Consider the following 116,479-nt stretch of genomic DNA (forward strand, 5'->3'; position numbering starts at 1 on the left):
TGGGTGGTGACTTTTACACCATTAGGTTTTCTGGGGACTTTCCACTGACCTCATCTTGCACCTGTTTATTAATTATTTTATTATTTTTATGTGCTTCTGTGCACAGTTTACACCGTTATGTTTTTTATGTGCTTCTGTGCACAGTTTACACCACTAGTTCTCTGAGCTGCCTTCCAATTTCAGCCTAAGTTTCAGCTGGCACCTGACACTATTATCTCCAGGCCTCTTTCTGTGCTATTTTTTTTTAAAATAATTGTTTTTTATGCAGGATTACAATAAATGCTCTTTTTCAGGTTTACAGCAGTTACAATGAGATTACATTGACAATGTATAGCTACCATAGGCAGTGTTTCACTACCATAAAACAGTTTCACAATTACAGTTTTACCTTCTATAGCTTACAGGCCGTTAACCAGTTGTATCCTTTTAATACAGCTGTATCTTGCTTTTCTTTCAATCTTAATGGAAACATAACATGACTACTTCATGCTATTATATTGCAGTGCATACTATAACTTTAGCTCATCACAACTTACATAGAAATTACACCACAATATGACATGATTATCAGCAAAAGCAGACAGTGAAAATAATGTCTTAATAGTCATGTCAACCACTCCAATCAGTGGAGACACTGTATCCTTTTTACTCCTGTATTTACTTTATTTATGTACTGCACATTGACATGCAGGGCCTGACTGTACCAAGCACCCACGTGACCTTACTAACTTCATACATCACACACTGTAGAAACAAGTGTATCTGCGCACTGATCAGCACGAGTGTTAGACAATGTCTAGGCATCAAGAGAAACACCTATTACACTTCCTGGGTCTCCACCATATGAAGACAATGATTTTATTATTATAATATTATTATTTTATTTTTATTATCTATTGTTATTTTACTATTATTCTTTAGCTTTTACTTAATGATGCACTCCACAACAAATACATTAATTTCATCAATGAAATGAATGGGAAGCAGTCGCTCACCAGACTGCCTGCAGTGCACCATGTTCAGCCACTAGGTGGAAATAAATAGCCTTCTGTAGCCTGTATAAAGTAATGATGCTGGTAAACCAGCAGCCACTTACTGAGCTTACAAGGTACAATTAAGCATTGCTGTTGCTCTAATTCTGAGGACAACTCTGTGTGGAATATAATGTCATATAGGGTAAAAACAGTGAACAGCACATGTGCACTGACATTGTGCACAATGAAAATGTGCCCTTAAATGCTGGGAACGTGCACATAAAATTTTTACCACCTCCACACTCAAAGTGTGATATAGGCTGCTTGTATGCATGTGGGTATTCGAGTGTGTGCATGTAGAACAACAATGTGCCTCAAGGTTGCTGAAGTAAAACATGGAAAACATGGTGATGACAATTTTCAAAGTCAATGTGAATAAAACATGGATTTGCTTTGTGACTTGTTTATGTATCTCATTAACCATACAAACAAATTAATCATGTACTCAGATTTATTTGAAACACACTTATTCAAAAATTCATCAGCAAAAGTTCAGACAAGCCCAGTTCTAAAATTTTTTGTACTAAAACTAAATCTCTACCTACCGATATTCTTGTGCAATATAACCCTTCACGACCCTGAGATCACTGGGTTAGTTGTGCCAATGGCAAAAGCTAAACAAGCAGAATCAGCTTTTAATCATGATACAGCAGAGCACTGGATCCAACTCCCTAATGGTCATAGGAATGCCCTGACCATTGCAGCGTCAGGCTTGGGCTCAACTCAGACGCAGAGATGGCGATAATTTCAGCAGGCTTTATTTTGTTACGGTGAAAGGAATATACCTCTCGGCAGAGTGAACCAAAGGAAGAGCTATGAAATCTCCTCTTCCGTTCTAGGAGACGCGTGGCTGAAATTTACTATTCTCCGAAGAGAAGAAATCAAATGGCTATGAAAATATTACAACAGAAAATAAACGATTCTCTCTATGAACTAAAGGTCACTCCAAACGGAGGCAAGAACAATGGACTGAATAAAACTACAATGAAAAAAAAGTCACTCCAACGGAGAAACAAACGAAAGAATCTAATACACTATACTATGGCAAAACCTGAGCTATGGAACTTGCAACAAAAGATCACTATTAAACAGAGGCAAAAACAGGAGGGATTCTCAAGGCAACACGACAAGGCTGGAGTTTATACATAGAGACAAACACACTGGCACAAGACAAGGGGAACACAGACTATTTAAACACATGAGGGTAATGGGAAACAGGTGGACACAATCAGGTACTCAGGGGAGACAATCAGACTGGAGACACATGAGGAAGGTCAAGTGATCTGAAATGAGAGGAGAGTTACTTTTCAAAATAAAACAGGAAATGACGAGACATAAACCCAAAACAAGACAAGACCTCACCGCGGTGTGACATACAGCTTTTCAATTGAGACTGAAAACTTTATTGTTCATTAATTTAACAAAATATCTTAAAATAGTCTTATTATCATTGTATTTCTGTAATTAGTTTACGTCTTTTTATGTATTTTTTTTTTGTTATTCAATTTTTTTTATTTTATTGATTTCTTCTTTTTTTTAAGTGACTTGTTTGTCTTTGTCTCTGTGTTGTTTTAAGTATAGTACCTTGAATCTATCTCTGTGCATGAAGCATAATTTACAAATAAAAGTGCCTTGCCTTGCCTAAACCCATGGAGAGAGAGAGATTTTTATTGTGCATCTCACATTTGCTCATCAGCTTCATACCAGTATATTTCAGACACTTAATTTCTTTGTCTGCTGTACATTGTTATACTTAAATTTATCATCTGCAGTATGCAAAAATCAACATCCCATGGACTTTTAAGAATCATGTTTGAATACATATATTTTAACATTGTGACATATGCAATAAATATCTCTCACCATTGGTATATGAATGTTTAATTAAATCTGTGAGCACATGATCAAATGGAAGTATGGAAATATGGTTGCCTAGATACACTGTCACAACAAGGCACATCACTTCACATCATTGCTCACAAATCCATGTTTTATGACGTTTGTCTTGTTTTATTTTGAAAGTTAAGAGTTAAAGTTAAGAAGTGATGCGTTCCTGTTACAATTCAATTCAGAGACACATAGCAACAACAACAATAGCAGAGTACTGGAAATATTAAAAATATTAAGGATAAGATTAAAAATAGTAGTAGTAGTAGTGGTGGTGGTGGTGGTGCTCTTGGCAGTTGTAGTAATGCGTAGTGTAGTAAATAGGACTAAACGTTAATAATAGCAGTAGGTGTCAAGCAGGAACCTATGAGAAAGCACAAAGAGTCCTGGGAAGTATCAAAGTTAGACATGCATTAATGGGACATGAATATGTACAGAAAGAGAATCAGAGCAGGAGAGAGAATCTCAGTGCACCATGGGAGATTCCCCAGCAGTCTAAGCCTATAGCAGCATAACTAGGGACCAGCCTAGGCCAGCCCGAACTATAAGCTTTATCAAAAAGGAAAGTTTTAAGTCTACTCTTAAACTTAGAGAGGCTGTCTGCTTCCTGTACGACTTCTGGGTGCACCAAAATATGTATGTATGTGGACCTTTTCGGTGCAGGAATGTGCACAGACACATGTAAAGTCATAAAGATGGTAGACCAGTCTTCTTTGTAGCCTGTAAAACAGTTACAAATATACCACTTACATAGAAAGGTGAAAAATGAAAAAATATTGTTTTAACTGATCCCCAGCAGATAACAGCACTCTCTTTTTCAAAGGTCGTGTAGCCTGGTGTAAATGGAGGAACACTTGGGAGAAAAACTTAATTATGTTGTACTCTAGGCAAGGAAAAATGAGTCTATGAAACTATCCCTTATTTATGTAGCAGGGGCCACTGAGGAAAAAGGAGAGGTGTATTATTTAGCGGTGATCAGGTGATTAGAAATTAGAGCCACCTGTATGAGGAAGGCAGGGTCACAGTGGAGCGAGGCAGGTGCACATCTCACTACATGTTGGCATTCAGGGAACCCATGTGGGAACAGTGGCAGCCCTGAGGTTGTTTTAATGTGAGTAGTGTTTTAAGTTGTTGTATTCATTCATTCATTCAGTGTTGTCTCCATGTATTTCAGACCATGTATTTTCCTGCTGTGTTGAAGGCAGTTGGTAGTCGCTAAGAAACCTACATCTGACGTTACTGGTATTTTAAAGTTTAGTATTTAACTTTTAATTTGAATATTTTTTTATATTCTGAAATATGTGTTTTGAAGACTGTTAATATTTGTTTCCCTGCAAGGCACCAATGGTTCACTCATTGCTCTTAACATGAGACTATTTTATGATGGATCATAAAGCTAAATGTTTATAATTAAGATTTTCTACATTTTATCTCTGCTGCTGTCATTGCCTATGCAATGACCTAGTGGGTGTCACATTTAACTTGTAGCCTAGGGTTTAAAATTAAAAGAATGCATCTTAATGCGTCAACTCCCCAACGTCACACAAATGGACACATGGAAAGGCGGGAAAGCCTCTTTGACCCTGCTTCTGAGACTGTGGACCAAAGAAACGAACAAGGACCATGGCATCAACGCAACAAAGGAAACCTCAGCTGCAGTCATCAAGACACTTCAGTGACACTGGGAGGACAAACCACTTGACTGGGGAGTTAAAGGGGGTAAAAGGCTGTTTCACTGGCACATATTGGAAAAATAGGGAGGGAAAACAAACGGGTTGAAAAACAACCTGCCTCTCACTTATTCCAAAAAGGCTTAGCTCTCTAATAACACTGACGCGAGAAAATATTTCAGTTGTTTTACTTCAATTCTATGAATGGTACTGGTACTGAAAACTACCGTAACAGGTTACATTTAAGTGAGATGCGAAGCAGTGCCGTGTTTATTCAGTAAAGTTATAACACACAAGTATCCATCCATCCATCCATTTTCTATACTGCTTATCAATGCGGGGTTGTGGGGGGTCCTGGAGTCTATTCCAGCTGACAGTGGGTGAGAGGTGGGGTATACCATGTACCAGTTGTCAGTCGCAGAGCCAGCAGACAGTCACTCACAACTAGGGGAAGAGTAGCCAATTAACCTTGTGTGAGTAAAATGGGAATAGTGCTAACCACCACGCCACCGTGCATCTCCACACAACACTGAATCTCAAAATCTCAAATAAATATTGAATGTCAGTAATAGCATCATGTTGTAGTGTATATTTAAAATTACACTGTAGCGTAGTCATGGAGAATCCAGTTCCGCATAAAGACTTGAGTCCTTCCGTATCACTCAATATACTGAGCCAAGTTACTTGAGTCCTTTGAGTCACTTGAGTCAGTATCACCAAGAACCTTGAAACACTACTCTTGGGTCCTCTTGGGTCATGGAAGTCCGAGTTTGCACAATTAAAGGTGCAGGCAATATTCCATCACTATAAACCACGTAACAAACAGTGCTTCACTTCCAAGCAAGTTCGGCTACGCTTCCAGCCATGCAGGAAGTTTTTCTATCTCCACTCCGTCTGCTCCCTGAGTCCCCTGAAGGCGAGTGAGGTAGCAACCACCGCTTTTTCACGTAATTTATGCAACAGTGTAACAGTTTCTTTCTAACAACTACTTAGAACGAAAAGGGTCTATTATAAAGAGATTATGAATGACACAATTTCTAATTTTATATTTATATGGGTAGCCAAGGACTCAACAGATCGGGGATAATGAAGAGGGGGATTTCATGAGTCTCGGTTGTTTTTAGGAGCTGAGTGAATTAACGGACTGACTCAGGACTCGTATATGTCTATTGTAGAGCAGTGCCAGAAAATGAGGGACATTTGATGAAAATAAAACATGTTTTCAAAGGCAACGAACCTGGAACCCTCTTGATATGAGGCGACAGTGCTAACCACTGCACCACTGTCCCGCCCCACTTTGCAGTCTCAACAATAAAACATGTGAGCTGTACACTGCAGAATTTTTTTTACTATTTATTTTTTGGAGGAAAACAAATTTTTGTCTGCACAACAGGAATACGTGTCCACACACACATACACACACACCCTTCAAATCTAAAATAGTGTGTTGACACACTTATTTTGCCATGAAAAAATTGTCTCCCAGATAAGAATGTTCTCCTTATGTCAGTCGTCTCAGGTCAAACATGAAGTGTCACATAGATGGAATTATACGTGATGTTGAACAACAAGAATGAGCTGAGTTTAGCATTCAAACAAACAAGAACTGACAGCTTTGATAAGGGTCCTGCTCAAGGTTTCTTCCTGTTAAAAGGGAGTTTTTCCTTGCCACTGTTTGGTTGTTCGGGGGTTCAGGCTCTGGGTCTCTGTAAAGCATCTAGAGACAATTTTGACTGTATAAGGTGCTATATAAATAAATAAATTGAAATTGAAATTGATAATGTGATGTTTTTGGATAATCTGAAATTTTTTTCTTTGTGATTTAGAGGTATATGTCATCAGAGCAAACTCTGACACTAACAAGGCATCTGATGAGGCAGAGCAAAAGAAGCAATGGAATCAGAATGAGGTGAGAAAACAGATGAAATGAGACAGGGTAGGCAGAACAAAGTTGCAGAGCAAGAGAAGACAGGTGGGATTCAGGGGCTCCCTTGGATGGAGCTGGCCTTCCTGATGATTTTGTCCGGTCTTCAGTCTTTTTCCAGTAGACCACTCTATAGAATAGGAAGGACAAGAAAAGACAGGTGAACTACAAAAGAATCATCAGCCTCGTGGTGATGGACATTTTGAGTCACATAAGGGACAGAAAGTTGCAAAACAAAAGGGAAAATCTGGATCAAACAGTTTTTGGAGGTAGTGCTGGCAGGAAGTGAAAAAGTTGAAATGGGAAATGATGAAGTAGTCCTAAGAGTGTCATAAAAGTAAACTACAGGCAAGCAGGAAGCAACAGGAATTGCATTTTAGCAATAATGACTGATAGGAAAAGACAGGACAAAAAGGAAGCACCCTATACAGTAATGATTTGAGCTTTAATACTGTGGTATCACTGTCACACAGTTTTTAATGGACTTGACAAATGGGATACAAGAACAAACAATTCTATCAGATTTTAACCTATTAATCAGTGAAAATATCTGCATGACATACAGTTTGGACAACTGTTTCAAATGAGCTGGGGGCTTTATATAACAAAACATTTATATTATATTTAGAAAAATGTAAAAAAATGAAAAGTGCTTATGTTTTCTTCATGAAAAATACAGAGCATATAAAAACTTTCTGAATTCTGAATGTTTTACGTAATGTATGTTTATTTATTATTATTTTAATAAAATCTGCTTAAAGTCAGAGTATGCTCCTTCAGCCTGGTCGGGAGGTGTGTGTCCAGCTCAGGCCACAGCTGGCCCATCAGACATGGGTGGGTGGGGCAGAGTGAGTGGCCAGCAGACCTCTGTTTAAATGAATATCAATCGTGCCTCCCAGGCTGAGCCGCCGCCTCTCCAACACGCCAGGGCTGCGATTGGTTCATAGGACACCAACCTGCAGTGGCCAGTGAAAGCTGCTTCATCAATGTCCTTTCACTGACAACAATAAGGCTGAATAACTAATGAGCTCCGTCCAGGCTGAGGTGTCATCCTTGCATTATACTCAGAGTAGCTTTGGACATGACCAGCAGCCTTCCATGGGCCAAACACTGGACCTGGGAATCTAATGAATAGCAATGCTTTAATAAAAGCAATACAAATTTTTTGCTTTATCACCAAAGAAAATAAATAGTAGGAGGATACAGAATAAGAGGCCTTTCCATTTGGATTATTTTTTTTTCTATTTGATTTTTGAGTGCTCTAAGGGTCAGAAGCTTTGACGTTAAGGAGGTTGGATTGAAGGAACAAAGAAATGAAACCAAGAAACTTTCTCAACTGCCTAGCAGCTCTCTTCTGTTTGAGTAAGTACAGTTAAACTTCTAAATTCGGTACAGTAGTTTTGTTCAGCTGTTGGAGAGTGAGGAACTTCACAGAGTCCAGCCCATGTAGTTCCACTGGAGCTTTGACTTTGACTTTGAGAAAGCAGTGGTTAAATGTTTGGCACCTAAATTATTAGCCATCCAATTTCTCACCTGAAATGTACAATAATCCCCATTACAGCATTGTTGTTTAACCTATTGGTAATGTCAATAAGATGAAGAACCATTGGTATATTGTCTCTGTTTCTTGTGAATTGAACAAATGGGCTTCTGCTCTGTGCTCTTTTAAATATCTACATGTATGTGAATGGTCTCTTACTGATCACTTGCACAATCGTGCACAATACGCAAACTTAAAGTAACTGTTAAAAAATGGACATCATTTTGTCACAGTGTTATTTTTCACAATTAAGAATCATCCTTCATCACAGATGTACAGTATCATAATTATGAGGAATGCAAAATTCTTCATAATCCAATTAAAGGTGTTATATTTAAAATGTTGAATAACTTCTCATAGAACCTTATGCACCTTATTATTGGTCATTGTGTCGATTCATCCATATGGAAACAGTGGAAGCAGAAGGCAACTGAATGGACATTTTTGGGGAGTGGAGGGGGTTTCTTCTGAATGACTCCTAAAAATAAGTAATATGCATTAATTATTACATTTCATTATTATTTTAAGTAAACATTAAAAGATTCAACTTGAGGTCATTAAACACTTTTTGACTCGGTGGAAAAGTCTGTTCTTGAACTTGGAAATCGTGGTTTAACAAATAAATAAACAAATAATGGTCAAGGTCTACTGCCAAGCTTTTCTCTCCATTGAAGGAGACTGTCAAGTTCACTTGGAAGCCCTAGAAAAAGATTGAGCAAAAAAAAATTGGGATTTCATTTTCATAAACACACATTCTCTACCCAGAATTGATTTCTGTACCCAGTTCTAATTTATTCATATATTCATTCATATATTCACATTATTTCCAAATGTTAAAAAGGACCCTGAAAGTTATCCTAACTTTCCAGTTGTTTTTCAAGAACAACCATTACACAATAAACCATCAAAATAACCCACAAAGTTGTATATGGGAACAAAAGGCAATTTATTGGAGAAAAAAACAGGGTGACTTTGCATGAGAATAGGAGCAGTGCAGACGGTGTAGGAGGCTCTGTCTTTAGCTCAGACCACAGAGTAAGGGGTTAGAGTCAGTGACCTCTGACCTTTAGGAGGGGGTTGGGTTCTGGGTCATCCTGGTCAACAGAGCAGTCTGTGGAGGGGGGTACTGCAGACACAATAACCCCCTCCCCATCCCACCCCACAATGACCTGACCCTCACACCCTCATCTCCATAACACTGCTCCCAGTCAACGTTCAGATTGAGACCTTATTAAAGATATGTGTGTAAAAGGTAATCCCCCCTACAGCTGCCCATGACCGTGTCCTCAACAGCCCTCCCATCAGAGCTCCCCGCTCTGTCTCACACACACACAGAAACACCCCTCGGTTTAATCTGTGGCAGGGACACAAAGAGCCTGTGGCGGCCGGGGTTTCCTGCAGAGTGACAGAAAAGAGGCTAACATCTCAATCTGGGGAGTGTTTAGGCTAATGCTAATAGGATTTGAACCATGTAAAGGTACAATCATGAGGCTGATGGGACTGTAGAGCACCTTCATCTAACTCTGGCCTGATGAAAAGAGATGTTAACTTGCACATACTGCTTTGTCAACATGAATGCAATTACGATAGTCTAGTTAGCTCTTTCATTATTGGTTGATCAGCTAGTTTGTGAAATCCTTAATGCTTTATGTTCCTGTAAGAGGACAAACCACAGAGTCATATGTCCAGTGTCTCTGAGCAGTTGACAGTGGGAGCATTACTGAGCAGCTTCTGGTGACCAAAGTTCAGGTTCTCCAGCACCTAAAATACAATCATGCACAGCTATTCAGCTGTCATGTAAAAAAGGAAAGGTGGACAACTTTTTGAGTCTGTCTCAAAACAACAGTGAGGTGTGCATATGGACAAATGGGTCCAACAACAGGTTTTGCTTGCTTTAATCATTCCTTTTTTCATTATCGACATAATGAAAAATTTTATTTACATAGCGCCAATTCACAACAAAAGTTATCTCATGACACCAGCTTAGACCAGCCCTAACTATAAGCTTTATCAAAGAGGAAAGTTTTAAGTCTACTCTTAAATATAGAGAGGGTGTCCGCCTCCCAGACCGAAACCAGAAGATGGTTCCATAGTAGAGGACCTTGATAACTAAAGGCTCTGGTTCTCGATCTACTTTTGAAGACTCTAGGAACCACAAGTAACCCTTCATCTTGGGAATGTAAAGTTCTGATAGGATAATAGTGTACTATCAACTCTTTAAGATATGATGGTGCCTGATCATTCAGGGCTTTATATGTGAGGAGATGAATTTTAATGTGCTATGTGTGAGTTAAATGACATGTTCTGATCAATAATAACTCCTAGATTCTTACAGTGGAGCTTGAGGCCAAGGCCAAGGCTAAGCCATCTAGCGTTGCTATATCATTGGATAAATTGTTTCTAAGGTGTTCAGGGCCCAGAACAATAACTTCAGTTTTGTCTGAATTTTTCCTGACTCCCTGACTTTAAACTGTGTAAATCTTCCAAAATAAACTGTACTTCTGAAAATTCAGTGGTTCCATATAATTCATAGCAATGACATAGGAACCAATACCTTTTAGTTATCTTCCTCTGCTACTGCTATTATTGTTCTATTACATTCCAGTCTCTTTTGTCCAGTAGTGCTTTCCCTGATCTCACAGCTCAATTGCACAAGCATGCCAGTTTTATAGCATCACCTCACTGCTCACTAATCCACACTCCAACTGTCTTGTGTTTTGTAAGGTCCTGCCTGTCCTTTTTGTTTTTGATAAGATTTTTCCTATAAGAGTTGGTGTAGCCACTCTGTGAGCTGACACCTCACTGATTAAAGCTGCAGGATGAACAAAGAGGCCTTCTCTCCATCACATTAGATACTATTGCTTATTGATCCACCTGGCTGGTGGGGCCACAGTTCTGCTTTTTTAACTCTGCCATTATAAAACAACCTCCAAATGCAAATGGGACTTCTGGGCCCCAAGGCCCATGGGGGCAATGTCAGTTTACGCATGGGAAAGAATGTCATCAATAGGTCACTCACTCATATTGTGTGATAGAAATGTTGTAGGTTTTACATTCAGAATACTGAAATTAAATTCTGTGAGAACATGTTAAAGGGCTGGGGACCACAATCATTGGTACAGGTTCAAATTGAAAAGTGTGTTTATTGCACTATTCTCACTGTTAGATTATCTACTTTTTTTTATTAATTTATTTTTTAATTTTCTTACTTCTGTTATAGTTTTATGTTGATATTGATAGCCAGTGTAAGCAGAGTCAAATTCCTTGTATGTGTATGTGTAAATAAAACTGATTCTGATTCTGATATGTGTGAGTATAGCTTGTAAACAACAGTTAGGAAGCTACTGAAAACTGGCTTATTCATAATCTTATTTATTCTTTGGTCAGACAGATCCTGCCAGTATTATCTTATCTTGGCTACTTTAGTTAAACAAAAAAAAAGGGGTTTGTGGAAAACAGATTTGTATGTGTCAAAGTAAGGCATTTAAAATAATATTGTTTTGGTATTAGTACTAAAAACCAAGTATCACAACTAGTATCAAAAAGCTTCTAACTCCTCATGGTGAAACATCAATTTTGACAAGACCAAATACAGCTGAATCAAGAAACACCTTTTTCTCTCTCAGAAACCAGTGTTTAGACATTGAACTTGGCATATGACACCCAGCAAATGACCACCATTTGGAACTGGGCAGACCTCCTGCAACAACGACAGTATCATGTTTGTGTAACACAGCTGAGACAAATGAGCAAGGAGAGTTTTACTCCCATTAGAAGGACAAAGGAGGAAGCCCCAAGGCAGCAGGTTTAACGCCTGCCTAGCTATTCCCTTCTTCCAGCCCAGGCCTTCAACTGCACATTCTGAAACAGACTGAACACCGGAAGAGCTCAGGGGAAAAAAGAGAAGAGAACATTTGAATTGATCAGAAGTAATTCTCAGTTTCATTCTACTTGTCATTCCTGGCTATAATACAAGAAGCCCTCCACAGCCTTTAAAACAGAGATGTCTAAAGGGGGAGCGAAGATGAAAGGAAAATGATGCAGGGATTTGTATGTGGCGTCCAAGACCCCCTTCTCTTTCTCTTTTCCTTATTTTATGGGGGTTGGATAAAAATCTGTGAAGTTCAGGTTCAGCAGTCTTGTTTAACAATAGCAATGGAAGGCTGGGAGAGAAGCTCAGGCTGGACACAAGCTGCCCCCCACCCCCCACCTTCATCTGCACATCCATCCTCCTTACCTCTGACTCTCTCATGACCCCGGAGGGGCTCAGGGTTGCAAGTACAGGGTACTTGTGTGGGGGTTGCTGGACAACCCCCTCCCTTCGAAAAATCTCATTATAGTCCTATCCCTATTGAAAATGCCCCAATCTCTAATGCTATGCACTTAATCACACATCATGCAGGTTCAGCCTGTGGGAACGTTCACAGAGAACGTTTAAGTCCTCCAGTATGGAGCTGCTTTGAAGGCTGTTGTCTAACATCCTTTAGTCTTGACAGTATCATCATTCTTTATACATCTTGGTTCAGAGAGTCTAACTGGATTTGAGGCTTCAGTCCTGACACAAGACAGGGCATCCTTTGTCAACACCAGTGTGTCAAGGAATAAACATAAGAGGTTAGCTCAAAACTGTTATTGAGTTACAGCTCATGCAAATATCCACACTGTGGGACAAATAAAGGAAATTCTTAATTCTCTGTAAACCTGCATCATTTAATTTCTGAAACAGTACTTTGAGTTATTTTTGTATTGGACTGTATTGTATCAAAAATTGCTATTGTTATGCTATTTTGTTCATTCAAGCCTAAAAATGACCAAAGAGTTGAACAAAGCATGACATATCAACATGATTGCCACATGGTTGTCCTGGATTGCATAAGACTTGATAACTGATAACTCAGAACAAACTAGCATATGATGGTACGACCCAGCAGCTATTGGAAACCAAAGGCTGCAGAAGCACTGACCAGTTTCTTTTGCCTAGATGTGGAGGCGTAGATGAATGCCACATCTTCAGAATAAAAACCTGCCATGAAACATGGCCAAGAAAATATCCTGTAACATGTTACTGTGTCCTATGTTCTCCTTGACAACAGATTAAATCCCTTACATTGTTTTACATGACCAGAAGTTACATTCTCTGAAGTTCCATTCTGTTAAAGTATTGTCTCACCTTGCCTTGCACATTAAGCTTACATAAGAGTTGTGCTTTACTCTGGTATTTGGCTATAGTTGTGACTTAGCATTTAATTATAATAATAATAATATCTAAATCTATCTAAACATATAGTATCTTGTTATGTTATGATTATCAAGTAGAAACCAGTCAGGAAATTCAGTGTTAATCTACATTAGTGTATTATGATGCAATATCCTCAAAAAGAGCTCTATTATAATATAACCTTGTTTATGTTGACCTGACTCACCATAACTGCTGCTCTGCCCTCCCCCCAGTCATTTTCACACTACACTTTCCTGCATCAGAGGCCTTTTAGGGCTCATAGGTTGCACCACCATGTGTTCGATAGCTGTGTCCGCAGAACGCAATACAAGTCCCCCCTTGGGAGCCCTGAATTTCATTACTAGGCCTGAGGGATGGGAGGCTCAGGGGGTTGCAGAGCTCTATCACCCCATCCAGACACAGCTGACCAGACCCACAATCCTCTCTGCTGGTTGCATCTGCTGGGTGGGACGTTTCTCATTAAATGAAGGACAGATGCTCATTTTCTTGATGTAACACATCAGTGAAGCCGATGACAGAGATCATTAGGAGGTAGACCAGCTCTGCTGCATGTTCAGGCTGTGGGCAGTCCCTGACTGTACTTTATATATAACAATCTATAATCTGGTGTTACACAAGCCCCAAAGCTATTGTATCTTGTCAAAAATGGAGACATTAGTTTGCTGATAGAGGAATTACAGCTGAAGATGGTGGTATTTGTACATACAAATGTGTCATGATACCTCAGTCCATACCATTTATCAGGTTTAGCCAACTAAAAGCAGCTGTGCTGAATGTAATTGCTTTGGAGAATATTTTGTTGTCGATGTTTACAAGGATTTATGTAATTTGCATCAGAGCTCCAGTGACATTCTAGGGATTCCACCCATACAGATAGTTTTGGTTTCATTTGTCCGGGTTTTTAAATATATGTCTCTGATATTTTTGCCTCCAACCCAGTACAGTTGAGGGGATTCACAGTTTTTCTGTTGTGCTTGTAGCTCTGAAAATAATCTGTTCTTTTTTAGTAAAAAGTAAAAAAAAATCAGCTTGTTTTTAGTTAAAAATAAAAATCAATGGTAATTTAAGGTCTACTGACAATGATGTTCAACATATAAGCAAACAGCATTAACTAGCCTTCAGAGTGGAAATGAACTTCACTGTGAACGTACAAAAGCCAGTACAAAGTCAAGTTCAGGTGCCATGGCTGCCGTATGTGGTGCTTGGTGATGTCTGGACAACGATGGATGTTGTTCAGCTCACAGCTGAGCTGAAAGCACTGGTATATGTAGTTGAACAGATGCAAGACTCCATAGTGACATTGATAAGGCATTGTGAAGGTTCAAGTGCAACTCCTATTGTTACTGCTTCACAGCTGGGATGAAAGTGGCTATTGCAAGAGTTCAAGGCTGTTTGCATATGAGGACATTAATACCAAAAGAGGGCTGGGAGAGTCACCAAGGTCACAGAGGAAAGGCGACAAGGCTGAGGAAGAGAGCTCTGGTGGCATGGGAAAGTCACCTCAGTGATGGTTCTGAAAGGAAGAGAAAAGATGGGAGGGGTGGAGGGGATGCATAAGAAGGGGCAGATGGTGCACTTGGGTGCATGGTGGCTGATGGGACATTTTTTTCCAGAGGTTTCCATGGGTTGGGCGCAAATCAGCATAGTCACAACACTATTGTCACAATTGGCCCCTGCTTTAATGGAGGCGCTCCTAAGTTGACCTCTGCAACCCTTGGCAGTGTTCTCTTCCTCAGCTTGGGTAGTATTGTTGCCCTCTCTGGCTGAATGGCTCGCTGGCATTCAGCCTCCATTGTGACTCGTCTTCAGTGAAAGCATTATAGGCAGCAAAACCAAATGCACCATCAATCAACTGAAATTGTTTGTGGAGTTAGTTTTTCTGGCAATTTGGGTAGGGTTCCCTGAGGCTTGATGTCCTACAGAAAAGCCTCCCCTTGTGCTATTTTCTCGGAAACCACTGGATGTTTGTGGGTTTATGGTGAACAACAGGTTGAATTTTCAATAACTTGCTATATTTTTCCTATGTCTCTATACAGAACACTCATGCAGTGTAATGCAATAACTTCTTGTAGTTCAAAATGGCATCCACTGAATATGCTGAAGCTGACTGGATACTTAAGATGTGTTTTGATTGAATGTGAATTTTGTGTCCGTGTATCAATAATTCTCATACAAGACTATCCTGAGGGCCATTGCATTTTTTTCAATTTTTTTTTCAACAAAAAAGTATTTTTACAGGTTAAGTGTCATAGCTGAGTCTGATTTTGCATTTTAACCAGCAGATAAATGAGCTGTAATTGTAAGCTGTAGTTAGCTAACTACATACACACTATCTGCGTTTATGTGGCGCATCACTGTGTGTGTGTTTGTGGGACTGCAAGAGATACACACTCTGAATAATCTCAAAACCAATCCAGAACTCCACTGTTTCATCTCCATTATTTGTAGAGAAACACAGTGTGTCTTGACCTTTGTAGGCTCTCCCATAGCTTCCCCAATGATCACAATGGTTTAACTGGATTACATAAACCTTATTACATTTTTGAGTTTGAATATTCCTCCATATTGTGCAACAGATTATAATTTCAAGCAAGCAGATGAGTAGTCATACTGTCTTTCTCTGATAACAGCCCATGTTTCTCTTTCTCCTTTTTGCAGATAACTGTCTGGCCTCAGAACTGTCTTTCCTGTGGGAGCCCAATGATGTGATCGCAGTGAGGGAACGTCCACTCATGTTGGACTGCCAGGTCCAGGGTGAGGAGCCCGTCATGATTACATGGCGTAAAAATGGGGTGCCTCTACCCACAAGCTCACGGATTCGGGTGCTGGCGAATGGCACATTGTTCATCCAGAGCTTCCAGAAACGTAGAGAGGGGAGCGATGGCGATATGGGCGAGTATGACTGTGCTGCCCAAAATCGCTATGGCATGCTGGTCAGCCGCAAGGCCAAAGTCCTCTTGGCATGTAAGTATTTGACAGGGCAACACAGCACATTACTCTTACAATTTATATACTTTTATGCCGTGCAATAACATGTACATTGAAACAATAATATTACTGTTCACTATTAGTGAAGAAACAATGTCACTGATTATCTTATTCCCTGATGGGCAGAACAAGTGCAAATGTGTTGATGCAAAGACAAATTACATTGCATTTTAATTTAATTTAATTGTATTATTCATAATTATAATTATGTTCCCTGTTATCTTAATGGTCTATGTGAAGACCTTCAGTCTTCTCCACAGTGCTAGCAAAATTCTAGTGGAGAAATCTTACATAGACATAGCCTCAATGTCCGTTAATTTAGTTATGGCCCTAACTGGAATGAGCTTGGGCAGCATACTTTATTATATTATAGTTAGTTACTTTATTATATTATAGAAGTTATTATAGACTTCAGCGAACTTCACTGTTCTTTCATTTTACTGAACCTATTTGTCCAAGTGAGGTTTACTGTAGTGTTTTGATAATTATGTTCCATACAATTACAGTGAACCTTCGCATTACATCCCAGCTAGCTCTTTTTGAAATAAAGGTAGCTTAAATTGACCTAAATTTTTGAGCTTTTCTTCAGAGCTGTTCTACAGGTTCAGCGTATTGCTCAGTGGGACTTTGCCAATCAAACCAACCATTCTCCAGGTTACAGCAATGAAAGTGATGAATATGCTATCATATCTGCTAGGAATTAAGGGTAAACCTATATGGTCCATGCGGGATTAATGAGCAATGAATGATTTACCTTAAAAAAGTGTGGTTGGTATTTTATAAATGTCTAGTGTCCATGTCTGCTCAAACACAGATAATCACATAACAACCTTCATTAAACTGATTTAGATTTGAAGGCTACAAACATGAAGACAACATTTTCTCAGGCATTTTAACCTCCAAATCCCTGCACTACCCCCAGGCCATAAACTTGCACAGGGAGCAGAGGATCACCCACAGATAGTCACCACATGTTGCCTTTTCTCTGTCAGAACATCCCATAGTCTTTGTTATAAATGATGCTTCACATGGTGAACACCTCTGCATCGTACATGGCAACCCGAGCCCCCTCAGCCCCTTTGATCCTTTGTTGCCAGAAGGAACATTAAAACCCCACACTGAAACATACCAAACATACCAGCTTCCCATATGGAAATCCTATAAATTACACTGCATGTACGTTACTGTACATGAACACACACCTGCACTACTAGAGATTGTACTACACTTTCCACCCCCACTCACTCAAACCAATAAAACCAAGGGTTTATGGGTAATCTGGGAGAATTATGGCTATGTTGGGGTGGTCTTACTTCAATCCAGTGAGCTTCCATGGTGATGCTTTCTCATTTGCAGACCTCTCCGCTGTGGTATACACCTTTATTGATTATGGCCACCAGCTTATTAGGAATCCTGTGTGTGTGTGTGTGTGTGTGTGTGAAAGAGTGGAAATGCTATTATTCCAAGCCTTCAATGGGAATGATACCACATTTAGCCATTGGCAAAACAGGACATCGCAAACTATGGTGAACAACTGACTGCGTAAAAATAAAGTAATGATTTAAGGTGACAACTGTAATGTTATAACCTGCACTTTGACATATTTATATGTCAGGATGTACTTTGGTTTTTCTGGCATACTAGATTAGAGTCTGTATTGTCTGTATTGCAACGAATTGTGGATAGTTGTTTCAATGCAGTCTAGTGAAGTCACCCCAAGTGAACCGTCTACAGAAAGGCCCCTTGTGAACTGCACAAAATGTAGGTTTGGAAACCTCTTAGCAAGGGTGGTGAAGTCCAGACATTTGGGTTCAATCTTTGTGTTTGTCTTCTCCATTATATTTGGAAATACATTGGGAGAGAGAAGTGGACAAAGAGTAAATGTGGTTAGTGGATCCAAGTTTGAAAACCTGGCCTCGGATAGACCCCTCTGTCATCTCCACCAAACTCTTGTATGCTTAAAATTTTCATTCCAAGAAATCATAATAATGTGGACAGTGATACATTAACGACATATTCAACAAATACGACCAGATTTAGCACTGCACTTCCATAAAATTGAGGGACTCACAAGAGACAAAATCCTCAAAATCAAAGGAACAGAGCAAAGACTTTAGTCTTTAGTATACACAATGTAACCAAGAGCATTTTCTTGTTAGACCTTCCCTGTTAGGTAAACTCCACATATGGTAAGAGGTGCCTTTCTGGACATATCCAGTCCCCCATTAAGGCTGATCTTAATGTGTTACTCCTCAGCTCTTCCTAAATTCCACACCCACCCAGTGTCCATGACTGTGGATGAGGGAGGCGTTGCTCGTTTCCAATGTGAAATCAGTGGAGTACCTGAGGCCAATATCACCTGGGAGAGAAACAAAGTACCACTCAACGCCACTGACAGGTAAAACCACACCCACATACAGTACCGTACAAATTTAATATGTGATTTTCCACTATTAGTCTGAAAAACACCTATTTTTTTCTTTTTCTGGGCTAATATGTGTGTTCTGTGGGCTTTACAGAATAAACCAACAAAATCACAGAATATACATATCATAAAGATTATAACTGATACAGGAAGATGATGATATATGTGTGAATAACCTGGTTCGAGGAGGAGGACTATGCAGCTTGGGTTGTACACAAGTGGCACCTGTGCCATTTGAACTCTCCACCAACAAGAGCTGGAAAAGGCCAGGCCACGCAAAGAAAGAAATCTAGCAAGGAATTAGGACATGCAAATCTTGTTGACAAAAATACGGATATATTTAAATAAAAAACCTAAATGACTGATCACCGTGATTTCTTGAGCATGTTTGCAATAGTTTTCTGTGCCTCACTTGCACCTTTTCCTTCTCCTCCTGTCCAGATACACTCTCTTGCCAAAGGGTATTCTACAGGTGACAGGTGTGAGGCAGGTGGATGCTGGGGTTTTCCGCTGTGTTGCCACCAACATTGCCAACACTCGCTACAGCCACGAGGCAACACTCAACATCACTGGTAAGTGAACACACATAGAATATGCAAGCAGTTAGAGAAAGTACCTCAGTGGAATGAACAATAGTGAGGAGTTCTGTTTCCTCTGGCTCTAGCTACAAAATTTATGCTATGTTTGTACAAATATAAATTATGGTATGTGTCAGTGTCCCCTCCACAGGCAAATATTCTAATTATAAGCGTGTTAGCTCAGCAAATATCTTTACCACTTTGACCCCTTTAGTTAGTTGGCCTCAGTTTCTGTTATCTTTTTCTCTGTGCTGGGTTCATGTATAATTACTGTAAGTTCTCCAAGTTCTTCAAGAAAAATTCCCTCAACATTGGTTCAGTTATGTACATGAACCATATGCATCTGGTCAAGGATGAAGGGGATCTTTTGAAATCAAATCTTAATGATAAAGTTCAATAGAGGGCATATTATGACTACAAACAGCACAGAATTATGTGAATAAGTGATATGTATCCCTTACGGTCACTCCTTTGGTAACATTACAATTGGTAACAGTTTGACAAGTTGGATCAATAAACCGCCACAAAAGATAGATTCTACTCTTCTGGGAAGGCTTTTGGAATGTTTCTGTGGGAAAATTTGCTCAGTCATTCAGTAGAGATTTTGTGAGGTCAGGCACTGATGTTAGATGGAAAGCTCTGGCTGACAATCTCTGATCCAGTTCATTGTTAAACTTTTTTAATGGGTTTTGAGATTTTTGGCCTCTGTGTGGGCCACTCAAGATCTTCCACACCAGACTCATCCAACCATGTCTTTATGGAGCTTTGCTCTGTGAAAAGGGCCTTCAACAAACTGTTGCCACAAATTTGGAAACATAGCATTGTCCAAAATGTCTTGGTATGCTGAAACATTAAGATTTCCCTTCACTGGAAGTAAGGATCTGGACAAGCTTATATTAGCAATCAAATATGATCATAAAGTTCAAGAAGCTACATTATACACAGAACATGAACTACACCTGTTCTTGAATGTATGAAAGTAACATGGAAACTGCTGATTCAGTATTTTTGACAGTAATTTTAGGAAGTGCTATGTGACACAGTGCTGTGTTTAAAATGTTATTTAAAAAATAACTAACAATATGAAAGTTAGTTAAAAACAATTTAAGGAGAACACTATACACTGTGGGCTGACCTAAATGCTACAGCATCAGCTGATACTGTACTCAATTATAATCTTTGCATTTGTATTTTGTCATCTCACTCTCTCATTTCTTGTCTTCTATCATCCTCGTAGGTGGAGCTCCCAGGATCTACAAGGAGCCAGTTATCCTGTCAGGTCCTAAGAATCTGACCATTACTGTCCATCAGACAGCCATCTTAGAGTGCATCGCCACAGGAAACCCAAGGCCTATTGTTTCCTGGAGCAGGCTAGGTAACACCCCAAAAGAATGTATATCATGGTTAATAACATCCAACATGTTTTCAGTTTTATTTCACAAACCATCTCTCTGTCTCTTTACCTGTGTGTCCATCAGATGGACGTTCCATTGGGGTGGAGGGTATCCAGGTTCTGGGCACAGGGAACCTGATGATCTCAGATGTGTCCCTGCAGCACTCTGGTGTTTATGTGTGCGCTGCCAATCGGCCCGGCACCAGAATGAGACGTACTGCACTTGGACGACTCGTGGTACAAGGTAAGGCTATACAAAGCACTTAGCTTGCTACTGATCATCAGTATTAGCCACAGATTTTGTACCAAATAACACTACAAACAAGGCAGGTTTGAAGTTTTCTTAAGACTGTTCCTTGTCTTTGGAGATATGCTTCTTTGCAATCATATCTTCATCATGTGAGAAGATCCATAAGATCCTTGTTAGTTATGATCTCTCTGCGTCCACTATTTATAGGACTTAAGTATGTTAAGTAAAAATACTGAGTGCAAATGTCTTCAGAAATGAGTAGGGGTAAAATAATCTGTAAAAGTTTACTCTTATCATTGCATGCCTCACTTCATATAGGTAACTGTTCTATACAGTTAGTATGTGTGTGACATTGTGTGATTCAAGTGGAGAAATGCAAAATTACTTTGTATTGCTTATTAAATGGGCGGCACGGTGGTGCAGTGGTTAGCACTGTCTCCTCATAGCAAGAGGGTTCGAATCCCGGTCTGGGCCCTTCTATGTGGAGTTTGCATGTTCCCCCTGTGCCTGCGTGGGTTTTCTCCGGGTACTCCGACTTCCTCCCACAATACCAAAAACATGCACATTAGGTTAACTGGCTACTCTACTTTGCCCCTAGGTGTGAGTGTGAGAGTGTGTGGTTGGGATTGACTGGCGACCAGAATGACCAGAATTTGAAGATGCTGGTCTGCTGTGAAATACAGGGAGACTTATCTGGTGTTGATAGGCTCAGTCAGCATTGTGTGAACTGGTTTGGCACTGGCCCGAATGTGGCAGGCAGTCATCAGAATTAGCCTTAAAATGACATCACATGTGCAACTGAAAAATGTAAGCTTCTGTATCATTATCCCTGATACAGAGATAGATAAAATGTGTTTAGCCTAGCTTAGCTCTGCCCAGTTAACTTTGTTAAAAAATGAAAACATGCACTCAGATCATCATGATGGTGTCTTTGGCTGCATTGCAATTAGAGCTAACTACTGCTACTAGCTACTACTACTTTTAATTTAGTACATCAATGCTTTAATATTAAATTAAGGACAGAATTTAACTAGGCTAGCAATTTAACCTTGTTCTTATTCTTTGTGATAGGCTTGGCTAATTATGTCCTGACGTTATTCCTGCACTGCACACACACCAATTAAACTGATCCTAATGCTCCCTTGTGTAGGATTTGCTGGTATCTGGTGGCGTGGTTTCAGTTTGCAGATAAGGTGACCACAAAAAAACATTAAAGGCCCTCTCTAGAGTGTTTGGTTTGTTCATTCTACATCCATTCCCTTTGTAGATATAAAAGGTTCATTCTAAGGTAACAGAAACACAAAGATTCTTAGTTTCATGTGATTATACATTACAATGAAAACACAATAAGGTCATCAGTCGAATCTAAATTCAAACTCTCACCTATGCTCAGCTCTGGGTAGAGACCAAAACATGAGACAACAGATATAAACATCCAAGATGAGTTTCCTTCTCAACATACAAAAGACAGACAATAAAAGAGAAAATACAAAAACAATGAGTGAACATAAAGAAATTGTCATGTAATCATACTACACACACTGATTTGTGGATTGACCATGTGACACAGGTGTGTTCTCTCCAACAAACATGCAGCCATTGTTGAATTATTTGTGCTTGCGAGAACTTCATGGTAGGTCCTGCGTGTGGGATCGTATTAACTGCCAGTGGGGGTGAGGGGAGGGGAAGGAAAGGGTCAATAGTAAAGCTCCGCCCTTTCTTCACACCTTTGCCCTTGGCTGTTTAGTGGGGGTCGAGGCTGGAAGTGTGGGCCTGTTGTGTGGTGTATGGTGACACTATTGGCGTGACCCTTTCTTGTGTGTGTGTGTGTGTGTGTGTGTGTGTATAGGATGAGGGGAGTGCAGGTCTCACTATGACTTGAACTCATCCATCACCCAGCAGATGTCCACACACTCAGCCCACTTACATTTCTCACTGTCATTAGCTGTGTTTTAATTGGCTGTCCTGAGGCCAGCTCAATTAGCACCTCACCTCCCAGAGTGCTGACGGGCACACAGGGGAACAAGACAGAAATATGGAGAGTGTTAAAGTGTAACACTTTTAATTACCAGGCTGTGGTTTCTCTGTAGATGGTGTGTGTTCCTGTAAGTTATGGGAGTGAAATCTGATATGCACAAAGGATTAAACACTACAGCCCACTCAAGCACATTCAGTTTCTATAGAATACTGGTACAAAGAGAGAGATGTTGTGCATACCAGTACTGGGGGACTGCTAACACTCATTCATATCTGATACTTCTTTTTCACTGCATCTCAGAGGGAAATATCCTAATTTGTAGCAGTTCCGCCATATTTATCTGAGAGCTTTGGTTACTAGTTGCTTTGTAGATTAAGATTTTACTTCAAATGTTTGATCAATTTATAAAAGAAAAAATGATTTATTTTATAGATAAAACTATAAGTTGTTAAAATTAGCTCCAATTGGACCAACAATATAATGAGAAAATGCTGCTTACACAATCTACTCTATTAATTACTCCATTAATTAAGCATATTTTTTGTATTATTATTGTACCACTGACGACTTTAAAATAGAATTTCCACAGTTAGTGCAATAGACTCTTATATTTCCAGATGTTTGTGTGTGGTCACTTGAATGCTTCATTTTTAGTGAGCAGGGGTTGTGTTAATACAGGATGGTCATTACCTGAGCTTCACAACATGGACAGTGTGCTGAGAGCAAATGTTTTTTGGTGCTGTAGTATAATTAGGGAGTACACTTTTAAAGCAATGAATATTGTGCTTTTTGAGTTAATTATTGAGAGGATTATATATATTCTAACCTCTACTTTTAGAACTTTAAACATTGTCTAGCATAATGTAAATAAAGAAAACTATAAAAGACAGCTGAAGCACATTTTATTAGATTTCTCGTAATCTCAGTTACATAAACGTATATTCACATAATTCAGCCTTGTCCTGTTGTGCGCCACTCTTTCACTGAATCAGTCAATATTTTCCCCTCTCTGTCACTCTCTTACAGTGATTGGCAGTACTTGTGGTGTAGAGGAGGGGAGAAGGGGCTGATCTCTAATATATTCATTAATGTATTGATCATTTTGCTCTCTTTTTGGGGTTGAGAGAGAACAAAGAGATTCAGTCTTTGGATGTCTGGTAAAATGGCCACCCACAATGTGCTTTACAGAGCTTCAAAAGTGTTTAAGTTTGAATCACATTATGGAATCCACAATATTCTGTAGTTGTCCAGCCAAAATCAGATTATTGTTGTATACGAATCTCTTTTAATAAGACTAAGTGACTGTTCCAATAAAAAAGTGTGATAATTATATCTGGTGTGCCATCTTATCTCAGATGATTCAGTATTGTCCTGTGGCACAAAATATTGTGCAACACAATATTATCAGAATGATGTGAGCAGATTATACTTTGAATGAATACAAAAGCAACAAGCGCTTATCTTTCTACTGTGCACAAACATTCTCATATGTCACAAATCTTTTCTGCGCATTTGCGACTGAAAACCTTATGGACTCTTCTCTGAACCCATAGAATAAAATTGTATTTTTAAATAAAGACAACGTGAAAATATTACAGTGGAAGAGTTTGACTGTGTCTCCATTCAGCTGCAAAGGTTGAGATATGCTGAGACTCATGGCGGAGCTGAAAGCTTCCATTGTGCAGCTGAAGTCAAGTTCAGTGAGGTGGCTGCTGTTTGTGTTTGTGGTGTGAAGGTTAGCGGAGGTCTCAACTTTCACACAGTCTGTCTGCATGTCCACGGTCATGGTCAGGATGAAGGGACAAAGGAGACGGCTTACAGAGAGACAAAAAAGTGAGACACAACTAGATGGTCACTGGAGGGTGCAAGGTGCAGCAGGGGGGGAAGCAAGGGGAAGGGAAGGGGGGGGGGTGAGGAATGACCTGCAACCTCAGACCCCTGACCCCTAACCTCAACAGAAGGATTCAGAGCATGTGTCTGTGAAAACGGTTGAGGGAGGAGGTGGTGCAGTCGGGATGGACAGATAGGGAGGTGTGGTCTCAGGGTTAATTAGGGAAGCCTGGAAGATGGATAGCACCCTGGCGGAGGGGTGAGGGCAAACCAGGGTGTCACCATGCAAAGAAAGACACAAAGGAGGGCCAGCCTTTTCGGAGAATGGTGTCTTAAATATGCTCTCCCTCCTCCCTTCTCATTTTTTGTTCGCATTTTCCAGATGAGATGAGCTGCAGATCTTTTATCATGCAGATCCCGTGCAGGCCTTTAGTTCATTTCTCACATTTTACATGGACATCAGCACTGGAATTATTCCCACTCTAAACACATGAAGTAGCACACACTGCTTCCCCAATGTGTTGAATGTGTTATATCATACAACTATATATATCGCATGATGTGCTGTGTTGTGCTGGTAATATCTGAGTACATTTACTTGAGTACACTTTGAGTTCTTTTTTTATTTCTACTTTATGTTACTTCTAATCCATTTCTGAGGGAACTGTGGTCTTTTTCTATTCCATAGCATTTATCTTATATTATAAACTAAGCTAAGCAAATACCCTTTTATACATATTAATATAACACTATAATGAGTACTTTTATTTGTGGTAGTTTTAATTAGATTTTTGTGGTATTTGTGCAATTTTACTCAAGAAGAATTTGAAATGCTGGGCTTTTACTTGTAATCCAATATTTTTACACTGTGGTACTGATACTCGTTCCAATACTGGACCTATATAAATACACATTCATGCTTTCAAATTCTTTAACATTAAAGTATGCCCCACGTTGAACCTAACTAGTAAAGTTAATCTTAAATAGCAAGAGCTTCGAAGTTCCATCTCAAGCTCACAAGTTCCTAATGCCATGTCTGCATGTAAAACCGTAATAAAGTTTGTACTATTTTACAAGAATTGGTAGCAGATTACTTGTGTATTTCCAGAAAATGTTCCTATGAAATTAGAGGTCCTTGAAAAGTAAGCATTATCCATTAAAATCTTTGCAGCTTATTGAAATAATACTGAGAACCTCTCAAAGGTAAGGTCCTTTGAACAGCTTCCTTTGTTGCTATTTAATCTGCTGCTTTTTGGATGCAGGCTTGTTGGACATCCTCAGTTGCTTGATTCATCATGTGCCTGTATTAGGCACAACTAAAGGGCTGAAATATAACGTTCATTTTTGTGAGGAACATGACACAGTATGTCTCACACACGTGTAAGTCTGTTTATGTTCAGGTCTGTCTGATCAGTGGACAGACGTATGGAACCCCCTAAACAAGCTGCAAACAAAAAGGACTAAACATAATAAGATGAGGTGTGAGGCTCAGTGAAACTCAAGGTCAACAGAATCGCTGATCAATACAGAGTATAGATCAGCTGATGAATGGTCTGCTGAGGGTGCCTGACTCTTTGTGACATGATGCTAGGACAGCTGAACAGATGAAGGGGTGGACAGCTATCCCCCTGAGAGATAATGTCCACACACACACACACGTGTGTGTGCACATGCACACAGAGAAGAGTGGGGGTGGGCACACACAACTTATGTGACAATGGCAATCAATGGACTTGATCAAGAATCATTTATTGTCATTCTAGGACATGTTAGCACATAAAAAAGAAAGAGATTTGTGCTGAAAATAATATAAATGAATAATAATACAACTTAAGACAAAAAGTGGGCAGCTGTGGCCTAGAGGTTGGAGAAGTGGCTTGTGATCGGAAGGTCGCTGGTTCAATTCCCCCACCGGACGGGCAGGAAAGTAATTTCCCAGCTTGAGATTAATAAATAAACTTAAAAATTTTTTAAAAAGCCTATCAATAATAGCAATAGCAGTAACAGTACAACTGAGGCCAGTCAGCGAGGTGAGGAGTTTGGAAGTCTCGGGGAAGAAGCTGGCTTTAAGCCTTGTTGTTTTGGCTTCGATGCTTCGCAGCCTTGTGCCTGAGGAGACATTTTACATCCATTTAGCACAAATCACTTTGCACTGATGACCATTTAAGACTTACTGCATATATTAATGTGTTTTTCACCTATCAGGTCTCTGCATGTTTCCACTCATTTCCAAGTGAAAGACACTTTCAGCTCTCCGACCAAACCTGTCTTCATCTAAAACTGCAACAATGTAACGGTGTGTTACCATGACCACCAAAAATACTATTCTTTTGATTTTTAATCAGCAGGTGTTCACTGAATCATATGCGGACATGCTGCACAAGATATATTAAACTGCAGGTAACCATAGCAACACATGCAGGTTTAATGAGGTATCTCACCAAGAGATCCACCGATATAAACAATGTGAAGAGCAAAGTTGTTCACTGATGTTTTTTAAGTCAAGCCAAAAGCTTTACTCTGGACTGATACCTCACCACCACCACTACCATCACTTGGATGAAAACCTGCTCTTTCTACATCCGAAACATCAACACTTCTTTCAGTCTATGTAATTCTAGATTTGTTATAGAGTTGTAGAAGTATATAAGCTACAGCCTGCTAAAATTAAGTAATGTAGTCTAATCCAACAGTCTTGTAATGAATGTTCAGTTTTTTAACAGACACAAAGTGACAGGGACACAGAGAGTATTGTGCCATACAATCCAACAGCACCACTAACTGCAGCCTCCAAAACAAAGTTGAGTCACCACCTCTCTACATCTCTCTCTCTAAGTTTAGATTTATGTGTAACTGTAAAGGATCGATTGTGTTTCTCCAATATGATGTGATAAAATAAAAGAACAACTGTATATACTTTTACTTTGGTAAAACCCAGTAACTGATAAACACCACCCCTGTGTTGGTATAATACCACAACCACACACCTACAGGCTGCCTTTTTCACTTCCTTCTGTTTCCCTTATGGGTTAGTTTTGGTTCAGGTGAACTGATGAACCTCTACTCAACGTGGTCTGACCAGTGGAAGAAAGAAGGATCCCTGACTACAGTTGTGAATTTGTCCTTATTGAAATGGTCATTTTGTTGACAGCTCATAGGTGGATGTTAGGGGTGTGGGGGTCACAGTGGGTGCTGAGGTCAATAGATCAATGAGATGCTGAGCGTGGGCTGAAGAGGGGGGGTGGTGCTTAGGGGGATGGGGCTTAAGGACTGCAGCCTATATCCCATTATATATATGCATGTCTGTTGTGCCACTAATATTGAATTGGGTGTTGGGAGGAAGTCAACCCTGCATCTGTCCCAGGACAGCCATGGACTAGCTGGGGTCATCAGACTGTGTGTGTGTGTGTGTGTGTGTGTGTGTGTGGGATTGGGGGGGTTCATCCTTGTTTTTCATGTGCCAATTTTACAATTTCTCTTTCACCTGAGTGTTTTTCTGGGTATTTACTCTTTCCAGATACTCTCGATCATAACACTGCAATTATCAAAGTTAACTTCTGAGAGTTTGTAATAAACTAGAATGATCAGTGCAGGCAATGGAGCTTAGTCTCATTACAGTTGTTTTACAAAAAAAAAAAAAAACAAGTCAAGTTTAAACAGATCTTTTTAAGGTCTTGTAGCGTGGAGGACGTCACAGATTTTCATTCCTGTGGACGCCTGATAACTTTAAATGTGGTTGGACCTCCTGTTGAGGTGGAGAATAAAGCCAGTTCCTGTGAATGTCATTATCAGCAGTTATCAAGGTCTGCTGTAAAAACAGGTCATCAGGGCTAGCAGAGTTCATGGGAACATGAGTCTGTTTGGTGTTTTTGTTTACTGTGATTCTTGCTGTCTGACCCTTCATCCTCATCATCACCCCTGCTCATCTTTCTCAGCTCCTCCCGAGTTTCTACAATGGCCGCAGTCTGTATCCAAACCAGCAGGGGGCAGTGCCGTGTTCACCTGCGTGGCCCAGGGCGTCCCTGAGCCTCACCTTATCTGGCTGAAGAACGGCAAGGTCCTGAGGCCCGGACACAACATCAAGCTGACCAATAACAACAGGTAGGTGATGTCACTGCTTTACAAGGGCCAAAAGTATTACTGTACATCTAATTTATTAGAAACTGAGGATAGGAGTAATTTCAGCCTTTCCAGAGTATGGACAGCCATACAGTTGAATAATCTGGCACAGGCCATAGGGATGATTTGAGAAGCAGGCATCAAGTAAGACAGAATCAAGAAAAAGAGAAAAGATTTCTGAAACAGTAACGAAATGGAAAGACAGGCACATGTATCACAGAGCTCTGGAACATGGAACATCATGGAACTTAGAACAATCATCAATCTCAAGAACAATCAATCTCAAGAGCAATCTTAAAATCCACATGTGGAAAGAGTTCTCCTGTAGCAGTAGCACTTGTATTCTCAGATGCAGGTTTTGGTCATCCATAAAAAACCCAATCTGTGCAAGTCACAATATGCAGGAGAGCCATTTATAGCCCTGCAGTTAACAATTCGACCACATGGTGGCAGGACTGCACAGACAGTGTGGTGGTTCTGAGCTTGTTTGATTCTGAGTGTCTTTTGAACAATGGCATGAAGTCACACAAAAGATGTCTATATATTGGAATATTAAACAGCTGCTATATTGTATATTTATTATAACATGTTTTTTTTATTTAAATCTCAAATGTACTGTATAGCTGCTATGTGAGCCACATTCTAATATTTCCAACATTCCTTGTAACCACATCTTCATGGTGATGCTTGAGTTCTTTTGTTATTAATGTTGTTCTGTTATTTTAGTATCCCGTGTTGTGGATGGTTGGCTGTTAGTTTATCACAAACTGGCTAATCACAAGATATATAATAATAAATATACATGTCACGGGCTTTAATAGGCAGAGGTAGTAGTAGTAGTAGACATGGCACTGAAAGAAGTAGCAGCAGTATTACTATTATTATCAGTAGTAGTAGTATTAGCAGTAGCGCAGCAACAGTAGAGCTGGATTGCCCTGCTCGAGGGCTGAGGGCCCCTGTTTACATCACAGTTTCTCCTGCTCTCTTAACATTGTGTATGTAATATTGTGGTAAGTATAGTACTAGTAATGCTAGTACTTGTAGCTGTAGTGTAACTATTAGTAGTGATGCACTAGTAGTAGCAATAGCAGTGAAACAGGTGTAGCTGTAGTGGTATTAGTTGTACAATATTGATATTGCTGCTGTAGCTGCTCACCCATATAATTACACTCTCTGTATCTTGCTGTGGCTGATGTGATTAGCAGTGAACCGAATAGACTCTGAGGAGCAGTGAGCCGATGTACCTGTTTGTCATCCGTGCAGCACTCTGGCTCTGACCCGTATCAGCTCAGAGGATGAGGCCATCTACCAGTGCATCGCCGAGAACAGCGCGGGCACCAACCAGGCCAGCGCCCGTCTGGCCGTGGCCCAGGCTAAAGACCTGCCTGGCTCCCCAGAAGGTTTCACAGCCAGCGTGCTGTCCACCACCGCCCTGCAGATCACATGGAGTGAGCCATCTGCCAATGTCACTGACAGCATCATCGGTTATGTCCTGCACATCCGCAAGATAGGAGGTAAATGTCAGCACACACACACACCCAGAGAGATACCAGCTGTAATTCAAATTAGAAGCAGTTATAATGACTCCATGTAAATGCCTGTGTTTGTGTGTGTGTGTGTGTGTGGTTCAGAGCCAGACAGTTTGGAGCTGCAGGAAGCCATCAGTAAAGGCACTTTCCAACATGATGTGACCAATCTGGAGCCAGCAACCACCTACTCCCTCTACCTGAGGGCCTACTCTCCTCTGGGAGCAAGCCAGCAGTCCCACACTGTGGTGGCTACAACACTAGGGGGCGGTAATGTGTTTTATCACAATACATGATGGTCATAGTTGAAAACATGAGAGAAGAGAGAGGAGTAGTGGGGACATTTATTTAAATCCATAGTGAGTATTTTGAGAAAATGAAAAATATTCAAAAGTCTAGTAAACAACGTGGAGAAGTGCGTTTAAGATGCCTTTATATAAACTGCAAGTGATAAGGATTTACACGTCATTAGAAAATTTGGTGTATGGCATAAAAATTGTGAGATCAGGGATTGCTTATTAGTTAGTAGTTACTGACTGATCAAAAAGCTTCATATTTTCATAAAGAGGATTTGGAGCTTCAGAGGAGTAAAAATATATGGAACAAAGTGCTGTACAGGATTAGAAAAAGAAAGAAAGTAGATTTGTGAGCTCCATCTGAGGCACACTATGAAACCACTGACTTCATAAAATAAAAAATAACATGAGCAGCCTCCATATGTGTGTGATAAATTTGGTGCAAGAACAAGAGTGAGTTTATTTATCTCTGCAGGTATGAAGGATACCTGCGATATGCACCACTTGTAAAATTAGAATACCTTGTTAGAAAATTAAAAATGCCTTCTTGTTACTGCTTGTATTGTTTTACAAATTCTGCTCTGTTATTCGTAACGATTCTTTCGGTTTTGTTGCCCATTTATTTTATGTTCTGTTTCTGTCTTTTCGATGCTTAATCAGCTACCTGTCAGCTGCTTCGTTGACCACACATCATCGACTTGGGGGACAGATACTGTCTTTTTTTTTTGTCTAATCTATCAGCTTGTCTCTCATACTTCTCTGCTTTCTGTCTTTGCTTTCTCTCCAGTGCCGACCCCTCCCACCTTCTTCACCAAGGTGGTGAACTCCAGCAGTGTGCAGGTCCTCTGGGAGCTCCCCAGTAAGGCTGGCAAGGCTGAGGGCTTCAGGCTGTCCTACCGCAGGGTCCCTTACACTGTCTTCCAGGGGCCAATCCAGCTGCAGTGTCACATCAATGCCCACACGCTCACTAATCTGGGTGAGTCTGTTTCTCTATGTGTGTGTGTGTGTGTGTGTGTGTGTGTGTGTGTGTGTCTGCTTCAGGAGCAGAGAGGGTAAGGTCCTAACCTCAGTTGTGTCTCTCAGGCAGGACAAATATTGTCTCCTTTGCTGAAATACATTCTTGTCCTAGAGGTTTCCTTAACACTGTCCTTTATCACGTCGAAAAATAAATAACAAGCACAGTCCCCATTTTTATCTATTGGAACAATAATGCACGAAAATCCAGACCCTGGATTTATCTTAAAAAACAGAAGTGGAGGAAGGAGTCAATAAGGTAACACTGTTATATGTCTCCCTTGCAAGCCGGGTCCTGCTCAAGGTTTCTTCCTGTTAAAAGGGAGTTTTTCCTTGCCACTGTCTGCTTGCTCGGGGGTTCAGGTTCTGGGTCTCTGTAAAGCACCTAGAGACAATTTTGATTGTATAAGGTGCTATAGAAATACATTGAAACTGAAATTGAAATAGAGGAGGAATGAGAGAGAAAGTCAGAGCTCGAGTGAAGAAAAAACACTGGTGAGCACGTTAAGCCTACAGATTATGTTACCACAGTAACAGAGCCAGTGTTTACCTCTTTTTCTGAAACAGAAAGACGAAGTCAAATTTCTTGCTAAACCTGCTTTCTGAAAAAAGGGCCCCAGCCATTGCTGACGGAATGAAGTATTTCCACATCATATCAACAAGATCACCCAATTATAGGTCACCTTTTGCTCCTTAAAGCATCGTTAACAGTTGCTATCCACAGTACTACGTGGAAAATTCACTGAACACGCATTGATTTTCACAGAGGAAGTGCTGTCAGTGATAATCATGTTTGATGCAGCTGTGTGTTGCATGTTAATCACCTCATCATCAAGCAGCGGTCGATGTAACTGCAGCTGACAGTGTGGTTCCATGGCTCAGCATACGCATCACATCTGAGAGGCTGTTTACACATGGCATTAAATGCATCGTGGACAGTATGTCAGTTCACACCTGCCACCCCCACCCAAATCAGATGCTTCTATATTTAAATTCACACAAAGACAGCTTTATATTGATGATAAACATCTAATTTTACACACACAGTCAGTGACAAAGTCCCAAGACTCCCTTAGCAAATTATGTCATTTATGACTTAGGGGAAGTTTTATTAACTCTGAAACACTATACAGAAGATTCTTAATCAAAAAAGACTGCTAAAAGTTATCTCCCCAAAATGTTTTGGTGCCACTTACTAACTGAGCGGTTAAATTCACAGCATGAAATCCAATCGACCAACCAGCAGCCTAAGATGAATATTTGACTTATGATCCACCTGCTGACCCTTTGCTGACTGTTTACCTCACCTACTTTGCACTACTTCCACTCTGTACTACCTCACTATTGTACTACCTCCATAATCATATTTATTTTACTTATCTTATTTTATTTTGTTTTTCTTTAATCTATTTTATCTTATTTTATTTTATTTTATTCTATTATTATATGTTACTTACGTTCTATGTATGCACCAATCACCAAGACAAATTCCTTGTAATGTGAAACCTCTTCACTTACATGGCAATAAAGACAATTCTGATTCTGAACAGGACATTGAACAGGACATTGCAAGAGTTATTGTCAGAAAGTCGAGCGGAGACATGGCTGTGAGAAGAATTAGATTTAGGACTAATATTGGAACAACTTATTGTGTGGTATCAAACAAAGACATAGTTATGTTTTCTTAGATTGGTCTTGGATCGTTTGGGGTGAGCGCTTGCAATCCCTGCGGCACCAATACAACAGCCAGTGAATAGGTTTTGTAGCAGAATCGTTCAATAAAGACATAAATCATTTCAGTTTAAACAAACGTAGTTTCTAACTCCTGACTGACTGTGTGTGGACCCTCAGAACTGGGTGCAGTGTATGAAGTGAAATTGGTGGCCTACAATGGAAACGGAGAAAGTGACTGCTCGAAGAGACTGGTGTCACTGGCAGAGGAAGGCGTGAGTGACCCAACCACTGGTGAGTATTGATCAAGGATTCAGGAAATGTATTCATCCTAGTGCAACACTGCAGAACAAAATGAAAGTTTAGCTCCTTTATCCCACACATACTGTATATAACATACATACATGTTGAGAATAGAATGGTTGAATGGAATACAAGTTGATATCCTTTTTATTCACATTATATCTTGGCAAAATCCCAAATAAACTCATGGGGCAGGATGACTATCTCTTTAGAATTGTTTTGGTTCTTAAAAAATAAAAAGGTCCTCTCTTAAACATATCTGATTTATACATAAAACATATAAATCTATGCTAAATGCTCATTTGGCTGAAACTCTTTTTTTTTTTTTTTAATTTCCTTTTTTCTGTCATGAAGATGTTCCTCATCAGTGCTGTGTTTGTTTCCAGGAGGAAACAGTCTGTGTCAGTGCAGGGATGGAGAGGCCTCTCTGGGCAGCATCGTCATTGGCATCCATATTGGCACCGCCTGCATCATCTTCTGCGTTCTCTTCCTCATGTTCGGTTACCGTCGCAGGTAAATGCTAGTACAGTCTGCACCCTTTTTACTTCATATGCTCTCAGTAGTTCTGGTTCAGTTATCATCCACTGGATTATGTAACCTTTTTACTGACACAACATAGTCCAGACTAGTTCACTGATCACATGGACTGACTTCTTAAAACCCTGCAATGAAATGAACTGTTTTAACTATGTTAATGTAAAATCTGTTCACAGTCTATTTTGCAGTAAAGGGACTCAGGACAGCTGGTCTGTACCAAGGGAAAACACAGGACACAATGGCATCCCTAAAGATGGAGCAAACCACTCCAGAGGGGAGCCAGTGCCTCAGGTAGTCACTCACAATATGCTGCTCACAACTCTCTTGACTTCATTCAGCCTGCATTTATTAAGTAGCGTTTCTTTTGCTGCAGGAACTTAAAACCGAATCTTTTAGTATCAAAACAAGTTTACTATAGATGAGAAAGTGGACATTGCCCTTAATTATAATTAAACGGATGACAAAAATGTTGGAATGGAATTCTGTTGAAATGATGTTAGTTCTTTATAGAATGTTAAACAAATAAAACAGTCTTTAAACTTTATACTTTATTGTCATTGTCAAGAAACAATGAGATATATACAAGTATCATCCAAACTGGCATAGCAATACAATGCATTCACTGTTTGCATAAAGGTAACAGGAGGCTGGAGGGTGGGAGGGAGTCGTTATAGAATGTTAAACCAAATCTTCACAGCTCAGTAATATAATTGCTTAACAGTCTAATGGTGATGTAGTGGCCAACCAGGGTTAACTTATTTTGGTACACTACTTGTGCATGTCCGAAATAATTCCGTACTTGATATCTGATTCTGGTCTTTCTTTTCTCTTATCTCCTTTCTGTGCTGCTGTTGTGATTCTTCTTGAGAGCAGGGGGTCTGTTCAGCACAGTGCCAGGTTGTCATTGAGCAGCACTTGGCAGGTTTGCCTGGCACAGGCACTGGTTAACACTGGTCAATGATATCAACGCCCCATCCCTGTCTTCTCCTTCAACAGTAGGGTACTCACTTAGGAACCCCTCACCTCCCATCAATGAGCACCTTCTGTGCTCTTTGATAGGGGTCAGTCATAGGTTTAGTTATCCCAAACCCTGCTTCTAATAACCTGAAAGAAGCCTCCACAAGTCTGTGACAGAATTCTTGTTGACTGGGAGAGATCCTGGTCCTTCAGCACCCCACCCCCCTCCTCCACTCCTACTTCAAACCAAAGCTTGTTGCCTTTATTGCCTGTGCATATGCACATATGTGTCTAGAAAGTCTTCAAAAAGCATTGATTAGCGCAGTACAGATTAGCATTCTTTCTGTGTGCACACTAAAAGCACCCATGTCACTGTTCCAGTGGAGGTCTGTACCATAACCAAAATATTATATTTCTCAGATCTCCACTGGCAAGCTGACAAGTGAAGATGTGCACCATGGTTTTAAAACCCACATTGAACCAACTATTCAGAGCTAACTGGAACATTCCATTTAGTCTGTTGTGACAGAACTCTTGACCTTCCTTTCAGTTCTTCTGCAATAAGTGAGGGAAGACATATAGCGGCCTTTGCAAACGCCTTAAGGAGATGAGAGTCTGATTAGAAATGATTATCCAGAACCATACAAGCCATTTAGAAGAACCTTGTAATCACGCATTTTTTTTCTCAACTCTTTCTCACTCAAAAGCAGCACATCTCCAAAGAAAACTACCTCAGTCTGATAAGAACATCTGAGCCATAGTTAGTCCAGTGTTAGCCTGATGATGCTGCTTGTGCTAGCCTACCTCAACCAAAAAATATCCTGACACCCTTTCCCCTGAGCAGCTACTTCCTCCACCAGTGCCAGTGCCCTGTGCCAGCCGCCAACCGGGCCAGTCCAGAGAGTGCTCACCAGGATGGCTACCATGGAGAGCATAACTGTGGCAGATCCTGAATTCCACTGCCAACAGCCTATGCCTTACTGTTCCAGAGATCAACAAAAGCCTTAACAACCTCCCGTTAAAGCTTAGATTTCCGTCAACATGTCCAGTTTTGGTGGAAATCTTCAACGTTTCTCATCTGTTATCAGAAGATATCAAGGAGGCCACGTTTTGTTTCCTCTTTGATTATGGCTGCTCCATTAAGTGATTATCCATGGCTTTTCATTATCTACAAGCGTCTATCTCCGAGGACATATTTGTGCAGAGGACGTAGCTCAAAAAAAAGATGGACCTCAAAGACTGCTTTGTGAATTTTTTAAGCCATGCATTCATTGTTTTTTCTATATCAAAGAAAACAAGTTCAAACTAACTGGATACTTGTTTGATCTGCACAAACCTGATGGCATACTGACGATAAGCCAAAAACTGACTGAGGCAGCACTGCCAAGTTAACTCTCCAGATGCCAAATTGGTCATCCAGGGACCTCAAGGACACTGAGTTGGCGGCTAAAGAAGCTTTGAGGTGATACTTGCCTAAATGCACAGATGAGGCTCGTGTTTCACCGTGTCAGCCTATCCAAAAAGTTCTTCCATGAAAACCAAGCTAAATGATGCCCAAAGATGTAAACATTTTGATGGTTTTCTTGATTTTCCTTTAAAAATTATTTTATAAGACAGAACAGATTTACTTACAACATTGGTTTGTTCCTGTTTGAAAAGGGTCACCTGCGTGTAAAGTGCTTTAAATGAACCCAAGCCAAAAAAAGTTTTTCTCATAATTTCATGACTATTTTTTTTGAACGATATCTTTCATGTCCTTTAGTTTGGAAGTCATTGCAGGTGCATCCCTTCAAAAATGGAACTCTATTTTGTTGATTCTAACATTTAACTTTTAAAGAGTGACCAAATGAAGATTGTCAGATATTTTGAAAGACTTTTTATGTCAATATTATAAGGAATATTCGCTTCCTTTTTAAAGTAGTTGAATTCTTGCCAAATATTTAGCTATTGTAAAGAAATACATAACCAAATACCTCTACATTTTTAAGATTCACACTCCTTACCTTTACACTGCGGAATAACCAAAGCACAGAGATGTGTTTGTGAATGTGATAATATACATTTGTGTGAATGGCATGCAGTAGGTGAACCTTACCTTGAGGGTAAAAGCTTTGAGAAGGCATGACAGATTTGGATTGAAAAAGCTGCTTTATATTCAACTTGTTAATATATAGCTCCCCAAAGAGTACAACTAAAACGGAAGTCCAGCTGAAGCTAATGAGTACATGTATTTACAAATATCAGTTTTTTCTTCATTTGAGTGTTACAACTTAAGAATACATAAAGAAATCACTTTTTGCCTGCATAAAGGGATGACTGATGATGATTACAGATGGACTTGACCAACTGACATGAAAAAGTGCTTTCAAGTTTCAATCATGACTTCACCACGAGCTTTTATCCTCAAGGCCATTTCTGAGTGCTAAAGGTTTAGTCAAAGCAGAGCAGTATAAAACATAAGGCCTTGTCCCCTCATGTTCTTACTTACACAGCTGAAAGACGTTAAGCCGGCATGAAACCAAAAAGTCTATTTGATTTGGAAGACCTGAAAAGTCAGTGTGTTTTGTAGTGTGAAGTGTGTAGCGGTTAAACTAGTTTTTTTTTTTAAAAAAAAAAATGGAAAGCATTTGTTGCTTCTGTTTGGATCAATTCATTTCTCTGTCTCTTTTCATTTGAGTCTTTTATTCTCCCTGCTGTGCACAGGAAAAGTTGCCAAAACAAATGTTTGCTTTTTTGAAAGTTTATTACTGATGCTATTATTATTATTATTATTGTTAGGCGTCACAACATTGATTATAATAATTTCAAATGTTTTCTTTTTTTGACATGTGTAAGGATGATATGAAAGTGATTATTAGGATTACTTTGTGATGGCCTTTGAGCAAATGATGTGAGTTTTCCAGAGACAGTAATATTTTTTTTTTTTTTTTTTGAGGCCAAACTCACATTCTGCCTTGAAGAGCCACAACTAGAAGGAAAAGAACAAAAAAAAAAAAAAATGTTGTAGGAATGTAGAAGTTGGCTGCTAGTACCAATGAGAAATGATGCTTTAATGATTATAAGTGCTTCTCTGTTCTCTAAGCTTTCCACTGGTGTATCATAGCCAACTGAAAACCTAAAGCTTTAACCTGTTGCAGGTGAAGGACTGACAATAGATGAGCTGCAGCTGGGAACAGAGACCAAGCTGTGACTCCGAAGGTTTTTACAGTACAATTACTTTAAAACTAACTAAACTACCTTACTTAAGAAAATATTTTGATGGTGTCAGTTCAGACAAATGACAAGGAAACTCATTCACGAAGATTTGTCTGTCACCAACCCAGTACACTGGAAGTAACTGGGATGAGGCTATTGTATGTAACTTTTGAACAAAGGAATTACATTCTCATTGCAAATTAATTCACAAGGAATGAAATGCAGCATTACTTAATGCATTACACATTTGTTGACACAGACTTACTGGTATGACCAATAAATTATCTTATTAGACATATATTGCTGTATTACCAGGATTATTTAGTCAATTCATGGCTAGACCATTTTATCCCATAATTAGCACTTGTGGCCACGGTGGCAACTGTGTTCAGTAAAGGTCACATAGGCTTCCTCAAAATTATATTTGAAAAACTCAGCAGCACTCGTGCTAAGATACCTTATAGAAAGATCAAGAGGGCAGATATGTTATTTGTGTTTTGTCTGAACTGACCCTTTAATGCTATGTATTTATTTATTTATTTGACTCGAGGGCTCCTGTTGTAAGTCTTTAATTAGTGAACATAATTACAGGACATTACCACCACTTGCAGTTAGTATCTCGATAAACAGTGTTCATAAGTTACTTTTTTCAAGTAATGTATTGTTTCTGTTGAGCTTCATATGGACCAAATTACTTACTACATTAAAAAAAATGGGAATTCCAGAAAGATCAATTTAGAGAAAATTAAAACAACAAAGTAAATAATGTTAGTATCTAGAAGACAATTACATTATTAAACTGTGGTCGTTCCGATTACGTAATTAGCATTTCAGCTCTTATCGTTGCAGAACAGCTTGGTCTCTGTGGAATGCAGACTGCTCTATATGAATGTCTGGACCGACCTCTGCTTTTTCTCCTTTCTTCATTCCATTCAAACATGCCTAAAACCAAATAAAGACTTTTTGCTGAATTAATGTTTCTCTATCTAATTTACTTTTGTTAGCATTTAATGGATCGGCTCAGTTAGCCACATTACAGATTGGCAATGTGTCTAGATGAACCACATGGGATCTCTCAAAATGAGTACCGTAGCTGGAATGCACTGAATTCACTGAATGTGATCGATCTCATGAGGGCCGGTACTTCACTGTGAAAAGAACTCAGCTTTAAGAACAGGGTTACCTGGGAGAGTGTGTCATAAACTGTCTTGTGCCTGGTGGCTGCTTGTATACTTGCAGCTTAGCTCTACAGATTAATTTAATTTAATTTAATTTAATTTATTTATATAGCACCTTATACAATCAAAATTGTCTCTAGATGCTTCACAGAGACCCAGAGCCTGAACCCCCAAGCAAGCAGACAGTGGCAAGGAAAAACTCCCTTTTAACAGGAAGAAACCTTGAGCAGGACCCGGCTCACAAGGGAGAACCATCCTGCTGATAGTCGGCCAGATGAAGGGGGGGAAGAAGAGGTAGACAGGACAGAGAGGATGAAAGAGAGAGAGAGAGAAACATACATGCAATAAATATCATACATTACAAAGGACAAACATGACAGGTTGTTATAATTGGAATTCTGAAGACTATGTATTGTATGTATTTGTTTTTTAGCTGATATATTGTTTAAGTTAGTTATAATATCACTACATAGAAGAACAACATGGGCAGGTGTTGGTAGTACACATTGGGTTTGTCAGAGGGCCAGATGCAGTTCAACATGTAGATCTGGATGGAGAGAGACCTGCAGAGAGATACAGAGAGAGAAAGAAAGGGAGGGAGATGCAGAACTGTGTACTCCAATGTCCTTCAGACAGTAGTATAAACAGAACTACTGCGTGTCTACAGTGCCTGCAGCTCTCCATGTACATGTCCTTTCAGGACCTTGATGTTGTTTTACCCACAGATGTAACATGTGATGACATGATGAATTCATGTCCTCCTTGGAGAGGTTCCTGTCTTGTTGTACCAGCAGAGGTGTTTAGGCGTAGAATGTTTTTTGTTGACTGCCAACTCCGAGACTCAGGCCAGATGTTCTGACAAGCCATAGCCAAGTCACAACCAAATCCAGCTGGGATACTTCTGGTGATCCCTCATGGGCAGGATCTTCATCATCCACTCATTGCACCAGTTGGCCCTCGGTGTGCTTCAAACCTGCTGCACCTCGCTCTCTCTGTCCTCCTACTCACTGACAGATAATGTGCTCTGTGTAGGAGGCTCTTGACCACTGATGTTTCATGTTGTTAAATAAAAACGTCTAGTGTGTGTGCTGCAGGTCTTTATGCTTCCATCATCCTTCACACGAACACAGTGGACAGGCAGCGTACCATCCCCTTCCTGTTGGCTGGTAAATATGATGTGCCGGATGATTTTACTCATGTGATGAGTTGTGAGGTTATTGATGATGGGGCAGTGCATTGTGTCATGTTGGGTAGAAACTGTTGGGCAGATCTGTGCAAAAAGCAACATTGGGGAGGATTGTTTACAGAACTTTGCGTTCCCAAAATGCAGGGCTACTTGTGGTTCCTAGAGTCCTCAAAAGTAGACTGGGAACCAGAGCCTTTAGTTATCAAGCTCCTCTGCTATGGAACCATCTTCCGGTTTCGGTCCGGGAGGCGGACACCCTCTCTATATTTAAGAGTAGACTAAAAACTTTCCTCTTTGATAAAGCTTATAGTTAGGGCTGGCCTAGGCCGGCCCCTAGTTATGCTGCTATAGGCTTAGACTGCCGGGGGCCCTCCCATGACGCACTGAGCTCTTTCTTCCTCTCCCTCTCCTTCTGCACACATTCATGTCCCATTAATGCATATTACTAACTCAACTTCTTCCCTGGAGTCCCTGTGCTTTCTTGTCCCGCAGATTCCTAGCGATCATGACTGGACCTCCTGCTGCGGTCCTGCTGTCGTCCTGCTCAAAACCTACTGCAATTACTACTGTTTAGTCATAATCTGATTTAAATCTGTTAAGACTCAGTACAGCTACTACCATTATTGTCACTACCATTGTTATCAAAATCACCATAATACCTTCTGTATACTTCATTGTCATTATCATTATCTACATTTCGATACTTCTGGTATTATTACTGCTGCTATGCATCTCTGCTTGTGTGCTCCTTCTCTCACGCCCCACCCCCTCTGCCTCTCTCCCTTGCTCTCTCTGTCGCTCTCCTGCTCTCTCTCTCTCTCTCTCTCTCTCTCTCTCTCTCTCTCTCAACCCAACCGGTCAAGGCAGATGGCCGCCCATCTTGAGCCGGGGTCTGCTCCGAGGTTTCTGCCTTCTAAAAGGCAGTTTTTCCTCGCCACTGTCGCCAAGTGCTTGCTCAAGGGGGAATGTTGGGCTCTCTCTATTTTACAATTTAATTAAAGAGTTTGGTCTAGACCTGCTCTAATTGGAAAGTGTCATGAGATAACTTTTGTTGTGAATTGGCGCTATATAAATAAACTGAATTGAATTGAATTGAATTTACTCCATGGCTGCATCTTCAGAAATCCCTTTTCCCCATGAAATGAGTATTCACTCACTTCTGCCGTGAGGATGCTGGTAAAAAAAAGCCATGAGAGAATACCAGATTTTATGAGGTGAGAACTTCTGGACAAAATCCCCAATAAGTAATGTTCCAAACATCTAACCAAGGCTCCAAAGACTGACAAAACATTTAGCTGAAGCTACAGCTGTTGGTGTAACCCAGTTTATTAGTTTTGGCACACCCTCCACTGTTGGCTTTATCTTTTTCAGAGGCTGAATGAGATTATTTTCTTCTGCTCCATTCTTTTAGCTTTCTTCTAACTTTTGTGCTGCTGTGCGAGCTTAACGTAGGTGCCGTTCACCTTGCACATGTCAGCTTTGTCCATCAAAGTTTACCGTTGCAGTAAAAGAAGACACACTAGAGATATGAAATGTTAACAAAATATGTATATATAATATATATAATATGGTATATTCCAGCATACCAAATATCACTGTTGATTCAGTCAGACAGGTCAACCTCGGTGCAGGTACCACAGCTGAGTGTTAAAGTCATCATTTCTGTAAAACACACTAATAATTTACACCACACAAACAGGTATTAAAATTTCTTAATGTTGCAAACCCATTGTAACAACAAGACTGAAACTGTCACAGCTGTTCAGTAGACTTTTATTGAGCACATATAAGACTCTTATTAACTTTGCACCTGCTTACACAGAGAGTATTTATGTTGGTACGGTCACATTCAGTACATTCTTATATATAGATTTCACATATATTGCTCAGATACATAACAACAGATTATTTATTACTGACTATCACAATCTATGTTGAGTTTTATAGGGCCAACTCACTATGTATGAATTTCAGAGCTAATATATTTCAATAAGTAATGACATCCCACTACTTCCCAAAAAACAGTCTCTACACAATACAAACTACTGGTAGTTTTTTGACAATCAGGCAGAAAAATGGCAATTGTGCTATTATCAGTCTTTTTCCTCTCCTAGAGGTAGTGTCAATACAGACTCTTAAAGGGACAGTTAAGCATTTTAGGAAATACTCTTACTGTTTTGTTTTTTTCTGAGAGAAATGAGAAGATTGATACAAATCTAACCTCTCTGTGTTAGGCCTAGAGTCACACAGTGGGTACTTGTAAAGCAGGTATTCACACTTCGTTCTTCTCAAGGTGTGCAAGTAAAGAAACAATAACAAATTGCGTATTGACATGCATCACATGCGCATCGCTTGGCACTGGTGTGGAGTTGTTAGGTGAAATGGATGACTGAATTGTCTCATATGTTTGTCACAGATCAGCTTTTATGTACTGTAGTTGCCCCCAAACTGGAAGGCAAGATGCATGAAAGGAGCATGAAAAGCCAGTTGCTCATCATCCAATTATGCATTCATGGATTACCTTGAGTATAAAATTGCTGACGCCTGCATTAAGGACATTGGGTATATTGTAGCAAAGCTTAATTCCTGAAAGTCTAATTGCCACTGTTTAACTGGGGTTTGCAGTGTGCTGGTTTGAGCTCAGATCAGACTCCATCTCTACAGCGGCTCCAGCACTTCGAGCAGACAGACGATCCACAGAGCGAGGCGAGGCGTTGTTGGCCCAGCGACCCTGGCAGCAAGCCACCACGTCAGCAAGATCAGCCCGGAAAGACGGTGTGTAAAAGCCGTAGATGACCGGGTCACAGCATGTGTTCAGGTTGCCAAAGACAAACAGTATGTTGTGCACATACTCAGGTGTGTGCTGGATCATGGCTGGTTGGAACCAGTACCAGATGCCCAGGAGGTAGTAGGGTGTCCAACAGATGACAAAGGAGCTAACAATGACTATGGTCATCTTGAGGGTCTTCATCCTGGCTTTGGGTATCATATCTGTTCCACTGCGTCTTAGGCAGTGTTCGCCCTCTGCAGAAACACAACATGAGCAAAACCTCAAACACAGGAAAGCGTACATTTCACAAATGTAAACAGATAGGTATCACCACCTTAGCAGTGTCATGCTGAGATGAGGATGACCTATTTTAAGGTGGGTATGAGAGAGATGCATTGCTGACTGTCACAGTAGCATGTAAAGCAAGCTGCAGAGCTTTAAAAGATAATTTTACCAAATTCTGTGTTTTATACATAGCTTTATCCAGCATTTTGGATGCCGGATCATCCAAACCACTTTATTTGACAGTGAGCTGTCACAGCTGCTGTCTGTGCTGATGATTCCACAGCCTACACTCCATTTTGGAGCCCTTTTAAAAGATATTCCCACTGCTGGGGATACCTTTTCCCGCCTGCTGGGCAGAGCTTCCTGGTCTGAAAACTGAAGCCAGTGTTGAATTTCCTTTTCTGTCTAAAACTCTACTGGGTGCAAAAACAAGTCCAATCATATATGCATGTGTATAAGATAACTGATCCATCTTGCCAGTACAGACATTTCACAGACCAGGATCTGGTCTGTGGCTTTTCACCCGACTGAGCATACTGAATTGCTCTGATTGGCTGTTCAGCTCAGTGAATGAGAAGAGAAACAGAGCTGAGAAAAGCAAGCAAACATCTAAAGTCAAGAGGACACACACAGGAGGCTCTTTTCATGCACTGAGCTCTTTCTTCCTCTCCCTCTCCTTCTGCACACATTTATGTCCCATTAATGCATATCACTAACTCAACTTCTTCCCTGGAGTCCTTGTGCTTTCTCATCTCACAGGTTCCCATGGATCATGGTTGGACCTCCTGCTGTGGTCCTGCTTGAAATCTACATTGATTACTACTGTTCAGTCATAATCTATTTTAATTCTATTACTACTCTGCTGCTACTACTACCATTATTGTTGTTACTAATACTGCTATCATAATCACCATAGTACCTTCTGTATACTTCATCGTTATCATTATCTAGAGTTCCAATAAGTCTGGTATTATTGTTGTTGCTACACATCTCTGTTCATGTGCTCCTTCTCTTTTCATGAATTATTCTGATATGTGAATATTTTCACATATATTCATGACCATCTGAAATGAAGCAACTGGAGACTATTTAAGACCGCACATGTGGTGTGAAAATGGTGGGAAATGTTGCCGTGTGTGCATTGTTTTTTTTTTTTTAAGATCAAGCACAGACTACTGCCACCTGTTGAAATGAAGCGTTATATCCTCTCATACAGGTGCAAAATGTACATGCTAAATCGCCATGATTTAGCAATCATGACAAATCATTGTCACCTGTAGTCTGTACGGTGTGTTCAAGTGCAACTTTTCATCTCAAACAGAGGCAACATGCGGCAACCCAACAGTCGGCTTCGGTCATAGATGCTGATGCACCTTGGGCTTTACGCACTTTTACAGGACTAGGACCTTTCCATGTGTTGTTTAATTTTTACTCCACAGTGGGTGCAACTTGAAAGGAAAGTGCAATACTTAAAGGCATAAATATTCAGCAAATTCATTTTAAGAAAACAAACTATAGTAATGATCCCTTTTCAGCCTCAAGTGTGTGGTGGTGTATGTATCTTGCCCTCTGCCTGTATTTCTTTGTTTTGTCAGTACTTGGCTTTATACTGTTTGTGTTGGGAAACAGTATTGTTGTCTCTTCCTCTCTTCATTCACTCTTTAGCTCATCTTCTGCTCTTCTCTCTCTCTCTCTTTGAATCTTAAACTGGAACCATCCTTAAAATCAACAGCTGTGTGCAGTGAAAAGGGTTAATAATGGAAAGGGTTACAAACGACCCTGCAGGGAGCCACACACCTTTGCTCTTGAGCATCTGCCCATTGATCTTGGTGAGAATGCGGGTGTAGCAGAAAGTCATGACAAGCAGAGGGAAGACATACAGTGTGACAAAGTGGAACATGTTGTATGCTGTCTCCTGCCAGAGGTACCGGAAACTTCCATGGGTCACACACTGAGTGAAGTCCACTCCATCCGCTTTAATGGCCCGAAAGATGAAGAGCTGAGGATGAAGAGAGCGTAAAGAGGTGAAGAATGAATTTTATGCACTCACAGAAAACACAAGTGTAGTTTGTTTTGATAAAACAAACTATTTTACAGTTGTTTATATTAAACAAACTACACAAAGAACCACACAATGCAGGAGGTTCTTTGACGCAATGCCGTGCATTAAAGTCCCTTTAATGCACCTCAGAGTGTCCCAGTTACAACATGTCAAAATCAATACATTAGGACAATCAGTGGTCAATGACTGGTCTGGATCCAGACTTTAAAAGGTGATGGGACTAAAGTGATTGAACGTTTAAGGTCCCAAGTATGCAAATAAAGGTTTTATGCAGCAGTTTGGCGAAGAGTATTACTAAACACACAACTCATCACTGATGGGCCAGACTGAAGACTGCACTGGATATCTGTTGCCACAATTTGACAGTGGCTCAAAAAAATGCTGCATATCACCTGGAAGACAACAACCGCTGCTCACAACACTGTTTGCTGTAGTTATATTTGGCTGTAGTTGTAATATTAGCCACCATTAGCTCACTCAGCCATGGAGCTGACTGCACTTGGACCATGACCTCGGACTGCGGGGGAGTCATCACAGGCAACAGGGCTCAGCTCAACAGCCTTGCAGTGAACACATGGCTGGACTCCAGCCTGGGACCAGGTGTTTGTTTGTGCACAAATGGCAAAAAAAATCTTGAACCTTGAGTCTAGGAGCAGCGGCTCTACTCTGAGCCCCTCCCAGATGTCCAAAAGAACTGCCTGGAACACCTCACCTGGAGTTCCATACATTACCTACGTCGCTAACACCACCGTGATGAGGGGCCGCTCCCAACTCAAGTGAAAGTCACACCTATTCATCACATTATATCAAAATGTGGAAGGTAAGCAAAGAAGACAGTTTGTGATATTTTAAGGGATCTTGGCATTTCAGCATTTATAAGCCAAATATAAACCACAAGATATTTGTAACCAGACATGTACCAGTACAAAGCTAGGAGCCAAACAACTGGATTTTGCTGTCGTATATTTTAATTCCTAACTGCTCTGGTAATTTTACAAGCTCAGGTTGTCTGCATTTTATTACTGACTGCATTATAAATGACGGCCAGCAATGTCTAATAGACTGATGTTGTGATATTGACAGACAATCAAAACAAAACTATAAAGAAACTGAAGTTTAGGCCATGTGAACAAGAAATGGTCAAACTGCACAAATGTACTCACTTGGCAACTATGTGTTACTCTGATTAGCACTTTTACAAAGCTGTAACATTAGTGGCTGACTGGGCAGTGAGGCTGAGACTAACACAGATCAAGACAACTTTATTTGTATAGCCCATTTTTACAAGCAGTTTGTCTCAAAGGGCTTAACATAACATCAGCAACATCCTCTGCCCTTCGACCCTCACATCGACTAAGGAAAAACTCCCAGAAAAACCTTTAACAGGAAAAAATGGAAGAAACCTCAGGGTGAGCAACAGAGGAGGGATCCCTCACCCAGGACGGGCAGATGTGCAATGGATGTTGTACAGGCAGGAAAGCAGTTGACAACATGAGCTATCAGATCAGATTCCTTCCCTGAAGTGAAGTGATCACAGTACAGCTAAAGAGAAGCTAAAAACACAAACAGAGCTGACCGGAGACAAGAGTGAGCTCCCTCAGGTGATCCATTTTGTTCACGTGCTCAAAACACACAGATTGGAGTATGTCAGGTTAGACCTGTGCAAGCTGTAAAATAGCCTGCCTCTCACCGATTGCATGCTGGAACAGAGTCCTGTCAGTGGTACCCTAAACAAGAGTGAGTATTAGGAATAAGTATCCAGAATAGCAGAGAGTACACGGCTAAGGGGGTTAAGTAGTCTACCTACGAACATCAGTTTGGTCTGACATGTAGGAATTCTATAGAAACAAGCACTCTGTCAGCCCGTTTTCAGCTCCTGCCAGCCTATCAGTGACAGATCAGTTTCCAGCTTGACCAGGCTTCCCTATAATGGGGTTTTATTTCTGGCTCCTCTACTGTCTCACAGAAGAGGCTACAGATTGCAGAATGTGTGCACCCCAAGATTCAGATTTAGACCCATCTGATGGTACTGGAATGCTTCTGCAGGTGCATTTCATCTGTTTAGAGACTACAGAGGAGGAGTATCTGTCAGACTCCAGTAACTGAATTAATGTGAGCTAAACTGTGATTTAAAAAATAAATAAATAAATAACAGCAATTCTTTATTTAAATTCAAATGAGAGGAATTGTATAAATGAATATCTAAGAACGAAAAGAAATTCAGCACAAGCGCCCGAATTTCAGCGAAACATCTCAAGGCTACAGAAATGTGTGTGACAGATACACACCCATCAGACTTTGTGGTTGATGCAGTGTAAACCTCTTTTGATGGGTGGGAGATTCGGTTAAGGAAAGATTTAATTAATTACAACCAAACCTTTTGTCATCCCTTGCTGATTTGCAAGTTAAGTTCATCATGTACAGTTTTAAGAACATTTTTGCGTAGTTTCTACTGATTGTTCATAATGATCTTAATGAAAGAGGTGTTTCTTTTTGTGGAGTAATTAGTTGGATTTTGCTGCTTAATGTTATTTTTGCCACCTCAGATGATTTCTCGCCATCTCATGAGCAAATCTAATATTCCTGTTAAAAAAAAAAAACAACAAAACAAAAAGAGCTATATTTATGAGATGCACAGTGACTGGACTGTCTCGCTTCTGGAAGATCTTCATGCAGAACTGTGATATGTAGTGTGACAGTCCTGGATCAGGACTCATATTTCATGGCTCTGTGGTTAGTTTATTGAAAATACAATTTTTTTTTTAATCAGCTGTCGCATGATAACAGTCAGCATTTTTATTGGTTGACTGAGTTGCTGCAACTAGAAAAAAAAAATTGTTCAGGTGTTGCTAATTAATAAAATTAATTAATTAATTTTAGGGGTCATGTGCAGTTGCATTTAACTTGTGAATGAAATAGTTTATCTGTAGTGCCAGATCACCACACCAGAATTTGTAACAATGTTATTAGCACAGCAAGTATGGGGCTTGAGTGCTGTGTTGGTCTTAAGCAGGGGTTCTCAGACGCAGCACTGGTAAAAATGATGAAGGACTTCCCCTCAATTTCAATGTGAAATCTAGAACTTAGTGTACCTGTGGAGATGCCAGCAGCAGACTCAGAGTCCAGGCCACGAGCAACATACGTCGGTTCCTGAGCCCGGCATCAAGAGAATCCAGCGGATGAAGGATGGCTCGATAGCGGTCCAGGCTTACCACCACCAGTATGAATGCTGCTGAGTGCATGGCAAAGAGCTTGAGGAAACACAGCAGCTTACACATGATATCCCCCGCATACCACTGCACTGTAATGTTCCAAACGGCCTCCAGCGGCATCACCACAAAGGTCATCACCAGATCAGCTGATGCCAAGCTGGTGATGAGTGGGCGCAGGTGTGCTGCAAGGCGATAGCCCCGCCCCCAGCACACACTGATCAGCACAGACAGGTTACTGCAAGCGGCAAAGACAAACAGCACCAGGGTGGCTGCTACACGGCAGCAGGCTGCCACAGTGAAGGACGGAGCTTCCCAAGGTGGAGGGGAGGTTGGAGCAGACAAGTTCAGGAGGGAGAGAACAGAGGCATTCTGGAAAGGATCAGCAGACAGGTTTCCTGTCATCCTGTGACACACAGAGAAGACAGTCATTCAGCGCTGACCACAAAGAGCATGGTGATGTTGATTAAAATCCATCCATCCATCCATCCATCCATTTTCTATACCGCTTATCCGTCAGGGTCGCGGGGGAGCTGGAGCCTATCCCAGCTGACTACGGGCGAGAGGCGGGGTTCACCCTGGACTGGTCGCCAGTCAATCACAGGGCCAACACACAAAGACAGACAACCACACACTCTCACACTCACACCTAGGGGCAATGTAGAGTAGCCAATTAACCTAATGTGCATGTTTTTGGTGTTGTGGGAGGAAGTCGGAGTACCCGGAGAAAACCCACACAGGCACAGGGAGAACATGCAAACTCCACATAGAAGGGCCCAGACCGGGATTCGAACCTGGAACCCTCTTCCTATGAGGCAACAGTGCTAACCGCTGCACCACCGTGCCGCCCTTTGTTAAAATCATCTCTTCAAATGTTTTGTTTTCATGGACTGACCCATGTTCACCCACTGACCCACTGATTTTACTCTGGGAAATTACATTCCAACACATTAAAAGCTCCAAAGTGGTTCACAGAATGAAAACAACAGCGTCTCTTAGTTTTCTTATTTTGTTGCTGACCCAATGTCAACTTGCAGTGGTGAGAGGATAAAAGCACTGCACAGAGAGCACTGTCAGAGGCTCAGTCTAAGCCATGGGCGACTACATCATCTGAAACATAAAGTGTCGTTATGAACATGTGAATAAAACACCACAAAGGTAGGTGCTAAGCAGCCGATACATGTTAAGCTTTATATTTCAGGTTTTTGTTTTCATTTCACTGAGCTTGATGTTGGTTTAAATATCCTCCATTGGTGGTAGGACAAAAAATATATATAAACAATAACCCAACATATTCCAATAGTCCCTTTTGCAAGATGTTACTGATGTTGCTGGAAAGTTTAAAATTCCCTAACCCTCCAGAATACAGAAAGATTTATGTGGCGGTTTCAGGCTTAGTCAGCACTCTGTGAACTCAGTTTGCAAGGGCTTGAACGTAACGTTTGAGTTACGTTCAAGCCCTGTGTGTGTGTGTGAAACTATCGCTTCACACACATAAGAAACGTAGAACGGCATGCTTTGTAAGATGATGAGCAGTGATGTGAAGTGTATGTGATCTGTCATGAGCAACCGCATGCAGGTAAAAACCCAACTGACGATTGGAAGGCGGCGAAGGAGCGCCCTCTGCTGGCTGAGCACTGCAGCTCTACATGTGGTGCTGCACCAAAGAACCTGATGCAGGCAATGGCTTGTCTTCAGATTACAAAGAACCTAACGTGATAAAGACGTTCATCTCCACCCAATGAAATCAAACATCTTCCACAGAACTCCTTTAGACTCGATCTGACTGGATGTATTCTTCCTTTTCCTTCACTTTTTCTTTATTCTCATCTCCACATATTAGACTGCATCACTTCAGTACTGGGGGAGACGCGCCCTCAACCCCCCACCACCGACATACACACACACTGATACTGACTTAAACACATTATATTCCTTACCAAACTTTGGCCATTTTAAGAGAGAGAAAAAAAGGAGGAAGCCGCAGTATTCTTACCTGGAGAGGAATCTTATTGGCCCAGTGATGGTCAGATGAAGAGAAAAGCTGAAGGAACCTGGTTTCAGAGCGGAGCTGTCCAACGTGCTGAAGCATCACTTCCCCCGGTGTGTGTCCTCCTGCGGGTTCACCTGCACACCTTTCAGCATCCGAAAAACGACCATCCATTCAACGGGATCAGTGTGATGTTTCTTTTTTCAAAAAATATATCGCATGATTCGTCTACTTGCTGCATCAGCCCACCTTCACACACACACACACACACACACACCCTTTGCCCACAGTAAATATACTGAGTGTGAACAAGGAGCCACCAGGATCAGCGCCGATTGGTTAATTAAGGCGGCTGACGTGCGGGCTGTTGCAGCAGCCACCTTTGTAAGAGACAATGTGGGGAATTTCCGATATGCTGAGGGCTGTTTGTGCAGAGCCGAGAGAAGGCTCGTGTTTTATCCGCATGCAGTGCAGCTGCAGCGTTCCTTACCTGTCTGTTTTCACTGAGCAGATATCTGCACCTTAGTTACAATCAGTCATTCTGTTATGCTGATGCTTTGTCCTTCTTATTATGTGATTTTTCAGTATAAGGGCAATATTAAGCTGCATGTGATCACAAAACCTAATGATGTTAGTTTCCCTTGTGTTTCCTGTACAATGAAGCCTTTGATTGACTAAATGAACCTTTGCCTGACTGCCTGAAGAAGAAGAAGAATCAGCTTTATTGGCAGTATATATATTTTTACATACACACACTGAATTCGTCTTCTGCATTTGACCCATCCTTAGTTGAACACACACATGCAACACCCAGCAAATTACATGCAGTGAAACACACACAAATTGGGGGGTTAAGTGCCTTGCTCAAGGGCACATCAGCCGGCTAATGGAGGGGGGGAGCATTTTTCTCATTAATCACTCCACCACACCCAAATTTTTCCTGCCCGTCCGGTGGAGGAATCGAACCGGTGACCCTCCGATCACAAGCCGCTTCTCCAACCTCACTCCAAACACATGAAGTATCGCTGGATGTCATCAAAAGAGCCTGACCTTCGGCTATGAGCTGTCTGGAGCAGGAGAACAAGATACAAGAAGCAACCTCAGCTGGAAGCGGAGGGCTGAGCTCAGGTATGAAACCAGACTTTTTTCTTGGGCACCGTGCTCTGAGCATTCAAGGCGTACTGCTGTAAGAGATTTTTGTCTTTAAGCAAGTTCCAATTCCAAAATTACCAAGACAGCCAACCATATAAAATAAAAAATGTATTTCTATTGTGTCCTTTCCATTCAGTTATTTATCAGATGTGAAATTCTAGATGTAAAACATGTTCAAGATAAAATCCATCCATCCATCCATTTCCTATAACGCTTATCTGTCCGGAGCTCCGGAGCTGGAGCCTATCCCAGCTGACTACGGGCGAGAGGCGGGGTTCACCCTGGACTGGTCGCCAGTCAATCACAGGGCCAACACACAAAGACAAACAACCACACACTCTCACACTCACACCTAGGGGCAATGTAGAGTAGCCAATTAACCTAATGTGCATGTTTATGGTATTGTGGGAGGAAGCCGGAGTACCCGGAGAAAACCCACGCAGGCACAGGGAGAACATGCAAACTCCACATAGAAGGGCCCAGACCTCAAGATAAAATAATAGCCCTAAATAAAACTCTCACGTTCATTAAGTGCTAACCATATCCATTCCATCAATGACATGAAGCATGAAGATTACTTTTCACTTGATTAGTCTGATGTCATTTAGGAGGCAGTTCCTGGGTTCAGCATGGTGCAATCAATATTTACATTTGTAAACATTTGATCAGTTAATCACTGATCAATACATCCCTATATTTAAAAGAAGCAAATAAGGAATTCCCATCTATATCTCATTACTCCACAATCGTGAGCTCAATAACACCTTTTAACTTTTGTTCTAAATCTGGAATGAAAATACTATTAGAATTCTACCTACTTTGTCCGACTTCTGAAGCATTAATGTGGAACCTTTTAATTTTCCTCACAACCTGAAATTTTCTGCAGTGCATCTTACTAGTCGAAAATGAAAGCCTAGCTAGCAGTAAAACTCTTTTATACTTTTATATGGTCTCAGAGTGGTCACTGAATCAAATACAAATTAAAGAAAGGATATGCAACACATTCCTAGTGTCAGCCAAACTAATAAAGTGTAGAAAACTTTGAGATACTGACACAGGACCTGGCGTGAGATCTTTTTCACATTACCACTGAGCAGTGCATACTCTCATATTCCCAAACAAATTGCCTCAGAGCTTCATTTCATTTCAGTTAAAGCTTATTTGACAGGGACAGATATATTACACATAGAGAAGTGCACAACAGTTATCCAGTGTAACGCGTATTCATAGCTACATGAATGCTGAGAAAGCGTTGTTGACCCTTACTTGCTGGGTACAATTTTTAGAGAGCAAAAATGTCATCTTTAAATAAATCACTAAAAGCAGACCTGAAACTCTATGTCAACAAACCAAAGAGATGGTGATTGATTTCAGGAGGAAGAGGACGCCTTCTCAGCCACTACGGATCAGGGGGGAGGTGGAGGACTACAGATACCTGGGAGTGGTGATCGGCAACAGACTGGACTGGACTTCTAACACCGAGGCTGTGTACAAGAAGGGGATGAGCAGACTCTATTTCCTGAGGAAGCTGAGATCCTTCAACATGTGCAGCAAGATGTTGGAGATCTTCTACCAGTCTGTTGTTGCCAGCGCCATTTTCTTTGCTGTTGTGTGTTGGGGCAGCAGCGTCCGAGCCAGCAACACCAACAGACTTGATAAGATCATCAAGAAGGCTGGCTCTGTACTCGGGCTCAGGCTGGAGTCTTTTGAGACTGTGGAGGATGCTAAACAAACTGTTATCCATCATGGACAATGAACAGCACCCTCTCCACCACACAGTAGACAGACAGGGACAGATACAGGAAATCTTTCCTGCTACATGCCATCACACTGTACAATAACAGCTAAAGTCTGGTCATAACATACAGTCACTACTCACTTTATATGTTTTTACTCATTCGGTTCACTGCACCATACATTCTATTTTATTTTGCACAACATTACACTGCTTATTATTGCTGCTGCTGCTCTGTAATTTCCCAGCCTGGGATCAATAAAGTATGTCTATCTATCTATCTAAAGTCAACAGACTACAGGTGTGCATACGCCTTTGGGTCTTCCAGGTGTTTAGGAGTGCAGAGGCACTCCACAGGACCTTTTTCGTTTATTCTATTTATCTGTATCTGTATTTGCTATCCTTGTGCTGCTGAGACAATGTAAATTTCCCCGCTGTGGAAGTAATAAAGAATTATCTTATCTTATCTTACACCTTTCCAGTCAGTAGTGGTACTGTTACTGTTCTTCCTCAGTAATGCTTTATACTGCAGCCTGCGACACTGTGGTGGATTTCTGATGAAGAGTGACTTCTGTTGTCCCATAGCTACTGGAGCCGACAGCTGCTTCTACATTGAGATCATCATGAGTATTGCAACCAAAGCAAACATTCACATTTTGTATATAAATGGCAGATGGACTGTTCTTATACGGCAATCTTCTAATCTTAACACTCAAAGTGTTTTACAACATGACATCTTATATTTGCCTAATATATTCATAAGCAATAAAACAGTAGATAAATTATGCTTATTTTAAACTACGAACAATGTGTAAATTGTACACTGAATAAGGCATAAGCTACAGAAAACATCAAAGTAGGCGTATATAAGTTACAGTTATGTGTGAATAATAAGCTGCCTAGCAGATAAGACATTTTACTGGTTGATACATAGTTTTTTTTTCAGTTCAGCTTGTTATTGAATTCAAACAAAAATCCACAGAAACTAAGGCCTTTATGAACACAACAGGAGGGTTAATTACCACAAAATGATATTGTTTTTTTGTTTCAGGTATAATGCAAAAGTCATTATTCCAGCTTTCCTGAAGATTTTTGCTCAGAGGTTTTTCTGATCATACTGTAGCAGTACCTTGTAGATCTAATAGTAATAGAATAGGTACCCAGTAGTTAAAGAATAAATGATGTACAAATTCTGGTCTAGTCTAAACTCCTACCAAAAATCCAGTTCATTGCTCAGTAGATCATACCCTGTAATTACAAAATAGGTTCCCAGGCTTAAGTAAAATAGCTAAAGTATAAGTTCTTTGTAAGATCCCTTATTGTTAGCCCCTTATTTCATAACATCACATCTTGTTCCCCAGTGCCTACATACATGTCTTGGTATGCACTGTACTGGTACATTGTTAGCATAACAACATTCACTATAACTCTGGAATAATTATACTGTATGTTGCAGGCTGTAATCTAAATATTATTAACCAAATTTCAAAAAAGTGAGGACACATAAAAAACAAGGAAGGTTCACCACTTTGTGAATCGTTTCATTGGCGATTAGTCCAGCGGATTGAGAAAAAATGCTCCTTGCTGTAAAGCTGTAGGAAAATTATGTAATAATATCACAAGATTCAGAGAATCCAGAGAAATCTAAAAAGTTTTTGGATTTTAGTGACCATCTTCAGTCTTTAGCCTTAACCCGCTTCTGATGATGGTTAGAAAGCAAAAGTGAAAGGTTCAAGTAACAAATATTCCTCTGGCCTTTTGGCTGAGTAGCCCATCTCTGCTGTAATCTTAGTAAGAGAGTGATTTACCATTAACGACCATATTAAACAATTTCTCAATTTAAATGAGCCAAAAGCAAAAGACGGTGGGTCATCTGCAATTAAAGCTCTTAATAAGTCACTAATAATTATTTTTAAAACAATCTATCAAATCTGCATTTAAACACGTTTTAAGGTTTCATTTTGATCCAGATACTTTGTCGGTCTTACTTAGAAGGTCAGATGTCAAAGTCCACTGCCGGACAAAACAAAACCTGATCAACATGGCCACCCTAAAGTTCTTATGAATGGCAAGGGACATGAGCCACAAGAGCAAGACGAGTTTGATGTCATTTAATGCGGTCAGTTGATTTATTTATTGGGAATTCAGAAAGAAGATCCATACAGACAATATACCTTTATAATTAAATATAAGAACATTAGCAACACCATTCATTTTGCAGACCTTTGCTTTAAGTCAAAGTAATAAACTATGAAGCCACTAGAGGGCTCCGTCTCCATGGTGGTCAATATGAACAGCTGTTACCAGCAACATCTAACTTCATTCATTGTCTACAGCCTGTAACCAGGGTTGTTAAAATGTATATTGTAGCCAGACTGCGGCTCACGATCACAATTTCCCACCCGCAGGTTAAACTGTGGTAGGCATGTGGAAAAAATCCCACGAATATGATACACTGCATACAGAAATATTCCAATACTGTACCCGTACCCTGCAAAGCAGCGTGCCAGGACCGAAACGGCAAAACAAAACGATCAGCTGCAGTTGACACGACAACAAAACTGGAAGTAAAAAAAATAATATCGTGTGTTTAGTGATTAAAGGCATGAAGGCATCAACATGACAACGGTCCAGGTCAGCAAGTGAGCTGGCTTCCTATCTGAGATGCTTGAATCTATGCGGTTCCAGGTGGCAGCATCTATTATCATCATTTATTTAGTTGGTTTTTTTTTTAGGTCATTTTTACTTAACTTCCTGGTGCCTTTTAATGAATGTCTATAACAACTCATAGACGTACACGACCCATATTGAGAACGCTGACCTGATTCATTACAAGCCAAGTTGTTCACATGGTTCACCTTATCTACCAAAGCCACAGCTGTGTACAGCTGATCAGTAATCACATTCCCGTCCTGTCGGTGAAAATGGTTTTTTTGTTTTGTTTTTTTTTCAACCGTGGCACAATTTAAGTGCATGACGCTGCAGGCTTAAGTTTTCTTTGTCTGAACATTTGGACTGACGACGTACCTACAGACGGCAGACACAAGCCGACGGAGGGCTGCTTTGACGTGCGTTCGTCAGGATAGGACTAATGACGCTTCTTATCACCCTTCCGCACTGCTGTCACGGCTGTTCCCTGACTTGGGTCTTTGTCGTGCACATGTGTGCACAGAAGCCCGCTAAGGAACCCGGTATAACAAGAAATCAGGTTGCTCCGGTGGAAATGAAGCAGCCAAATTTCTCTTAAGCCTTGACTCCAGCCAGGAAAACGAGCTAACTTTACTTTAAAGATTACATCTAGGTGCTTTGCAGCGACGCGGCTACTTTTATGAATGTGACTGCACACATTGTTTCTTCACCCCTTTGGAGTTAACATGGCTCTCCATCCAGACACAGACAACAACACTACTACCAGCCAATCAAGTCTCTCTCTGTCTGCGCCGCGGAAAAGAACAACCAATAGGAGGTCGGAGAGCTTCCAGTAATAAGAGCTGGAGGACCAATCCTTGAGATCTGTCTGGATCTGCTGGGGAAAGGAACAGCCAGTCAGCTGTCTGTCTGGACTTCATGGAGTGACTGCCTGACCAATAAGCTGTCTGTCTGGCTGCACCGAGGGGGTGAGCGTTTGTCGAGGCCCAATCAGGGGCTCAGTGCTGTCTGCCGGTGCCGGGGACTGGTGGTGAGGAGCCGCTGCAGCGCGTCAGGACCGGACCGTGAACCCGGAGACGGTACACACCGAGGCGAAAGGAGACACAGGTGAGTCCGAGGATGTACGCAAGGCCTGGCTCCGGCGGGATGTGTTTTGAAATGGCAGCGGCGGGATTCATGTCGTGGCAGGACGGCTAGTTGTTGTGTCGTTTCCCTACCGGTGGATATGCTGATAGACAATAGAGCGGCTTTGCTTTGCTATTTATTAATGCAGGCTGACATGTTGGCGACCAGCAGCCGTCGCCTCGAACAGTTAATTTACATTTAAAGGTCCGGAGTCGCAGCATAAAGGTTAATGGATATCTAAATCCTACCCGGTTGGTTGCGTTTTGATAATAACTGAACTGTTAACGCAGATGTTGTGATTTCATTGTGATGGAAACGTTGTGCGGAATGCCTCCGATCCGTTTCATTGTTTGATCCAGAGTCTCTAGGGGTTAACTCAGGCTGGAGAAAGAGCCAGGGTCCTCCAAATACTTGCTAATGCTCATTTAAAGAGCACCGGGATGAGATGAGATGTTAGAACCGTTTTATTGACGCAAAGCTATATGAAGTGGCATATTAAACGCGCTAGGAGGAGGCCGGGGGGGTTGCTGATGGCTCACAGCAATTAGGAAGAAAAATTCGAAATGCATCAGCCATTTACGTAGACTCAACTGGCTCCATATGCACCTAAATGGCTGCCTGGCGCCTGACAGCATAACCAACATTTTACTGTAAGGGCCAGGCTTTATTCAGGCCGAGCGGCTGATTGTTTTCTGAGCGACGGATTAACGGAGGTAGATGTCTAGATGACGTTAGAGACCGAACGGGAATCAATATTTAATGTGTGCTGCCTATTATTCTGCAGTATATTTCGTATCCGTTGGCCAGAATTGGTCTCTTCTTTGCTGCTGCACTGCTCCTCAAGATTTACATGAGTCACATGCAGATGGATCCGCATAGGACTGCTATCATTGTCTTTGTGATTGCGTTGCATAGTCTCTTGATTCAAATATGTACTGTCAACAGTGGTTAACCAAGTCAAGAGAGAGAGAGAGAGCGGCATCTAAATACAAAAAGACAAATTATGTTAATGTTGTGTTCCTTTACAAAAGATGACAAGACAATCTGAGGAATTAGTCCTTTTATGTTCTGGTTAGGATATATTGTGGTTTTGTCATTTACACCAGTTTTGAATAGGGAAGGCCTGGGCAGTAAATCCTTTGACTTTTGTCACAGGAGGACTGTCTGTTTGAAATGAGAAGTTGACAGACGGCCTGAAAGTTGTTGTCATTGCTCCATCACTTCTTTCCATGAAATGTGCATCCCTTTCACCTTCCTCAGCAGTGTAACACATCGAGCCAGCTGTTTGTCTGGGTCGTGTCTTCTCGTGCTTACTTCACACGTTTTCTTATCTGAGCATGGAAATAAAGTGGCTCCACAGCCTTCGGTTCTGAAATAAAAAGTTGGCAGACCTTGATACACTCAGCCCTCCACTCACATAGTGATAGTGGGTCTGTATGAATGAATGGTCCCTGCTGTTGAAGAGTGTGAATGAACTGTAGTATTCTCAATGATGGAGTCCTTCCTCTTCCTATTTCCAGCTCAGAGTCCCCTGGCAGCCCCAGTAGCATACAGATGAAGACTACCATTCTGTTATGACAGATTTGTACAGCACCTATAGACTATTGTAATGTAGTTTTGATGAATAGGCAATCAGTGGATTTAGGGTTTGATGTTTTTAAGCCATCATTTAGCTGGTCCTTATAGAAATAATTCTATTTGTGTATCAATCTGACTTCAGTGATTAATTCTGGTGTTACCAGACCACAGCACTTATTAACCTTTACTTACTTTTTCCCCATTTATCTGGGTGTGAAACCTCAGTATTTCTTAGTATAGCTGGACTAATAAAGCTGAGTTCTGGTATTGGTGAATGCAACACTGTAGCAATAAATCAGCTGGTATTAATTTGAAAACAAACGACGACGCCGTCAAACATTTGATTTGTGTTTGGCATCGTGAAATCAATTTCTGAGCAATATATGTCTTCAAATGGATATTTTACACTTACACAAAAACATAAACTTGTTAGTGGTACTCAAGTTGTGGTTTGATCATATTTTCTTTGCTCACGTTTTTAAATTTCCCGTTGGTGCACAGGAGTACGTGGCCACCACATTATTGAAGCTCATATGAAATTCTGAAGCTTTTTGGTTAATACACATTAAATGCTGGCTCTTTTTCTCTGCATTCATGTGAACAGTTGAGAGTAAGGACATGATTTGTGTTGGCTACTTTAAACAATGTAAAATGATGTAATGATAAAATAATGGATCCCAAACTCCAGTGATTTTTTTTTTTTGTTTTTTGTTATGATATGTAGCGCTCTGTCAGTCATGGCAAAACCAAGAAACGGCTTAGCGTTCAGGTTAAACACTGATGGACACGTACAGATTGGAAACACACGCAGCAAAGTGTCAGAATGTGTCGAGTGATTGATGGTGTCTGGTTAGTTATCAGTTACCGGTGCAGACCAGAGATACAGCTTCTGCGCTCTTCACAGGAAATGCTTTGTGATGGGGATTCAGCCTAATGAACGCAGCTGCATATACTGTACAGAGGTGTACACCAGGCATGAAGCAAATTGTTGCATTGATATAAATATTTCCAAAAGGTTCCAGAAGTACGTTTGTAAAATTGGCCTTTTTTTTTTCTTTGCTAAAATGGAACAGTGTCTGATTTTATTTTTGCTAGCTACCGAAAACAAGATACTCAAAGTCGGCATCGGCCGTGAGTATGCTTAAACCAGGCGCTTGACAGATGGATCAGATGGATCTGCAACCTTTTTTGAAGGTCAGAACCTGACAGTTTATTCAGCGATAGACCGAAGTGGGCGAGGTTAAGCCCTCTCTCGACTCTCTTTCTCATCGCACAACTTGTTCTGTTAGTTTTCAATGTGAATAAGCAAGTGCAACGCTTTGACTGGCTTTAAAGAAGGTCTGTATGGAAAGGGCACTGTTGTACCCATTTGTCCAACTCATGGTGTTGAGACCACAAAGACGCACAAATGATAAGACTGTTGTAGAGAAATGGGGGAAGCGGTGGGATACAGCCAAGAGGGGGCTATGACGGCACACTTTTCACCCCACCTTCCAGTGTTTTATACATTTCATATGTAAGGTCACATGACACATTGTGCAACTTCAAGCATCCAGATTTCTTAAATGTCTCCAGTGCTGACCATGAAATTGGACCTTGTTTCTGTGGCTGCACCCCTTAAGAAGTAAGTAGAACAGTGAAGTGTTCCAGAAGCAAAAGCTGAATCTTGCTAAGCAGAAACAGTCAGGCTTCTTAAAACTAATATCTCACTGGCTGTTCTGGTAAAAGATGGTGTTTGATTGTTATTTAAAAGTAGACCCTAGTGAATGAAATGCAATACTTTGAATGAAGGGACTTTTTAAAATTTAAATGTCAGTGTCAATAGCAAATATTGGATGAAATACCATCTGTACCCTCATAAAATAGCATCAAAGTCATTGAAATCATTTTCAAATAATAAAGCCAATGGTGTGGAGCGGAGTGGTTTGTACACAGACTGAATTCAACACGTCATGGACTTGGATATCCAAGTCATTCGTGTTGACTGAGTACTGTGTGTGGATATTTGGAACTTGTATCTAGTAATTCCTCAGCTTTTATTATGAAGAAGTAATAGTAGTAACTCTTGAGCTGTCTTAACTAATCTGTAGTCATAGCACCTGGACACTGCCACTGAGATCAAACTCTTTGATCGCTTCCATGCATTTTGGCTCTATCTTCTGGTGAGATGAGATCATTTCGAGTTCTTGTTTATTGCACACGGTCGCTTGCACTGACCACAGTTAAAGTCAGTGAGGGTTCCCTCGGCTCTGCCTGAGGTTCATAGGAATACAAGGGTGGTGAGTGAGCGGTTCGGGTCAGGTTGGACCTGTTTTCGTGCTGTTCCACCGAGTTCTTTCTGTCACAATTTTACACATTCTGCCGGACAGTGTCTGCATTGGTCTCCCCCAGATGTTCTGGTCTTCTGCAACAGTTCTAAGACATGCAGGTGATGTAAATGGGAAAATCTTGTCAGTAGCCTAGGTGGAACTGTAGGTGTGTGTCTGTTGCTTAAATTTCAGCCAGTGAAATAGTTCCAGGTACTGAGGAGCAACTGGAGATTGGTGGAGGGGATTTGTATACAATCACTTTACACTTGGTTACAGCCTGTAGCTTATTTTCATGTGGAAACAATTATGTGTGCGCAGTACAACCAGAACAACTAAAATACAACAATCCACAACTAATATAAAGATATTGATTTGTAAAGTATTCCATCAAACACTATGTATTTCTAGTCATACCCAGATTGACATAAATTTATTTAAAAAAATGAAAAATCTTTGTGATTAAGGTGACATAATGAACTGTGGGAAAACACCTTTGTCTCTAAATGATGATGTGTTGCAATTCTCATATAAAAATGTATAGCTTTGTAAATTACAAACTGCTGTTTGATTGGACACTTTGGTCTCTGAGAAACTGAGGTGATTTTTTTTTTTCACTTTTTGTGTTGTTTTATAGACTAAATGAATAATCATCAAAAATAATGGGCAGCTTAATTGATAATGAAAATAACCATTAGTTGTAGTTCTACAGCATAATAAGATAGCAAGAAAGAGCAGACGAAGGTGTTTTCATTTGCTTTAGTTTTGAGGCAAATAAAAAATAAATAAATAAATAATGCCTGATGTAATTTAGTTACAAGCTAACAAGAAATGGCAGGCAAGAGGGACAACTATCACCAGAGACTTCAGCTCACATTTCTTTTTCCCCTGTTCTGTAGCTAACGACTTGCTGTCGCAAACATGTTGATAAGGGAGTGAAGATAAATCCACTTTTTAGTAAGTTTAGGGCGGCCACAGTGGTGCAGTTGTGTCGCATCACAGCAAGAGGGTTGCAGGTTCAAATCCCTTCTGTGTGAGGTTTGCCTATATGGGTTTTCTCTGGGTTTCTCCATGTACTCTGGCTTCCTCCCACAATCCCAAAAACATGCACATTAGGTTTGGTCTACATTGGCCCTAGGTGTGTGTGGTTGTCTGTCTTTGTGTGTTGGCCCTGTGACTGACTGGCGACCAGGCCATGGTGTACCCCGCCTCTCGCCATAGTCAGCTGGGATAGGCTCCAGCCCCGACCCTGATGGATAAGCGGTATAGAAAATGGATGGTTGGATAATAAGTTTAGTAGGTAAACTGAGCAGCGGCTGTGCTCCTCTGTCTGATAGGTCCACAAATTGTTTGTTGAATATTTTCATCTCATGCAAATAATGTGAATTTTGCATATTTGCATTTTGCCAGTAGACGCAAATTCATATTTATTTACATTTTTTCATTGACCTTTTATGTAATCTATGTAAGAATTCAATTACTTTTCCATCTGAACACACTGTAACGTTGTCGTCATCCTAAAATAAATAAAACACTGAACTACTAGCCTCTCCCTTTTAGCCAGTGCATTATTTTCACCAGTTGAAATGTCACACGTCTTTGTCATATCAGCTGTCAGTAATAAACCTTTATTCTGTGACTAATTTGATGACAGAACAAAGTGAAACATTCTGTTTGAAGTGCTTAACAGGTGTCCGAACTCAGTTGTAGCAGTTTGACAATGAGCAGGCATTTGAAGTTCGTTTCTGCCCTTCATACCGATCGACCCCAGACAGGATACATGCCATATAATGCGTGACCCCTGGAATATCGATATATGTATTACACACATAAGAATAGAGTCATTCCTCAGGATCCCAGAAGAAGCAAACCAAAAATATTCAGAATGAGGTGCGCAGAAGTATTTCTATCTATATCATGTATACTGTTATTTTTCTATAGTACTCATTTTTTATATTACTCTGTTATTTTATATTTTGTGTTGATTACTTGATACTTTTGTTTGCCTCTTTGTATTGCAACCCTGGCACAACAATTTCTTGCGGGATCAATAAAGTTCTTATCTTATTTACACAGGTTGGGCTACAAAAAACAGAAAAAGTATTCAGTCCTGCTGCTCATTAACAGCTATGTATATTCTCCGGGTTGGTTGTAAAACGGAGGACCTACAGATGACGAGTTTTTGGCTCATTGCTTGAGGTTGGCAGGCTAACTGGCTATCACTCTACTGGTGGACGCTCACCATGTGCAGGAATAGTTATCGCTTGAGTTGGCATGGGAGAACCTGTGTGCATGTATGTGCCACACAGGCCTATATGTTCCAAGGAGATAACTGCGACACAGACACAGAACATCTGTGAGGAAAGGAGCTCAACTCTGTAAGACCACTGTCCAATCAGAGTGGGCTGTGATTCTGTCATTACGCTGATCAACATAGCAGTTATGGATCACGACCATCAGTATTTAGATCATATAACTTGTGAAAAATAAAGCAAAAGCCAGTAGGCTACAGCTGTTATTTCATTGTGTCAGATACATGTTCAATCAGCATTGTTCTTTTGTTCTCCTGTGTAGATCTTTCAGCAGATACCCAACATTAGAGGACTCTGATCAGGATTGGGCATGAAAAATTTGATTGGGTCATCCCTCCATTTTTTTTTAATTCTTAAGTAATTCTTTTCTGTCTTTCTGCTCATGAATAATGCAGCATTGTGTGGGAATGTATAGAATTCTGTAAAATTTATTAGAAAAAATCAGGTTACATTACTAATCTGAAGACCTGCTGCGTCACAGTAAAGTTGGGTTCTTTTGCAAAGTTCTCAGAAGAGTCTTAACACATCGCTTTATGTTTGAGAGGAGAGAAGTCTGCATAGTCAGCTCCTGATTAGAAAAAATTGATTTGCGTGCTTTTAATGAATGCGTGTAAAGCAGCGAGTGGCAGTGTGCTAACTGGAGTAAAATAAAAGGTGAGTTGGGAAACTGCTGTTTCATTTGTCTTCGAGTCAGGAGAAATGGCACCAGCGGTCACTGGTAGAGCGGCTGTGACTAATCCAGCCTGTGAATAAGCAGGGTGCACATCACTGCTGCATTGCTGAGCTGTGTTTAGCCAGGTGCTGCACAAGGTCACCCCAGTCAACTTGTCTGAATGCAATTGTCCCAATGCTCACTGTAAACTGAAGGGCGCAGCCAGGACTGGGGGCTTGGAATGAAATATGGGGTAGTTCTGCGCTGGTACCTGATGGATTACTGCCTCACAAAACTTTTATAATCTCTTATGAACAATGTTTGGCATGTTTTGATTGGTGTCATAACACTAAAATGGGATACTGAAGTTGGAGAACAGAGGATGTACGGTGGTGGGTCTTCTGACCTGCAAACTGTGTTAAGTCATACATGTATGTATGTATGTATAGAAGTTTGTTTTTTTTAAAAAAAAACATGCTTGAGCCATATGTAAAATCTAGGCTCGTGATACACAACATTGACCGTTCAGCATGTCCCTTGATCTTCAGCACACAGTGTGCTTATTACATTACGTGACAGAACTGTATATTAACAAACTCAGTATGGACATGTGGGATGCTCCTGTGCATTTAGGACATGGTGCTAACCAGCATCTGTTTGTTGGTACTGACGGTCTACGCGGATACCGAATTCATTCTGTGCCGTGCGTTTGTCAGGTTCCTACATCAAATGCTTGTTGAAAAATTCATTTTATAAAAAGCTCAAACAGAGACAAACAGCCAGTCCTTGCGCTGTATAAACCTGCAACCAGAGAGCATCTGTGCTTGATAAATGACTTGATAATTTAAAGTTCATTCTTGACCTTGGAAGGAGGAGCTAATAAAACAATTACAACTCAAGGTCCATTTAGAAGCTGTTTGTAGTCACATTGCTTAGTTGTTATTGGTGATTTTTTTTTTTTTTAAATTCAGTGTCCTTGGGCAAGACACCGAACCCCAAATTGCTCCCAGTGGCTGTTCTCTCAGGGTGTTAAGTGTTTGTGTGAATGGCTATCACTCCTGATGAGCAAGTGGCACCCTGCATGGCATCCTCTGCCACCCGTGTATGAGTGTGTGTGTTTGTGACCGGGTGAATGCTGGCTTGTGTTTGTGACTGCTTTGAGTGGGCAGTCTGACTAGAAGGGCGCTATGTAAGTACAGTTCATGTGCCGCTTATCAAATTATGATTTGGAAGTAAATCAGCAAATCAGATATACACTGTTTATGATACATATTCTTCCTGCATTGTGTGTCTGTTATGTCAAAAAGCTAATATTATTATATGACGTTCTTATTTTAACTAGCATTATTTGAAAGCCAAGCTTCTTGGTGGAAAAAGTGCGTTTGATAATGTTTTGTCTCACAGCCATTGTTCTGCTGTAGATTCATGAGGAGGCATGACTGTGGTAGGATAACAGAGTGGCACAGACCTGGGATCAGCAGGCCTTCAGCCTCTTGTTGGTGTTTCATTAATGAATAGCAATGCATGCACCCAAATTTAAAGAGGAAAAACAATGATTTTTCTCTTAATATCAAGTCAGCAAAACGCATTCTGCCTTAAAATTATTCCAACAAGTGCAATTTAATGGAAAAGGTTACATATTGATAAGGTTAACGCTGAATATTATCTGTGAGTATTTGTCCCTTTTTCCAGGTCGATAACAGTCCCCCAGCTTGCTACTATTAAACTATTCATCCAGCCGGGCATTTACGCACTACAGGAAAACACAGCTCAAGTACATCATTACTGTCCATCCTGACCCACGTTCTTCCATTGATTTCGTTGTTCAGTTTGAATTTTTCCACACCCAAATCTGCTGTTATGTGGTGTAATACCTAAAAATAGCATCTGTACAATTTTCTCCATATGTAAAAAAAAAAAAAAAAAAAAACCCAAAAACTCTTGGATGTGAGCCCTGCTCTGCCTTTTGTGTAATTCATTGCTGTTGACCAGCTGGGATTAGTTTAACTACTATCACTCTGCTGATGAGTGTTGTGTGTTAGCGTGTTGTGGGTGATCCTCTAATTGTACTTGATTGTATTTGGCACGTTTCTGTTTCTGCTGCGTGTTGATGGCTGGCTGCCACATTCAGCCCCATTTTAAGATGTCTGTGCTACCTCCTTGTGCCTCGCTCTGACTAAATGTCTCATGTTCCCGCTGCTTTTTTCTTTCTTCTTTTTCACTCGTTTGGCTGCTGAAACAGTGTTTGCCCCACCCTGTGGTCTGAAGTTCTGCACTCAGTCTTTTCTTGTCAAAGTGCCAGCTCCTAAAGGAAGAGATTTTCCTCTTTCTGCTCTGAAAACACCGGGGCTGCTGCTCCTCCTCCTCCTCCTCACCTCCCACCCTGGCTCTCTCTCTCTCTCTCTCTTTCTGACTGTCTTACTGTGTGACGTCTTGACCACTAACGGCTACATATTAAGAGATAATTCCATACCCTGAGGTTACAAACCGGCTCAGACTGGCTCAATGCGTTTTGACTGTGCTCTGTTCCCTGAGCAAAAATAAAGAAATTTCAAAAAACAAAACAAATCCAAAAAAAGGCAGAGAAGGAAAAAAAAAAAAACAAAAAAACAACATCCGTGCCTTTTTTAAAGGAACATGAGGCTAATTTGCTGCAGGAGTGCCACAGCAATAAGAAACACGCACTTCTGTTGACTGACAGTGAGGAATAAATAGTGACAGAAGTATTAACTCAATGAACAAAGTAAAACCATTGTCATTTTTCTAATACTCACCTTTCATGAATGTGTGTTTGACAAGCATGTTTGACACTTTCAGTGTTTTTAAGGCCCTTTAAATGAATGTAGTCCAATACAATACAACAGCAAGGACTAAATGATGTGAGACATATATACATAAACTAGGCAGTCAGTTGGAAAAAAGTCAACAAAGCATCTATCTATCTGTCCATCCATCCAGATAGAATAACAGTAGTACTATCACTCCATTCTCAGTGATGTTGACATTCATCTGCCAGCCGTCCTAATGTGGGACAGACTCACCTGGGCTGTTACAGACTGTTTGTCTCGGTCCGTTTTTTTCAAACATAAAAGCGACGGTTCTTCACTGTGTTTGAACACTGAAGTTGCACACATATGATTTGCGTATGCATAGAGCACATTAACCAGTCAAAATTCAAGACTTTCTTCATAGAAGTTTGGCTAACTCACTCAGTTAATGTTATGTTGGTTACAGCTAATTAAACATGCCATTCACCATTTTCTTTATTAGCGTTATAGCCAGATATGTCGAATGGATCTCGGCCAAATTCCAGTACCTGAAAGCGCATTTGGGTTAGAGTAGAGAGAGAGAGCGAGACTGCATCGCCCCTGCAGTGTTTCTTAAAACTCAACGCAGACGGGTCTCAGCAGAGCTGAAGAGTCTACAATGCAAAATATAAATGAAGAAACACATGGTCAAACGCAAAATATGTATAAAAGCTGTAGGGTTTTTTCAGATGAAGACCTGAAAACTAAGTTCTGTGCAGTAGCCACAGCTGACGCTAGCATGTCTGTAGCCAGCACTCTGCTCATTTATGGACAGTTGACCATCTTGAACATCAAAATCTTCACTGACATCATCATCGTGTAATTATTTAGTTAGTTAAACAGTTGTTGCTGAGAATAACTAGACTTTTTTTGTCATTGTCTTAGATGACCTTAGATGAGCATTTCAGTGTTAGCCAATACTCTTCTCACACTAGTCCAAATGATCCTGTTTTTGTAATCCCTTTTTTAACCAAGATAAAATTACATGATCCCTAGCCAGCTTTCAAGCCATTAATACTGCCAGGTGATCCCCAGGGCCCTGCATTTCAAAACCTTCAGTCTAGATCAGAATTACCCAGATTTTCTAATCCTGTTTTTGTTTTTGCTATCCAGATAAAATCTTGTAAGTTTACAGCAAGATCACGGTCACAGAATCTATAGGCCTCCATCTGCTGGTCAAGTAGTGCCTCATTACAAAGATGAGATCATTTTGGAAAGTGTATGTCAAGCTTGCATGTTATTGACATTCACATATCAAGATCAGAATTGCAGCTCCAAGACAGGTAAGAAAAGACAGTGTATGCTTCTTTGATGCTTATATATTATAATTAAAGTGTAGATGTAGGAAGTGCTACACCCGTAGAGTGATGGTGGCTCAGGAGGGACATTCTGTATAGTGGCTCAGCTAGGATATGTGCACTGCTGGCTATATAGAGTAGTTGTTTAATTTCGAATGGATACTGGTTTGGCATGGTCTATGTTACTATAAAATACAAGCTTTGTTGGATTGAACTGGATTACCAAATCCCGTATCCCAGTTCTATAGGATCAGGATCACATCTCCTTGTTTTGAAATACCCAATTTTAAGATTTAATCCTGTCCGGATAATTGTGATCGAGATTAAAGTACTAGTAAATACTAGGCCTGGAGGAAGAGTCCAACTGCTTATAATGTTCCAACCCTTAAATCAAAGCTCCCACTTGCACCCACATTGCATCATCCAAGTGGAAGGTTGCTATGAAAAGTTGAACCCTTTTGGTGGAGGATGTCTGTCCATTTTCATCATTATATGACCTTTACTACAGATCAACAACTAATGGCCAAGTTCCGATTATATAATTATGAAATACAGAGAGATTTGTTACTGTGCCACATGAAACTTACACCAATGACATTGCACCTTAAAGGCATAATATGTAGCAACTGTCCCTTGCTTTTATAAACACACCAATAAGCAATTCTGGAGAAAGATAGTTGATTGTGCGGTCTCATTCTCAGGTAGTCAAAATGCCACTATTGGATGTCCAGGTAATGAAACTCAACAAGCAGTCTTTATTTGGAATTGTTCCTAAATACAGACACATACATACACAAAATAATGACAAAACAAGTAAATACAGGCAGAGATGATTGAGATTGATGATTTTTGTATGAGTCTGTACCAGGACTGTTGAAAGTTGGCCCACGATAAGGTTCAATTTGACACGCAAGATATATTTTTTAATTGAAAATAATTAAATATATTTTGTCATCTGAGCATGGGAGGTGAAGTGACACTTTGTGCATGCAGTCAGTCCATTAACTTGGGATCCTACTTTCAAGTCCGATTTTGGCCCATGGGCCACCGTTAAACTGAAGATTTGCCACAGAGAAAAAGTTTGGGCACCTTGATTATTTTTTATATGATACATATTTTGTTTTTAACCTTTGTCATTAGTCACTTTTGCACTGGTAACTATGATAATGAGGGCGGAAACACATAGCACATAAGAAGAAAACAAGCCATCATTTAAAAATATAAGCCTGTGAATACAAATATTTCTGAACATGAAGAATTCACAACATGACATAAATAAAATGTTTTGTTTCTTTCCTGTGGTGGGGAAACACTGCAGATCACCTCTGAGTTGTATCGTAGATGATCGTGTATGTGATTTCATTTTCTAGATCTCTAATAGTTAGGTTATACCTGGGCCAAATAATCCTTGGACCTTAAATCTCAATCACAATTATATTTTTAGATATTTCAAAACTGTAAGGTAGAGATCAGGACAGTTTTGATGCTAAAATAATCGAGGTGATATTGCAGCACCCGCTGAAAGAGTGGCTCCAGCATGGATTCAATGAGGATGTGGAGACATGTAGGATAAATGACACTTATTTAATCATGCATTTCAATGCTTGTACTTCAAAATATCATAGACTAAAACAGTTTCCCTTCAAAACTGAACAACTGACCACTTTAGCAGATCTGTAGTCACAGAAGTTTTAATGACAGCCTAATCAATATTGACAAACTGTAGCTACAACCTGGAAATGAGATGAGCAGCAGAAGATATGACATGTTTATTAAATGTGTATAATGAATTCGAAATAACCTGTAGCCTAGTTGTTTTTACACCATGTTTTTGACAAGCTACTTAATCCAGATAGGGGACTTTCTGTTTAGTTAGTCATTTTATGAAAGCTAAAATTGAGAACCTGCTACATGAATGATATGTTCACTGCAACTCTTTTCTAATGTGAAACAGAGGAGAGATTTGCAGAGTTATAGCTTAATGAGTTGCTGCATTTCGCCATTCTCAGCATCTGGGCTCAGAGAAAGTAATTTTTCACATTCACACACTTTCAAATTTTTACTCGTATATTGAGGAAAATATTCACGCTTTAGAACCTGGCTGTCAATAAGGAGAGCAGCGCTGCTACACTGGCAGACTGAGCTCATTTGCTAAAATGTTTTGTCTATTAAATGTCCAAAATACAGTAATGACAAATTCCATGAAAAGTTTTCAGAGCTTGACATGATTTTTATTAAGCTTAGTTAGTCTAACGGTCCAAAATAATGAAAAACAGTCCTCACATTAGAAAGGCTATAACCCGTCGATGTGTGTATAGTATTAGCTGAATTTTTCAAAGCGATTAACCACTTACCAAAATGATACTTGGTAACCTTCTGTGGATGACTGGTGAACAGGCTTAGTGTTTAGAGCAGGAGTTTGGTTGGAGGTGGAGTGGAGGCATTCAGACAGTGGTGAGGATGAAGAATTCTGTTTTGTTGAGTGTGTTGGTATGAGATGAATCCTTGACACTATTTCTTTCTCTCACTTCTTTTGCTATGCTCTTTGTCTCCAACTGCACATTCACTGCTCCTCCTCCTCCTCCTTCTTCTCCCCTTTGCCCCCTACCACTGCCCCCCCCATCCCCTCCCATCAGTACCCTCCACCCTCACACGCACATGCAAACCCCCACCCCTCGGGCGACAGTAGAACAGGAATTGATTAGTGGCACAGCTTAAAAATAGACGACTGGTTGTCATAGCAACGCCCACAATGAGCTGTTGTCTAGTTTAATAAAGAGCAGCGTTGTGTCTGAGCGCTAGGTGGAAGGTGTGTGTGTGTGTGTGTTGCCTTACGTGCCGTGTATACACAGTCAGCAGGTGGAAGTGTGTGTAATTATCACACTGCGGTCCTGCTGGATGTGGCTTCTGTACGGAGTTTACGCACCGATCAATTTAAGCAACAACAAAACGCCACGCTCATCTCCCACTGGCTCTGAATCTGCATCCCACAACCATCATCTCTTGAGCCACTCCACACAACCAATTACAACTCTGTTGCTATGGGCTTCATTCTGATTGGCCTCATTAGTGTCAAAAACTGGCCATATGCAAATTTTGGTTGTATTCCCAACAGCCCCATCATCAGCATCCTTTACAGCCAGACAGCCACTGTGTGTGTTTGTTTGTGTGTGTGTGTGTGTGTATGTGTGTGTGTGTGCGCGTGCATGCGTGTGTGTTGTTGAGATGCTATTCCAGTGTATCAGCTGGACCAGCAAGTGGGAGCCACTGCCTCCTGTTGTCACAGGGGTTTGTTGCTCCCGGACATCTCTCCGTCTGTCCTAGCGCTGGCTAAAGAAGCCAGATGGTAGCTGCCTCTGGTAGTTTCCTGAAACTGTTGGTATGATTACATGCAAGCTACTGTCCGCTGCGGACAAGACATGAGCTAGTCGGGACTTTATTTCTGCTCTTCTGAGTCACAAAGGCGCAGCAGCATTAATGAAATAGAAACAGGTGGGACTGTCTATGTGCCCCGCTGAGTTCGGTGCTGTCTCTGTTTTTTGGGGGTTTTTTTTGGGGGGGGGGGTTGTTTTTTGTTAAGGGTTACTTGATGACATACCTGGATATCAACAAATAATACATGTGATTATTTTGAGCAGTTTGGTTCTGAGTGAATTACTGGACTGTTTAAAGAACAGATACATTTCCATGTAGTCTTTGAACCAGGTATAACTGGGAATAATCTTGACTTTGGGTCTGGTGCATTTGTTGTAAAATATTGGACCAGATGCTCCGTTTGGGTCACTTTCTCACCTGCATTGGTGCCCCACCGGTTGCGCCGGTTTGTATTTTTCGCCATACCAGCGAGAATAAGGGTCCACATTCTGACCCATGAATTTCCTAACATCACAGCAACATTATTTCTCATTAACTGTCATATAATTGAATAAAAATGTGGCCCATGTGTTCTCTGACTATCTGTCACTGTGCATATTGATGTAAAGGCAGATGAAACGTTTTCGGGGTGTCTCAACTATGTCCCACTATGATGTGGGTCTGTTTCCCTCTATAAAATTATGACAGAGCAATGCTATAGATGCTTTTTTGTGAAGCTGTTTCAGCACATGGTGGCTTGTGGTGAACAAAGTTGGGTTATTATTATTTCCACTATTTACGTGTTAGAGTTATTAGTGCTTGGTGGTGATTCAATTTGTCCAGTTGTTGAGTAGAGATTGCGAGGGTGCAGTGGGAATAGAGGTCAACAAATGTAACAACCACCTGACTGCTGACAATTACCAGCATAATCGACGATCTGATCGTCAGTCAGCACGTGGATAAGAATTACTCAAATGTGTAAAAATGACATATTGGGAGATTAAATGGACATGGATGATGTTAAGAATCTCAGCAGCCAAGCTATGTGGTTTGGGTTGCTGTGGTCATCACAGGCGGACTATGAAATGAATCCCAAAGCAGCTACAAACTGTTGTTCCCATTTTGACCTGATTTTCACTTTCCCATACAGAACACTGTATATCACACTAAATGCTCAAAGTTCTGGCCGTGGGAGGCCTCACTAATAGACCTTCTCATATAGGAGGCATGTGGGAGATGTGGGTCTACCCAACCCTGTTCACCTATTCATATGAGACAGCTGCCTCCAGTTATTCTCTGATTTTTAACTTTCGCAAAAAGTGCAGTTTGTGTGAAATATAGTTACAGAAGAAACTCTAAACAGGCACAGTTGTCTTGCACTCATTACACTGAATAAAACCAGTATAGATGTATTGGTCCAAAAACATAAGGATTACAAGCCTCTTTCACAATAGGTTCCAATTACAGAAAGGTTACCTAGGTAAGATGGCTGCCATATGGTTTCATCTTTGAGTGGCAAGTCTTAATGCTAATAATAATAATTGTAGCGTTCGATAGATGTGTGTGAAATGCTACTTACCATGGATAAATGTTAACAGCGGAAACAATGAGCTAGTTTGTGGTTTAGGCTAACAATACTTTAACGTAATGGTAGAGCAGTCCGATCCCGTCCTTGCAGCACCTTGTTTAATTAAGGTAACTGTTAGTAGACAATCACACAATTTGTGCTATTTAACTGCTAGTCAAGCGACTGTGTAATTGTAACTTAACAGAACTCCTGGCCAATAATCAACGATCATGTTGGTTCTACATTATTTGCATCAGTCTATATACCGTGTGGTCTGCGTGTGGCTACTTGAACCACCCCGTGATCCAGTTCGTTGTATGTCTAAAAGGTCCGTGACCATAGTAGATAACACCTCCCATGTGGCTCTTTTCCCCCTGTGGGAAGTTTAAATAAACTTTCTTTGACATAAAATTCACATATAAATGCCTGTTTTTTGTTTTGGTTGTCAACATTTGTTAAAGTTAGTTTAATATATGATATTTGAATATTGAATTCTATTTGATTTCAACTTTAGTTGCACTGTTTTAATCCAGTTGAAGTCAGTGTAGAGTTGTTCTCATTTACGTATTTCTCTGCTTTTGTTGTCAGACATTTGATTCCAGCTCATAATTACTATGTTGGTCAGACGTCCTTCTTAAGCTGCTGAGCATCAGATAAAAATCATCATTTTAAAATCACAATATCAACCAATAAAACAGGTTAATGTCAGTAGATGTGCTTCCATCCTGATATGTAAAATGAACAGAGGAAATTAGAACAGTACAGAACCATAGGGCCATCTCTTCGAGGGTCTTGTTACTATTATCTATGGCAGCCATTTGTTCCCATCTTATATTTAAACTTTACTCTGTTGAGTAGTCACACTGCCTGGTTGTGCCAGTGAAACAGAGCTGAGGTGAGGAAGAGTACGATAGGAGCTTTTTTTCTACATGGTATATTTTGTCTTTTATTTTTCTCTTAAGGTAATTTGCAGATGAAATGAGATTTTGTGTTGTATCACAGCTGCACACACCACTGAAATGAACTGTAGTACTAACCAACGAAGTGCACTATAGCACTAAGATTGGGTATAATCTTAACATGTTTGACATAACTTCCAGAGAGGATACAAGAGTTTGGGCGTTAATATCCAAGGGATAAATGAGGCAACTGTCCCAAGGCCCCTGATTCCCAGGGCCCTGGTTTGTGGTAAATGAACTTTGTTTGGTAATATGTGAATATACTAAAGCACAATGTCAATGAAATATGGGGCCTTAAGGTGTGCCGTGGTTTATAGCTGATCTTGACCTCCTGCCTTGAAGTTTCAGTTGTAGACAGTTCCAACGTGTTGCTTATTCCTAAATTAATGTGTGGTTAATCAAATAACCCCACAGACAACCTGGAGCTGTGTAATGTTTCAGCACAGGAACACTTCACACAATGCACAAGGGGAGGATCGGGTGAGGGGCTGACAGGAGCTCTTTTTTTGTCTTTGGGCCCTCCAAGCAGGTGATTCTTGCAATGCCATTGCCAAGGTCAAAACATGATTTAACTTTTTATTTCTCAAACAATCTGCCAAACTGCAGTGCTAAATAAAGAAGTATCCAAAATCAAATATAGTGTCATGTAAGAAAAGTCTTCTGAGTTACATTAGAAAATTTCTGATCAAAGAATTTGCCAATAAGTCTTAAGAGTGCAGCCGGTGCTAACCCACTGACACTCAGGGTAAGGTGCAGTGTTTGTAGTGCTTGGCCTGTATTCTGGTCTAAAAGCCAGGATATTTCAGCCTGTGCTGTAGAGGTGTAAAGTCCCACAACTTTATAAAAGTGCAATGGTAAATCATTGGAGTACTACTTTAAACATCTGAATACATTTATAATAATATTGCCATTCTCAAGAGGGTTGTTCTTGCCTAATATGAGGAGAGGAGAGACAGTGGGAGTGGAGATATAGATTCTTGATAGTGATGTGCTGCAGATGAATACAAAGAACAATTTTGTCTACATCTGTTGGTTAGCTGAAATTAACTGAAGCTGAGGCAAAGGTGTGTGTAAGGCTGGGCGTGGAGCTATAGCAAAAAGACTCATCAAGCTCATTGGCCAAAATAAAAAAAAAAAATTGCTGTGACATCTGGCAAGGTACTGCATTGCCTAATCACACACACACAGAAGTGAATGTTCCTGGAGGTTCCTGGACAGTCCACATACACTCAGCTAACAGCTTTGCGTGAGCAGTCTGAGGTTAAAAAAAGAATAAGTCAGCTAAATGAAGCTCAGTGTGAGAAAACCTTCTGCAGAAAGATGACAAAATCAAATGTAAATTGTCTGACGCTACTTACCAGTTTAATTGCAGTACCAACACTGTGCTGTAACGCATAAAGATCAAGCACCCAGCTGCCATGTTTGAGGATGGCTCACAGTCAAAACTCATGTCGCTGCTAGCCAGGGGGTAGAGGTTGAGCTATTGAAATTAGCTCAGTACATGTCATTGAGAGCTACTGTGACTGAACACACTGAAAAACACTTTGAGGAGCTGAAGGATGAGTAAAGTCAAGCTAACCAGTACAGAAGCTACCTGTGACTGCTGACTGAGACGGTTCTCGCAAACAAAAGCTACATTACAGCTACCCGCTACTTCAACAGTGCTGGCTTACTTACTACCTGGCAGTATCCACTACAAGGACACTGGGTTTGCTGATAGTGAGTTTCAGGTGTTTGTCGTTACACCATGTGATGAACCTCTCTAACAGTCCTCTGTAACAGCAGTCTCTAAATGAAACCAGCCGGTTTATCGCTCCAGATCGCTCACTGAAATCAGATGTCAGAATAGAGATAAATTCAGTTTGATGGATGGATGTTAACGACCACAAGGCACCAATTCTGGTGTTTCTTTTCAAGGAAAAGAAAAAATAAAATCCAATTTAAAGTCAGATTTTTTTTTTTTTAATTCAAAACCATCTGCTATGCGGAAGCCTTTGTAGCCTTATGTGATATTGATTTTGGTTCAGGGTCCTGCCAGTTTTGTGCCACAGCCACCATTTTGCACCCACACCACCATTTTGACAGTAGGATTAATGGCACAAATGCATACAGTTGGTGATTTGCAGCACCGGATCAGTAGTTGCACGTTTTTGTCTTCGGGTACAGATGAGAAGTGAGGGCTGACACATCTGGCTGCTGCACCTCAGCGATAAGCCTGATATCCACCAATGAGTCAAACTGTTGAAAAATGAAACAAAACGCTTCCCCCGGTCGTATGTAAAAAGCAGAGTCCAGGAACAGGAGAAAGTGGAGGTGGTGGAGAAGACAGAAGGCAGACTGGGAGGAGTGGAGTTGCATCAGCCAAATGAATTGTCATGATGCAGATCATGCGTGAAATGAGCAGCAGATTCCTCAGTGCAGTTGCAAATGGCCTTATTACCATTACACTCGGTCAGCTGACAATGGGCCCGTTTGGTAAACGGTGTTAACCTGGTGATATACGCAGGACAGGACGAGGGGGGGACTGTCGGCTGTGGACTTACAGGAAGACTCTGAGTATAACGAAAGGCCGCTGGCTTGATTCTGAGGAGGACATTTTAGTAGCAGCCATCTGATCGACAGCTCTGTGCATAAAGAACATGGTGTGTGTGTGTGTGTCTGTGTGTATCTGTTGGGGGATGGGAGGAGGGAATTAAGAGTTGGCATTATGTCAGGAGAGAGCTGCCATCTCTGCCTCCTTTCCAGCCCTGCACACACACACACACACACACACAGCCTACACACAAAGAGCGAGGATAGCGCAAGATGAAGAAAAAAATCCCTCCGCTCTCAGTGTATCTTGGCCATGTCACTCCTTTATTACCCCCCTTGTACACACACGCCCGTGCACACATGCCTACACATACTTCATATCCACTCCTGATTGGCTGGTGTAATATGAACAAACGAAGCCCTCAGCTCTGGCTACGTTTAAGGGGCCCCTGAAAGTAAGCATGTGTTTATTTTTACAGTGAAGGGGGGGGGGGGGGGAATTGGGGTTTGAGGAATTGGGGGAGGGTAGAGGAGCAGGGAGGGGTTTCTTTGTGGTACTGTACAGCTGGAGCAGGAGAGGGGGCTTACAAAATCCTGCCTTCTGTTGGAATGCCGCGCTGTACTTGGATGTCTGGACGCCGTCTATTGGCTGTTTTATGATGGAGAGCTACTTCTTTGGTACTCCACACTGTGTTAGCGTAGTGTTACCAGCACGATGAGGTCTTTGATGAAATTTTTGATGAAAATGACTACCTATCAGACGTTGCCTTGGCGTTGGATTTAAGAAAAGCGTGGTTTTGGCTCTATGTGGAACTGTAGTCGCTCTCTGTCAACCTCCGCCCTGTGTCTACCTCTCCCATGCTATGTCTCTTCTTTTCTTTTCCTTTATTGTATTGGCCTGGCAGAGTGCCCAAAGCAAGAGGGGTGGAGTAGGTGGGAGGTGGTGGGAGGGATTATGGGTGGAGGCAGAGGGGAGGAGGGGGGGAGAGGAGAAAGAGGGCGAAAAAGTATGTGGCTTGTGTAGCAGCTGACTAAAACAGTCATTATATTATGTAAAGGCAGTCGGCGGCAGCAGTGGCTGGAAGGAGGGGGAGGGGAAGGGTGTGTGGTGCCAGTTACTGACGCGCAGCACAAGACCAACCCTGATTGGCTCATCAGCGCCATTCTCAGTGGTGCTCTCTGGCTCATTAAAGGTGGAGGCTCGGCCAAGAGGTTGCAGGAGCTGCTTGTGTTTTTCTCTCGGCAAATAGAGGAGACGACTGGGCTCTGCAGCTGCGTCACAAATTAATTAGAGAAAAAGAAGTGGCAGGGAGGGCTGTATTGTGCCATCATTAAGACTCCTCCCTGTATTAAAGAGGCTGCTGTAGATGTGAGGGGGATAACAGAGATGTTACAGGAGGACAGAATGAACAGATTAGAGCGGTGGCAGCCACAGCACCATGATGCAATAGATGAGGGGAAACGATAGAATGACACCAGCAGGAATAATCTGCTAATAGGAAGCTGATTAAGTGATAACGGGGCCAATTAAATCTGTCTGAATTACAGTCACTGACACTCTGGCGTACATGACTTTTTTGCCAAGCCAGTCCAGGTGTTGTTAATGCTGTGCTGCAGTGCTACAAATGAAAGCAGCCATTGGCATGTTGTCTGTGGACGCACTTGATGAACCGTCGATGGGACGATAGAAGCAAAGCCTGCACGTTTAGTTGGTGACACCTAGAGAAAGACTCACAGGTTCCCATAACACAGCACCAAATGGTTAACCAGCAAAGTCATGGTGGCTTTATGTGAATGTAACGCTTCTTTCTTCTGTAATACTTGTTGCTGTTAGCCTCTTACTCATGTCGTAACGATAGGAGAGATTGCTGTTGTCACAGTTCTTTCAGGTACAGGAATTTCAAAATATAAAATTCTATGGGTTCTTTGGGTGTTTATTTGGTGAGCTTTAATGTTGCACAAAACAGTGCTACTAGCTGAACAAAAGCCAGAACCTAACCGTCAGGAGTAATGCTCCACTCTGAGTCCAGATGAGACCCTGTTTTAGCCATTTCGTATGCACTGTCTCTTCAAGTGGTCGGCCACATCTTCAGAAAGAGTTTTAAAAAGTAATTTATTTTAAAACTGGGCCTCCAGGAAGTTTACAGTGAGTGTTTTTGCTTTGTCATTTCCTCATCCAGCTTGTGCTGTGCCGCAGCTTTTTGATTGGTTCACTGCGCTGTCGCAGGCTCAAGCCAGTCACATGACTTGGCTAATGTGCTCATAAGACTTGGATTATTGTTGTCCTTACAAAAGTCTTCCTGACTGGTATTAATCATATAGTAACACACACTCACATACATATTCGCCACCATGAAGAGCAGAGATTCAGGCTATTCTTAGCCCACTGTGTTTAACCCACTTCCATCTGAATGAGCTTACCATCAGCTGCTCATGTTGTCTGATTATGTATTTATCCCTGTCGCATTCTGGCATTTCACTGCACTGACTCTCGGGGTCAGCGGGGTTACATTGGTCAGTTGAAAATCTTAATTTCACTCAGGTGCTGTTAGATATGGAACAGTTCCTACTCTGCCTCTTTGCACACTGTAGGGTTTCCTTCACTGTGCTGGCAGAGGGTCTTAACAATTGTTGGATGGACTGTCTGTCGGTCCAGCAGGACATTTCAGCAAGAATGGATTTCATGGTCTGTAGAGAATGAACCTTAAGAATTTCTATCCACTGTTGTAGTAACCACTACAGCAAAATCACACTGAAACCTGAAATTTCCCAATAAAAAATCAAAATAAAGGCATAGAGGCTCATAGAAATAACTTCTGTGGTTTAGATGTCACATTGTTGGTTTGGAAACTTAGAGAAATGAACGCAGCTCCCTAATCAGACTTGAGGAATGTGTATGGGAATGGGCTTTCTGCAGCCATTTGACAAGCATGTCTCATTTTGTATAGCTGTACCTTAGGCTAAATAGGAATGTGTTGGGTGTTGGTCTTAAATCCAGTCGTGGTTTAAGATTCTGATAGTTGATGTTTTAATGTGGCTCTGTTAACCCCTCTGTCCATTCCTGTCTCTTCCAGGATGGAGCGGATGTCTGAGGAGGCGTTGAGGCTCAACCTACTGAAGCGAGGCCTGGAGTCACCCAGTGAGCGAGAGGAGGCGCTGGCTAAGCGCCTCAAAATGGAGGGCCACGAGGCCATGGAGCGCCTCAAGATGCTGGCGCTACTTAAACGCAAAGACCTAGCTGATCTAGCAGCCCTGGAGGTGGCGGGTCCTCTGGGAGATGGGAAGGGCCCTGGGGCCAGCACCCTTCACCACCAGAGCCTAATGGGTGCTGCTTATGAGGAGAAGCTGAATGGGAGTCTGAGGCTGGGAGGCCACGGTGTCCATGTTGGAACCAGTAAGAATGGCAAGGAGAACATCCTGGATGAGCCTGTGGATATGAGTGCAGGGAGAAGATGGTGAGAATATATTATTTACACATAAGAAGCACAGTGGATTGTTTCTGTCTGAAATCACTGGTCTGTACAGAGAGGAAAGAAGAGTTAGTTTTAGTTAGAATTCAGTTACATATATATATATATATATACACACACACATACAGAGAGAATAACAGTTTTTTATTATAATAATTATTTTTAAAGTCCGTTGCTCACTTGCTCACAAAAAAAACTGATAAAATGTGTGATAAAACAATTGTCGGTGTTAATTAATTAACACGTTAACTTACCCATGTATATATATATATATCAGAATCAGAATTCCTTTATTCTGATTCTGATTTTTTTGATATTTATAAATATATTCATGTATTCATATAAAATGTAATTTGATTGTTGCTGTAGCGTAAAGTCACATGCTACTGCTACATCAGTGCTGTAGGACATAGTATATCTAGAATGCAGATGTGTCTGACCATGAGCCACAGGTTTTCATTCCAACAGATCTTTTTCCCAGCAGACATTTGGATTTGTCATAGTAGGAAAAACACAGGTGCTACTAATAACATTAACAATGGCTCCGTTCTATTCAGGTGTCCCAGTAAGCCGTGAATGTGACGGTGAGCCAGTGTGAACAAAAGCAAGGCCCATCATTCATTTGATTATTTCCACCTGTGCTTTTCTTACTGTCACATGTCAACATGTGCTGTGTGAAAAGGGCCTATTGATCACCTGAGCAGTTGGCTCACAGAGTTTACCTGAAAGAGTGCTTACCAGTGGATGGAGCCTTTGGTCAGAATACACACTTGCAGACTGCTGCTCTCAGTGCAACATGCCCTATTTTTGTGGCTGTGCTACAACCTGTGAAGCAGCATCCTGACGGTTTGGTATTTTCCTGTGCTTGTCACTTCACTTATATGCATGAAAAAATCTGCAGCCTCCATTTGAAAAGTGCTGCAGTTCCGCACACCATCCACTGCATCTGTCTTGATTAAATCACCTTTAAACAGCACCATGCAGCTACAAAGTAATCAGATGTCCAAATACACAGATCACACACTCAGTTGGTTATAATGCAGTATTTAGTGACTATTCACCAACAGGACTTTGATAAAGGCTTAGTAATTAGTTACAATGTGTAGTTTAACCCACTGTCTTGCGTTGAACAATTTGGAGATCATTTTTAAAATAAATATCACTCCAGGCCAGTATTTGTTGTATGTAATAGATTTATCTATCACACGTAATTTCTATCTTATCTGCTTTCTAAGTGAACAGAATCTTTATCTTTTCAAGCTAACCAATCGAAAATCAACATCAGAGTGAACAACAACAACAACAAAAAATGACCATTAATAATGACAAAATGCTATGTCAGGTGATATATCATATCTGATATGTGACCAATGAATCTGTAAGGTTGCTTGGTTGGCAAAAATATTGAAGAATATTCAGCAGAGTTATTTTGGTCAGTATTGAGCTTGTGATTATTTAATACAAACATACACTCATTGAATTGAAAAACCTTAATTGCCATGAACATTAAATACACTTCAACTGAAAAGCAAAATAAATGTAATAAGTACTGCGGTACCATTGGCTTCAGCTTGTCCTTTTATTAAGTCCTGTCTGCGATCTGTGACACAGCGACACGCCGTCAGCTCTGGGAGCGTTGTGCACACAGCCATCACTGTAAAGAGTCAGTACATGCGCTGTAAGCTGTCATATGTTTAGACTGTCCTCAAACGCATCAAACGCAAGCTATCAGGACTGCCACAGTGAACAGCAACCATCCCTGTCTGTTCTCCCAGCGTGGTGTCATTGGGTGTGAGTGCACCCTTTTTAGCGAGGGGGCAGAAGAGCTATGCTAGATTCATAACATGAGACAAAAAAAAGACCTTCATCACTTTATTTTGGTTATCTGGTTCTCAAAATCATTGGCATCCAAAATCACAGATGAAAACAAATTTAATGAGTTGGTCAGCCTTATGTCAGACTTCCTAAGTGATTTTAACAAACAAACTTAGTTTTAAACCTAGATTTGTGTCAGCCCAGCTGCCTTAAACTCCAAACTCCAGAGACATTGATCAGCCAGAAAGGTAAAAACCAATTCTGTCAAACAGGAAGGCGTCACACGATGTACAAGTGCACATACACTCGCAAAGTCAGTGAGTGATCAGGTTAAATAATCAAATCGCAAATGTGATTATGATTTTTGCCACAGTAGCACATTGTCTTCCATTTGCATGCTTTATCATGCTACAGATTTAATTCTTTCATTACAAAAAAAAATCCATAAATATTTAGGGTAAGCATTCAGAGCCTCTGATTTGTCACTCCCACGGCTTAAACAATGACAGGGCGAGTTTATGGATTTTGCCTCAAGACGAAAGTGACGTTGAGAGCAACAACGAAAGAGAGACAGACAACGTGGGCACCTGTGGCCTATATATGTACAAGTTTATTTTTTTTTCTTTTCAAATTTACTGGGTGCGGCTTATATTCAGGTGCTCAATAGTCTGGAAATTACGGTGATTTCACCACCATTATTCAAGTCCCCCCCGTGGCAGATTCAGTAGACTGGACATGATATTGTGAGGCATACAGTACACCTGTGCATGTAAGGTCACAGAGTGCTGGAGTCAGGACCACTTAAGTCCAGACCAAATCAAGACCAAGAACAGGTCTGTGCAAGTCAAAACATTTGTGTATCAACACAGTACATACACATCAAGGGTATTTTGAAAGTTTAATTACACAAGGATACCAAACCAGTTAATTTTCCAACCATAACACTGGCGTAACAGCCATCTTTAAGGTGATTATACTTGCACAGAAAGAGGGTAAATTTGTATTTATCTTTCAACACCCAGCGTGAGGAGAGTGACTGAGCATTTCAGACAGAGAGGAGCTCACGACACTCAAAACACACAAGCAAAATCTTAAACGTAAATCTTTGACTGGATAAAAAGTTATACTTTTGATCTGCAATTGTGTATTCAAAGTAAGAATTAGTGTTCTAGTAAAGTAATGTGCCTTGCGCTTATGGCCAGGCAAAGGAGCCTAATTAATATGTTAAGTTTTCATAGAAGCACTACTTTCACTCTCACCATCACCCAAGTGAGGGGGGGGGGTCCCCACAGCATGTAATGTCAGTGTTTATGTCAGAGCAGACGTTTGTGCTGTATTATAATGCTGATGTAACATGACTTTATATTCCTTAGCTACATGGCTTTATGGCCTGTCTCGTCATTGTTTATCACTAGCAAAAACATAGCATAAGGGCAACAGTTTGTCACCACATTACCCTGTCCCCTTCAGTCTCTCACAAAGTCAACGCTGCACTAGCTACAGTTCCTCAGTATATGTCAGCTGTCTGCAAATAGCTGACCAGCCACAGAAATTGAAACATAATTTGTAGTATATGCATGTATAGAACTGTCTTCTTTTTTTAAGCTTCGCTAAGGCTGAGCTTACCTTTCTTTATGCTTCCTGATAAAAGTTAGAAGTTTGACTGGTCCCAGCTGTATAAAGCAGGAAGTTCCATATCCAAATACAGTAATTATGTCAACAGTGCACAGGGAGTTTAGTCTTGAGCACAGTGTTGAGACCAAGACTGATCTGGAGTATGACAGCACTAGTAAGGTTCCACAATTCGCAGTACTTTTGATACCAAAAACTAGTATGAAAGCTAAGCAACTGTCTGTAGACCTCCATGATTAGCCTGTGTGGATCATAGCTAGAGGGTATGAAAACATGTAAAGCTTGAAACTATACCAGGAGCACAGAGAGTTTGTCATTGTTCAAACACAGGAAGAACAGTCAGTCAGTCAGGTCTCTGACATGGAGAGGCAAAACAAGCCACATCCGAAAGACACCTGACAGGAAGAATCTGTGGACATACATGAAGAACTGGTGACTTGTTGCCCAGTGTCAGCTGGGATCAGACCCAGATCCAGAACCCATTGTTTGTACAAAGGTTAAATGGCTATAGAACACTGAAGGGTTGATGGTTTGAACATTGGCTGCACAGCCAAGAACCTTTATGTTGGATTTTCCCAAGAGTTGATGGAACATTTTGTTTTTCTTGTTTTCCCATGAAGTGAGGCGGACCATGACAGGCGAACTCCATCTCCAGATGTTATCATCCTATCAGACAACGAGGCATCCAGTCCCAGAACAACCCCACGCCCTGAGGAGCGGCTGCATAAAGCCAACCTGGACATGTTCAAGGTAAAACTAACAGCAGTCAGCGGAAAGAAATACAATCTAGATATGGCTGTTTTCAGCCTGATTGACATGTTTAAGTCAGGGCTGCCATACTTTTCATTCTGTACTTCTGGATCAGTCGACATAATTAATGCATTAGTATGAAACAAACTAAAAACTACAGTAGTTACAGAAATGCAAAGTGAAGGTGAAGCCTTTCGAGTTTTCAGTTTAAAGGGACCTGAGTCCTAATTTTGTACCATAAGCATGTAAATGTGAGCTGGTATGACAATAAAAGTTCCTTGATCCTTGATCCTTAAATTTAAAGGTCTCAATGGAGTCCGATTAGCTGACTTCTAGTGCTAAAATGCATTAGAAATCAAAATTACTTGCGTCATCACAAATAACCCATGAAATGCACAGAACTTTAGCACGTAAGAGAATCCAAGTCTAACATTTTCTCTCGAAGTAAAGGGTTCTCAAAGATTTGATGATTAAGTTCCAGCTTAGGTAGCAGTCATATGACTCAGGGCTACATAAGCTTGTCCATCCATGAGCTTGTGTTAAGCTTCGTGATTGGTTCATCATGATGATTAACATTAAGTTCTGCGAAAACTGTGTGTTGATTAAAATATAATTCACGCATGTCATCTAACATTCGGGATCTGCACCAAATGTTCCTGAGGGTCACCATGGGCCACCTTTTTGAGAAACTATGCTTTAAGTCAACACAACGCACAACCGTCAGACTGCTGCTTTTCGAACTACTTTCATTTAAGTAGCCATTTAGCTCAACGCTGTCTGGTAAGTTGCCTTGAATTTGCCATGTGGATACCATGTGTCACTGCGGTTTTGTGTGTGTTTCAGGGGAAGACAGGAGAGGAAAGGCAGCAGATGATCAAAGCTCTGAGGGAGGAGCTGCGTCTGGAGGAGGCCCGCCTAGTGCTGCTCAAGAAGCTCAGGCAGAGTCAGATGCAGAAGGAGAACGTGGTGCAGAAGGTCAGTGCTGCTGCTGCTAGCACACTTTCCTGGTTACTACTAATAAATGATCTATAATGATCCATTAAGCCACCCAGCTATAGCACAAGTATAGCAGGTGATTATGGATTGTTGAAGCTGATCAGTTGTTAGTAGTATTTTGGAGTTGGTGTTCTCTGATGCACTAATGCTGTAATGGAGATACTGTTTCTAAATCAGCCCAAATCCAGTTTGGGATTTCCACACTGGGTGGCATGTTGGTGCAGTGGTTGGCAAGAGGGTTCCAGGTTCGAATCCCGGTCTGGGCCCTTCTATGTGGAGTTTGCATGTTCTCCCTGTGCCTGCGTGGGTTTTCTCCGGGTACTCCGGCTTCCTCCCACAATACCAAAAACATGCACATTAGGTTGAGAGTGTGTGGTTGTCTGTCTTTGTGTGTCAGCCCTGTGATTGACTGGCGACCAGTCCAGGGTGTACCCCGCCTCTCGCCTGTAGTCAGCTGGGATAGGCTTCAGCTCCCCTGCGACCCTGACAGATAAGCAGCATAGAAAATGAATGGATGGATGGATGGATTTCTACACTGCGCATCCTTTGAATAAGTTCATGCCCTCATGCCCTTTTTGCTTCAGCTGGAGTGATTTTAAGGTGTGAAACACATATGACCAGCATCGGTCTAAGGTTCAACTTGACATCTAACCACCTTTCCTCTGTTTGGGAAAAAAAAAACTCGCCAGTTTAGATTGATTTGAAAAGTCGAGACTGTAACACAAGATGCTAAAAACAGCAAACAGGATGATCAGTGTATCAGCACATTAATGTCCTGACCCCTCAGACTCTGGGCATCACAAAGCTGCTCTTATCCTGTGTAGTGTGTCGTAGTGATTGCCTCATGCCATCCTGACAAAAAGATTAATGCACTAGCATTAGCCATGGCCAGAGGCTTTATGTATTTGGATTGTTCATCCATCCGTGTGTCCCACTCTCAGGAACACGATATCTCAGTAACACCTTAATGGAATTTCTTCAGTGTTAGCACAAATGGACCCAAAGATGAATTTCGTGGTCAAAGGTCACCGCAAATTCATAAAACTATTGCTCAAGAACTTATTTACTAATTGCAATAACAATAGTTCACAAATGTCTGATGGGATAAAATGAAGTGATGACATTTTATATTCAGAAGGTCAAAGGTCAACTTCACCGTGACATTATAATGTTTTCTGTCCATTATTCAACACCATAACTTATTAACAGGAGGGCAGGCTGTGACCTGGTCTTTTCACAGCTGGTCAGATACTGAACTGAAACTGACTGTAGAGTGCTGCCAGGTGGAAGGTGTGTGTGAAGAGTTTGTAGCTTCTTTGGAACAACATCCATATTTGAAGCACAAGCTCATTGGTTTTGACGATGCAGAGCTTCAGGTGATTGTCATTGCACCATGTGATGAAGCTCTCTGTCAGTCACTAGACATGGATGTAAACTTGACTGGTGCAGTCTGCCCTCTGTGGCCGAATTTGACAACTTGTGACATATGAAGAGGAGAGAAGTGATGCTGTTGGTGCTGTCAGTGATCCCAGTATGTGGCAGCCTACCTATTATCTATCTGTATCACACTGGCTGAAAGACAACAAGCTGTGATTGTTCAGGGTCAAACAGGGCTTGGGGTTTTTATTTTCAATACCTTCTCTGACACAGCGACCATCTCTGTCGTCAAAAATATGATGCAGAAGGATTCCAGCATAAGTCAAGCAGGTATCAGATGTACACGTCACGTCATTGTGATGTGCTTTAAAAACTACAAGACACAACACATATGTGATCACTATTAAATGTGCTAAGCCTGTAAAGTCATTAGCATGCTTTTTAGTCAGACTGGCAAAAATATGGAAGTAGTAGTAGTAAAACTTCATTTGTAATACAGCATGGGTACATGTATGTTAGTATTACAGAGATCTAAGCTACTAGATGTGTTGCCCTGTAAAGACACAATATGCAGCAGTTGTCAGTTGTAAACACGCCATTGAACAATTCTGGAAAAACATATTTGATATTGGAAGCTCATCCTCAGAGTCACTATGTGAAGTAGTCAGTAATGTTCCCAACACGGCAAAGTAATGAAAAAAAAACCCAAACTGACGCAGAGATACAGACACCACCACACACATTCCTGCTGGGTCATAAGTGATGACATGGGCCGTTGTTTTAATACTAGTTTATACACTGTTTATACACACACATCCTGGATAATATTATTTATGCATTTGTGGTCGTGTGCAGGTCCCAGTGGTCCAGAACGCTGCATCCTCTGTGCAGCCTCCTCCCATCCACAGCTCTTCTGGCCTGGGGAAGCTGCCTGTGAGGCCAGGCCTGCACAACCCGGAGCCTCAGAACCTCCGCACCGCACAGGTAACCGCTTCATTTCTGCACCTCCAGGGTGATGACATGACATGGCGCCCTCCTGTCTCCTTCAGAACGTTTAAGGACAGGTTAGGAATCAGCTTATACTCAGTGAGAAGTTTGACCTCGATAAAATGTCTAAGAATTATAGTGGAAAGCTCCTAGTGGAGTGGAAACGACTCACTCAAATTAAAGGGTCACTCCACTGGTTGTACTGGATGGTTCAGTCTACTGGTTGTGGTTAGTACTACAAATGGTTGTATAATATGATGTTTTTGCTGTTTTACTCGGCTAATTGTCTTTGCCTGAGATAATAACTGCACATTTATAACAGAAAATCTTTGAGGTGCAGAGGTGTTTACCATTTTATTAGCTAAAAGTCAGGATGTATTTGTCTCTGCTGAATATATTTTGATTTTTTTTTTCCCCAAAAAAATCTTGGGAATTCTCTAAATTCATTGAAATGCAACTCTAAATCAGTGGAGGGCTCCTTTAGAAAGACAAAAAGCCCCTTTTCAAACTTGGTCCTGGGAGAGGACTTGGAAGGGGGCTTTTTTGTCAGTCTCTTGACTACTTAATTTATATTTGACTCTTCTCAGTCCTGTCTTGGACTTTAACTTAAGTGCTCTTGACTACAATCCTGAAATTCCACTCCGAGGAATTCCAACAAAAAACAAAGCACAGGCGCCATTTGCAGAGGTGAATGTCAACCATCACTCACCTCAAAGGTGTCATCATCTCTGTTTTTTAAATGATTTTTTTCCACCCCCCTGTTAGTCCGGAAACAGAGGTCTGCTATATGAAATCAGGGTAAATGTTTGGGTTAGGGCTAAGATATTGGCATAGATTGACATTAGGACTGGGTTTAGTTTAGAGAATGAATGGGTTTGTAGAAGGTCCTGTTCTGATTATGAGACAACCTCCTGCTGGAAGCCTTTGTTCTTGCATGACGTAGCCGTGCTCCTCCATTACATGTTGAGTTGGTATTAAAAATTCAGCAGATCTCTCTCTTTCTGTGAGTGTGAGTGTGTGCTTGTGTGTGTGTGTGTGTGTGTGAGAGAGAGATAGAGAGAGAGAGAGAGAGAGATTGTCTTATCAGCTTGTTTTGTATGCATGGTGATGTTCTGCCTGGTTTGTTCTCAGTTTACTAAGCAACTGCTGCCCTCTGCTGTCCACACTATGAATAACACATCTCTCTAAACACTATAGACTCATTCAGTGTACATGAACGGCATACTCCTTTAACTGGCAGGTAAAGACAGCCGCCCTGCAATACATGCTTCCTTCAGGGAGGTTACAATAACGTGCTTTGTTATATAATTAAAGTAGGTTATCATGCATACCTCATTTTGAATTGTATTGTGTCATACTGACAGACGTTTCTAACAATTTGCCTGCACAAGTTATATCGATGATGGTAGACCCAATGTTAAAAACACCTATCAGAGTGACAAAATACAAATCAGCACCTCTCTAAAGCAGTTTGAACAAAAATGGAACATTAGAGCCGTCATGAATGTAGCATTTAATGTAAGATTGTTTGATCAGACAGTGTTAGAAAGAAAGAAAGAAAGTGACATATTTTGTCATTGGAGGGAACTCACTCCAACGAAATTCGTGCTCTGCATTTAACCCCCAACAACAAACCTGGGGCAGTGGGTGACCGTGTGCAGCGCCCGGGGAGCAGTGGGGGTTAGGTACCTTGCTCAAGGGTACCTCAGCCATGGACACCGGGACGGGGAATCGAACCAGCGACCCACCTGTTGCGGGTCCGACACCCTAACCGCTGATCCACGACTGCCCCAGCAGTAGTTTCAGCAAGGTAGTCCTGATGATAAAGGAGTGGGATGGGAGGAGGAGTCAGTGTGACTGACCAGGTGGTGGGGAGCACACAGTTCTGATCATACACTAAACACCATAAACTCCAACTCAAGACTATTTTATTCATCATTTTTGCAGTAAATGGGAACATCACCCTAAAGGAAAAGGTATCTTGGATTTCATTGTTCTGTGTCTTTGATGGATATGCATCAGGAACATCCCATGCTGGTGTGACAGAATTGGGCAGCCACTACAGAACCTTTGTTGGAACTTATTTCAGTGACTTATAGAAGAGATAGGCCTTCATTTTAATGTCCCCTGTTCCCCAGCCAATGCAAACACTCACATTTCCACAAAAACCATTCCACTAGTGTAGCTACAGACTCGCAGGTTTTGCTTTTTCACTACAGTGTTAAAAGCTACCATCAGTGGTAGTGTGGCAGAGATGAAAACAAGTGGATTTAAACACCAGACTGAAGAGGTAGTGCTGAAGAATTACACTTTGTGAATGTTGATCAGTGTTAATTAATAAATGAAATGGATCGAACAAACTCATAAGAAATGATCCTGGGGGGGAATCCAAATCTTGTTTCACGGATCTGCTTCACAGATGACAAAAAAAAGGTCTTAGAAAGCTTTTTTTCACCTTAACGTATTTCATAAATGCAGAAGAAACCGATTTAGGTCGGTGTGAAACAATGGATCGGCAGATTTTCCAACTTGACAGACATGAGCTTTTGGAAAGATACTTAACATGGAAGTTTTTTAACTTATAAAGCAAAAACAATATCATCTGGCAGTTCAGGGGCTCCTTTTATTAGCCAGACCATGGCCAAGTTTCATTTAGCCTGTCATCAAGTTGCTCACAAAATTCACATTAATTACCTTTGATTACCTGTTACGTTACTGACTGAATAACCTACTCGTTACCCTTCAAACCTGCTATCCGCTTAGCTGTTGCTGGATGCTGGATTCAGTGTAACGCCAGACTTTAGCTTGCTACTTGTTAAGTTTATTAAGTTGTATGACAGAATGTAGAAATGCCTGTACTTTTCCTTTCATAAAACGCCCCTTTGTTTTTCCTTTCTGTAGGGTCATACAGTCATCAGGTCAGCAGCCAATGCCAACCTGCCACCCATGCTGATGTCCCAGCGAGTGATAGCCCCCAACCCTGCCCAGCTGCAGGGCCAGAGAGTCTCCTCCAAGCCTGGGATGTCCCGCTCCAGCTCCAGCATGGCCAGTCCCGTCAGCTACCAACAGGTATGGACTCATACCCAGCCTGGCTGTGTGCTCCGAGCTCTGCACTGCATTTAATAATGCCAGAGGTGTAAGCTTTTCTGTCTGTACGTATATAGTAGAAACAGTTTGTTAGCGATGACTGATTGTTGTCTTGTGATTTTCGTTTAAAGTAGCACAAATCACTAACAACTCAGTTAGAGGCTGCACATCCCGCCAGGTCCACAGCAGCCAGAGAGAAGCGGAAAAACAGCATTACCTTTTCTCAATAGTCACTCTGTTTGTCTACACAGTGACTGTAATTTTTAAGTTAAATTTCAGATTTCTATTTTTTTTGTAAGTAGCAACTTAGACACTTACACTAAAGATTTCCCGTTACAGACTCTTCAGGTACTCGCAGTTTTCGACCCAATGAGAAACTGTCAAGACTGATGAAGATGCATCAAAATGTTCCTTTTGAAACATCAAAAAATCTGCTGATCTTTTGTCTGACCTCCATATAATTAAATTTCAAAAATGAATCATTTGACCCGAAGTGACCTGAGCACTCCAAATAGACCTCAGAATAATAAGACCCAAACAGAGAGGGAGAAAAACCAACACTAGCAGCAGCAGGATGCTCCACCAGGGTCAGAGCTGACACAGAGTCTTCTTGGATCCACTCGGGTATCAGACATATTGACACACAGATCTGAGACCTCCAGCAGGATCTCAGCCTGATGTGGTTCCCAGATCGAACTCTGTTCCACATGACCTAAACTTCCCCAGCTCTACATGCATAAGCCAGTCGAATGATGAGCTTCAAAACTGGACACGAAGCGCTGAAAACGAAATCACAATTAAAAACTATCTGCAACTGCGAAGACGCAGTAGCTCAGGACACATTTGCTGCCTGGCCTTTAACACAACTAGGCAGCAAATGTGTTTTTTTTTATTCCGTGGCAGCTTGTGACGGCCGCATTAAAACCTTAAAAACGTGACTTCTAATACTTTGCTGAGCCATGTATAATACTTTCCCTGCAGGCCAGTCAGCAGGTGGCAGCTTCCCAGCGCTCAGGCTCCAGTGCTATGTACATGAACCTGGCCCACATGCAGGCAGCAGCAGCAGCGGGGGCCAGCGCGGTGGCAAGTGGCTTGGGAGGCGCCTCAGCCGTCAGCCCATCCACCATGTCCAGCTCAGCCAGCGGAGGGGTGAGCTCCATGGCAGACCAGGCCAGCAGCCAGGCAGCAGCCAAGTTGGCCCTGAGGAAGCAGCTGGAGAAAACCCTGCTGGAAATCCCTCCACCCAAACCCCCAGCCCCACTGCTCCACTTCTTGCCCTCTGCCGCCAACAGCGAGTTCATCTACATGGTGGGCCTGGAGGAGGTGGTGCAGAGTGTGCTCGACAGTCAGGGTAAACAGCTGACACATCACTGCATCACTTTTCAGGTCGTTCTCGTATAGGCTGACGTTAAGGTCTGACAAATGGATAAATTGAGCACCAAAATTCAGTTACAAATGAATGATTGTTTTTGTTGTACCAAAATGTTAAAACTAAACCTCACTGACTGTAAGCACAACCGAGGGTTGTTACAGGACTTCTACCTTTTCTACTTAGATGCGCGTCTGCTATCTGCCCATCACTAGATACAAGCCTGTTAGAAAACTGTGTACTCCAAACATGTCGTCGGATTGTCAGGTTGTCAATGTTTTTGTAAGCACTGCCTCTGGCTGAAGGAAAGTCTTCTCTGTAGGTAAACTCAGAGGGACGCTTGCCCGCATGGAGCCTTTCTTCTGTGCCCAGTGCCGAACCGATTTCACCCCCCACTGGAAGCAAGAGAAGAGCGGGCGAATCCTCTGTGAGCAGTGCATGACGTCCAATCAGAAGAAGGCCCTGAAAGCGGAGCACACCAACAGGCTGAAGAACGCCTTTGTCAAGGCTCTGCAGCAGGAGCAGGTCTGCTTCACTGTCCCTCTGCACCATGCTGACCCTATTGTTCCAACTCTGATTTGTAGTTTTCCTACTTAGATGTTTTTTTTTTCTTTGAATTTAAATGAAATGGAACTGAAATGCTTCTTGTATTCATATCAATATAAGTTATATGACAATGTGCTACGTGCCCAAGCGCTTTAGTACGCCTCGTGTGTTGTTTTCAAACTACTGCTGGTCACAAAAGGTGAATGAGTGTGCATATGAATGTACTGTCCATGTATATTCTTAAATGTGCATGTGTGTTGTTGTCAGGAGATTGAACAGAGGCTGCAGCAGCAGGCAGCCCTCTCTCCCAGCTCAGCCCCGACGGGCCCCAATGCCTCCAAGACTGACACCATGATCCGACATCATGCCCTCCGCCAGGTACACATGCCTTCACTTGTGCTCTGGTATTAGTTTATCTGCCTGTAGCTTAGAAATGATGATACAGCTTTGAAATATAAATATTCACTTTATATCAGTGAATGTTATTTTTTTTTATTGAACTCAGTGAAATATTGTGCAGCCTGTTAACCTTCATTGCTCCTAATAAGTTACAAGGGCACCACAATTAATAATAGGAGGAAAACCCAAATTCATAATGATATGAAACAGAGAAATGCATCCTAACTAAGCACATTTTGAGTTGTAACTAGCAAATTTTTGGTTTTTGTACTTAATAACTTATTAAATCCAGGAACTGTGTAATTTGTGCACTGTGTGGCTGTGGTGGTTAATGGGATGTCTGTACCATCCTCAGGCTCCTCAGCCTCAAGCCTCCCTGCAGCGAGGTCTGTCCAACTCAGCGCGAGGTGTTCTGTCCAACTTCGCCCAGGCTTCCCAGCTGTCAGTGGCCAGCAGCCTCATGGGAATGACTAGTGCCAAGCACTGTGGCAGTGGTGGAGGCAGCAGCAGCAGTAGCAGCAATAGATTGCAGCATGACAGCCGTCGCCAGATTTACAACATCCCAGGTACCTGCTTGCAGTATCTACTGAGTGCCTGATTTATCTCATGTGCACCAGCGTATCCCAATCAAGTGGCCTACTTGTTCAAAGCTATGAAGTTTCATATTGTAATATGAATAAAAGTTTAACTGGCAGAATGTGACATTGACATGAATCGAGAAGAGAAGATGTCTCACTCTGTTGGAGCTGTGGGAACCGGAGGCAGTGGTGTTACAGAGTGGTGCTTGTTTGCTCCTTAGAGTACGGTCAGTAGCTGAAGAAAGCACTTCAATAAGATAACAGATGAGTTTCATTTAGTTCTGTCATCAAGTCACTCACAGAATCAATATTCACCAGCAGCTTTCTTTGCCAGCCAACGCTGCGAAGCTACTACATAAATATTTTGTACTAATGACAGATGACAGATTTGTAAAGTTTCTTCACATTCACAGACTGATTTTCATTAGCTGGTACAGATCCATTAAAATATGTCCAGATTGGCCAGCAAAAAAAAAACAAACACTCACCTATAACAATACTCAGCAAACATCAGTATAATCAAGTTAACCTCTTTAGCTGCAAAGCTAGTAGCAAGCTAACGCTAGGTAGCAGATTCTGAGCTTAACATGTTTGTCATCCATCCTTAGACGCTAACATTCCTTTTCACATTAAGTGACTCACCTACCTGGTCCATTTTCAGGGGCCTGATAAAGTTTGATATGCTGTGGCATCCTTTATTGTGATGTTACGTAGGTTGAACCTAGCAGTTCTTTTCCCCCGGGGCTTGTATGAAGTTATTATAGCCAAATGTTACAACAAATGTCTCAGCAGCTGCAGCTGTACATGCCATGGCGTTCTTACTGCAGCTCCATCTCTGGATCATACCAGAAGGGTAATGATAGTAAGAGAGGAAATGATATTCCGCTTGTGCTTGTTGGACACCTCCTGTTAATTTGCCACTAAAATAAATATTACTCACAAGTCCCACATCTTCAGTTTCAGTTAAGTCTCAAGTCAGTGTGTGCAATGTTAAGTGCAGCTCGAGTCTTGACTTCATATCTCTGCATCCTGTTTCAGTCATACACTGAAGCGCAGATTTCCAACACATTTTTAAATCTTTTTTTTTTTTGATACTCAGTTATGCTTTTCCCACACAGAATACCAGTAGCTCCAGACTCACTTCATCCTCCAGCTAGGCAGCATTCTTCCTCCCACCCCCAGCTAGGCAGCATCTAAGTCTTCTTTGTCTCATAGATTTGTAATTGTCCTGCAGACACTGGTGCTTCAAAACATTTCAAGTTTGATCTTCACATTTTGTCACTAGCACTGAATAGGACCCCTATGGCTGCTTCACATGTAGCTATGGCTTCTATTGGCACTTGTATATTAATACAAAGCACAAATGAACACTACTGCTTACCAGACTGTTTCTCTTCCTCACCTTGGCGAGTCAGATCACCTATCACTGCTCCCCTTCTCTGCGTACACCCCCTCTCAGAAGAACAACAAAGCCAGTTACTGAAGTTAATAATACTTGGCCTTGACCTGAGGGTGCTCTTTCTCAGCTACGGGACTGCTTTGCTCAAGGATCAAGGATCAAGGATGTATATAGATATAAATAAAATAGAAATAGTAAATAGATTAAAAGTGCAAAACAAAGAATGACTGTGGTCAGCCAGGATTGAACAGTCCTTCTTTTAAGACCTCTGGGTGAGGTCGTTCAGGTTTGTGCCAGAGATTTTACTGCACAACTTCACAATACCCTGTAATCTGTTTCTGTTTTTAAGGCTAAGTGACCTGTACCAGGTGACAACAAAACAAGAATAAAACATTTTCATAGAAGTGCTGTCAATATAAAATCTGAAACAAAGTCTATGAAAATTAGATGGCAGTGTCTACGCTCTCTACATGTACCAAAATTATATTAAGTGTGATATACTCACACCGAGTGGCACGTATTCAGCCAGGGAGATCTCAGGGAATACACGGGAACTATGCTGCTGTACATCAATGGCTGTGTAGACAACTTAACAGTCAACAAATACATCCCAGTGTTCACAAAGATTTTTAACACCTCCCTGGCACAAACTGTTATTCCATCTTGCTCAAAGTTAGTGACCATCATCCCACTTCCACAAAAGACAGTCACAGAGGGCCTGAATGATTAGAGGCCTGTAGCACTTACTCCTGTAATCATGAAGTGCTTCGAAAAAACCCGTCCTTCAGTGTATCTTACCTATATCTATACCTGTGACCTTCATCAGTTTGCATTCATAGCCAACAGGTCAAATGAAGATGCCATCACCATAGCAACTCCCGTAGTGCTGAGCCAGAGGAGCTCCATGAGGATGCTTTTCATCGACTTCAGTTCAGCCTTCATTATTATTATCCCGGACATCCTGGTTGGGAAACTGATAGACATAGGGCCCCCCTTTTCCATATGCACCTGGATGAAACACTTCCTTCCTTCTTTGGGCTTATCACAGAAGAAGATGAGTCAGCCTACAGGGATGAGATACAGAAACTGTCGGAGTTAAGTGAACTATTCTGCTGAGACTTAAGGGCTGATACTGGTCTTCAGGAGGAAACGAGCTGCAGATCTGACCCCCCCCCCCTACGTAAACGGGGCCACCACAGCAGCGCCTGAGATTGAATAATAAAGAAGGAATAATACCAAGAAGACACTGCTGGTGGCTTTTTGCCGGGCAGCCATCGAGAGTCTTTTAACATACTGCATCTCTGTGCGGTACAGGGGTTGTTCTGCTGCTGGCAAAAAAAGCTGTGCAAAGAGTGATCAGAACAGCAGAGAAGAACACTGACTGCTCATACCACCCCCCTATTTACCTCACCACACTGCTCCTTTTCATTTGAAATGATACTGAGTGGGGGCAGCACGGTGGTGCAGGGGTTAGCACTGTCGCCTCATAGCAAGAGGGTTCCAGGTTCGAATCCCTTCTATGTGGAGTTTGCATGTTCTCCCTGTGCCTGCGTGGGTTTTCTCCGGGTACTCCGGCTTCCTCCCACAATACCAAAAACATGCACATTAGGTTAATTGGCTACTCTACATTGCCGCTAGGTGTGAGTGTGAGAGTGTGTGGTTGTCTGTCTTTGTGTGTTGGCCCTGCAATTGACTGGCGACCAGTCCAGGGTGTACCCCGCCTCTCGCCCGTAGTCAGCTGGGATAGGCTCCAGCTCCCCCGCGACCCTGACGGATAAGCGGTATAGAAAATGGATGGATGGATGATACTGAGTGGATCCAGAGGCGGACTTTAGTCTAGAGTCATGTCACATTCACTCTGCTTAGTACCACATGCAGCACATATACCGTTTCCATTCACTAATAAATTCCAGCCACTCTTAGTTAGGCTGTCATTTGTTCATTCATTTATTGTTCAGTGTCACGGTTAATGAAATCAACGCTTTCTAACTCTTAAAAAAACTTTCCAATTTAAAGCATACCAGGCAGTTCTTTCAGATGTTGGAGGGGTTTGAATGTAAAACCTGAGCAGGAAATGCTTAGAGTAAGAACAATATTCCTGTTAGAAAAACAAGAAAATATAGAGGTTCTAAGCAGATCAGAAAAGGGGGGGAGATATCTTATTTAAATTTGCAAAACATAATATAAACACTTAATAGAAGCAAGTAGTGTTTAATGCAAACAGTTTTTGAATAAAGAAACGGTTGTCTGTGCAGTTAGAAGTAAATTAAGGCACTGGTCACTGTTTGAGCAACTTCCAACGCCTAATATTTAAATAAACAGTTGATAGCACTTTCACAATACTCTTCATGTGTTTGTCTTTTTCCCACAGGGTTAAATATTGCCTATCTGAACCCAGCGGCAGTTGGAGCCCATAAGAGTTCCAGCTTAGCAGACCGGCAGAGAGAGTACCTGTTGGACATGATCCCACCTCGATCCATATCGCAGTCCATCACCGGACAGAAATGAGCCCGGCCTAGCCCTCCTACCCCTCTGAAGCCACCTTCATACTACCCTCGTACCCCATACTAAAGCACTCCTAGATCAACCAACATCCACACCCCACCCCACCCCACCCCCATCGCATGCAGTGCCTGTCCGTGTGCCTACCTTAAACCAATCCATGAAATCCCACCAAGTCGGACAAAGACACTAAACTGTCAGTGCATCTCAGATGTTCTTATTATAGTAAAAATCTTCTTTGTCAGCGTTGTTTAACAATTATAAATCCCATTATTATTGCTGTTGGTAGCACTATTATTATACCTGCAACTACCATTTTTGCTTCAGTTACTATTACTCATGCTTTTTTTCTTGTATAAGTGCTTGGCCCATTTTTTGTTTCTCTGCTGTCTCTCCTTTACTATGAGGAGTGATGGTGAATCATTGTAGGGCCACTTTAGGCCAAAATCATATAGGATTTTTTTTTCTCCACTCAATTATAAAGTTTAGATGTGACTATTGCTAGTAACAGAAGATCAACAGGGTGAATTCTGGTTGCTATGCGACATAAAGTTTAACAACTCTGAAGCTTTGTAAAAAAAAAAAGAAAAAAATGTCTTGCTAACTTGGTGTTACAAAGTGGAAAATACTGATAGGAACCAAACCAGACAATATTAAGTAAGTACCTGCTCTGCTTGCTCTTGAAAAGATTAGGAGCGCATTCTAAAAAAATATGAAAATGCACCCACATTTGTATCATTTTGTTGAAAAGGTCAGTTTCAAGAGCTGTTTTTCTTTCACACTGAAACGCAGCCAAAACGCAAAACAAAAAAAAAAAAAAAAAAACACCTTCAACTGGGAGTTCAGGGTAGCACCCCCACATTTTGAGGAGACCCCCTGCTACCATCAGAGCTAATCAACTGGAAATGACTGACAAAAGGTGCATATGTGTACAAAAGAGAATCCTATGTGATCTGAGAAAACCTTTTCCTTTGCTAATCGGCTCCCACCATTTTCCATCAAAAGGTCATGATTAGTTCCTTCATTTCAGATATCCTGTTAGAGATTTTAACAGTTACTTGACGGATGCACACGGGACATGATGTCGTTGTACTAATCAGGACTGGCGGACGCAGCAATGTCCCAACTGCATCTTCAGTGGACCAGCAGCTGATGCAGACTTGAGCGAGGAGGGAGGTAACAGGAGGATGTTATCTACCAATAGTTCACAGGGGGATGATGGTCTCCTCTCAGAGTAAAGCAAGTTGATTTTTCCTCCTGATTACATCTCATCTCACCTCACTACCTGCCACTGACCCCTCCACGCCCCGCCCCCCCCCTCCCACCCCAAAATACCTTTGGTTAACCAGTATGCACAGACTGAACCCTTTTTATCCAGCAGCTCCTCTTGGCATCACAAGTTCTTTGAGAAAGTGAAAAGAACTCAATCTGTAGGTGGGAACACATTTTGTGTGTCCAAACCACAGATTCTGTAACTAGAAACCTAGAAATCTGGGTTCCTTTTCTTGATATATTTGGGTTTTTAGATTGGATTCTGATTGTTGTCCCGCCCCCACCTCACCTTCTTTTTTCCTTTTTTGTTTATTTCTTTGTTTTCTTTTGTTTTTGCGGCGTCTCTCAATGAAATGGTGGCGTACCTGAGAGGTATTAGCCCCTGGAGACGATAATAATCAGCATAGCTTAAAAACAGAAACTATTGAAATATCTGTATGGATTATGTATAGATACCTAGCTTCAGAGGGAAAAAAGGATGTGGATTATACTTTTATGGGAGAGACATGGATCAATCATTGTGTGCAAGGTCTGCACACAAGTTGCCTCACTCCAGAGGAGCACTTTGCATATTTCCAATTGGAAAAAACATTTTTTTTTTTTTTTTTTTAAAAAGAGAAAAAGAATGTTACAATTTGCGAGTGGCTGCGGTCTGGATGCTGGCTGGTGGATAACCATAGAGTCAGGGAAGATGTCCTGAATATTTTGGATTGCATCAACATGTTTCAGTGGATGATGAATGGTTTTATCACAATGTGCTTGGCAGTGTTCATCTCTGTAAATGTTGGACTTTGCAAATCCCTAGAGTCCGGTGAGCCTAAATTCAACCCAATCTGTATTTAAGTTGCTGCTGCATCAGTACATGGTCCCATTTACTGTCTAGGAAACCCAGCAATAACTGAAAAAAAAAACAAAAAACATTCATCCATTTAAGTCAAGTTATTCTCCTTTTTAATGCAGTGTCACCACAGCAATCCCACCTCATGTTTAAAAGGTCTCACTCGAAACAAATCCACCATCGGACCTGATGGAGGGTGTGTTTGGATCCACTCTGGTATTGCCATACTGGCGCACAGTAAAAATACTACCCTAAGCGTGTCAGACCCTCCCTGACCAAACCAAATGAAGACTTTGTGTTTCTTGTGATAAATGATCTAGTTTTGTTGAACACCATTTGAAGAGAACAGAAATACTGACCTTGTGCAGACAGTAGCAGAAATAATTGTACCAAGAGAGACGGGTAGTTTAGACCACTGTCTAACACCAACATACACATAGACTACTCATGGGAATGGGTTTTATTGAGCCTACTGTCGCACACCTCTACAAAGAAGAAAGTGTTCAGGTCAGGTCTATGTTGTTTTTGGTACTGGCTGTCAGTACCCCATTGGTATAACTCTAATCCAAAGTGTACTAAAAACACTTCACTGGTTTCCTCAGGAGTGGTGGGCTCCCAGTTCGCAGTATCTCAGGCATTTCTAGCAGTGTTCAGTCAATGTGCAGTATTATTCATGGAACATGGTGACTCCTTACAGAAGGACACAATAGGCTGTGAAAACACTTTGGGTTCGAAAAGGGAGAAACATGCAGTTTACACAGGGCACTGAGCTGATCAGCCAGATTAGTCCAATAACTAACCGAGAGGGAAAGGCCTCAGTTTACAAATAAGTATCAAATTGTCAGCTGTCACTACTTCTTCTTAGTCTATGAAATCTTATATCTTATTTGGAAATGTGCACATAACAAAGAGAGCAAAGAGTGTCAGTATGATGCCTGAAGTCTAACCCATGTGGAACAGCATGCAGGTGAACTGCTGATTGAGAACATCCAGAGTGTATTGTGGTGAAACAGCATAGTACAGGTTCATTATGGAGACAGCAGATGGTCAGACACACCTTCTGGTTGCTTTATTGGATTCCTTCAGTTCTTGGGTAATGGCTAAATGTTTCTAACAAATCTCTCAGTATCTATGCAGTTCCTGTATGTGAATGGAACGATCATTGTTTATGTCTGTGTTTGGATAGTATAAGCTTGTTGTCTATCTCTGGTTACATTACAGTCAGTTCATTCTGGACTCATACTCCAACTAGTCCTGGTCAGCTTTGTGGAGACACTCGTGTTCCGAAACTTTGTCAGGCACATCACTAAAAATAAACTAATTTTGAACGCGGTAAACATAATACCTGCTACTTCCTAACGTTGTCATTTTGCACATTAGCATCCTGACATCGGCATATAGTTATAGACTCTTATTCTTGTTTATGCTTTTTCTGTTGAATGGCAAGCCTTGCAACAATAAAAGATGAAGCTAAGATGCCACTTAAACTTTCTTAAAGTATCACTAAATAAAAAGACAAAAAAGCAAATAGGTTTTAGCTTCCCAATTCAATTCAATTCAGTTTATTTATATAGCGCCAATTCACAACAAAAGTTATCTCATGACACTTTCCAATTAGAGCAGGTCTAGACTGAACTCTTTAATTATGTTGTAATACAAAGAACCTAACATTCCCCCAGCAAGCACTTGGCGACAGTGGAGAGGAAAAACTGCCTTTTAGAAGGCAGAAACCTCGGAGCAGACCCCGGCTCAAGATGGGTGGCCATCTGCCTTGACTGGTCCCACTGAGAATAAAACGGGAAAAGAAACAAAAGCACTTCATATATCAGAACTGGCCAGGCCTTTGACTGAAAAATAACTACTGTCTGTACAACAGCAGAAGATGAGAGAAGTAGTGTTAATTATTGGTGAATTAGCCCACCAACCATTTAGCTAAGCTAGCTAACAAAGCCCTACTTCTTGGAAGGATTTCTGTTCTCTCCTGAGCTATGTTTCTTGAACCAGGACAATTTTCTCAAACCCAAGATAGTACCACAGTAATATATATATATATATTTACTTAGCAAAAAAAAATTTCTCTTCAAACTGGTCACTTAACTTTTACTAGAATGTTATTAAATTTACAGCAGCAGTCTTTTCAGGTGTCTCTGATTCTACAGTCGTCAGTGTATCTCGTAGGTAACAGTCAGCTGTCCAGTGGAAGCCTTTGACGGAGCTTCTCCAGCTTGAGAGATTTGTGATGTAACTGCACAGCCTCTGCGCTTCTCCTGTCACTGCATTGCTTTTCTTTTTTAAAGATGAATCGTCATGTTACACTCTGCATTGTTACATTTCCACTATTCATATGGGCTCAGTGGTTAAGAGGTGGGGTTTTTTTGTTTTGTTTTGTTTTTCCAGCCCGACTTTCAGAAGGACGTCTATGGGTTCATCACATTAAGATGCAAGGGAAAATGTGCTTGAGGAATCCAGACCAGCCTGTCACCACATCAGAATGATCCAATAATTAACAGCCCAGTGAAAGATTTAGGTCAAGAATAGGAAACTACCTAAGATTCGATTGGGAAATGTAAACTCAAGTTTACAGAAACATAATTTTTCATTATTGTATAAAAAAAAACATGAATGAGTTTTCACTGTGGTGGAACTGTTGAAATTGGATGTAGAGATATATTTTCATGTAAATTTTTACTGCCACTGACAATTTGATTTTAGTAATGTTATTGTCATGCATCTCCTTTTGCTGCCAAGCTGAAGTCTAAGGGGAAAAAAAAAAGCTCCTGTCTCTCTTTGCTCTTTTGCAGATGCATCCACACACCTTTTTATTTGGACTGCAGATTTTTTTTTTTTTTTTTTTCAAATTTCAGTTTTTTTAGTTCTAAAAGTCATTCTTTTTCTGATGTCTCAGTTGAATTTTGTTTTCTTTTTATTGCAGTTTTAAAAAATAAACAAATGTATTGACTATGAAATAAATGACACAATATTTGCTAGGTTTGAAGTAATAATGACTTATTGTACATAAGCATTTTTTCCTCCCTTGTACTGAAAAAAGAAATTAAATGGTTGTATATTGTGTAGAAAAGCAAACAAAAAGCCATGAATATTGTGAAGCTTGTCATTTCGTTTTGTGATCACTGTGTATTATTGTGTAACAAATGTGCAAAATGTTTGGGATTCTTTCCCCCCCCCTCCTCTGCTTCTTGAAGTGGTCTCCCTGGATGCATTCGCTTTGGTTGTGGACTAGTTAGAGTTTGCAGGAAAGTGTTCATTGGTTCAGACAAACGGGGTCTGCAGTCTGGTACATGTTACCCATCTGAACACTTCTTTTATTTTCGACGTGACAGAATCGTTCCTGAACTTGCTCTAGATAAAAGCACTTTGAACGTTTAACTGTGTGTTTTGAATTACTTGGACACAATTGAGGGACCCTCTTGAACTTATGGTTTGGTCCAGTATCAGTTTGCTGACACTGGCCTCTCACCAAAGGACCAGACTGATTTTTTTTTTCTCCCAACAGTATTGCTGACCTCTTTCTTATGTCCACATATTCAGGCAGATGCAGCCTCCTATGCACCACTGAGACTTGAAATTTGCTGGACTGGACAGTAGGTGCTTTTTGCATTGTTGAAAGATGCCATTTAAAGAGGCAAACTTAAAATTTCTCTGTCCTAACGAAATGACGGGAGCATAGGCAAAAATATAAATGGACACTGAGGAATGGTCAGCCATGTTTTCATGATTTGTGGTAATTGGACAGAACCTTAGAAAAACATTGCTATGGTCCTAACATGAGGTTTAGGAGGGTTCACCATGGTTTGCTTGCTGAGGCCTGTTGTCTAAGAAGTTATTTTCGGAGGTTAACGTTATTGGAGTTTTTGGCATGAAATTGTCAGTTTTATACAGAAGTTCAGGCTTTAAAGTTCCATCTATGTATAATAACTAATGTCAGGGAAACCCTGGTCTGACCTTGTTTCTGATAAACGGCTGCAGCTGCTCCTTGACCTGAAAAGAGCTGACCCTGAATCTCTGATCACTTTTCCTGCCAACGGCATACAACATTTATGGTCCTCTACTGTTTGGCTTTATCTTCTATTAGTTGTTGTTGCTAATGCAGGGAAAACATTTAATTGCAAAATCAGTTTTATCAATTTTCAATCTACCTGTAGAAGCGTTTCTTTTTTTGCATAATGATGACAATGTTGAAATAAACATCTGGGGAAGCAGAAACACTTGATGAAATTGACCAGAGACTAATTGAAGTCCATTTTGTTTTGCTTACATCAATCCTGACCTTTTGCACATACTTGATATTTAACGGTCTTCAAAAAAGTAAAAGAAAATAATGCTGTTTGAATACTGCCAGTTGATTGACAATTATGCATTGATTGAAAAAAATAAGCTAATTTTGGAGGAAATAACTTTGTAATATTTATCTCTTGCAAGCTATGTTTAATAAAGGTTGAACCAATTTGCTTCCAAGTGTGACTTCATTAACCTTTGTGTGTTAGGACTGAAAGGCAGTCTTCATTCAAAACTGACACAGACATTCTTTGGACATTAGATTTCACGTTTCTAATGGTTTCAATCTCAATTCAATTTATTTATTTATATAGCACCTTATACAATCAAAATTGTCTCTAGATGCTTTACAGAGACCCAGAGCCTGAACCCCCGAGCAAGCAGACAGTGGCAAGGAAAAAATCCCTTTTAACAGGAAGAAACCTTGAGCAGGACCCGGCTTGCAAGGGAGAACTATCTGCAGTGAGTCTGCAGTGACATTCTGTATCTCACTGTGGTTGGACTGTCACTGTTCAGACAAGGTTTCATCAAATGTTTGATCAAACTGAAGTACTTGACAAAATGCCTGAAGCCATCTGAATGATGGGTGATTGTGGTCAGCGTCTTGACTGTTGTTCATGATGATGATGTGGTGTGTTATCAAGATCATTAAATCTGCTTGGACCTCAGTTATTGAATTTTTATTATTTTTTTAGCTAGTTTTTAACCAGGTCAGTCCCGCTCAGGTCAATGACCTGGCTAAGAAGGCAGCATAAAAGGTTCCAGATGAGAAAACAATAGACAGCAATGAAACATAGAAGATGTAAACTCAGTTATAATATTGCTTAAAATATTTATGCACGTGATGACAAGCCAAGCGTGAGTGAGTGTGAGTGGTCTGACTCCTTATGATATGACTTAGTGCGTAGTGAGTGTATTGGTCCTGTAGCAACCACTAGGTGACAGGATTAGCCAGTGATGCATTTTATATTGCAGGAAATGAAAGGAGTCAGTTGTGTTGAAAGCTGAGTTTCCATCTGGGTTTGACTCACACAGAGGGGGAGTATAACCTGACATTCAGACCAGGAATAGTCAAACTTTTTAAGCTTTGGTGCAGGGCAGCCAAATTCATTTGTTACACACTGATTAAAGGAGTGGATTAGAACCTCATCACCCACAACAATGCAAATGACTGCTATAAATATCATATCATATCATTGTGACCTCTTGTTTTTATGCATAAGATCTACTTATTTCTGTTCAGCTAGATTACACCAGTGTATGTACAGCGCAGTACAGCATGTAACTTTTTGTAACTTTTTCACATTTTGTTATGTTGCAGCCTTATGCTAAAGTTCAAATTCATTTTTTTTCCTCATCTGTCTACATTCTATACATAAAGTAAAAGCACTGTATTGCAACTGTATTACAGTTTTTCTGAATTGCTAAAACACTAATTTCTGTTGTGTGAATCAATTGCTCAGTTGCCTAAACTCATTCGCTGAATTGAGCATCATTTTTACAAAACCATAAACTATCCTCACCTCATAAAACACTTTTTGCAGATCTCAGTCCTTCCTTTTGCAAAACTCTAAACACATTCTCATGCAATAAAACACAGTTGTGACACACTTGTGATGCATAACGGTAACAACAAGTGGCAAAATATGAACACAAATAAAACGTGTCGTTCATTGAACACAACAATTCAAAATTGATCACACTTATTTCTCATCATGTCATGACAACATGACAACCAATATAAACCAGTTTGGAGTGCAAGCAGGTTGGTCCTGCAAGTTCATGACAGCAATGGATCAGAGACACAGAGGACGAGTGCGTGCAAGAGGAGGTAGAGGAAGAAGAGGTAGAGGAAGAGTGCCAATTTCTGATGAAATTCAGGCTACAGTCATAGACCGTGTACTGGTACATGGCATGACCACGAGGGAGGCAGGCCAAAAAGTCCAGCCTAACATCAGCCGATTCTCTGTGTCCACCATAATCCGGAGATTCAGACATGAGAACAGGTACAGGCTACTTTACTGTACTGTTTTATCATTGAAACTTTAAAGTACTACTGTATACTGTATATATATTTCAGAACATTACATTACATATCGTTTGCACATTCTCAGACCGCCATACGGGGGTGGGAGGACACCCATGTTCACACCCCAGCAGGAGGCCATTGTAGCTGACATTGTCCGTCAAAACAACGCCATTACACTACAGGAAATACAGCAACAAATTATTGAGAACCATACAGACTTCGAGGGAATCAATAGTGTGGGTCTTTCCACCACTGACCGTATCCTCCATCGCAACAGTATATGAATGAAACAAGTTTACAGAGTGCCCTGTGAACGTAGACTGGACACTTTCATTTGTATTTGTCAATTTCAGCATAATTTATTTCCCACAGTGCCTGTTATACTATAGCTTATGTTTGAATGCAGAGTAAATGCTAAATCCACTGAGTTGTGAAATCTTTTTTGTTTTTACTTTTGCAGATACAAAATGCATGAGCTATACTTTACTGTGACCAATAAACATTTCTCCATAAGCAACATGCTTTGACCTTGTGTTTTCACTTTTTTGGTTTAGTGTTTAATGACGGCTCAGCGTTTTTTCAGTTTTGTCCGATTTGTGCAAGATCTGACAACATTGTTCAGTTTTGAGCACATGTAAAACTATTTTGAGGTGATGGTATGATTTTGCAAAAAAAAAATAAATAAATAAAAAGTTTTGTGTTTATAATTCTGAGAAAAGGACAGAAGGATTCAAATAATGTGTTTTAACAATTGTGAAAAGCTGTAAAAAAAAAAAAAAAAGAAAGCCAGCAGGATGAGTGAGTCACAGGTGGAGGGGCTCTGGGGTCCACAGGCAAACTAAAGGCCACCTATCTGCTTTTTCCTGGGCCCACTCAGCTCCATAGTGTTTGATGCTTGAAGCTTGTCTGTTAAAACATGGATATGGTTGGTTTTTTGGGAGCAGGCTTCTGAGGTATGAACCAGTGGTATAACTCAAAGTCTTGAAATGTTTCAAGTAAAGTAGGCCCTCTAAAGATGGCAAGGGGTGGATGTGAGAGCATCAGATCAGATCAGAATTCCTTTATTAATCCCTGGAGGGAAATTCTTGTTTTTACAGACATTGCACATGCAGTATTCCCGACCAAGAAAGGAGAAAAGTGCGGAGTATAAAAAATAGGATAAACAAGGAAAGGTATTTACAATATGTACATTGTATATATAAGAGAGTGTGTCCGTCACAGTGCTGAGTTTAACAGTCTGATGGCGACAGGCAGGAATGATTTCCTGTGTCGCTCTGTGGTGAATCGTGGCAGTATGAGTCTTTTGCTGAACGAGCTCCTGTAGCCGATCAGCACATTGTGGAGAGGGTGAGAGGGAAAGTCCAGTATAGTTCTTATTTTGGACAACATCCTCCTCTCAGACACCACTGTCAGAGAGTCCAGTTCCTCTCCCACAACATGGCTGGCCTTCTTGATGATTCTATTGAGTCTGTTAGTGTCCCTCACCCTCAGGCAGCTGCCCCAGCAGGCAACAGCATATGTGATGGCACTGGACACCACCGACTCATAGAACATCCTCAGCATCGTCCTGCAGATGTTGAAGGACCTCAGCCGCCTCAGAAAGTAGAGGCGGCTCTGGCCCTTTCTGTAGACCATGTCCACGTTCTTGCACCAGTCCAGTTTGTGGTCTAAGTACACCCCCATGTATTTGTACATATTTGTACATTTGTACATGACTGACAGTACACTGTACAGCTGACACAGGAGGATACATTAGATTTTCGAAGGAGACGCACTTAAGTCAATTTCAGCGCACAGCCAGATTTATAATTCACAGGAATTAACAGGGGACATTAATAGTTTTCGGGCCGGTGAAAGCAAGTGGGCATCATAGGGGTATTTTAAAAACTGGTGTCTGTTGTTTCCTCTAGTTATATAAGTGTGGAGTTGTGAATTTCAAGACTTTATCTCAAGCATTTAAAAATCTAGCCGACCAGTTTAATCTTTCTAAAGATAAATTATAGAGCATACACTCTATAAAAGATTCCAGGTGAAACTACAACCCGGCTATAACTGCCATTAATGTAGTTTTAACTCCCCGGGAAGCTTTTTCATAGGTTATGGGAGTGTCAGTGGCTTGGAAGCTTTGCAGCCATGCTAACAGTGCAGTAGTTCATCTTATGAAAACATTGGTACAACAGTTAGAGTTAGAGTTATTTTTTTGATTTTACATCTGCCAAGAAAGCAGTTTTAAAATCCTCGATTACTACGTGGATGCATTCAGTTTAGATAAATAATGTACTGAGACTCAGCAGTGCTCATTCTGTGGCCGGCTGTATGACCAACCCAATGTGTACTGTTGACATCTGCCTGTCATTCTTCTGTGCACCGACTATCAGCGGGGTGGTTCTCCCTACGGGCCAAAATTGAACTGAATTGAATTGATAGGATAGTGATTTTCAACAGCACATAAAAAATACATGAATGATACAGCAGTTCATTATAATTTCATTATTATAATTTCAGTCTTGTGAAATGTTAAAATCATATTGAGGTGGTATCAAAAATGAAACTAAACAGTTGAGATTTTGTTTTACTTGTCTTTTTAGTAATGTCATTTCTCATGTTGTTAACTGCTTTCCTGCCTGTACAACATCCACTGCACGTCTGCCCGTCCTGGGTGAGGGATCCCTCCTCTGTTGCTCACCCTGAGGTTTCTTCCATTTTTTCCTGTTAAAGGTTTTTCTGGGAGTTTTTCCTTAGTCGATGTGAGGGTCGAAGGGCAGAGGATGTTGCTGATGTTATGTTAAGCCCTTTGAGACAAACTGCTTGTAAAAATGGGCTATACAAATAAAGTTGTCTTGTCTTGTCATTCCCCAACTGAGGACTGGAAAACACAGATTATTTTCAAGGACAGTCATACACTTGTGATGTGCTTTATTTTTGTTTGGCTGTCCGTCACCAGTAATCTCCCGGTTTTTACATTCCGTATATTTGTTATCTGTTATCTGTTGTTCCATGGTTTACTCCCAGCCCAGACCTGTGGACACGCAGAGACAGTCTTGTGATTTTGAATAACACAAGATGCAAGTGGAATTTTCACAGAGGTGGAAGAAGTACTCTTGTACTGTTGCAAAATTGCAATATAAAAAAGTAAAGTACTAATTAAGCAGAATGGCATATTTCAGAATAATGTATATTATATTATTGGATTAAAATTGCTGATCAATGTGTTCATCACTTTAATGTTGAAGCTGGTAAAGGTGGTTTAACTACCTTACATGGTTTATCTGTGGGGTGACTTAATTTCTCCTCAGTAATCAACGGGTTTATATTCATATAGTTTTATATTTTATATTTCTATCTTAACATTAGATCATAATTGATTATATTTTGTATTATTAAACTAAATCTGCAAAGTAACTCGTGAGTCAGAAAGCAACTTTCTAGAGGAGCTAGAGGAGTAAAAAGTACAATATTTGCCTCTGAATTGTAGCAGAACTATAAAATAGCTGAAAATTAATAACCTCTATTTCCAGGAGTTCCAGGTGGGATTCACAGTGCCTATCAAACAGGTGGACATTAAAATCAAGTTCTGTCTTATTACCCTTTATTTGATGTACTCGTTTCTACTGTGGTTCCTTGGCCAAGTCTTCAGCAAGCATTCAGCAAAACAGATTCATCCTGTCTCTGAATGCGCGCAGGACTAAGTCACATTACGCAACACAAAGGCTGTCATGTGACCTGTGAAGCGTAGCAGTAAACAACATTTCTTGAGATGACAGTGTTACTATGGAACAATATGTGACAGTGGGCGGGGCCTGCGCCTTGTGGAACACTGCTGAACGTGTGGAACGTGACGTCCTTTAACTGTTTACCCACAGGTTAGCCTCAAGGACAACCACACAGCAACTGGAAGACGCCGCACATTTAGAGAGGCGCATGTGAAGCGAAAAGCATGCCAAACAACATTTATGCTAAATTTGTGGCTGAGTTATATAACTCCAACGTTCCAAATACAGAAACACAACTTTCATACGTACTTTCACCTCCGTTGTCACCTGGTGTTCTTTTCACTTAGCAGCCTTTAGTACAGACACAGCACTCGGCATGATGCTGACGGTGTCAGTTGCTGGTGCCCCCATGTTTGAAGAAATGGTTGTGTGTTTTTACTACAGAGCTGTTATTACATTCTGACATTGTGATGTTTTGGGTCAATGCTTGAGTCATATCCAGTGATAAAGACTAGCACCATTTGGTGGGAGACACACTTTCACTATGGTAGTCTACCTTGAAATCTACACCTACATGTACCTAAACCATAAATCTGTTTTGTTCATCCACTACAGACAGTAGCGTTAAGAGCTGGTGGCGTTGTACGGCTTCCGGGCAACCCCCCATTCGCTTTGTCAGCAGCTGGGAAAGAGCAGTGGTAGGATTTATTAGCTGACACGCTATAAACTACAGGGGAGAACAGGGTAAGTCAGTGATTAGTAAAATAAGCCACCTCATGTATCTAGGTAATAATAAAAAGTAAAATAAGTATCATTCACATCAGGTCATGTAGAAAGAGGAAAAAAACTAGGTTTTTGTTACTGATGTTACTAGAGTCTTGTATCTTTATTAAAATAAGTCTTGTGCATTATTATGTGCTAATTTAAGCCAGTGTAAGCTGCAGAACAAGTTCAGAAACCTAATTGTGAATCTGTTTTTTCCGTCCTCCACATGGCTCAGATTTTGTTGTTTTTCCTGTATTGTTTTTGAAGCCGCATAATTAAATGATGGGAGGGCGGGAGTAACAAGCATTGTGTAGAATGATTAGCTCCAGCAGTCTTGCCTGGTAGAATCAAGCAGTAACTACCTTAAAATGCTGACAACAAGAATTACATTTATAGTCTTTAAAACTGGACCAAGCAAAAAAAAATATTACCCCTAGAGGGCGCAATTCTCCATGTGCCTATGCTTATTTTACCACTATTATGCCATACAACCTATTTTTATAGGTCATTGTCCTAAAACCACCATGATCAGATTATGTTTTCATTTTCATGGATACACAACAACCTGAGGTATTTCTATTAACTATTATACATATTTGAAACAAAGTCACTTTCATTTTGCAAATAAAATAAAATCACACACGCTTGATGTTCTCTGGTCCCTCTGGGGTTAAACAGACAAGACTCTTGACAACCATCACGATCAACCACCGTTTCTCAGCGTAGCCAATAGGTGCTCTTATATAAATGAAATGCTGATCATTGCTAATAAACAGAGAAGTAGCTGGGTGGAGGGCGGAGCAGCAGCAGCAAGGCTGAGGTCAGATAGAGGTCCTCCTGTCCTCATGGTGAAGCTTGTTTTGCAGTTCTGTTGGTTTGCAGAAGGTGCAGCCAGACATTCCACATTCCCTCAGCGTGTTTACTTCTTCCTCTTTCTCTCGCTCGCTGTCACAGGCCCATGTGCACGCCCACACCAAACACACAGAATCTGCACATTTTGTTCAACTTCAATCTGGTTCACGTCCCCGTCACATCCGTGTGTTTGTCTGTGCGCATGCAGTGCAGCTCGAATGTAATGCATGTTCCATCTTGTATGCTGGGTTTAGCTGTGTTCGCAGGTGGAGGAGCTGAATGAAGCAGCGTACACAGGTGGAGAATGTGTGTCGTGCTGTGTGTGTGTAGGTGTAGAAGCTGTGTGTGGATGCAGGTGGAGAATTATAAACCGAGTGAAAAAAATGAATGTGCGTGTTTGTGAGGGTAGAGAAGATTTGGGTGTGGGTGGTGAAGTTGTGCATGCAAGGTGTAGAAGCTGTGTGTTTGTGTGTGGGTGTAGAATCTGTATGTGTGTGTGTGTGTGGGGGGGGGGGGGTGTAGAAGCTGTGCATGAGGGGTGCAGAAGCTGTGTGTGTGTGTGTGGGTGGGTGGGTGTAGAAGCTGTGCATGGGGGGTGAAGAAGCTGTGTGTGTGTAGGTGTAGAAGATGTGTGTGTGGGTGGTGAAGTTGTGCATGCAAGGTGTAGAAGCTGTGTGTGTGTGTGTGGGTGTAGAAGCTGTGTGTGGGTGTAGAATCTGTATGTGTGTGTGGGGGGGGGGGTGTAGAAGCTGTGCATGGGGGGTGCAGAAGCTGTGTGTGTGTAGGTGTAGAAGATGTGTGTGTGGGTGGTGAAGTTGTGCATGCAAGGTGTAGAAGCTGTGTGTGTGTGTGTGTGTGTGTGTGTGTGTGTGTGTGTGTGTGTGTGTGTGTTTGTCTTTATCACATGGTGGGAACCAGCATCGGACAGCACACTCACAGTGTGGGAACCAAAATCTTGGTGGGGACCAAAACCCTGGTCCCCACTTGGGAGAGCATTAAATTCATTGAAACAATGGCTACAGGGATGCCCTGTCAAATTTTCAGGGGCTACCCCACAATGTAATGACAACCAGATAAGTGTGCTTAAGTGTGCTTAAGTGAGGTTAACTCACTAACCCCCCTACTGGTCGGACCTGGTAAGGCAGGAACACACACTTCACACACACTTGACTCATCTGCACATGTGCAGACACTTGAATGCAAAAATAGACTGTTTCTCTCACATACTTCATCCAATGTGGATGAAACTTTACAGTTATAATGACCATCTGAGTCTGAACAGATTGATATGCCAATATGATGATACACTCATAGCGCCACCTATTGGCAGTATGCTTTCTGTTTTGGCAGATTTTCCTCTTCCCACACGTTGTACTTGAAGGAACTCCTCCTAGGGAGATGATCAGATCAACCCCAAACTTTGTCACATGGTTCTGAGGACATGATTAAGCAAAAGCTATCAAAAGCTTTTTTGAAAGGTACATGGTGGGGACGGTGTGTCGCTGCACAGTTGATCCTTTGCCAGTATGGAGAAAGTTGCTGCATTTCTTGAATTATTAATCCAATATGCCTTAAACTTAGTAATTACATCAGCCCCTGTCCCAGTTTTCATATAACTCTGTCATCACAAGCGGACGGGGCCAAATTGTTCTGCAGCGCCCCCTAGAATAAGACCTGGGTCACTGTAAGACCTACAGACACGAAAATTGGTACACAGATGTATCGTCCCTATACGAGAAATCTCTCTCTTGGAGGTATCCTCTAAAATATACAGGAAGTCCGCCATTTTGGACAAACTGCGCCAGTTTGTGTTTCACACTCGCCATACTTTATCAAACTCCTCCTAAGGGAATCGTCTGATCGAGCTGATAATTTTTTCAGGTCACTCTGAAGGCATAAAGGACAAAGAGTTATCAACAGCTTTGGTCTGTGTTACACGGTCTGGCTGTTCTTCCGCCACTTGACCCTTCACCAACACACAGGAAATGGATGCATTTTTGCCTGTTTCTCCAACATACTTCATCCAATGTGGATGAAACTTTGCAGTCATGATGAGCATCCAAGTCTCAACACATTGCTATGGTAATATGATGACACATAGCGGAAGGGGGACCTGTCTTTTGTACATGTGTATTTTTGTGTACGTCAGTGGACAGTACACCACAGCAGATGACAAAAAGGGGGGAGAGAAGAGAGGATAGGGGAGGGGGTGGCTGCGGCTCCCGCAGACCGAAAGGAGTGCGAGGGCTGGGTCAAAGTGGTAGCGGATTTTCCCCTGTCTGCAGCTGCACTTCATATTGATGAACTTTTTACCTGTTTATTAGGAAAATACAAAAAGAAATGTTTGTGTTTTTGATCATTCATACGTTTTAAATGTCTCCTCTGTTACAATTTTGAGTTTCAATCAAAATGCAGTGTTTTTATTACATTATTACACAAAGACAATCACGGTTTTTCCTAATCAAAAACCATGGGTGGATGGCACAGTGTGGCCCCTGCTAAAAGCCCGGGATGCAGCCTATAGGTCAGGAGATAGGCTGGCTTACAGCAGGGCCCGGAAAGAACTGAAAAAGGGCATCCAGCTGGCAAAACACAGGCACAAGCAGCGCATTGAGGAGCACTTCAATGACAACGATCCACGTAACATGTGGAAAGGCATCAGGACCATCACGGACTACAAGCGGAATGACCAGCAGGTCAGCCATGACCTGACCCTACCTGACACCTTAAACAGCTTCTTCGCACGCTTCGACTCTCCAAGCAGCAGAAGAACTGCTGACCTTCCTCAGCCAGAGGTGCAGCAGCAGCCTCTCGTCCTGCAGCTGCACCAAGTGACCTCCGCTTTGAGGAGAGTCAACACCAACAAGGCTGCAGGTCCAGATAAGGTGTCAGGGCGCACACTGAAGTCATGCACTGACCAACTGGCAGGAGTCTTCCTGGACATCTTCAACCTGTCCATACAGCTGTCCATGGTCCCGGTGTGTCTGAAGTCCTCCATCATTGTGCCTCTGCCAAAGAAATCAACCATCACCTGCCTCAACGACTACCGACCTGTCACTCTGACCCCTATAATCATGAAGTGCTTCGAGAGGATCCTCCTGAGATACATCAAGGACGCCATCCCCGTTGGCCTGGACAGTCTGCAGTTCACCTACAGGGAGAACCGTTCTACGGAGGATGCCGTCTCACTAGCACTTCGCACGGCCCTGACTCACCTGCAGCATCCTAACACCTATGTTAGGATGCTATTTGTGGACTTCAGCTCGGCCTTCAACACGGTCCCCCCAGATATGTTGGCCCTGAAACTCCACAACCTGGGTTTGTCAGACTCACTCTGCTCCTGGATCAGGGACTTCCTCACCAACAGGCCCCAGGTGGTGAGGATAGGGGAGTCTACATCAGCCCCACTGATCCTCAACACTGGCACACCGCAGGGTAGTGTACTCAGCCCTGCCTTATTCACACTGTACACACACGACTGCTCTGCTATCCACCCCACAAACATGGTTGTTAAGTTCGCGGACGACACCACTGTAGTGGGTCTCACAATGATGAGACCCACTACAGAGACGAGGTCCAGAACTTGACACAGTGGTGTTCCAGGAACAACCTCATCCTGGACATCAGCAAAACCAAGGAGGTCATAGTGGACTACAGGAGGTCCAGGAAGACCGATCACGCTCCCGTCTGTATACTTGGGAAGGCGGTTGAGCGGGTGGACAGCATTAAGTTCCTGGGCATCCACATCTCCTCTGACCTCTCCTGGTCAGTGAACACCTCACACCTGGTGAAAAAGGCCCAACAATGGCTCTTCTTTCTCAGGAAGTTGAAACGGACTGGACTGTCTACTCAGCTGCTCATGAACTTTTACAGAGCCACAATCGAAAGCATCCTGTGTCTCAGTGTGACTGTGTGGTATGGCAGTTGCACAGCACAGGACAGAAAGGACTTAGCCACGGTGGTGAGGACAGCACAGGGGATTGTGGGCTGCAGTCTACCAGATCTGGACTCAGTTTACACTGCCCGAGTCCAGAAGAAGGCAAGACGCATTGCCACAGACCCCACCCACCCGGGCAACGAACTGTTTGTACCGCTTACATCAGGAAGGCGGTACAGGAACATTAAAACCAGCACCAACAGACTCAGGGACAGCTTCTTCCCCAGAGCTGTTAAAGCAATAACCCCCATACAGTGACACACTCACGTCCCACCCCCATACAGGACTTCACACATACACCCTCCCCCGTCTATCTGCATACACACACACAGCATACACATAGTCTGGCATTAAGTGCACTTTGTTTTTATCTACCTCATTTTGTATTTTGTATTTTATATTTTTATATTTTTTCTTAAGTGTGCAATTTCAATTTTCTCCTATTTATAAGTGTGTTTTTAAGCTGAGAATCTGCACAAAATTTCGTTAAGCTTGCATAATGACAATAAAGACTCTTGAATCTTAATGATTACATTCGGATTAAAGAACATATTATCTACAGTATTTCAGGATAGACTAATAGATTATTTAAACATATGTATAGTACAGGTCATGTTTTCAGGGTTTTACTTGTTTGTCCAAGTATCAGCACCAAAAGAAGTATGCAAGGACATGATTGGACATTTTCCTGTAAAAAATAATAGAGGACAGTACAGACACAATGCTAAAGGCTACACCTACATGCTTTGCAGAAAGTGCAATGGTCCAGCTCTGCTTCTCAGAGAAATAGAACTGCTTTTGGGAGTATCA

At 41.3% G+C, this 116,479-nt stretch overlaps 3 protein-coding genes across 3 annotated transcripts; 2 read left to right on the forward strand and 1 right to left on the reverse strand.

The window, feature by feature from the left end:
• The first annotated feature begins 15,892 nt into the window (after window positions 1-15,892).
• si:ch211-57n23.4 (immunoglobulin superfamily DCC subclass member 3) lies at window positions 15,893-35,794 on the forward strand. Its single transcript, XM_046418698.1, has 13 exons — window positions 15,893-16,258; window positions 18,539-18,680; window positions 19,149-19,279; window positions 20,523-20,660; window positions 20,764-20,922; window positions 28,672-28,837; window positions 30,119-30,369; window positions 30,487-30,651; window positions 31,465-31,653; window positions 33,543-33,656; window positions 34,052-34,178; window positions 34,379-34,496; window positions 35,073-35,794. The coding sequence occupies exons 1-13, from the start codon at window positions 15,928-15,930 to the stop codon at window positions 35,148-35,150; spliced, it is 2,109 nt and encodes a 702-aa protein (XP_046274654.1). The 5' UTR covers window positions 15,893-15,927; the 3' UTR covers window positions 35,151-35,794.
• A 6,687-nt stretch (window positions 35,795-42,481) lies between these two features.
• LOC124075131 (gonadotropin-releasing hormone II receptor-like) lies at window positions 42,482-51,556 on the reverse strand. Its single transcript, XM_046418546.1, has 4 exons — window positions 51,041-51,556; window positions 48,928-49,450; window positions 45,571-45,772; window positions 42,482-43,742 (listed from the first exon to the last, which is right to left on the reverse strand). Exons 2-4 carry the CDS (start codon window positions 49,447-49,449, stop codon window positions 43,327-43,329), a joined length of 1,140 nt encoding a protein of 379 aa, XP_046274502.1. The 5' UTR covers window position 49,450; window positions 51,041-51,556; the 3' UTR covers window positions 42,482-43,326.
• A 5,434-nt stretch (window positions 51,557-56,990) lies between these two features.
• gatad2b (GATA zinc finger domain containing 2B) lies at window positions 56,991-104,542 on the forward strand. Its single transcript, XM_046417307.1, has 11 exons — window positions 56,991-57,677; window positions 80,135-80,515; window positions 84,598-84,727; window positions 85,571-85,702; window positions 87,956-88,084; window positions 90,989-91,156; window positions 92,156-92,525; window positions 92,866-93,068; window positions 93,357-93,467; window positions 93,844-94,054; window positions 97,837-104,542. The coding sequence occupies exons 2-11, from the start codon at window positions 80,136-80,138 to the stop codon at window positions 97,971-97,973; spliced, it is 1,971 nt and encodes a 656-aa protein (XP_046273263.1). The 5' UTR covers window positions 56,991-57,677; window position 80,135; the 3' UTR covers window positions 97,974-104,542.
• The last annotated feature ends 11,937 nt before the right edge of the window (window positions 104,543-116,479 follow it).

The sequence above is a fragment of the Scatophagus argus genome, chromosome 17, assembly GCF_020382885.2.
Source record: "Scatophagus argus isolate fScaArg1 chromosome 17, fScaArg1.pri, whole genome shotgun sequence".
Taxonomy (NCBI): domain Eukaryota; kingdom Metazoa; phylum Chordata; class Actinopteri; family Scatophagidae; genus Scatophagus; species Scatophagus argus.

What these genes read in the sequence shown, in the direction of transcription:
- LOC124075131 (XM_046418546.1), bottom strand. Translation starts at nt 49,449, where the DNA reads ATGACAGGAAACCTGTCTGCTGATCCTTTCCAGAATGCCTCTGTTCTC. An exon ending in TGCTGCTGGCATCTCCACAG is followed by an intron (nt 45,773 to 48,927) that starts GTACACTAAGTT and finishes CTTCATCCTCAG; the next exon opens with CTCTTCATCTTTCGGGCCAT. An exon ending in GCAGATGCTCAAGAGCAAAG is followed by an intron (nt 43,743 to 45,570) that starts GTGTGTGGCTCC and finishes GTGTTTCTGCAG; the next exon opens with AGGGCGAACACTGCCTAAGA.
- si:ch211-57n23.4 (XM_046418698.1), top strand. Translation starts at nt 15,928, where the DNA reads ATGTTTCTCTTTCTCCTTTTTGCAGATAACTGTCTGGCCTCAGAACTG. An exon ending in TGGACGACTCGTGGTACAAG is followed by an intron (nt 20,923 to 28,671) that starts GTAAGGCTATAC and finishes CATCTTTCTCAG; the next exon opens with CTCCTCCCGAGTTTCTACAA. An exon ending in GCACATCCGCAAGATAGGAG is followed by an intron (nt 30,370 to 30,486) that starts GTAAATGTCAGC and finishes TGTGTGGTTCAG; the next exon opens with AGCCAGACAGTTTGGAGCTG.
- gatad2b (XM_046417307.1), top strand. Translation starts at nt 80,136, where the DNA reads ATGGAGCGGATGTCTGAGGAGGCGTTGAGGCTCAACCTACTGAAGCGA. An exon ending in AGGAGAACGTGGTGCAGAAG is followed by an intron (nt 85,703 to 87,955) that starts GTCAGTGCTGCT and finishes GGTCGTGTGCAG; the next exon opens with GTCCCAGTGGTCCAGAACGC. An exon ending in AGGCTCTGCAGCAGGAGCAG is followed by an intron (nt 93,069 to 93,356) that starts GTCTGCTTCACT and finishes TGTTGTTGTCAG; the next exon opens with GAGATTGAACAGAGGCTGCA.